Here is a 144,179-nt window from a genome sequence, read left to right on the forward strand (position 1 = left end):
CTGAACTGTCACAAATGTAAACACAGGGACTGGATGAAATACTGTACTGTCTCAAATGTAAACACAGGGACTGGATGAAATACTGTACTGTCACAAATGTAAACACAGGGACTGGAGGAAATACTGAACTGTCACAAATGTAAACACAGGGACTGGAGGAAATACTGAACTGTCACAAATGTAAACACAGGGACTGGAGGAAATACTGAACTGTCACAAATGTAAACACAGGGACTGGAGGAAATACTGAAATGTCACAACTGTAAACACTGGGCCTGGATGAAATACTGAACTGTCACAAATGTAAACACAGGGACTGGAGGAAATACTGAACTGTCACAACTGTAAACACTGGGCCTGGATGAAATACTGAACTGTCACAACTGTAAACACAGGGACTGGAGGAAATACTGAACTGTCACAAATGTAAACACAGGGACTGGAGGAAATACTGAACTGTCACAAATGTAAACACAGGGACTGGAGGAAATACTGAACTGTCACAAATGTAAACACTGGGCCTGGATGAAATACTGAACTGTCACAACTGTAAACACTGGGCCTGGATGAAATACTGAACTGTCACAAATGTAAACACAGGGCCTGGATGAAATACTGAACTGTCATAAATGTAAACACAGGGCCTGGAGGAAATACTGAACTGTCACAACTGTAAACACTGGGCCTGGATGAAAGACTGAACTGTCACAAATGTAAACACTGGGCCTGGAGGAAATACTGAACTGTCACAAGTGTAAACACTGGGCCTGGAGGAAATACTGAACTGTCACAACTGTAAACACTGGGCCTGGATGAAATACTGAACTGTCACAAATGTAAACACTGGGCCTGGATGAAATACTGAACTGTCATAAATGTAAACACAGGGACTGGAGGAAATACTGAACTGTCACAAATGTAAACACAGGGACTGGATGAAATACTGAACTGTCACAACTGTAAACACTGGGCCTGGATGAAATACTGAACTGTCACAAATGTAAACACAGGGACTGGATGAAATACTGAACTGTCACAACTGTAAACACAGGGACTGGATGAAATACTGAACTGTCACAACTGTAAACACTGGGCCTGGATGAAATACTGAACTGTCACAAATGTAAACACAGGGACTGGATGAAATACTGAACTGTCACAAATGTAAACACTGGGACTGGAGGAAATACTGAACTGTCACAAATGTAAACACAGGGACTGGATGAAATACTGAACTGTCACAACTGTAAACACAGGGACTGGATGAAATACTGAACTGTCACAAATGTAAACACTGGGACTGGAGGAAATACTGAACTGTCACAAATGTAAACACAGGGACTGGATGAAATACTGAACTGTCACAAATGTAAACACTGGGCCTGGATGAAATACTGAACTGTCACAAATGTAAACACAGGGACTGGATGAAATACTGAACTGTCACAAATGTAAACACTGGGCCTGGATGAAATACTGAACTGTCACAAATGTAAACACAGGGACTGGATGAAATACTGAACTGTCACAAATGTAAACACTGGGACTGGAGGAAATACTGAACTGTCACAAATGTAAACACTGGGCCTGGATGAAATACTGAACTGTCACAAATGTAAACACTGGGACTGGAGGAAATACTGAACTGTCACAAATGTAAACACAGGGACTGGAGGAAATACTGAACTGTCACAAATGTAAACACTGGGACTGGAGGAAATACTGAACTGTCACAAATGTAAACACAGGGACTGGATGAAATACTGAACTGTCACAAATGTAAACACTGGGACTGGAGGAAATACTGAACTGTCACAAATGTAAACACTGGGCCTGGATGAAATACTGAACTGTCACAAATGTAAACACTGGGACTGGAGGAAATACTGAACTGTCACAAATGTAAACACAGGGACTGGATGAAATACTGAACTGTCACAAATGTAAACACTGGGCCTGGATGAAATACTGAACTGTCACAAATGTAAACACAGGGACTGGATGAAATACTGAACTGTCACAAATGTAAACACAGGGACTGGATGAAATACTGAACTGTCACAAATGTAAACACTGGGACTGGAGGAAATACTGAACTGTCACAAATTAAAACACAGGGACTGGATGAAATACTGAACTGTCACAAATGTAAACACAGGGACTGGATGAAATACTGAACTGTCACAACTGTAAACACTGGGCCTGGATGAAATACTGAACTGTCACAAATGTAAACACAGGGACTGGAGGAAATACTGAACTGTCACAAATGTAAACACTGGGCCTGGATGAAATACTGAACTGTCACAAATGTAAACACAGGGACTGGAGGAAATACTGAACTGTCACAAATGTAAACACAGGGACTGGATGAAATACTGAACTGTCACAAATGTAAACACAGGGCCTGGATGAAATACTGAACTGTCACAACTGTAAACACTGGGCCTGGATGAAATACTGAACTGTCACAAATGTAAACACTGGGCCTGGATGAAATACTGAACTGTCACAAATGTAAACACAGGGACTGGATGAAATACTGAACTGTCACAACTGTAAACACTGGGCCTGGAGGAAATACTGAACTGTCACAAATGTAAACACAGGGACTGGATGAAATACTGAACTGTCACAACTGTAAACACTGGGCCTGGATGAAATACTGAACTGTCACAAATGTAAACACTGGGCCTGGATGAAATACTGAACTGTCACAAATGTAAACACAGGGACTGGATGAAATACTGAACTGTCACAAATGTAAACACTGGGACTGGAGGAAATACTGAACTGTCACAAATGTAAACACTGGGCCTGGATGAAATACTGAACTGTCACAAATGTAAACACAGGGACTGGATGAAATACTGAACTGTCACAAATGTAAACACAGGGACTGGATGAAATACTGAACTGTCACAAATGTAAACACTGGGACTGGAGGAAATACTGAACTGTCACAAATTAAAACACAGGGACTGGATGAAATACTGAACTGTCACAAATGTAAACACAGGGACTGGATGAAATACTGAACTGTCACAACTGTAAACACTGGGCCTGGATGAAATACTGAACTGTCACAAATGTAAACACAGGGACTGGATGAAATACTGAACTGTCACAAATGTAAACACAGGGACTGGATGAAATACTGAACTGTCACAACTGTAAACACTGGGCCTGGATGAAATACTGAACTGTCACAAATGTAAACACTGGGCCTGGATGAAATACTGAACTGTCACAACTGTAAACACAGGGACTGGATGAAATACTGAACTGTCACAACTGTAAACACTGGGCCTGGATGAAATACTGACTGTCACAAATGTAAACACAGGGACTGGATGAAATACTGAACTGTCACAAATGTAAACACTGGGACTGGAGGAAATACTGAACTGTCACAAATGTAAACACAGGGACTGGATGAAATACTGAACTGTCACAACTGTAAACACAGGGACTGGATGAAATACTGAACTGTCACAACTGTAAACACTGGGCCTGGATGAAATACTGAACTGTCACAAATGTAAACACTGGGACTGGAGGAAATACTGAACTGTCACAAATGTAAACACAGGGACTGGATGAAATACTGAACTGTCACAAATGTAAACACAGGGACTGGAGGAAATACTGAACTGTCACAAATGTAAACACAGGGACTGGATGAAATACTGAACTGTCACAACTGTAAACACTGGGCCTGGATGAAATACTGAACTGTCACAAATGTAAACACTGGGCCTGGATGAAATACTGAACTGTCACAAATGTAAACACTGGGACTGGAGGAAATACTGAACTGTCACAAATGTAAACACAGGGACTGGATGAAATACTGAACTGTCACAAATGTAAACACAGGGACTGGATGAAATACTGAACTGTCACAAATGTAAACACTGGGCCTGGATGAAATACTGAACTGTCACAAATGTAAACACAGGGACTGGAGGAAATACTGAACTGTCACAAATGTAAACACAGGGACTGGATGAAATACTGAACTGTCACAACTGTAAACACTGGGCCTTTATGAAATACTGAACTGTCACAAATGTAAACACTGGGCCTGGATGAAATACTGAACTGTCACAAATGTAAACACTGGGACTGGAGGAAATACTGAACTGTCACAAATGTAAACACAGGGACTGGATGAAATACTGAACTGTCACAAATGTAAACACAGGGACTGGATGAAATACTGAACTGTCACAACTGTAAACACTGGGCCTGGATGAAATACTGAACTGTCACAAGTGTAAACACAGGGACTGGATGAAATACTGAACTGTCACAACTGTAAACACTGGGCCTGGATGAAATACTGAACTGTCACAAATGTAAACACTGGGCCTGGATGAAATACTGAACTGTCACAACTGTAAACACAGGGACTGGATGAAATACTGAACTGTCACAACTGTAAACACTGGGCCTGGATGAAATACTGACTGTCACAAATGTAAACACAGGGACTGGATGAAATACTGAACTGTCACAAATGTAAACACTGGGACTGGAGGAAATACTGAACTGTCACAAATGTAAACACAGGGACTGGATGAAATACTGAACTGTCACAACTGTAAACACAGGGACTGGATGAAATACTGAACTGTCACAACTGTAAACACTGGGCCTGGATGAAATACTGAACTGTCACAAATGTAAACACTGGGACTGGAGGAAATACTGAACTGTCACAAATGTAAACACAGGGACTGGATGAAATACTGAACTGTCACAAATGTAAACACAGGGACTGGAGGAAATACTGAACTGTCACAAATGTAAACACAGGGACTGGATGAAATACTGAACTGTCACAACTGTAAACACTGGGCCTGGATGAAATACTGAACTGTCACAAATGTAAACACTGGGCCTGGATGAAATACTGAACTGTCACAAATGTAAACACTGGGACTGGAGGAAATACTGAACTGTCACAAATGTAAACACAGGGACTGGATGAAATACTGAACTGTCACAAATGTAAACACAGGGACTGGATGAAATACTGAACTGTCACAAATGTAAACACAGGGACTGGATGAAATACTGAACTGTCACAACTGTAAACACTGGGCCTGGATGAAATACTGAACTGTCACAAATGTAAACACTGGGCCTGGATGAAATACTGAACTGTCACAAATGTAAACACTGGGACTGGAGGAAATACTGAACTGTCACAAATGTAAACACAGGGACTGGATGAAATACTGAACTGTCACAAATGTAAACACAGGGACTGGATGAAATACTGAACTGTCACAAATGTAAACACTGGGCCTGGATGAAATACTGAACTGTCACAAATGTAAACACAGGGACTGGAGGAAATACTGAACTGTCACAAATGTAAACACAGGGACTGGATGAAATACTGAACTGTCACAACTGTAAACACTGGGCCTGGATGAAATACTGAACTGTCACAAATGTAAACACTGGGCCTGGATGAAATACTGAACTGTCACAAATGTAAACACTGGGACTGGAGGAAATACTGAACTGTCACAAATGTAAACACAGGGACTGGATGAAATACTGAACTGTCACAAATGTAAACACAGGGACTGGATGAAATACTGAACTGTCACAACTGTAAACACTGGGCCTGGATGAAATACTGAACTGTCACAAGTGTAAACACAGGGACTGGATGAAATACTGAACTGTCACAACTGTAAACACTGGGCCTGGATGAAATACTGAACTGTCACAAATGTAAACACTGGGCCTGGATGAAATACTGAACTGTCACAACTGTAAACACAGGGACTGGATGAAATACTGAACTGTCACAACTGTAAACACTGGGCCTGGATGAAATACTGACTGTCACAAATGTAAACACAGGGACTGGATGAAATACTGAACTGTCACAAATGTAAACACTGGGACTGGAGGAAATACTGAACTGTCACAAATGTAAACACAGGGACTGGATGAAATACTGAACTGTCACAACTGTAAACACAGGGACTGGATGAAATACTGAACTGTCACAACTGTAAACACTGGGCCTGGATGAAATACTGAACTGTCACAAATGTAAACACTGGGACTGGAGGAAATACTGAACTGTCACAAATGTAAACACAGGGACTGGATGAAATACTGAACTGTCACAAATGTAAACACAGGGACTGGAGGAAATACTGAACTGTCACAAATGTAAACACAGGGACTGGATGAAATACTGAACTGTCACAACTGTAAACACTGGGCCTGGATGAAATACTGAACTGTCACAAATGTAAACACTGGGCCTGGATGAAATACTGAACTGTCACAAATGTAAACACTGGGACTGGAGGAAATACTGAACTGTCACAAATGTAAACACAGGGACTGGATGAAATACTGAACTGTCACAAATGTAAACACAGGGACTGGATGAAATACTGAACTGTCACAAATGTAAACACTGGGCCTGGATGAAATACTGAACTGTCACAAATGTAAACACTGGGCCTGGATGAAATACTGAACTGTCACAAATGTAAACACTGGGCCTGGATGAAATACTGAACTGTCACAAATTTAAACACTGGGCCTGGATGAAATACTGAACTGTCACAAATGTAAACACTGGGCCTGGATGAAATACTGAACTGTCACAAATGTAAACACAGGGACTGGATGAAATACTGAACTGTCACAAATGTAAACACTGGGCCTGGGGGAAATACTGAACTGTCACAAATGTAAACACAGGGACTGGATGAAATACTGAACTGTCACAAATGTAAACACAGGGACTGGAGGAAGTACTGAACTGTCACAAATGTAAACACTGGGCCTGGATGAAATACTGAACTGTCATAAATGTAAACACAGGGACTGGAGGAAATACTGAACTGTCACAAATGTAAACACTGGGCCTGGATGAAATACTGAACTGTCACAAATGTAAACACTGGGCCTGGGGGAAATACTGAACTGTCACAAATGTAAACACAGGGACTGGATGAAATACTGAACTGTCACAAATGTAAACACTGGGCCTGGATGAAATACTGAACTGTCACAAATGTAAACAAAGGGCCTGGAGGAAATACTGAACTGTCACAAATCTAAACACTGGGCCTGGATGAAATACTGAACTGTCACAACTGTAAACACAGGTCCTGGGGGAAATACTGAACTGTCACAAATGTAAACACTGGGCCTGGATGAAATACTGAACTGTCATAAATGTAAACACAGGGACTGGGGGAAATACTGAACTGTCACAAATGTAAACACTGGGCCTGGGGGAAATACTGAACTGTCACAAATGTAAACACTGGGCCTGGATGAAATACTGAACTGTCACAAATGCAAACACTGGGCCAGGATGAAATACTGAGCTGTCACAAATGTAAACACAGGTCCTGGGTAAATACTGAACTGTCACAAATGCAAACACTGGGCCTGGATGAAATACTGAACTGTCACAAATGTAAACACTGGGCCTGGGGGAAATACTGAACTGTCACAAATGTAAACACAGGGACTGGAGGAAATACTGAACTGTCACAAATGTAAACACAAGGACTGGAGGAAATACTGAACTGTCACAACTGTAAACACTGGGCCTATGGGAAATACTGAACTGTCACAAATGTAAACACAGGGACTGGATGAAATACTGAACTGTCACAACTGTAAACACAGGGACTGGATGAAATACTGAACTGTCACAAATGTAAACACTGGGCCTGGATGAAATACTGAACTGTCACAAATGTAAACACAGGGACTGGAGGAAATACTGAACTGTCACAAATGTAAACACAGGGACTGGAGGAAATACTGAACTGTCACAAATGTAAACACAGGGTCTGGAGGAAATACTGAACTGTCACAAATGTAAACGCAGGGACTGGAGGAAATACTGAACTGTCACAACTGTAAACACTGGGCCTGGATGAAATACTGAACTGTCACAAATGTAAACACAGGGACTGGATGAAATACTGTACTGTCTCAAATGTAAACACAGGGACTGGATGAAATACTGTACTGTCACAAATGTAAACACAGGGACTGGAGGAAATACTGAACTGTCACAAATGTAAACACAGGGACTGGAGGAAATACTGAACTGTCACAAATGTAAACACAGGGACTGGAGGAAATACTGAACTGTCACAAATGTAAACACAGGGACTGGAGGAAATACTGAAATGTCACAACTGTAAACACTGGGCCTGGATGAAATACTGAACTGTCACAAATGTAAACACAGGGACTGGAGGAAATACTGAACTGTCACAACTGTAAACACTGGGCCTGGATGAAATACTGAACTGTCACAACTGTAAACACAGGGACTGGAGGAAATACTGAACTGTCACAAATGTAAACACAGGGACTGGAGGAAATACTGAACTGTCACAAATGTAAACACAGGGACTGGAGGAAATACTGAACTGTCACAAATGTAAACACTGGGCCTGGATGAAATACTGAACTGTCACAACTGTAAACACTGGGCCTGGATGAAATACTGAACTGTCACAAATGTAAACACTGGGCCTGGAGGAAATACTGAACTGTCATAAATGTAAACACAGGGCCTGGAGGAAATACTGAACTGTCACAACTGTAAACACTGGGCCTGGATGAAAGACTGAACTGTCACAAATGTAAACACTGGGCCTGGAGGAAATACTGAACTGTCACAAGTGTAAACACTGGGCCTGGAGGAAATACTGAACTGTCACAACTGTAAACACTGGGCCTGGATGAAATACTGAACTGTCACAAATGTAAACACTGGGCCTGGATGAAATACTGAACTGTCATAAATGTAAACACAGGGACTGGAGGAAATACTGAACTGTCACAAATGTAAACACAGGGACTGGATGAAATACTGAACTGTCACAACTGTAAACACTGGGCCTGGATGAAATACTGAACTGTCACAAATGTAAACACAGGGACTGGATGAAATACTGAACTGTCACAACTGTAAACACAGGGACTGGATGAAATACTGAACTGTCACAACTGTAAACACTGGGCCTGGATGAAATACTGAACTGTCACAAATGTAAACACAGGGACTGGATGAAATACTGAACTGTCACAAATGTAAACACTGGGACTGGAGGAAATACTGAACTGTCACAAATGTAAACACAGGGACTGGATGAAATACTGAACTGTCACAACTGTAAACACAGGGACTGGATGAAATACTGAACTGTCACAAATGTAAACACTGGGACTGGAGGAAATACTGAACTGTCACAAATGTAAACACAGGGACTGGATGAAATACTGAACTGTCACAAATGTAAACACTGGGCCTGGATGAAATACTGAACTGTCACAAATGTAAACACAGGGACTGGATGAAATACTGAACTGTCACAAATGTAAACACTGGGCCTGGATGAAATACTGAACTGTCACAAATGTAAACACAGGGACTGGATGAAATACTGAACTGTCACAAATGTAAACACTGGGCATGGATGAAATACTGAACTGTCACAAATGTAAACACTGGGACTGGAGGAAATACTGAACTGTCACAAATGTAAACACAGGGACTGGATGAAATACTGAACTGTCACAAATGTAAACACTGGGCCTGGATGAAATACTGAACTGTCACAAATGTAAACACTGGGACTGGAGGAAATACTGAACTGTCACAAATGTAAACACTGGGCCTGGATGAAATACTGAACTGTCACAAATGTAAACACTGGGACTGGAGGAAATACTGAACTGTCACAAATGTAAACACAGGGACTGGATGAAATACTGAACTGTCACAAATGTCAACACTGGGCCTGGATGAAATACTGAACTGTCACAACTGTAAACACTGGGCCTGGATGAAATACTGAACTGTCACAAATGTAAACACTGGGCCTGGATGAAATACTGAACTGTCACAAATGTAAACACTGGGCCTGGATGAAATACTGAACTGTCACAAATGTAAACACTGGGCCTGGATGAAATACTGAACTGTCACAAATGTAAACACTGGGCCTGGGGGAAATACTGAACTGTCACAAATGTAAACACAGGGCCTGGGGGAAATAATGAACTGTCACAAATGTAAACACAGGGACTGGATGAAATACTGAACTGTCACAAATGTAAACACAGGGCCTGGGGGAAATACTGAACTGTCACAAATGTAAACACAGGGACTGGATGAAATACTGAACTGTCACAAATGTAAACACTGGGCCTGGGGGAAATACTGAACTGTCACAAATGTAAACACTGGGCCTGGATGAAATACTGAACTGTCACAAATGTAAACACAGGGACTGGAGGAAATACTGAACTGTCACAAATGTAAACACAGGGACTGGATGAAATACTGAACTGTCACAAATGTAAACACAGGGACTGGAGGAAATACTGAACTGTCACAAATGTAAACACTGGGCCTGGATGAAATACTGAACTGTCACAAATGTAAACACAGGGACTGGAGGAAATACTGAACTGTCACAAATTTAAACACAGGGCCTGGGGGAAATACTGAACTGTCACAAATGTAAACACAGGGACTGGATGAAATACTGAACTGTCACAAATGTAAACACTGGGCCTGGATGAAATACTGAACTGTCACAAATGTAAACAGAGGGACTGGAGGAAATACTGAACTGTCACAACTGTAAACACAGGGACTGGAGGAAATACTGAACTGTCACAAATGTAAACACAGGGACTGGAGGAAATACTGAACTGTCACAACTGTAAACACAGGTCCTGGGGGAAATACTGAACTGTCACAAATGTAAACACTGGGCCTGGATGAAATACTGAACTGTCATAAATGTAAACACAGGGACTGGGGGAAATACTGAACTGTCACAAATGTAAACACTGGGCCTGGGGGAAATACTGAACTGTCACAAATGCAAACACTGGGCCAGGATGAAATACTGAGCTGCCACAAATGTAAACACAGGTCCTGGGTAAATACTGAACTGTCACAAATGCAAACACAGGGACTGGAGGAAATACTGAACTGTCACAAATGTAAACACTGGGCCTGGATGAAATACTGAACTGTCACAAATGTAAACACAGGGACTGGAGGAAATACTGAACTGTCACAAATGTAAACACAGGGACTGGAGGAAATACTGAACTGTCACAAATGTAAACACTGGGCCTGGGGGAAATACTGAACTGTCACAAATGCAAACACTGGGCCTGGATGAAATACTGAACTGTCACAAATGTAAACACTGGGCCTGGGGGAAATACTGAACTGTCACAAATGTAAACACAGGGACTGGAGGAAATACTGAACTGTCACAAATGTAAACACAGGGACTGGAGGAAATACTGAACTGTCACAAATGTAAACACAGGGACTGGAGGAAATACTGAACTGTCACAAATGTAAACACAGGGACTGGAGGAAATACTGAACTGTCACAAATGTAAACACTGGGCCCGGGGGAAATACTGAACTGTCACAAATGCAAACACTGGGCCTGGATGAAATACTGAACTGTCACAAATGTAAACACTGGGCCTGGGGGAAATACTGAACTGTCACAAATGTAAACACAGGGACTGGAGGAAATACTGAACTGTCACAAATGTAAACACAGGGACTGGAGGAAATACTGAACTGTCACAAATGTAAACACAGGGACTGGAGGAAATACTGAACTGTCACAAATGTAAACACAGGGACTGGAGGAAATACTGAACTGTCACAACTGTAAACACTGGGCCTGGATGAAATACTGAACTGTCACAAATGTAAACACAGGGACTGGATGAAATACTGTACTGTCACAAATGTAAACACAGGGACTGGAGGAAATACTGAACTGTCACAAATGTAAACACAGGGACTGGAGGAAATACTGAACTGTCACAAATGTAAACACAGGGCCTGGGGGAAATACTGAACTGTCACAAATGTAAACACAGGGACTGGATGAAATACTGAACTGTCACAAATGTAAACACTGGGCCTGGATGAAATGCTGAACTGTCACAAATTTAAACACTGGGCCTGGATGAAATACTGAACTGTCACAAATGTAAACACTGGGCCTGGGGGAAATACTGAACTGTCACAAATGTAAACACAGGGCCTGGGGGAAATAATGAACTGTCACAAATGTAAACACAGGGACTGGATGAAATACTGAACTGTCACAAATGTAAACACAGGGCCTGGGGGAAATACTGAACTGTCACAAATGTAAACACAGGGACTGGATGAAATACTGAACTGTCACAAATGTAAACACTGGGCCTGGGGGAAATACTGAACTGTCACAAATGTAAACACAGGGACTGGAGGTAATACTGAACTGTCACAAATGTAAACACTGGGCCTGGATGAAATACTGAACTGTCACAAATGTAAACACAGGGACTGGAGGAAATACTGAACTGTCACAAATGTAAACACTGGGCCTGGATGAAATACTGAACTGTCACAAATGTAAACACTGGGCCTGGATGAAATACTGAACTGTCACAAATGTAAACACAGGGACTGGAGGAAATACTGAACTGTCACAAATGTAAACACTGGGCCTGGATGAAATACTGAACTGTCACAAATTTAAACACAGGGCCTGGGGGAAATACTGAACTGTCACAAATGTAAACACAGGGACTGGAGGAAATACTGAACTGTCACAAATGTAAACACTGGGCCTGGATGAAATACTGAACTGTCACAAATGTAAACACAGGGACTGGAGGAAATACTGAACTGTCACAAATGTAAACACTGGGCCTGGATGAAATACTGAACTGTCACAAATTTAAACACAGGGCCTGGGGGAAATACTGAACTGTCACAAATGTAAACACAGGGACTGGATGAAATACTGAACTGTCACAAATGTAAACACTGGGCCTGGATGAAATACTGAACTGTCACAAATGTAAACACAGGGACTGGAGGAAATACTGAACTGTCACAAATGTAAACACTGGGCCTGGATGAAATACTGAACTGTCACAACTGTAAACACAGGTCCTGGGGGGAATACTGAACTGTCACAAATGTAAACACTGGGCCTGGATGAAATACTGAACTGTCATAAATGTAAACACAGGGACTGGGGGAAATACTGAACTGTCACAAATGTAAACACTGGGCCTGGGGGAAATACTGAACTGTCACAAATGTAAACACTGCGCCTGGATGAAATACTGAACTGTCACAAATGCAAACACTGGGCCAGGATGAAATACTGAGCTGTCAGAAATGTAAACACAGGTCCTGGGTAAATACTGAACTGTCACAAATGCAAACACTGGGCCTGGATGAAATACTGAACTGTCACAAATGTAAACACTGGGCCTGGGGGAAATACTGAACTGTCACAAATGTAAACACAGGGACTGGAGGAAATACTGAACTGTCACAAATGTAAACACAGGGACTGGAGGAAATACTGAACTGTCACAAATGTAAACACAGGGACTGGAGGAAATACTGAACTGTCACAACTGTAAACACTGGGCCTGGATGAAATACTGAACTGTCACAAATGTAAACACAGGGACTGGATGAAATACTGTACTGTCACAAATGTAAACACAGGGACTGGAGGAAATACTGAACTGTCACAAATGTAAACACTGGGCCTGGAGGAAATACTGAACTGTCACAAATGTAAACACTGGGCCTGGAGGAAATAATGAACTGTCACAAATGTAAACACAGGGACTGGAGGAAATACTGAACTGTCACAAATGTAAACACTGGGCCTGGATGAAATACTGAACTGTCACAACTGTAAACACTGGGCCTGGATGAAATACTGAAATGTCACAACTGTAAACACTGGGCCTGGATGAAATACTGAACTGTCACAAATGTAAACACAGGGACTGGAGGAAATACTGAACTGTAACAAATGTAAACACAGGGCCCGGATGAAATACTGAACTGTCACAACTGTAAACACTGGGCCTGGATGAAATACTGAACTGTCACAAATGTAAACACTGGGCCTGGATGAAATACTGAACTGTCACAAATGTAAACACAGGGACTGGAGGAAATACTGAACTGTAACAAAAGTAAACACAGGGCCTGGATGAAATACTGAACTGTCACAAATGTAAACACAGGGACTGGATGAAATACTGAACTGTCACAACTGTAAGCACTGGGCCTGGATGAAATACTGAACTGTCACAACTGTAAACACTTGGCCTGGATGAAATACTGAACTGTCACAAATGTAAACACTGGGCCTGGAGGAAATACTGAACTGTCACAACTGTAAACACAAGGACTGGATGAAATACTGAACTGTCACAAATGTAAACACAGGGACTGGAGGAAATACTGAACTGTCACAAATTTAAACACAGGGACTGGATGAAATACTGAACTGTCACAAATGTAAACACAGGGACTGGAGGAAATACTGAACTGTCACAAATGTAAACACAGGGAATGGAGGAAATACTGAACTGTCACAACTGTAAACATTGGGCCTGGATGAAATACTGAACTGTCACAAATTTAAACACAGGGACTGGATGAAATACTGAACTGTCACAAATGTAAACACAGGGTCTGGAGGAAATACTGAACTGTCACAAATGTAAACACAGGGTCTGGAGGAAATACTGAACTGTCACAAATGTAAACACAGGGAATGGAGGAAATACTGAACTGTCACAACTGTAAACATTGGGCCTGGATGAAATACTGAACTGTCACAAATTTAAACACAGGGACTGGATGAAATACTGAACTGTCACAAATGTAAACACAGGGCCTGGATGAAATACTGAACTGTCACAACTGTAAGCACTGGGCCTGGATGAAATACTGAACTGTCACAACTGTAAAGACTTGGCCTGGATGAAATACTGAACTGTCACAAATGTAAACACTGGGCCTGGAGGAAATACTGAACTGTCACAACTGTAAACACAAGGACTGGATGAAATACTGAACTGTCACAAATGTAAACACAGGGACTGGAGGAAATACTGAACTGTCACAAATTTAAACACAGGGACTGGATGAAATACTGAACTGTCACAAATGTAAACACTGGGACTGGAGGAAATACTGAACTGTCACAAATGTAAACACAGGGAATGGAGGAAATACTGAACTGTCACAACTGTAAACATTGGGCCTGGATGAAATACTGAACTGTCACAAATTTAAACACAGGGACTGGATGAAATACTGAACTGTCACAAATGTAAACACAGCGAATGGAGGAAATACTGAACTGTCACAACTGTAAACACTTGGCCTGGATGAAATACTGAACTGTCACAAATTTAAACACAGGGACTGGATGAAATACTGAACTGTCACAAATGTAAACACAGGGACTGGAGGAAATACTGAACTGTCACAAATGTAAACACTGGGCCTGGATGAAATACTGAAATGTCACAAATGTAAACACTTGGCCTGGATGAAATACTGAACTGTCACAAATGTAAACACTGGGACTGGATGAAATACTGAACTGTCACAACTGTAAACACTTGGCCTGGATGAAATACTGAACTGTCAGAAATGTAAACACAGGGACTGGAGGAAATACTGAACTGTCACAAATGTAAAAACTGGGCCTGGATGAAATACTGAACTGTCACAAATGTAAACACTGGGACTGGATGAAATACTGAACTGTCACAAATGTAAACACAGGGACTGGAGGAAATACTGAACTGTCACAAATGTAAACACTGGGCCTGGATGAAATACTGAACTGTCACAAATGTAAACACAGGGACTGGATGAAATACTGAACTGTCACAACTGTAAACACTGGGCCTGGATGAAATACTGAACTGTCACAACTGTAAACACTGGGCCTGGATGAAATACTGAACTGTCACAAATGTAAACACTGGGCCTGGATGAAATACTGAACTGTCACAAATGTAAACACAGGGACTGGAGGAAATACTGAACTGTCACAAATTTAAACACATGGGCTGGAGGAAATACTGAACTGTCACAAATGTAAACACTGGGCCTGGATGAAATACTGAACTGTCACAAATGTAAACACTGGGACTGGATCAAATACTGAACTGTCACAAATGTAAACACAGGGACTGGATGAAATACTGAACTGTCACAAATGTAAACACTGGGCCTGGATGAAATACTGAACTGTCACAAATTTAAACACATGGGCCTGGATGAAATACTGAACTGTCACAAATGTAAACACTGGGCCTGGAGGAAATACTGAACTGTCACAAATGTAAACACTGGGCCTGGATGAAATACTGAACTGTCACAAATGTAAACACTGGGACTGGATCAAATACTGAACTGTCACAAATGTAAACACAGGGACTGGATGAAATACTGAACTGTCACAAATGTAAACACAGGGACTGGATGAAATACTGAACTGTCACAAATGTAAACACAGGTCCTGGAGGAAATACTGAACTGTCACAAATGTAAACAGAGGGACTGGATGAAATACTGAACAGCCACAAATTTAAACACAGGGTCTGGAGGAAATACTGAACTGTCACAAATGTAAACACAGGGACTGGATGAAATACTGAACTGTCACAAATTTAAACACAAGGCCTGGAGGAAATACTGAACTGTCACAAATTTAAACACAGGGCCTGGAGGAAATACTGAACTGTCACAACTGCAAACACTGGGCCTGGATGAAATACTGAACTGTCACAAATGTAAACACTGGGACTGGATCAAATACTGAACAGCCACAAATGTAAACACAGGGACTGGAGGAAATACTGAACTGTCACAAATGTAAACACAGGGAATGGATGAAATACTGAACAGCCACAAATTTAAACACATGGTCTGGAGGAAATACTGAACTGTCACAAATGTAAACACAGGGACTGGAGGAAATACTGAACTGTCACAAATTTAAACACAAGGCCTGGAGGAAATACTGAACTGTCACAAATGTAAACACAGGGACTGGATGAAATACTGAACTGTCACAAATTTAAACACAGGGACTGGAGGAAATACTGAACTGTCACAAATGTAAACACAGGGACTGGAGGAAATACTGAACTGTCACAAATTTAAACACAGGGCCTGGATGAAATACTGAACTGTCACATTTTTAAACACAGGGACTGGGGGAAATACTGAACTGTCACAAATTTAAACACTGGGCCTGGATGAAATACTGAACTGTCACAAATTTAAACACAGGGACTGGAGGAAATACTGAACTGTCACAAATGTAAACACAGGGACTGGATGAAATACTGAACTGTCACAAATTTAAACACAAGGCCTGGATGAAATACTGAACTGTCACAAATGTAAACACAGGGACTGGAGGAAATACTGAACTGTCACAAATTTAAACACTGGGCCTGGATGAAATACTGAACTGTCACAAATTTAAACACAGGGTCTGGAGGAAATACTGAACTGTCACAAATTTAAACACAGGGTCTGGTGGAAATACTGAACTGTCACAAATGTAAACACAGGGACTGGATGAAATACTGAACTGTCACAAATGTAAACACAGGGACTGGAGGAAATACTGAACTGTCACAAATTTAAACACTGGGCCTGGATGAAATACTGAACTGTCACAAATGTAAACACAGGGACTGGATGAAATACTGAACTGTCACAAATTTATACACAAGGCCTGGATGAAATACTGAACTGTCACAAATGTAAACACAGGGACTGGAGGAAATACTGAACTGTCACAAATGTAAACACTGGGACTGGAGGAAATACTGAACTGTCACAAATTTAAACACTGGGCCTGGATGAAATACTGAACTGTCACAAATGTAAACACAGGGACTGGATGAAATACTGAACTGTCACAAATGTAAACACAGGGACTGGAGGAAATACTGAACTGTCACAAATTTAAACACTGGGCCTGGATGAAATACTGAACTGTCACAAATGTAAACACAGGGACTGGATGAAATACTGAACTGTCACAAATGTAAACACAGGGACTGGAGGAAATACTGAACTGTCACAAATGTAAACACTGGGCCTGGATGAAATACTGAACTGTCACAAATGTAAACACTGGGCCTGGATGAAATACTGAACTGTCACAACTGTAAACACTGGGCCTGGATGAAATACTGAACTGTCACAAATGTAAACACAGGGACTGGAGGAAATACTGAACTGTCACAAATTTAAACACAGGGCCTGGGGGAAATACTGAACTGTCACAAATGTAAACACAGGTCCTGGGGGAAATACTGAACTGTCACAAATGTAAAAACTGGGCCTGGATGAAATACTGAACTGTCACAAATGTAAACACAGGGACTGGATGAAATACTGAACTGTCACAAATGTAAACACTGGGACTGGATGAAATACTGAACTGTCACAAATGTAAACACTGGGCGTGGATGAAATACTGAACTGTCACAACTGTAAACACTTGGCCTGGATGAAATACTGAACTCTCACAAATGTAAACACTGGGCCTGGATGAAAAACTGAAATGTCACAAATGTAAACACAGGGACTGGAGGAAATACTGAACTGTCACAAATGTAAACACTGGGCGTGGATGAAATACTGAACTGTCACAACTGTAAACACTTGGCCTGGATGAAATACTGAACTGTCACAAATGTAAACACTGGGACTGGATGAAATACTGAACTGTCACAACTGTAAACACTTGGCCTGGATGAAATACTGAACTGTCACAAATGTAAACACAGGGACTGGAGGAAATACTGAACTGTCACAAATGTAAAAACTGGGCCTGGATGAAATACTGAACTGTCACAAATGTTAACACTGGGACTGGATGAAATACTGAACTGTCACAACTGTAAACACAGGGACTGGAGGAAATACTGAACTGTCACAAATGTAAACACAGGGACTGGAGGAAATACTGAACTGTCACAAATGTAAACACAGGGACTGGAGGAAATACTGAACTGTCACAAATGTAAACACTGGGCCTGGATGAAATACTGAACTGTCACAAATGTAAACACTGGGCCTGGATGAAATACTGAACTGTCACAAATGTAAACACTGGGCCTGGATGAAATACTGAACTGTCACAAATGTAAACACTGGGCCTGGATGAAATACTGAACTGTCACAAATGTAAACACAGGGACTGGATGAAATACTGAACTGTTACAAATGTAAACACTGGGCCTGGATGAAATACTGAACTGTCACAAATGTAAACACAGGGACTGGATGAAATACTGAACTGTCACAACTGTAAACACAGGGTCTGGAGGAAATACTGAACTGTCACAAATGTAAACACTGGGCCTGGATGAAATACTGAACTGTCACAAATGTAAACACTGGGCCTGGATGAAATACTGAACTGTCACAAATGTAAACACAGGGACTGGATGAAATACTGAACTGTCACAACTGTAAACACTGGGCCTGGATGAAATACTGAACTGTCACAACTGTAAACACTGGGCCTGGATGAAATACTGAACTGTCACAAATGTAAACACTGGGCCTGGATGAAATACTGAACTGTCACAAATTTAAACACATGGGCTGGAGGAAATACTGAACTGTCACAAATGTAAACACTGGGCCTGGATGAAATACTGAACTGTCACAAATGTAAACACAGGGACTGGAGGAAATACTGAACTGTCACAAATGTAAACACTGGGCCTGGATGAAATACTGAACTGTCACAAATGTAAACACAGGGACTGGAGGAAATACTGAACTGTCACAAATTTAAACACATGGGCTGGAGGAAATACTGAACTGTCACAAATGTAAACACTGGGCCTGGATGAAATACTGAACTGTCACAAATGTAAACACTGGGACTGGATCAAATACTGAACTGTCACAAATGTAAACACAGGAACTGGATGAAATACTGAACTGTCACAAATGTAAACACTGGGCCTGGATGAAATACTGAACTGTCACAAATTTAAACACATGGGCCTGGATGAAATACTGAACTGTCACAAATGTAAACACTGGGCCTGGAGGAAATACTGAACTGTCACAAATGTAAACACTGGGCCTGGATGAAATACTGAACTGTCACAAATGTAAACACTGGGACTGGATCAAATACTGAACTGTCACAAATGTAAACACAGGGACTGGATGAAATACTGAACTGTCACAAATTTAAACACAGGTCCTGGAGGAAATACTGAACTGTCACAAATGTAAACACAGGGACTGGATGAAATACTGAACAGCCACAAATTTAAACACAGGGTCTGGAGCAAATACTGAACTGTCACAAATGTAAACACAGGGACTGGATGAAATACTGAACAGTCACAAATGTAAACACTGGGACTGGATGAAATACTGAACTGTCACAAATGTAAACACAGGGACTGGAGGAAATACTGAACTGTCACAACTGTAAACACTGGGCCTGGATGAAATACTGAACTGTCACAAATGTAAACACTGGGACTGGATCAAATACTGAACAGCCACAAATTTAAACACAGGGACTGGATGAAATACTGAACTGTCACAAATTTAAACACAGGTCCTGGAGGAAATACTGAACTGTCACAAATGTAAACACAGGGACTGGATGAAATACTGAACAGCCACAAATTTAAACACAGGGTCTGGAGGAAATACTGAACTGTCACAAATGTAAACACAGGGACTGGAGGAAATACTGAACTGTCACAAATTTAAACACAAGGCCTGGAGGAAATACTGAACTGTCACAAATGTAAACACAGGGACTGGATGAAATACTGAACTGTCACAAATTTAAACACAGGGACTGGAGGAAATACTGAACTGTCACAAATGTAAACACAGGGACTGGAGGAAATACTGAACTGTCACAAATTTAAACACAGGGCCTGGATGAAATACTGAACTGTCACAAATTTAAACACAGGGACTGGAGGAAATACTGAACTGTCACAAATGTAAACACTGGGCCTGGATGAAATACTGAACTGTCACAAATTTAAACATAGGGCCTGGAGGAAATACTGAACTGTCACAAATGTAAACACAGGGACTGGATGAAATACTGAACTGTCACAAATTTAAACACAAGGCCTGGATGAAATACTGAACGGTCACAAATTTAAACATAGGGCCTGGAGGAAATACTGAACTGTCACAAATGTAAACACAGGGACTGGATGAAATACTGAACTGTCACAAATTTAAACACAAGGCCTGGATGAAATACTGAACGGTCACAAATGTAAACACAGGGACTGGAGGAAATACTGAACTGTCACAAGTGTAAACACTGGGACTGGATGAAATACTGAACTGTCACAAATGTAAACACAGGGACTGGAGGAAAAACTGAACTGTCACAACTGTAAACACTGGGCCTGGATGAAATACTGAACTGTCACAAATGTAAACACTGGGACTGGATCAAATACTGAACAGCCACAAATTTAAACACAGGGACTGGATGAAATACTGAACTGTCACAAATTTAAACACAGGTCCTGGAGGAAATACTGAACTGTCACAAATGTAAACACAGGGACTGGATGAAATACTGAACAGCCACAAATTTAAACACAGGGTCTGAAGGAAATACTGAACTGTCACAAATTTAAACACAGGGCCTGGAGGAAATACTGAACTGTCACAAATTTAAACACAAGGCCTGGAGGAAATACTGAACTGTCACAAATGTAAACACAGGGACTGGATGAAATACTGAACTGTCACAAATTTAAACACAGGGACTGGAGGAAATACTGAACTGTCACAAATGTAAACACAGGGACTGGAGGAAATACTGAACTGTCACAAATTTAAACACAGGGCCTGGATGAAATACTGAACTGTCACAAATTTAAACACAGGGACTGGGGGAAATACTGAACTGTCACAAATTTAAACACTGGGCCTGGATGAAATACTGAACTGTCACAAATTTAAACATAGGGCCTGGAGGAAATACTGAACTGTCACAAATGTAAACACAGGGACTGGATGAAATACTGAACTGTCACAAATTTAAACACAAGGCCTGGATGAAATACTGAACGGTCACAAATGTAAACACAGGGACTGGAGGAAATACTGAACTGTCACAAATTTAAACACTGGGCCTGGATGAAATACTGAACTGTCACAAATTTAAACACAGGGTCTGGAGGAAATACTGAACTGTCACAAATGTAAACACAGGGACTGGATGAAATACTGAACTGTCACAAATGTAAACACAGGGACTGGAGGAAATACTGAACTGTCACAAATGTAAACACTGGGCCTGGATGAAATACTGAACTGTCACAAATGTAAACACTGGGCCTGGATGAAATACTGAACTGTCACAAATGTAAACACTGGGCCTGGATGAAATACTGAACTGTCACAAATGTAAACACAGGGACTGGAGGAAATACTGAACTGTCACAACTGTAAACACTGGGCCTGGATGAAATACTGAACTGTCACAAGTGTAAACACAGGGACTGGATGAAATACTGAACTGTCACAACTGTAAACACTTGGCCTGGATGAAATACTGAACTGTCACAAATGTAAACACTGGGCGTGGATGAAACACTGAACTGTCACAACTGTAAACACTGAGACTGGAGGAAATACTGAACTGTCACAAATGTAAACACTGGGCCTGGATGAAATACTGAACTGTCACAAATGTAAACACTGGGCGTGGATGAAATACTGAATTGTCACAACTGTAAACACAGGGACTGGAGGAAATACTGAACTGTCACAAATGTAAACACTGGGCCTGGATGAAATACTGAACTGTCACAAATGTAAACACAGGGACTGGAGGAAATACTGAACTGTCACAACTGTAAACACAGGGACTGGAGGAAATACTGAACTGTCACAAATGTAAACACTGGGCCTGGAGGAAATACTGAACTGTCACAAATGTAAACACTGGGACTGGATGAAATACTGAACTGTCACAAATGTAAACACAGGGACTGGAGGAAATACTGAACTGTCACAACTGTAAACACTGGGCCTGGATGAAATACTGAACTGTCACAACTGTAAACACTTGGCCTGGATGAAATACTGAACTGTCACAAATGTAAACACAGGGACTGGATGAAATACTGAACTGTCACAACTGTAAACACTTGGCCTGGATGAAATACTGAACTGTCACAAATATAAACACTGGGACTGGATGAACTACTGAACTGTCACAAATGTAAACACAGGGACTGGATGAAATACTGAACTGTCACAAATGTAAACACAGGGACTGGAGGAAATACTGAACTGTCACAAATGTAAACACAGGGACTGGATGAAATACGGAACTGTCACAAATGTAAACACAGGGACTGGAGGAAATACTGAACTGTCACAAATGTAAACACTGGGCGTGGATGAAATACTGAACTGTCACAACTGTAAACACAGGGACTGGAGGAAATACTGAACTGTCACAAATGTAAACACTGGGCCTGGATGAAATACTGAACTGTCACAAATGTAAACACTGGGACTGGATGAAATACTGAACTGTCACAAATGTAAACACAGGGACTGGAGGAAATACTGAACTGTCACAACTGTAAACACTGGGCCTGGATGAAATACTGAACTGTCACAACTGTAAACACTTGGCCTGGATGAAATACTGAACTGTCACAAATGTAAACACTGGGACTGGATGAAATACTGAACTGTCACAAATGTAAACACAGGGACTGGAGGAAATACTGAACTGTCACAACTGTAAACACTGGGCCTGGATGAAATACTGAACTGTCACAAATGTAAACACAGGGACAGGATGAAATACTGAACTGTCACAAATGTAAACACAGGGACTGGAGGAAATACTGAACTGTCACAAATTTAAACACATGGGCTGGAGGAAATACTGAACTGTCACAAATGTAAACACTGGGCCTGGATGAAATACTGAACTGTCACAAATGTAAACACAGGGACTGGAGGAAATACTGAACTGTCACAAATGTAAACACTGGGCCTGGATGAAATACTGAACTGTCACAAATGTAAACACTGGGACTGGATCAAATACTGAACTGTCACAAATGTAAACACAGGGACTGGATGAAATACTGAACTGTCACAAATGTAAACACAGGGCCTGGATGAAATACTGAACTGTCACAAATGTAAACACTGGGACTGGATGAAATACTGAACTGTCACAAATGTAAACACAGGGACTGGAGGAAATACTGAACTGTCACAAATGTAAACATTGGGCCTGGATGAAATACTGAACTGTCACAAATGTAAACACAGGGACTGGATGAAATACTGAACTGTCACAAATGTAAACATTGGGCCTGGAGGAAATACTGAACTGTCACAAATGTAAACACTGGGCCTGGATGAAATACTGAACTGTCACAAATTTAAACACAAGGCCTGGAGGAAATACTGAACTGTCACAAATTTAAACACAGGGCCTGGATGAAATACTGAACTGTCACAAATGTGAACACTGGGACTGGATGAAATACTGAACTGTCACAAATGTAAACACAGGGACTGGAGGAAATACTGAACTGTCACAACTGTAAACACTGGGCCTGGATGAAATACTGAACTGTCACAAATGTAAACACTGGGACTGGATCAAATACTGAACAGCCACAAATTTAAACACAGGGACTGGATGAAATAATGAACTGTCACAAATTTAAACACAGGTCCTGGAGGAAATACTGAACTGTCACAAATGTAAACACAGGGACTGGATGAAATACTGAACAGCCACAAATTTAAACACAGGGTCTGGAGGAAATACTGAACTGTCACAAATGTAAACACAAGGCCTGGAGGAAATACTGAACTGTCACAAATGTAAACACTGGGACTGGATGAAATACTGAACTGTCACAAATGTAAACACAAGGCCTGGAGGAAATACTGAACTGTCACAAATGTAAACACTGGGACTGGATGAAATACTGAACTGTCACAAATGTAAACACTGGGCCTGGATGAAATACTGAACTGTCACAAATGTAAACATTGGGACTGGATGAAATACTGAACTGTCACAAATTTAAACACAGGGCCTGGATGAAATACTGAACTGTCACAAATTTAAACACAGGGACTGGAGGAAATACTGAACTGTCACAAATGTAAACACAGGGACTGGAGGAAATACTGAACTGTCACAAATTTAAACACAGGGCCTGGAGAAAATACTGAACTGTCACAAATGTAAACACTGGGACTGGATGAAATACTGAACTGTCACAAATTTAAACACAGGGTCTGGAGGAAATACTGAACTTGTCACAAATGTAAACACTGGGCCTGGATGAAATACTGAACTGTCACAAATGTAAACACTGGGACTGGAAGAAATACTGAACTGTCACAAATGTAAACACTGGGCCTGGATGAAATACTGAACTGTCACAAATTTAAACACAGGGCCTGGATGAAATACTGAACTGTCACAAATGTAAACACTGGGACTGGAAGAAATACTGAACTGTCACAAATGTAAACACTGGGCCTGGATGAAATACTGAACTGTCACAAATGTAAACACAGGGACTGGAGGAAATACTGAACTGTCACAAATGTAAACACTGGGCCTGGAGGAAATACTGAACTGTCACAAATGTAAACACTGGGCCTGGATGAAATACTGAACTGTCACAAATGTAAACACTGGGCCTGGAGGAAATATTGAACTGTCACAAATGTAAACACTGGGCCTGGAGGAAATACTGAACTGTCACAAATGTAAACACTGGGCCTGGATGAAATACTGAACTGTCACAAATGTAAACACTGGGCCTGGATGAAATACTGAACTGTCACAAATGTAAACACTGGGCCTGGATGAAATACTGAACTGTCACAAATGTAAACACTGGGCCTGGATGAAATACTGAACTGTCACAAATGTAAACACTGGGCCTGGATGAAATACTGAACTGTCACAAATGTAAACACTGGGACTGGAGGAAATACTGAACTGTCACAAATGTAAACACTGGGCCTGGATGAAATACTGAACTGTCAAAAATGTAAACACTGGGCCTGGAGGAAATACTGAACTGTCACAAATGTAAACACAGGGACTGGAGGAAATACTGAACTGTCACAAATTTAAACACAGGGACTGGAGGAAATACTGAACTGTCACAAATGTAAACACTGGGCCTGGATGAAATACTGAACTGTCACAAATGTAAACACAGGGACTGGAGGAAATACTGAACTGTCACAAATGTAAACACTGGGCCTGGATGAAATACTGAACTGTCACAAATGTAAACACTGGGCCTGGATGAAATACTGAACTGTCACAAATGTAAACACTGGGCCTGGATGAAATACTGAACTGTCACAAATGTAAACACTGGGCCTGGATGAAATACTGAAATGTCACAAATGTAAACACTGGGCCTGGAGGAAATACTGAACTGTCACAAATGTAAAACTGGGCCTGGATGAAATACTGAACTGTCACAAATGTAAACACAGGGACTGGAGGAAATACTGAACTGTCACAAATGTAAACACAGGGACTGGAGGAAATACTGAACTGTCACAAATGTAAACACAGGGCCTGGATGAAATACTGAACTGTCACAAATGTAAACACAGGGACTGGAGGAAATACTGAACTGTCACAAATGTAAACACAGGGACTGGAGGAAATACTGAACTGTCACAAATGTAAACACTGGGCCTGGATGAAATACTGAACTGTCACAAATGTAAACACTGGGCCTGGATGAAATACTGAACTGTCACAAATGTAAACACAGGGCCTGGAGGAAATACTGAACTGTCACAAATGTAAACACAGGGACTGGAGGAAATACTGAACTGTCACAAATGTAAACACAGGGCCTGGAGGAAATATTGAACTGTCACAAATGTAAAACTGGGCCTGGATGAAATACTGATCTGTCACAACTGTAAACACTGGGCCTGGATGAAATACTGAACTGTCACAAATGTAAACACTGGGCCTGGATGAAATACTGAACTGTCACAACTGTAAACACAGGGACTGGAGGAAATACTGAACTGTCACAAATGTAAACACAGGGACTGGAGGAAATACTGAACTGTCACAAATTTAAACACAGGGACTGAGGAAATACTGAACTGTCACAAATGCAAACACAGGGTCTGGAGGAAATACTGAACTGTCACAAATGTAAACACAGGGCCTGGAGGAAATACTGAACTGTCACAAATGTAAACACTGGGCCTGGATGAAATACTGAACTGTCACAAATGTAAACACTGGGCCTGGATGAAATACTGAACTGTCACAACTGTAAACACAGGGACTGGAGGAAATACTGAACTGTCACAAATGTAAACACAGGGACTGGAGGAAATACTGAACTGTCACAAATTTAAACACAGGGACTGAGGAAATACTGAACTGTCACAAATGCAAACACAGGGTCTGGAGGAAATACTGAACTGTCACAAATGTAAACACAGGGCCTGGATGAAATACTGAACTGTCACAACTGTAAACACTGGGCCTGGATGAAATACTGAACTGTCACAAATGTAAACACAGGGACTGGATGAAATACTGAACTGTCACAAATGTAAACACTGGGCCTGGATGAAATACTGAACTGTCACAAATGTAAACACTGGGCCTGGATGAAATACTGAACTGTCACAAATGTAAACACAGGGACTGGAGGAAATACTGAACTGTCACAAATGTAAACACAGGGCCTGGAGGAAATACTGAACTGTCACAAATGTAAACACAGGGCCTGGATGAAATACTGAACTGTCACAAATGTAAACACTGGGCCTGGATGAAATACTGAACAGTCACAAATGTAAACACAGGGCCTGGAGGAAATACTGAACTGTCACAAATGTAAACACAGGGCCTGGATGAAATACTGAACTGTCACAAATGTAAACACTGGGCCTGGATGAAATACTGAACTGTCACAAATGTAAACACTGGGCCTGGATGAAATACTGAACTGTCACAAATGCAAACACTGGGCCTGGATGAAATACTGAACTGTCACAAATGTAAACACTGGGCCTGGATGAAATACTGAACTGTCACAAATGTAAACACAAGGCCTGGATGAAATACTGAACTGTCACAAATGTAGACACTGGGCCTGGATGAAATACTGAACTGTCGCAAATGCAAACACTGGGCCTGGATGAAATACTGAACTGTCACAAATGTAAACACTGGGTCTGGATGAAATACTGAACTGTCACAAATGTAAACACTGGGCCTGGATGAAATACTGAACTGTCACAAATGTAAACACAGGGACTGGATGAAATACTGAACTGTCACAAATGTAAACACTGGGCCTGGATGAAATACTGAACTGTCACAAATGTAAACACTGGGCCTGGATGAAATACTGAAATGTCACAAATGTAAACACAGGGACTGGAGGAAATACTGAACTGTCACAAATGTAAACACTGGGCCTGGATGAAATACTGAACTGTCACAAATGTAAACACTGGGCCTGGATGAAATACTGAACTGTCACAAATGTAAACACTGGGCCTGGATGAAATACTGAACTGTCACAAATGTAAACACAGGGCCTGGATGAAATACTGAACTGTCACAAATGTAAACACAGGGCCTGGATGAAATACTGAACTGTCACAAATGTAAACACAGGTCCTGGAGGAAATACTGAACTGTCACAACTGTAAACACTGGGCCTGGATGAAATACTGAACTGTCACAAATGTAAACACAGGTCCTGGGGGAAATACTGAACTGTCACAACTGTAAACACAGGGACTGGATGAAATACTGAACTGTCACAAATGTAAACACTGGGCCTGGAGGAATAACTGAACTGTCACAAATGTAAACACAGGTCCTGGGGGAAATGCTGAACTGTCACAACTGTAAACACAGGGACTGGATGAAATACTGAACTGTCACAAATGTAAACACTGGGCCTGGAGGAATAACTGAACTGTCACAAATGTAAACACTGGGCCTGGGGGAAATACTGAACTGTCACAACTGTAAACACAGGGACTGGATGAAATACTGAACTGTCACAAATGTAAACACTGGGCCTGGAGGAATAACTGAACTGTCACAAATGTAAACACTGGGCCTGGAGGAAATACTGAACTGTCACAAATGTAAACACTGGGCCTGGAGGAAATACTGAACTGTCACAACTGTAAACACTGGGCCTGGATGAAATACTGAACTGTCACAAATGTAAACACTGGGCCTGGATGAAATACTGAACTGTCACAACTGTAAACACTGGGCCTGGATGAAATACTGAACTGTCACAAATGTAAACACAGGGACTGGAGGAAATACTGAACTGTCACAACTGTAAACACTGGGCCTGGATGAAATACTGAACTGTCACAAATGTAAACACAGGGACTGGAGGAAATACTGAACTGTCACAACTGTAAACACTGGGCCTGGATGAAATACTGAACTGTCACAAATGTAAACACAGGGACTGGAGGAAATACTGAACTGTCACAAATGTAAACACAGGGACTGGAGGAAATACTGAACTGTCACAACTGTAAACACTGGGCCTGGATGAAATACTGAACTGTCACAAATGTAAACACAGGGACTGGAGGAAATACTGAACTGTCACAACTGTAAACACTGGGCCTGGATGAAATACTGAACTGTCACAAATGTAAACACAGGGACTGGAGGAAATACTGAACTGTCACAACTGTAAACACTGGGCCTGGATGAAATACTGAACTGTCACAAATGTAAACACAGGGACTGGAGGAAATACTGAACTGTCACAACTGTAAACACTGGGCCTGGATGAAATACTGAACTGTCACAAATGTAAACACAGGGACTGGAGGAAATACTGAACTGTCACAAATGTAAACACAGGGACTGGATGAAATACTGAACTGTCACAACTGTAAACACTGGGCCTGGATGAAATACTGAACTGTCACAAATGTAAACACAGGGACTGGAGGAAATACTGAACTGTCACAAATGTAAACACAGGGACTGGATGAAATACTGAACTGTCACAAATGTAAACACAGGGACTGGAGGAAATACTGAACTGTCACAAATGTAAACACTGGGCCTGGATGAAATACTGAACTGTCACAACTGTAAACACTGGGCCTGGATGAAATACTGAACTGTCACAAATGTAAACACAGGGCCTGGATGAAATACTGAGCTGTCACAACTGTAAACACAGGGCCTGGATGAAATACTGAATTGTGACAAATGTAAACACTGGGCCTGGATGAAATACTGAACTGTCACAAATGTAAACACAGGGACTGGAGGAAATACTGAACTGTCACAAATGTAAACACTGGGCCTGGATGAAACACTGAACTGAACCAACTGTAAACACTGGGCCTGGATGAAATACTGAACTGTCACAACTGTAAACACTGGGCCTGGATGAAATACTGAACTGTCACAAATGTAAACACAGGGACTGGAGGAAATACTGAACTGTCACAAATGTAAACACTGGGCCTGGATGAAATACTGAACTGTCACAACTGTAAACACTGGGCCTGGATGAAATACTGAACTGTCACAAATGTAAACACAGGGACTGGAGGAAATACTGAACTGTCACAAATGTAAACACAGGGACTGGATGAAATACTGAACTGTCACAACTGTAAACACAGGGACTGGATGAAATACTGAACTGTCACAAATGTAAACACAGGGACTGGAGGAAATACTGAACTGTCACAAATGTAAACACAGGGCCTGGATGAAATACTGAACTGTCACAAATGTAAACACAGGGCCTGGATGAAATACTGAACTGTCACAAATGTAAACACAGGGCCTGGATGAAATACTGAACTGTCACAAATGTAAACACTGGGCCTGGATGAAATACTGAACTGTCACAAATGTAAACACTGGGCCTGGATGAAATACTGAACTGTCACAAATGTAAACACAGGGCCTGGGGGAAATACTGAACTGTCACAAATGTAAACACTGGGCCTGGATGAAATACTGAACTGTCACAAATGTAAACACTGGGCCTGGATGAAATACTGAGCTGTCACAAATGTAAACACAGGGACTGGAGGAAATACTGAACTGTCACAAATGTAAACACAGGGCCTGGATGAAATACTGAAATGTCAGAAATGTAAACACTGGGCCTGGATGTAATACTGAGCTGTCACAAATGTAAACACTGGGCCTGGATGAAATACTGAACTGTCACAAATGTAAACACAGGGCCTGGGGGAAATACTGAACTGTCACAAATGTAAACACTGGGCCTGGATGAAATACTGAACTGTCACAAATGTAAACACTGGGCCTGGATGAAATACTGAACTGTCACAAATGTAAACACTGGGCCTGGATGAAATACTGAACTGTCACAAATGTAAACACAGGGACTGGATGAAATACTGAACTGTCACAAATGTAAACACTGGGCCTGGATGAAATACTGAGCTGTCACAAATGTAAACACAGGGACTGGAGGAAATACTGAACTGTCACAAATGTAAACACAGGGCCTGGATGAAATACTGAACTGTCACAAATGTAAACACTGGGCCTGGATGAAATACTGAGCTGTCACAAATGTAAACACAGGGACTGGAGGAAATACTGAACTGTCACAAATGTAAACACAGGGCCTGGATGAAAGACTGAAATGTCACAAATGTAAACACAGGGACTGGAGGAAATACTGAACTGTCACAAATGTAAACACTGGGCCTGGATGAAATACTGAACTGTCACAAATGTAAACACTGGGCCTGGATGAAATACTGAACTGTCACAACTGTAAACACTGGGCCTGGATGAAATACTGAACTGTCACAACTGTAAACACTGGGCCTGGATGAAATACTGAACTGTCACAAATGTAAACACAGGGACTGGATGAAATACTGAACTGTCACAACTGTAAACAATGGGCCTGGATGAAATACTGAACTGTCACAACTGTAAACACTGGGCCTGGATGAAATACTGAACTGTCACAAATGTAAACACATGGCCTGGGGGAAATACTGAACTGTCACAAATGTAAACACTGGGCCTGGATGAAATACTGAACTGTCACAAATGTAAACACTGGGCCTGGATGAAATACTGAACTGTCACAAATGTAAACACAGGGCCTGGGGGAAATACTGAACTGTCACAAATGTAAACACTGGGCCTGGATGAAATACTGAACTGTCACAAATGTAAACACTGGGCCTGGATGAAATACTGAACTGTCACAAATGTAAACACTGGGCCTGGATGAAATACTGAGCTGTCACAAATGTAAACACAGGGACTGGAGGAAATACTGAACTGTCACAAATGTAAACACAGGGCCTGGATGAAATACTGAACTGTCACAAATGTAAACACTGGGCCTGGATGAAATACTGAGCTGTCACAAATGTAAACACAGGGACTGGAGGAAATACTGAACTGTCACAAATGTAAACACAGGGCCTGGATGAAATACTGAAATGTCACAAATGTAAACACAGGGCCTGGATGAAATACTGAACTGTCACAAATGTAAACACAGGGACTGGATGAAATACTGAACTGTCACAACTGTAAACACTGGGCCTGGATGAAATACTGAACTGTCACAAATGTAAACACATGGCCTGGGGGAAATACTGAACTGTCACAAATGTAAACACTGGGCCTGGATGAAATACTGAACTGTCACAAATGTAAACACTGGGCCTGGATGAAATACTGAACTGTCACAAATGTAAACACTGGGCCTGGAGGAAATACTGAACTGTCACAAATGTAAACACAGGGACTGGAGGAAATACTGAACTGTCACAAATGTAAACACTGGGACTGGAGGAAATACTGAATTGTCACAAATGTAAACACTGGGCCTGGAGGAAATACTGAACTGTCACAAATGTAAACACTGGGCCTGGATGAAATACTGAACTGTCACAAATTTAAACACAGGGACTGGAGGAAATACTGAACTGTCACAAATGTAAACACTGGGCCTGGATGAAATACTGAACTGTCACAAATGTAAACACTGGGCCTGGAGGAAATACTGAACTGTCACAAATGTAAACACTGGGCCTGGATGAAATACTGAACTGTCACAAATGTAAACACTGGGCCTGGAGGAAATACTGAACTGTCACAAATGTAAACACAGGGACTGGAGGAAATACTGAACTGTCACAAATGTAAACACTGGGCCTGGATGAAATACTGAACTGTCACAACTGTAAACACTGGGCCTGGATGAAATACTGAACTGTCACAAATGTAAACACTGGGCCTGGATGAAATACTGAACTGTCACAAATGTAAACACAGGGACTGGATGAAATACTGAACTGTCACAAATGTAAACACTGGGCCTGGATGAAATACTGAACTGTCACAAATGTAAACACAGGGCCTGGATGAAATACTGAGCTGTCACAACTGTAAACACAGGGCCTGGATGAAATACTGAAATGTCACAAATGTAAACACAGGGACTGGAGGAAATACTGAACTGTCACAAATGTAAACACTGGGCCTGGAGGAAATACTGAACTGTCACAAATGTAAACACTGGGCCTGGGGGAAATACTGAACTGTCACAAATTTTAAAACAGGGACTGGAGGAAATACTGAACTGTCACAAATGTAAACACAGGGCCTGGAGGGAAATACTGAACTGTCACAAATTTTAAAACAGGGACTGGAGGAAATACTGAACTGTCACAACTGTAAACACAGGGCCTGGATGAAATACTGAACTGTCACAAATGTAAACACAGGTCCTGGGGGAAATACTGAACTGTCACAAATGTAAACACAGGGACTGGAGGAAATACTGAACTGTCACAAATGTAAACACAGGGACTGGAGGAAATGCTGAACTGTCACAAATGTAAACACAGGGACTGGACGAAATACTGAACTGTCACAACTGTAAACACAGGGACTGGGGGAAATACTGAACTGTCACAAATGTAAACACAGGTCCTGGGGGAAATACTGAACTGTCACAAATGTAAACACTGGGCCTGGAGGAAATACTGAACTGTCACAAATGTAAACACTGGGCCTGGAGGAAATACTGAACTGTCACAAATGTAAACACAGGTCCTGGGGGAAATACTGAACTGTCACAAATGTAAACACTGGGCCTGGAGGAAATACTGAACTGTCACAAATGTAAACACTGGGCCTGGAGGAAATACTGAACTGTCACAAATGTAAACACTGGGCCTGGAGGAAATACTGAACTGTCACAAATGTAAACACTGGGCCTGGAGGAAATACTGAACTGTCACAAATGTAAACACAGGGACTGGAGGAAATACTGAACTGTCACAAATGTAAACACTGGGCCTGGAGGAAATACTGAAATGTCACAAATGTAAACACTGGGCCTGGAGGAAATACTGAACTGTCACAAATGTAAACACAGGGACTGGAGGAAATAGTGAACTGTCACAAATGAAAACACTGGGCCTGGATGAAATACTGAACTGTCACAAATGTAAACACTGGGCCTGGATGAAATACTGAACTGTCACAACTGTAAACACAGGGACTGGAGGAAATACTGAACTGTCACAAATGTAAACACTGGGCCTGGATGAAATACTGAACTGTCACAAATTTAAACACAGGGACTGGAGGAAATACTGAACTGTCACAAATGTAATCACAGGGACTGGAGGAAATACTGAACTGTCACAAATGCAAACACAGGTCCTGGGGGAAATACTGAACTGTCACAAATGTAAACACTGGGCCTGCAGGAAATACTGAACTGTCACAAATGTAAACACTGGGCCTGGAGGAACTACTGAACTGTCACAAATGTAAACACAGGGACTGGAGGAAATACTGAACTGTCACAAATGTAAACACAGGGACTGGAGGAAATACTGAACTGTCACAAATGTAAACACAGGGACTGGAGGAAATACTGAACTGTCACAACTGTAAACACTGGGCCTGGATGAAATACTGAACTGTCACAAATGTAAACACTGGGCCTGGATGAAATACTGAACTGTCACAAATGTAAACACTGGGCCTGGATGAAATACTGAACTGTCACAAATGTAAACACAGGGACTGGAGGAAATACTGAACTGTCACAACTGTAAACACTGGGCCTGGATGAAATACTGAACTGTCACAAATGTAAACACTGGGCCTGGATGAAATACTGAACTGTCACAAATGTAAACACAGGGACTGGAGGAAATACTGAACTGTCACAAATGTAAACACTGGGCCTGGATGAAATACTGAACTGTCACAAATGTAAACACAGGGACTGGAGGAAATACTGAACTGTCACAACTGTAAACACTGGGCCTGGATGAAATACTGAACTGTCACAAATGTAAACACTGGGCCTGGATGAAATACTGAACTGTCACAAATGTAAACACAGGGACTGGAGGAAATACTGAACTGTCACAAATGTAAACACAGGGACTGGAGGAAATACTGAACTGTCACAAATGTAAACACAGGGCCTGGATGAAATACTGAACTGTCACAAATGTAAACACGGGGCCTGGATGAAATACTGAACTGTCACAAATGTAAACACTGGGCCTGGATGAAATACTGAACTGTCACAAATGTAAACACTGGGCATGGATGAAATACTGAACTGTCACAAATGTAAACACTGGGCCTGGATGAAATACTGAACTGTCACAAATGTAAACACAGGGACTGGAGGAAATACTGAACTGTCACAAATGTAAACACAGGGACTGGAGGAAATACTGAACTGTCACAAATGTAAACACAGGGACTGGAGGAAATACTGAACTGTCACAAATTTAAACACAGGGACTGGATGAAATACTGAACTGTCACAAATGTAAACACTGGGCCTGGATGAAATACTGAACTGTCACAAATGTAAACACAGGGACTGGAGGAAATACTGAACTGTCACAAATGTAAACACTGGGCCTGGATGAAATACTGAACTGTCACAAATGTAAACACTGGGCCTGGATGAAATACTGAACTGTCACAAATGTAAACACTGGGCCTGGATGAAATACTGAACTGTCACAAATGTAAACACAGGGACTGGAGGAAATACTGAACTGTCACAAATGTAAACACAGGGACTGGAGGAAATACTGAACTGTCACAAATGTAAACACAGGGCCTGGATGAAATACTGAACTGTCACAAATGTAAACACAGGGACTGGAGGAAATACTGAACTGTCACAAATGTAAACACTGGGCCTGGATGAAATACTGAACTGTCACAAATGTAAACACAGGGACTGGATGAAATACTGAACTGTCACAAATGTAAACACAGGGACTGGAGGAAATACTGAACTGTCACAAATGTAAACACTGGGCCTGGATGGAATACTGAACTGTCACAAATGTAAACACAGGGACTGGAGGAAATACTGAACTGTCACAAATGTAAACACTGGGCCTGGATGAAATACTGAACTGTCACAAATGTAAACACAGGGACTGGGGGAAATACTGAACTGTCACAAATGTAAACACTGGGCCTGGATGAAATACTGAACTGTCACAACTGTAAACACTGGGCCTGGAGGAAATACTGAACTGTCACAACTGTAAACACTGGGCCTGGAGGAAATACTGAACTGTCACAAATGTAAACACAGGGACTGGAGGAAATACTGAACTGTCACAAATGTAAACACTGGGCCTGGATGAAATACTGAACTGTCACAAATGTAAACACAGGGACTGGAGGAAATACTGAACTGTCACAAATGTAAACACTGGGCCTGGATGAAATACTGAACTGTCACAAATTTAAACACAGGGACTGGAGGAAATACTGAACTGTCACAAATGTAAACACAGGGACTGGAGGAAATACTGAACTGTCACAAGTGTAAACACTGGGCCTGGATGAAATACTGAACTGTCACAAATGTAAACACAGGGACTGGATGAAATACTGAACTGTCACAATTGTAAACACTGGGCCTGGATGAAATACTGAACTGTCACAAATGTAAACACTGGGCCTGGATGAAATACTGAACTGTCACAAATGTAAACACAGGGACTGGAGGAAATACTAAACTGTCACAAATGTAAACACAGGGACTGGAGGAAATACTGAACTGTCACAAATGTAAACACAGGGACTGGAGGAAATAATGAACTGTCACAAATGTAAACACTGGGCCTGGAGGAAATACTGAACTGTCACAAATGTAAACACTGGGCCTGGATGAAATACTGAACTGTCACAAATGTAAACACTGGGCCTGGATGAAATACTGAACTGTCACAAATGTAAACACAGGGACTGGAGGAAATACTGAACTGTCACAAATGTAAACACTGGGCCTGGATGAAATACTGAACTGTCACAAATGTAAACACAGGGACTGGAGGAAATACTGAACTGTCACAAATGTAAACACTGGGCCTGGATGAAATACTGAACTGTCACAAATGTAAACACAGGGACTGGATGAAATACTGAACTGTCACAAATGTAAACACTGGGCCTGGATGAAATACTGAACTGTCACAAATGTAAACACAGGGACTGGATGAAATACTGAACTGTCACAAATGTAAACACTGGGCCTGGATGAAATACTGAACTGTCACAAATGTAAACACTGGGCCTGGATGAAATACTGAACTGTCACAACTGTAAACACAGGGACTGGAGGAAATACTGAACTGTCACAAATGTAAACACAGGGACTGGAGGAAATACTGAACTGTCACAAATGTAAACACAGGGCCTGGATGAAATACTGAACTGTCACAAATGTAAACACAGGGCCTGGAGGAAATACTGAACTGTCACAACTGTAAACACAGGGACTGGATGAAATACTGAACTGTCACAAATGTAAACACAGGGACTGGAGGAAATACTGAACTGTCACAAATGTAAACACTGGGCCTGGATGAAATACTGAACTGTCACAAATGTAAACACAGGGACTGGAGGAAATACTGAACTGTCACAAATGTAAACACAGGGACTGGAGGAAATACTGAACTGTCACAAATGTAAACACAGGGACTGGAGGAAATACTGAACTGTCACAAATTTAAACACAGGGACTGGAGGAAATACTGAACTGTCACAAATGTAAACAGAGGGACTGGAGGAAATACTGAACTGTCACAAATGTAAACACAGGGACTGGAGGAAATACTGAACTGTCACAAATGTAAACACTGGGCCTGGATGAAATACTGAACTGTCACAAATGTAAACACAGGGACTGGAGGAAATACTGAACTGTCACAAATGTAAACACTGGGCCTGGATGAAATACTGAACTGTCACAAATGGAAACACAGGGACTGGAGGAAATACTGAACTGTCACAAATGTAAACACTGGGCCTGGATGAAATACTGAACTGTCACAAATGGAAACACAGGGACTGGAGGAAATACTGAACTGTCACAAATGTAAACACTGGGCCTGGAGGAAATACTGAACTGTCACAAATGTAAACACAGGGACTGGATGAAATACTGAACTGTCACAAATGTAAACACAGGGACTGGGGGAAATACTGAACTGTCACAAATGTAAACACTGGGCCTGGATGAAATACTGAACTGTCACAAATGGAAACACAGGGACTGGAGGAAATACTGAACTGTCACAAATGTAAACACTGGGCCTGGATGAAATACTGAACTTTCACAAATGTAAACACAGGGACTGGAGGAAATACTGAACTGTCACAAATGTAAACACTGGGCCTGGATGAAATACTGAACTGTCACAACTGTAAACACTGGGCCTGGAGGAAATACTGAACTGTCACAAATGTAAACACAGGGACTGGAGGAAATACTGAACTGTCACAAATGTAAACACTGGGCCTGGATGAAATACTGAACTGTCACAAATGGAAACACAGGGACTGGAGGAAATACTGAACTGTCACAAATGTAAACACTGGGCCTGGATGAAATACTGAACTTTCACAAATGTAAACACAGGGACTGGAGGAAATACTGAACTGTCACAAATGTAAACACTGGGCCTGGATGAAATACTGAACTGTAACAACTGTAAACACTGGGCCTGGAGGAAATACTGAACTGTCACAAATGTAAACACAGGGACTGGATGAAATACTGAACTGTCACAAATGTAAACACTGGGCCTGGAGGAAATACTGAACTGTCACAACTGTAAACACTGGGCCTGGAGGAAATACTGAACTGTCACAAATTTAAACACAGGGACTGGATGAAATACTGAACTGTCACAAATGTAAACACAGGGACTGGAGGAAATACTGAACTGTCACAAATGTAAACACTGGGCCTGGAGGAAATACTGAACTGTCACAAATGTAAACACAGGGACTGGAGGAAATACTGTACTGTCACAAATGTAAACACAGGGACTGGAGGAAATACTGAACTGTCACAAATGTAAACACTGGGCCTGGATGAAATACTGAACTGTCACAAATGTAAACACAGGGACTGGAGGAAATACTGAACTGTCACAACTGTAAACACTGGGCCTGGATGAAATACTGAACTGTCACAAATGTAAACACAGGGACTGGAGGAAATACTGAACTGTCACAAATGTAAACACTGGGCCTGGATGAAATACTGAACTGTCACAAATGTAAACACAGGGACTGGATGAAATACTGAACTGTCACAAATGTAAACACTGGGCCTGGATGAAATACTGAACTGTCACAAATGTAAACACAGGGACTGGAGGAAATACTGAACTGTCACAACTGTAAACACTGGGCCTGGATGAAATACTGAACTGTCACAAATGTAAACACAGGGACTGGAGGAAATACTGAACTGTCACAAATGTAAACACTGGGCCTGGATGAAATACTGAACTGTCACAAATGTAAACACAGGGACTGGATGAAATACTGAACTGTCACAAATGTAAACACTGGGCCTGGATGAAATACTGAACTGTCACAAATGTAAACACTGGGCCTGGATGAAATACTGAACTGTCACAAATGTAAACACAGGGACTGGAGGAAATACTGAACTGTCACAAATGTAAACACGGGCCTGGATGAAATACTGAACTGTCACAAATGTAAACACAGGGACTGGAGGAAATACTGAACTGTCACAAATGTAAACACAGGGACTGGAGGAAATACTGAACTGTCACAACTGTAAACACTGGGCCTGGATGAAATACTGAGCTGTCACAAATGTAAACACTGGGCCTGGATGAAATACTGAACTGTCACAAATGTAAACACTGGGCCTGGATGAAATACTGAACTGTCACAAATGTAAACACAGGGACTGGAGGAAATACTGAACTGTCACAAATGTAAACACTGGGACTGGAGGAAATACTGAACTGTCACAAATGTAAACACTGGGCCTGGATGAAATACTGAACTGTCACAAATGTAAACACTGGGCCTGGATGAAATACTGAACTGTCACAACTGTAAACACTGGGCCTGGATGAAATACTGAACTGTCACAAATGTAAACACAGGGACTGGAGGAAATACTGAACTGTCACAAATGTAAACACTGGGACTGGAGGAAATACTGAACTGTCACAAATGTAAACACTGGGCCTGGATGAAATACTGAACTGTCACAAATGTAAACACTGGGCCTGGATGAAATACTGAACTGTCACAAATGTAAACACAGGGACTGGAGGAAATACTGAACTGTCACAAATGTAAACACTGGGCCTGGATGAAATACTGAACTGTCACAAATGTAAACACTGGGCCTGGATGAAATACTGAACTGTCACAACTGTAAACACAGGGACTGGAGGAAATACTGAACTGTCACAAATGTAAACACTGGGACTGGATGAAATACTGAACTGTCACAAATGTAAACACAGGGACTGGAGGAAATACTGAACTGTCTCAAATGTAAACACAGGGACTGGAGGAAATACTGAACTGTCACAAATGTAAACACTGGGCCTGGATGAAATACTGAACTGTCACAAATGTAAACACAGGGACTGGAGGAAATACTGAACTGTCACAAATTTAAACACTGGGCCTGGATGAAATACTGAACTGTCACAAATGCAAACACAGGGCCTGGATGAAATACTGAACTGTCACAACTGTAAACACTGGGCCTGGGGGAAATACTGAACTGTCACAAATGTAAACACAGGGACTGGAGGAAATACTGAACTGTCACAAATGTAAACACAGGGACTGGAGGAAATACTGAACTGTCACAAATGTAAACACAGGGACTGGAGGAAATACTGAACTGTCACAAATGTAAACACAGGGACTGGAGGAAATACTGAACTGTCACAAATGTAAATACTGGGCCTGGATGAAATACTGAACTGTCACAAATGCAAACACAGGGCCTGGATGAAATACTGAACTGTCACAACTGTAAACACTGGGCCTGGATGAAATACTGAACTGTCACAAATGTAAACACTGGGCCTGGATGAAATACTGAACTGTCACAAATGTAAACACAGGGCCTGGGGGAAATACTGAACTGTCACAAATGTAAACACAGGGACTGGAGGAAATACTGAACTGTCACAAATGTAAACACAGGGCCTGGGGGAAATACTGAACTGTCACAAATGTAAACACAGGGCCTGGGGGAAATACTGAACTGTCACAAATGTAAACACAGGGCCTGGGGGAAATACTGAACTGTCACAAATGTAAATACTGGGCCTGGATGAAATACTGAACTGTCACAAATGCAAACACAGGGCCTGGATGAAATACTGAACTGTCACAACTGTAAACACTGGGCCTGGATGAAATACTGAACTGTCACAAATGTAAACACTGGGCCTGGATGAAATACTGAACTGTCACAAATGTAAACACAGGGCCTGGGGGAAATACTGAACTGTCACAAATGTAAACACTGGGCCTGGATGAAATACTGAACTGTCACAAATGTAAACACAGGGCCTGGGGGAAATACTGAACTGTCACAAATGTAAACACAGGGACTGGAGGAAATACTGAACTGTCACAAATGTAAACACAGGGACTGGAGGAAATACTGAACTGTCACAAATGTAAACACAGGGACTGGAGGAAATACTGAACTGTCACAAATGTAAACACAGGGACTGGAGGAAATACTGAACTGTCACAAATGTACACACAGGGCCTGGATGAAATACTGAACTGTCACAACTGTAAACACTGGGCCTGGATGAAATACTGAACTGTCACAAATGTAAACACAGGGACTGGAGGAAATACTGAACTGTCACAAATGTAAACACTGGGACTGGAGGAAATACTGAACTGTCACAAATGTAAACACTGGGCCTGGATGAAATACTGAACTGTCACAAATGTAAACACTGGGCCTGGATGAAATACTGAACTGTCACAACTGTAAACACTGGGCCTGGATGAAATACTGAACTGTCACAAATGTAAACACTGGGCCTGGATGAAATACTGAACTGTCACAAATGTAAACACAGGGACTGGAGGAAATACTGAACTGTCACAAATGTAAACACAGGGCCTGGGGGAAATACTGAACTGTCACAAATGTAAACACAGGGTCTGGAGGAAATACAGAACTGTCTCAAATGTAAACACTGGGCCTGGATGAAATACTGAACTGTCACAAATGTAAACACTGGGACTGGAGGAAATACTGAACTGTCACAAATGTAAACACTGGGCCTGGATGAAATACTGAACTGTCACAAATGTAAACACTGGGCCTGGATGAAATACTGAACTGTCACAAATGTAAACACAGGGACTGGGGGAAATACTGAACTGTCACAAATGTAAACACTGGGCCTGGATGAAATACTGAACTGTCACAAATGTAAACACTGGGCCTGGATGAAATACTGAACTGTCACAAATGTAAACACAGGGACTGGAGGAAATACTGAACTGTCACAAATGTAAACACTGGGCCTGGATGAAATACTGAACTGTCACAAATGTAAACACAGGGACTGGAGGAAATACTGAACTGTCACAAATTTAAACACTGGGCCTGGATGAAATACTGAACTGTCACAAATGCAAACACAGGGCCTGGATGAAATACTGAACTGTCACAACTGTAAACACTGGGCCTGGGGGAAATACTGAACTGTCACAAATGTAAACACAGGGACTGGAGGAAATACTGAACTGTCACAAATGTAAACACAGGGACTGGAGGAAATACTGAACTGTCACAAATGTAAACACAGGGACTGGAGGAAATACTGAACTGTCACAAATGTAAACACAGGGACTGGAGGAAATACTGAACTGTCACAAATGTAAATACTGGGCCTGGATGAAATACTGAACTGTCACAAATGCAAACACAGGGCCTGGATGAAATACTGAACTGTCACAACTGTAAACACTGGGCCTGGGGGAAATACTGAACTGTCACAAATGTAAACACAGGGACTGGAGGAAATACTGAACTGTCACAAATGTAAACACAGGGACTGGAGGAAATACTGAACTGTCACAAATGTAAACACAGGGACTGGAGGAAATACTGAACTGTCACAAATGTAAACACAGGGACTGGAGGAAATACTGAACTGTCACAAATGTACACACAGGGCCTGGATGAAATACTGAACTGTCACAACTGTAAACACTGGGCCTGGATGAAATACTGAACTGTCACAAATGTAAACACAGGGACTGGAGGAAATACTGAACTGTCACAAATGTAAACACTGGGACTGGAGGAAATACTGAACTGTCACAAATGTAAACACAGGGACTGGAGGAAATACTGAACTGTCACAAATTTAAACACTGGGCCTGGATGAAATACTGAACTGTCACAAATGCAAACACAGGGCCTGGATGAAATACTGAACTGTCACAACTGTAAACACTGGGCCTGGGGGAAATACTGAACTGTCACAAATGTAAACACAGGGACTGGAGGAAATACTGAACTGTCACAAATGTAAACACAGGGACTGGAGGAAATACTGAACTGTCACAAATGTAAACACAGGGACTGGAGGAAATACTGAACTGTCACAAATGTACACACAGGGCCTGGATGAAATACTGAACTGTCACAACTGTAAACACTGGGCCTGGATGAAATACTGAACTGTCACAAATGTAAACACAGGGACTGGAGGAAATACTGAACTGTCACAAATGTAAACACTGGGACTGGAGGAAATACTGAACTGTCACAAATGTAAACACTGGGCCTGGATGAAATACTGAACTGTCACAAATGTAAACACTGGGCCTGGATGAAATACTGAACTGTCACAACTGTAAACACTGGGCCTGGATGAAATACTGAACTGTCACAAATGCAAACACAGGGCCTGGATGAAATACTGAACTGTCACAAATGTAAACACTGGGCCTGGATGAAATACTGAACTGTCACAAATGTAAACACAGGGACTGGAGGAAATACTGAACTGTCACAAATGTAAACACAGGGCCTGGGGGAAATACTGAACTGTCACAAATGTAAACACAGGGTCTGGAGGAAATACAGAACTGTCACAAATGTAAACACTGGGCCTGGATGAAATACTGAACTGTCACAAATGTAAACACTGGGACTGGAGGAAATACTGAACTGTCACAAATGTAAACACTGGGCCTGGATGAAATACTGAACTGTCACAAATGTAAACACTGGGCCTGGATGAAATACTGAACTGTCACAAATGTAAACACAGGGACTGGAGGAAATACTGAACTGTCACAAATGTAAACACTGGGCCTGGATGAAATACTGAACTGTCACAAATGTAAACACTGGGCCTGGATGAAATACTGAACTGTCACAAATGTAAACACAGGGACTGGAGGAAATACTGAACTGTCACAAATGTAAACACTGGGACTGGAGGAAATACTGAACTGTCACAAATGTAAACACTGGGACTGGATCAAATACTGAACTGTCACAAATGTAAACACTGGGACTGGAGGAAATACTGAACTGTCACAAATGTAAACACTGGGCCTGGATGAAATACTGAACTGTCACAAATGTAAACACAGGGACTGGAGGAAATACTGAACTGTCACAAATTTAAACACTGTGCCTGGATGAAATACTGAACTGTCACAAATGTAAACACTGGGCCTGGATGAAATACTGAACTGTCACAAATGTAAACACAGGGACTGGAGGAAATACTGAACTGTCACAAATGTAAACACTGGGCCTGGATGAAATACTGAACTGTCACAAATGTAAACACAGGGACTGGAGGAAATACTGAACTGTCCCAAATGTAAACACAGGGACTGGAGGAAATACTGAAATGTCACAACTGTAAACACTGGGCCTGGATGAAATACTGAACTGTCACAAATGTAAACACAGGGACTGGAGGAAATACTGAACTGTCACAAATTTAAACACTGTGCCTGGATGAAATACTGAACTGTCACAACTGTAAACACTGGGCCTGGATGAAATACTGAACTGTCACAAATGTAAACACAGGGACTGGAGGAAATACTGAACTGTCACAAATGTAAACACAGGGACTGGAGGAAATACTGAACTGTCACAAATGTAAACACTGGGCCTGGATGAAATACTGAACTGTCACAAATGTAAACACAGGGACTGGAGGAAATACTGAACTGTCACAAATGTAAACACAGGGACTGGAGGAAATACTGAACTGTTACAAATGTAAACACAGTGCCTGGATGAAATACTGAACTGTCACAAATGTAAACACAGGGACTGGAGGAAATACTGAACTGTCACAAATGTAAACACAGGGACTGGAGGAAATACTGAACTGTCACAAATGTAAACACAAGGCCTGGATGAAATACTGAACTGTCACAAATGTAAACACAGGGCCTGGATGAAATACTGAACTGTCACAACTGTAAACACAAGGCCTGGATGAAATACTGAACTGTCACAAATGTAAACACATGGACTGGAGGAAATACTGAACTGTCACAAATGTAAACACAGGGACTGGAGGAAATACTGAACTGTCACAAATGTAAACACTGGGCCTGGATGAAATACTGAACTGTCACAAATGTAAACACAGGGACTGGAGGAAATACTGAACTGTCACAAATGTAAACACAGGGACTGGAGGAAATACTGAACTGTCACAACTGTAAACACAGGGACTGGAGGAAATACTGAACTGTCACAACTGTAAACACAGGGACTGGAGGAAATACTGAACTGTCACAACTGTAAACACTGGGCCTGGATGAAATACTGAACTGTCACAAATGTAAACACAGGGACTGGAGGAAATACTGAACTGTCACAACTGTAAACACTGGGCCTGGATGAAATACTGAACTGTCACAACTGTAAACACTGGGCCTGGATGAAATACTGAACTGTCACAAATGTAAACACAGGGACTGGATGAAATACTGAACTGTCACAAATGTAAACACAGGGACTGGATGAAATACTGAACTGTCACAAATGTAAACACAGGGACTGGAGGAAATACTGAACTGTCACAAATGTAAACACAGGGACTGGAGGAAATACTGAACTGTCACAAATGTAAACACTGGGCCTGGATGAAATACTGAACTGTCACAAATGTAAACACAGGGCCTGGAGGAAATACTGAACTGTCACAAATGTAAACACTGGGCCTGGATGAAATACTGAACTGTCACAAATGTAAACACAGGGACTGGAGGAAATACTGAACTGTCACAAATGTAAACACAGGGCCTGGAGGAAATACTGAACTGTCACAAATGAAAACACTGGGCCTGGATGAAATACTGAACTGTCACAAATGTAAACACTGGGCCTGGATTAAATACTGAACTGTCACAAATGTAAACACTGGGCCTGGATGAAATACTGAACTGTCACAAATGTAAACACAGGGCCTGGAGGAAATACTGAACTGTCACAAATGTAAACACAGGGACTGGAGGAAATACTGAACTGTCACAAATGTATACACAGGTCCTGGGTAAATACTGAACTGTCACAAATGTAAACACTGGGCCTGGATGAAATACTGAACTGTCACAAATGTAAACACATGGACTGGAGGAAATACTGAACTGTCACAACTGTAAACACAGGGACTGGAGGAAATACTGAACTGTCACAACTGTAAACACTGGGCCTGGATTAAATACTGAACTGTCACAACTGTAAACACTGGGCCTGGATTAAATACTGAACTGTCACAAATTTAAACACTGGGCCTGGAGGAAATACTGAACTGTCACAAATGTAAACACTGGGCCTGGAGGAAATACTGAACTGTCACAAATGTAAACACTGGGCCTGGAGGAAATACTGAACTGTCACAAATGTAAACACTGGGCCTGGAGGAAATACTGAACTGTCACAAATGTAAACACAGGGACTGGAGGAAATACTGAACTGTCACAAATGTAAACACTGGGCCTGGATGAAATACTGAACTGTCACAAATGTAAAAACTGGGCCTGGATGAAATACTGAACTGTCACAACTGTAAACACTGGGCCTGGAGGAAATACTGAACTGTCACAAATGTAAACACTGGGCCTGGATGAAATACTGAACTGTCACAAATGTAAACACTGGGCCTGGATGAAATACTGAACTGTCACAACTGTAAACAATGGGCCTGGATGAAATACTGAACAGTCACAAATGTAAACACAGGGCCTGGATGAAATACTGAACTGTCACAAATGTAAACACTGGGCCTGGATGAAATACTGAACAGTCACAAATGTAAACACAGGGCCTGGATGAAATACTGAACTGTCACAAATGTAAACACAGGGACCGGAGGAAATACTGAACTGTCACAAATGTAAACACAGGGACTGGAGGAAATACTGAACTGTCACAACTGTAAACACTGGGCCTGGATGAAATACTGAACTGTCACAAATGTAAACACAGGGACTGGAGGAAATACTGAACTGTCACAAATTTAAACACTGGGCCTGGAGTAAATACTGAACTGTCACAAATGTAAACACAGGGACTGGAGGAAATACTGAACTGTCACAAATGTAAACACAGGGACTGGAGGAAATACTGAACTGTCACAACTGTAAACACTGGGCCTGGATGAAATACTGAACTGTCACAAATGTAAACACTGGGCCTGGATGAAATACTGAACTGTCACAAATGTAAACACAGGGACTGGAGGAAATACTGAACTGTCACAAATGTAAACACAGGGCCTGGGGGAAATACTGAACTGTCACAAATTTAAACACAGGGACTGGAGGAAATACTGAACTGTCACAAATGTAAACACTGGGACTGGAGGAAATACTGAACTGTCACAAATGTAAACACTGGGCCTGGATGAAATACTGAACTGTCACAAATGTAAACACTGGGCCTGGATGAAATACTGAACTGTCACAAATGTAAACACAGGGACTGGAGGAAATACTGAACTGTCACAAATGTAAACACAGGGACTGGAGGAAATACTGAACTGTCACAACTGTAAACACTGGGCCTGGATGAAATACTGAACTGTCACAACTGTAAACACTGGGCCTGGATGAAATACTGAACTGTCACAAATGTAAACACAGGTCCGGGATGAAATACTGAACTGTCACAAATGTAAACACAGGTCCTGGGTAAATACTGAACTGTCACAAATGTAAACACATGGACTGGAGGAAATACTGAACTGTCACAAATGTAAACACTGGGCCTGGATGAAATACTGAACTGTCACAAATGTAAACACATGGACTGTAGGAAATACTGAACTGTCACAAATGTAAACACTGGGCCTGGATGAAATACTGAACTGTCACAAATGTAAACACTGGGCCTGGATGAAATACTGAACTGTCACAAATGTAAACACAGGGACTGGAGGAAATACTGAACTGTCACAACTGTAAACACTGGGCCTGGATGAAATACTGAACTGTCACAAATGTAAACACAGGGACTGGAGGAAATACTGAACTGTCACAACTGTAAACACTGGGCCTGGATGAAATACTGAACTGTCACAAATGTAAACACAGGGACTGGGGGAAATACTGAACTGTCACAAATGTAAACACAGGGACTGGAGGAAATACTGAACTGTCACCACTGTAAACACTGGGCCTGGAGGAAATACTGAACTGTCACAAATGTAAACACTGGGCCTGGATGAAATACTGAACTGTCACAAATGTAAACACAGGGACTGGAGGAAATACTGAACTGTCACAACTGTAAACACTGGGCCTGGATGAAATACTGAACTGTCACAACTGTAAACACTGGGCCTGGATGAAATACTGAACTGTCACAAATGTAAACACAGGTCCTGGATGAAATACTGAACTGTCACAAATGTAAACACAGGTCCTGGGTAAATACTGAACTGTCACAACTGTAAACACTGGGCCTGGATGCAATACTGAACTGTCACAAATGTAAACACAGGGCCTGGGGGAAATACTGAACTGTCACAAATGTAAACACAGGGACTGGAGGAAATACTGAACTGTCACAAATGTAAACACAGGGACTGGAGGAAATACTGAACTGTCACAACTGTAAACACTGGGCCTGGATGAAATACTGAACTGTCACAAATGTAAACACTGGGCCTGGATGAAATACTGAACTGTCACAAATGTAAACACAGGGACTGGAGGAAATACTGAACTGTCACAAATGTAAACACAGGGACTGGAGGAAATACTGAACTGTCACAGCTGTAAACACTGGGCCTGGATGAAATACTGAACTGTCACAAATGTAAACACTGGGCCTGGATGAAATACTGAACTGTCACAAATGTAAACACTGGGACTGGAGGAAATACTGAACTGTCACAAATGTAAACACAGGGACTGGAGGAAATACTGAACTGTCACAACTGTAAACACTGGGCCTGGATGAAATACTGAACTGTCACAAATGTAAACACTGGGCCTGGATGAAATACTGAACTGTCACAAATGTAAACACAGGGACTGGAGGAAATACTGAACTGTCACAAATGTAAACACAGGGACTGGAGGAAATACTGAACTGACAACTGTAAACACTGGGCCTGGATGAAATACTGAACTGTCACAACTGTAAACACTGGGCCTGGATGAAATACTGAACTGTCACAAATGTAAACACAGGACTGGAGGAAATACTGAACTGTCACAACTGTAAACACTGGGCCTGGAGGAAATACTGAACTGTCACAAATGTAAACACTGGGCCTGGATGAAATACTGAACTGTCACAAATGTAAACACAGGGACTGGAGGAAATACTGAACTGTCACAACTGTAAACACTGGGCCTGGATGAAATACTGAACTGTCACAAATGTAAACACAGGGACTGGAGGAAATACTGAACTGTCACAACTGTAAACACTGGGCCTGGATGAAATACTGAACTGTCACAACTGTAAACACTGGGCCTGGATGAAATACTGAACTGTCACAAATGTAAACACAGGGACTGGATGAAATACTGAACTGTCACAAATGTAAACACAGGGACTGGATGAAATACTGAACTGTCACAAATGTAAACACAGGGACTGGAGGAAATACTGAACTGTCACAAATGTAAACACTGGGCCTGGATGAAATACTGAACTGTCACAAATGTAAACACAGGGACTGGAGGAAATACTGAACTGTCACAAATGTAAACACAGGGCCTGGAGGAAATACTGAACTGTCACAAATGAAAACACTGGGCCTGGATGAAATACTGAACTGTCACAAATGTAAACACTGGGCCTGGATTAAATACTGAACTGTCACAAATGTAAACACTGGGCCTGGATGAAATACTGAACTGTCACAAATGTAAACACAGGGCCTGGAGGAAATACTGAACTGTCACAAATGTAAACACAGGGCCTGGATGAAATACTGAACTGTCACAAATGTAAACACTGGGCCTGGATGAAATACTGAACTGTCACAAATGTAAACACAGGGACTGGAGGAAATACTGAACTGTCACAAATGAAAACACTGGGCCTGGATGAAATACTGAACTGTCACAAATGTAAACACTGGGCCTGGATTAAATACTGAACTGTCACAAATGTAAACACTGGGCCTGGATGAAATACTGAACTGTCACAAATGTAAACACAGGGCCTGGAGGAAATACTGAACTGTCACAAATGTAAACACAGGGACTGGAGGAAATACTGAACTGTCACAAATGTATACACAGGTCCTGGGTAAATACTGAACTGTCACAAATGTAAACACTGGGCCTGGATGAAATACTGAACTGTCACAAATGTAAACACATGGACTGGAGGAAATACTGAACTGTCACAACTGTAAACACAGGGACTGGAGGAAATACTGAACTGTCACAACTGTAAACACTGGGCCTGGAGGAAATACTGAACTGTCACAAATGTAAACACTGGGCCTGGAGGAAATACTGAACTGTCACAAATGTAAACACAGGGACTGGAAGAAATACTGAACTGTCACAAATGTAAACACAGGGACTGGAGGAAATACTGAACTGTCACAAATGTAAACACAGGGACTGGAGGAAATACTGAACTGTCACAAGTGTAAACACTGGGCCTGGAGGAAATACTGAACTGTCACAAATGTAAACACTGGGCCTGGATGTAATACTGAACTGTCACAAATGTAAACACTGGGCCTGGATGAAATACTGAACTGTCACAACTGTAAACAATGGGCCTGGATGAAATACTGAACAGTCACAAATGTAAACACAGGGCCTGGATGAAATACTGAACTGTCACAAATGTAAACACTGGGCCTGGATGAAATACTGAACAGTCACAAATGTAAACACAGGGCCTGGATGAAATACTGAACTGTCACAAATGTAAACACTGGGCCTGGATGAAATACTGAACTGTCACAAATGTAAAAACAGGGACCGGAGGAAATACTGAACTTTCACAAATGTAAACACTGGGCCTGGATGAAATACTGAACTGTCACAAATGTAAACACTGGGCCTGGAAGAAATACTGAACTGTCACAAATGTAAACACTGGGACTGGAGGAAATACTGAACTGTCACAAATTTAAACACAGGGACTGGAGGAAATACTGAACTGTCACAACTGTAAACACAGGGACTGGAGGAAATACTGAACTGTCACAAATGTAAACACTGGGCCTGGATGAAATACTGAACTGTCACAAATGTAAACACAGGGACTGGAGGAAATACTGAACTGTCACAAATGTAAACACTGGGCCTGGATGAAATACTGAACTGTCACAAATGTAAACACAGTGACTGGAGGAAATACTGAACTGTCACAAATTTAAACACAGGGACTGGAGGAAATACTGAACTGTCACAAATGTAAACACAGGGACTGGAGGAAATACTGAACTGTCACCAATGTAAACACAGGGCCTGGGGGAAATACTGAACTGTCACAAATTTAAACACAGGGACTGGAGGAAATACTGAACTGTCACAAATGTAAACACTGGGACTGGAGGAAATACTGAACTGTCACAAATGTAAACACTGGGCCTGGATGAAATACTGAACTGTCACAAATGTAAACACTGGGACTGGAGGAAATACTGAACTGTCACAAATGTAAACACTGGGACTGGAGGAAATACTGAACTGTCACAAATGTAAACACTGGGCCTGGATGAAATACTGAACTGTCACAAATGTAAACACAGGGACTGGAGGAAATACTGAACTGTCACAAATGTAAACACAGGGACTGGAGGAAATACTGAACTGTCACAACTGTAAACACTGGGCCTGGATGAAATACTGAACTGTCACAACTGTAAACACTGGGCCTGGATGAAATACTGAACTGTCACAAATGTAAACACAGGTCCTGGATGAAATACTGAACTGTCACAAATGTAAACACAGGTCCTGGGTAAATACTGAACTGTCACAACTGTAAACACTGGGCCTGGATGAAATACTGAACTGTCACAAATGTAAACACTGGGCCTGGATGAAATACTGAACTGTCACAAATGTAAACACATGAACTGTAGGAAATACTGAACTGTCACAAATGTAAACACTGGGCCTGGATGAAATACTGAACTGTCACAAATGTAAACACTGGGCCTGGATGAAATACTGAACTGTCACAAATGTAAACACTGGGCCTGGAGGAAATATTGAACTGTCACAAATGTAAACACAGGGACTGGAGGAAATACTGAACTGTCACAACTGTAAACACTGGGCCTGGATGAAATACTGAACTGTCACAAATGTAAACACAGGGACTGGAGGAAATACTGAACTGTCACAACTGTAAACTCTGGGCCTGGATGAAATACTGAACTGTCACAAATGTAAACACAGGGACTGGGGGAAATACTGAACTGTCACAAATGTAAACACAGGGACTGGAGGAAATACTGAACTGTCACCACTGTAAACACTGGGCCTGGAGGAAATACTGAACTGTCACAAATGTAAACACTGGGCCTGGATGAAATACTGAACTGTCACAAATGTAAACACAGGGACTGGAGGAAATACTGAACTGTCACAACTGTAAACACTGGGCCTGGATGAAATACTGAACTGTCACAACTGTAAACACTGGGCCTGGATGAAATACTGAACTGTCACAAATGTAAACACTGGGACTGGAGGAAATACTGAACTGTCACAAATGTAAACACAGGGACTGGAGGAAATACTGAACTGTCACAACTGTAAACACTGGGCCTGCATGAAATACTGAACTGTCACAACTGTAAACACTGGGCCTGGATGAAATACTGAACTGTCACAAATGTAAACACAGGTCCTGGATGAAATACTGAACTGTCACAAATGTAAACACAGGTCCTGGGTAAATACTGAACTGTCACAACTGTAAACACTGGGCCTGGATGAAATACTGAACTGTCACAAATGTAAACACATGGACTGGAGGAAATACTGAACTGTCACAAATGTAAACACTGGGCCTGGATGAAATACTGAACTGTCACAAATGTAAACACATGGACTGTAGGAAATACTGAACTGTCACAAATGTAAACACTGGGCCTGGATGAAATACTGAACTGTCACAAATGTAAACACTGGGCCTGGATGAAATACTGAACTGTCACAAATGTAAACACTGGGCCTGGATGAAATACTGAACTGTCACAAATGTAAACACTGGGCCTGGAGGAAATATTGAACTGTCACAAATGTAAACACAGGGACTGGAGGAAATACTGAACTGTCACAACTGTAAACACTGGGCCTGGATGAAATACTGAACTGTCACAAATGTAAACACAGGGACTGGAGGAAATACTGAACTGTCACAACTGTAAACACTGGGCCTGGATGAAATACTGAACTGTCACAAATGTAAACACAGGGACTGGGGGAAATACTGAACTGTCACAAATGTAAACACAGGGACTGGAGGAAATACTGAACTGTCACCACTGTAAACACTGGGCCTGGAGGAAATACTGAACTGTCACAAATGTAAACACTGGGCCTGGATGAAATACTGAACTGTCACAAATGTAAACACAGGGACTGGAGGAAATACTGAACTGTCACAACTGTAAACACTGGGCCTGGATGAAATACTGAACTGTCACAACTGTAAACACTGGGCCTGGATGAAATACTGAACTGTCACAAATGTAAACACAGGTCCTGGATGAAATACTGAACTGTCACAAATGTAAACACAGGTCCTGGGTAAATACTGAACTGTCACAACTGTAAACACTGGGCCTGGATGAAATACTGAACTGTCACAAATGTAAACACAGGGCCTGGGGGAAATACTGAACTGTCACAAATGTAAACACAGGGACTGGAGGAAATACTGAACTGTCACAAATGTAAACACTGGGACTGGATGAAATACTGAACTGTCACAAATGTAAACACTGGGCCTGGATGAAATACTGAACTGTCACAAATGTAAACACTGGGCCTGGAGGAAATATTGAACTGTCACAAATGTAAACACAGGGACTGGAGGAAATACTGAACTGTCACAAATGTAAACACAGGGCCTGGAGGAAATACTGAACTGTCACAAATGTAAACACTGGGCCTGGATGAAATACTGAACTGTCACAAATGTAAACACTGGGCCTGGAGGAAATATTGAACTGTCACAAATGTAAACACAGGGACTGGAGGAAATACTGAACTGTCACAACTGTAAACACTGGGCCTGGATGAAATACTGAACTGTCACAAATGTAAACACAGGGACTGGAGGAAATACTGAACTGTCACAACTGTAAACTCTGGGCCTGGATGAAATACTGAACTGTCACAAATGTAAACACAGGGACTGGGGGAAATACTGAACTGTCACAAATGTAAACACAGGGACTGGAGGAAATACTGAACTGTCACCACTGTAAACACTGGGCCTGGAGGAAATACTGAACTGTCACAAATGTAAACACTGGGCCTGGATGAAATACTGAACTGTCACAAATGTAAACACAGGGACTGGAGGAAATACTGAACTGTCACAACTGTAAACACTGGGCCTGGATGAAATACTGAACTGTCACAACTGTAAACACTGGGCCTGGATGAAATACTGAACTGTCACAAATGTAAACACTGGGACTGGAGGAAATACTGAACTGTCACAAATGTAAACACAGGGACTGGAGGAAATACTGAACTGTCACAACTGTAAACACTGGGCCTGCATGAAATACTGAACTGTCACAACTGTAAACACTGGGCCTGGATGAAATACTGAACTGTCACAAATGTAAACACAGGTCCTGGATGAAATACTGAACTGTCACAAATGTAAACACAGGTCCTGGGTAAATACTGAACTGTCACAACTGTAAACACTGGGCCTGGATGAAATACTGAACTGTCACAAATGTAAACACATGGACTGGAGGAAATACTGAACTGTCACAAATGTAAACACTGGGCCTGGATGAAATACTGAACTGTCACAAATGTAAACACATGGACTGTAGGAAATACTGAACTGTCACAAATGTAAACACTGGGCCTGGATGAAATACTGAACTGTCACAAATGTAAACACTGGGCCTGGATGAAATACTGAACTGTCACAAATGTAAACACTGGGCCTGGATGAAATACTGAACTGTCACAAATGTAAACACTGGGCCTGGAGGAAATATTGAACTGTCACAAATGTAAACACAGGGACTGGAGGAAATACTGAACTGTCACAACTGTAAACACTGGGCCTGGATGAAATACTGAACTGTCACAAATGTAAACACAGGGACTGGAGGAAATACTGAACTGTCACAACTGTAAACACTGGGCCTGGATGAAATACTGAACTGTCACAAATGTAAACACAGGGACTGGGGGAAATACTGAACTGTCACAAATGTAAACACAGGGACTGGAGGAAATACTGAACTGTCACCACTGTAAACACTGGGCCTGGAGGAAATACTGAACTGTCACAAATGTAAACACTGGGCCTGGATGAAATACTGAACTGTCACAAATGTAAACACAGGGACTGGAGGAAATACTGAACTGTCACAACTGTAAACACTGGGCCTGGATGAAATACTGAACTGTCACAACTGTAAACACTGGGCCTGGATGAAATACTGAACTGTCACAAATGTAAACACAGGTCCTGGATGAAATACTGAACTGTCACAAATGTAAACACAGGTCCTGGGTAAATACTGAACTGTCACAACTGTAAACACTGGGCCTGGATGAAATACTGAACTGTCACAAATGTAAACACAGGGCCTGGGGGAAATACTGAACTGTCACAAATGTAAACACAGGGACTGGAGGAAATACTGAACTGTCACAAATGTAAACACTGGGACTGGAGGAAATACTGAACTGTCACAAATGTAAACACAGGGACTGGAGGAAATACTGAACTGTCACAACTGTAAACACTGGGCCTGGATGAAATACTGAACTGTCACAAATGTAAACACTGGGCCTGGATGAAATACTGAACTGTCACAAATGTAAACACAGGGACTGGAGGAAATACTGAACTGTCACAAATGTAAACACAGGGACTGGAGGAAATACTGAACTGTCACAACTGTAAACACTGGGCCTGGATGAAATACTGAACTGTCACAACTGTAAACACTGGGCCTGGATGAAATACTGAACTGTCAGAAATGTAAACACAGGACTGGAGGAAATACTGAACTGTCACAACTGTAAACACTGGGCCTGGAGGAAATACTGAACTGTCACAAATGTAAACACTGGGCCTGGATGAAATACTGAACTGTCACAAATGTAAACACAGGGACTGGAGGAAATACTGAACTGTCACAACTGTAAACACTGGGCCTGGATGAAATACTGAACTGTCACAAATGTAAACACAGGGACTGGAGGAAATACTGAACTGTCACAACTGTAAACACTGGGCCTGGATGAAATACTGAACTGTCACAACTGTAAACACTGGGCCTGGATGAAATACTGAACTGTCACAAATGTAAACACAGGGACTGGATGAAATACTGAACTGTCACAAATGTAAACACAGGGACTGGATGAAATACTGAACTGTCACAAATGTAAACACAGGGACTGGAGGAAATACTGAACTGTCACAAATGTAAACACTGGGCCTGGAGGAAATACTGAACTGTCACAAATGTAAACACAGGGACTGGAGGAAATACTGAACTGTCACAAATGTAAACACAGGGCCTGGAGGAAATACTGAACTGTCACAAATGAAAACACTGGGCCTGGATGAAATACTGAACTGTCACAAATGTAAACACTGGGCCTGGATGAAATACTGAACTGTCACAAATGTAAACACAGGGCCTGGAGGAAATACTGAACTGTCACAAATGTAAACACAGGGACTGGAGGAAATACTGAACTGTCACAAATGTATACACGGGTCCTGGGTAAATACTGAACTGTCACAAATGTAAACACTGGGCCTGGATGAAATACTGAACTGTCACAAATGTAAACACATGGACTGGAGGAAATACTGAACTGTCACAACTGTAAACACAGGGACTGGAGGAAATACTGAACTGTCACAACTGTAAACACTGGGCCTGGAGGAAATACTGAACTGTCACAAATGTAAACACTGGGCCTGGAGGAAATACTGAACTGTCACAAATGTAAACACAGGGACTGGAGGAAATACTGAACTGTCACAAATGTAAACACAGGGGCTGGAGGAAATACTGAACTGTCACAAATGTAAACACTGGGCCTGGATGAAATACTGAACTGTCACAAATGTAAAAACTGGGCCTGGATGAAATACTGAACTGTCACAACTGTAAACACTGGGCCTGGAGGAAATACTGAACTGTCACAAATGTAAACACTGGGCCTGGATGTAATACTGAACTGTCACAAATGTAAACACTGGGCCTGGATGAAATACTGAACTGTCACAACTGTAAACAATGGGCCTGGATGAAATACTGAACAGTCACAAATGTAAACACAGGGCCTGGATGAAATACTGAACTGTCACAAATGTAAACACTGGGCCTGGATGAAATACTGAACTGTCACAAATGTAAACACTGGGCCTGGATGAAATACTGAACTGTCACAAATGTAAACACAGGGACCGGAGGAAATACTGAACTGTCACAAATGTAAACACTGGGCCTGGATGAAATACTGAACTGTCACAAATGTAAACACTGGGCCTGGAAGAAATACTGAACTGTCACAAATGTAAACACTGGGACTGGAGGAAATACTGAACTGTCACAAATGTAAACACAGGGACTGGAGGAAATACTGAACTGTCACAAATGTAAACACAGGGACTGGAGGAAATACTGAACTGTCACAAATGTAAACACTGGGCCTGGATGAAATACTGAACTGTCACAAATGTAAACACAGTGACTGGAGGAAATACTGAACTGTCACAAATTTAAACACAGGGACTGGAGGAAATACTGAACTGTCACAAATGTAAACACAGGGACTGGAGGAAATACTGAACTGTCACAAATGTAAACACAGGGCCTGGGGGAAATACTGAACTGTCACAAATTTAAACACAGGGACTGGAGGAAATACTGAACTGTCACAAATGTAAACACTGGGACTGGAGGAAATACTGAACTGTCACAAATGTAAACACTGGGCCTGGATGAAATACTGAACTGTCACAAATGTAAACACTGTGACTGGAGGAAATACTGAACTGTCACAAATGTAAACACTGGGACTGGAGGAAATACTGAACTGTCACAAATGTAAACACTGGGCCTGGATGAAATACTGAACTGTCACAAATGTAAACACAGGGACTGGAGGAAATACTGAACTGTCACAAATGTAAACACAGGGACTGGAGGAAATACTGAACTGTCACAACTGTAAACACTGGGCCTGGATGAAATACTGAACTGTCACAACTGTAAACACTGGGCCTGGATGAAATACTGAACTGTCACAAATGTAAACACATGAACTGTAGGAAATACTGAACTGTCACAAATGTAAACACTGGGCCTGGATGAAATACTGAACTGTCACAAATGTAAACACTGGGCCTGGATGAAATACTGAACTGTCACAAATGTAAACACTGGGCCTGGAGGAAATATTGAACTGTCACAAATGTAAACACAGGGACTGGAGGAAATACTGAACTGTCACAAATGTAAACACAGGGCCTGGAGGAAATACTGAACTGTCACAAATGTAAACACTGGGCCTGGAGGAAATATTGAACTGTCACAAATGTAAACACTGGGCCTGGAGGAAATATTGAACTGTCACAAATGTAAACACAGGGACTGGAGGAAATACTGAACTGTCACAAATGTAAACACTGGGCCTGGAGGAAATACTGAACTGTCACAAATGTAAACACTGGGCCTGGAGGAAATATTGAACTGTCACAAATGTAAACACAGGGACTGGAGGAAATACTGAACTGTCACAACTGTAAACACTGGGCCTGGATGAAATACTGAACTGTCACAAATGTAAACACTGGGCCTGGATGAAATACTGAACTGTCACAAATGTAAACACAGGGACTGGAGGAAATGCTGAACTGTCACAACTGTAAACACTGGGCCTGGATGAAATACTGAACTGTCACAAATGTAAACACAGGGACTGGGGGAAATACTGAACTGTCACAAATGTAAACACTGGGCCTGGAGGAAATATTGAACTGTCACAAATGTAAACACAGGGACTGGAGGAAATACTGAACTGTCACAACTGTAAACACTGGGCCTGGATGAAATACTGAACTGTGACAAATGTAAACACTGGGCCTGGAGGAAATATTGAACTGTCACAAATGTAAACACAGGGACTGGAGGAAATACTGAACTGTGACAACTGTAAACACTGGGCCTGGATGAAATACTGAACTGTCACAAATGTAAACACAGGGACTGGAGGAAATACTGAACTGTCACAACTGTAAACACTGGGCCTGGATGAAATACTGAACTGTCACAAATGTAAACACTGGGCCTGGAGGAAATACTGAACTGTCACAAATGTAAACACAGGGACTGGAGGAAATACTGAACTGTCACAACTGTAAACACTGGGCCTGGGGGAAATACTGAACTGCCACAAATGTAAACACTGGGACTGGATGAAATACTGAACTGTCACAAATGTAAACACTGGGCCTGGATGAAATACTGAACTGTCACAAATGTAAACACAGGGACTGGAGGAAATACTGAACTGTCACAACTGTAAACACTGGGCCTGGATGAAATACTGAACTGTCACAACTGTAAACACTGGGCCTGGATGAAATACTGAACTGTCACAAATGTAAACACCGGTCCTGGATGAAATACTGAACTGTCACAAATGTAAACACAGGTCCTGGGTAAATACTGAACTGTCACAAATGTAAACACAGGTCCTGGATGAAATACTGAACTGTCACAAATGTAAACACAGGGCCTGGATGAAATACTGAACTGTCACAAATGTAAACACTGGGCCTGGATGAAATACTGAACTGTCATAAATGTAAACACTGGGCCTGGATGAAATACTGAACTGTCACAAATGTAAACACTGGGCCTGGATGAAATACTGAACTGTCACAAATGTAAACACTGGGCCTGGAGGAAATACTGAACTGTCACAAATGTAAACACAGGGACTGGAGGAAATACTGAACTGTCACAACTGTAAACACTGGGCCTGGATGAAATACTGAACTGTCACAAATGTAAACACTGGGCCTGGGGGAAATACTGAGCTGTCACAAATGTAAACACAGGGACTGGAGGAAATACTGAACTGTCACAAATGTAAACACAGGGACTGGAGGAAATACTGAACTGTCACAAATGTAAACACAGGGACTGGAGGAAATACTGAACTGTCACAACTGTAAACACTGGGCCTGGATGAAATACTGAACTGTCACAAATGTAAACACTGGGCCTGGATGAAATACTGAACTGTCACAAATGTAAACACAGGGACTGGAGGAAATACTGAACTGTCACAAATGTAAACACAGGGACTGGAAGTAATACTGAACTGTTACAAATGTAAACACAGGGACTGGAGGAAATACTGAACTGTCACAAATGTAAACACAGGGACTGGAAGTAATACTGAACTGTTACAAATGTAAACACAGGGACTGGAGGAAATACTGAACTGTCACAAATGAAAACACAGGGACTGGAGGTAATACTGAACTGTTACAAATGTAAACACAGGGCCTGGGGGAAATACTGAACTGTCACAAATTTAAACACAGGGACTGGAGGAAATACTGAACTGTCACAAATTTAAACACAGGGACTGGAGGAAATACTGAACTGTCACAAATGTAAACACAGGGACTGGAGGAAATACTGAACTGTCACAAATGTAAACACAGGGCCTGGGGGAAATACTGAACTGTCACAAATTTAAACACAGGGACTGGAGGAAATACTGAACTGTCACAAATGTAAACACTGGGACTGGAGGAAATACTGAACTGTCACAAATGTAAACACTGGGCCTGGATGAAATACTGAACTGTCACAAATGTAAACACTGTGACTGGAGGAAATACTGAACTGTCACAAATGTAAACACTGGGACTGGAGGAAATACTGAACTGTCACAAATGTAAACACTGGGCCTGGATGAAATACTGAACTGTCACAAATGTAAACACAGGGACTGGAGGAAATACTGAACTGTCACAAATGTAAACACAGGGACTGGAGGAAATACTGAACTGTCACAACTGTAAACACTGGGCCTGGATGAAATACTGAACTGTCACAACTGTAAACACTGGGCCTGGATGAAATACTGAACTGTCACAAATGTAAACACATGAACTGTAGGAAATACTGAACTGTCACAACTGTAAACACTGGGCCTGGATGAAATACTGAACTGTCACAAATGTAAACACAGGGACTGGGGGAAATACTGAACTGTCACAAATGTAAACACTGGGCCTGGAGGAAATATTGAACTGTCACAAATGTAAACACAGGGACTGGAGGAAATACTGAACTGTCACAACTGTAAACACTGGGCCTGGATGAAATACTGAACTGTGACAAATGTAAACACTGGGCCTGGAGGAAATATTGAACTGTCACAAATGTAAACACAGGGACTGGAGGAAATACTGAACTGTGACAACTGTAAACACTGGGCCTGGATGAAATACTGAACTGTCACAAATGTAAACACAGGGACTGGAGGAAATACTGAACTGTCACAACTGTAAACACTGGGCCTGGATGAAATACTGAACTGTCACAAATGTAAACACTGGGCCTGGAGGAAATACTGAACTGTCACAAATGTAAACACAGGGACTGGAGGAAATACTGAACTGTCACAACTGTAAACACTGGGCCTGGGGGAAATACTGAACTGCCACAAATGTAAACACTGGGACTGGATGAAATACTGAACTGTCACAAATGTAAACACTGGGCCTGGATGAAATACTGAACTGTCACAAATGTAAACACAGGGACTGGAGGAAATACTGAACTGTCACAACTGTAAACACTGGGCCTGGATGAAATACTGAACTGTCACAACTGTAAACACTGGGCCTGGATGAAATACTGAACTGTCACAAATGTAAACACCGGTCCTGGATGAAATACTGAACTGTCACAAATGTAAACACAGGTCCTGGGTAAATACTGAACTGTCACAAATGTAAACACAGGTCCTGGATGAAATACTGAACTGTCACAAATGTAAACACAGGGCCTGGATGAAATACTGAACTGTCACAAATGTAAACACTGGGCCTGGATGAAATACTGAACTGTCATAAATGTAAACACTGGGCCTGGATGAAATACTGAACTGTCACAAATGTAAACACTGGGCCTGGATGAAATACTGAACTGTCACAAATGTAAACACTGGGCCTGGAGGAAATACTGAACTGTCACAAATGTAAACACAGGGACTGGAGGAAATACTGAACTGTCACAACTGTAAACACTGGGCCTGGATGAAATACTGAACTGTCACAAATGTAAACACTGGGCCTGGGGGAAATACTGAGCTGTCACAAATGTAAACACAGGGACTGGAGGAAATACTGAACTGTCACAAATGTAAACACAGGGACTGGAGGAAATACTGAACTGTCACAAATGTAAACACAGGGACTGGAGGAAATACTGAACTGTCACAACTGTAAACACTGGGCCTGGATGAAATACTGAACTGTCACAAATGTAAACACTGGGCCTGGATGAAATACTGAACTGTCACAAATGTAAACACAGGGACTGGAGGAAATACTGAACTGTCACAAATGTAAACACAGGGACTGGAAGTAATACTGAACTGTTACAAATGTAAACACAGGGACTGGAGGAAATACTGAACTGTCACAAATGTAAACACAGGGACTGGAAGTAATACTGAACTGTTACAAATGTAAACACAGGGACTGGAGGAAATACTGAACTGTCACAAATGAAAACACAGGGACTGGAGGTAATACTGAACTGTTACAAATGTAAACACAGGGCCTGGGGGAAATACTGAACTGTCACAAATTTAAACACAGGGACTGGAGGAAATACTGAACTGTCACAAATTTAAACACAGGGACTGGAGGAAATACTGAACTGTCACAAATGTAAACACAGGGACTGGAGGAAATACTGAACTGTCACAAATGTAAACACAGGGCCTGGGGGAAATACTGAACTGTCACAAATTTAAACACAGGGACTGGAGGAAATACTGAACTGTCACAAATGTAAACACTGGGACTGGAGGAAATACTGAACTGTCACAAATGTAAACACTGGGCCTGGATGAAATACTGAACTGTCACAAATGTAAACACTGTGACTGGAGGAAATACTGAACTGTCACAAATGTAAACACTGGGACTGGAGGAAATACTGAACTGTCACAAATGTAAACACTGGGCCTGGATGAAATACTGAACTGTCACAAATGTAAACACAGGGACTGGAGGAAATACTGAACTGTCACAAATGTAAACACAGGGACTGGAGGAAATACTGAACTGTCACAACTGTAAACACTGGGCCTGGATGAAATACTGAACTGTCACAACTGTAAACACTGGGCCTGGATGAAATACTGAACTGTCACAAATGTAAACACATGAACTGTAGGAAATACTGAACTGTCACAAATGTAAACACTGGGCCTGGATGAAATACTGAACTGTCACAAATGTAAACACTGGGCCTGGATGAAATACTGAACTGTCACAAATGTAAACACTGGGCCTGGAGGAAATATTGAACTGTCACAAATGTAAACACAGGGACTGGAGGAAATACTGAACTGTCACAAATGTAAACACAGGGCCTGGAGGAAATACTGAACTGTCACAAATGTAAACACTGGGCCTGGAGGAAATATTGAACTGTCACAAATGTAAACACTGGGCCTGGATGAAATACTGAACTGTCATAAATGTAAACACTGGGCCTGGATGAAATACTGAACTGTCACAAATGTAAACACTGGGCCTGGATGAAATACTGAACTGTCACAAATGTAAACACTGGGCCTGGAGGAAATACTGAACTGTCACAAATGTAAACACAGGGACTGGAGGAAATACTGAACTGTCACAACTGTAAACACTGGGCCTGGATGAAATACTGAACTGTCACAAATGTAAACACTGGGCCTGGGGGAAATACTGAGCTGTCACAAATGTAAACACAGGGACTGGAGGAAATACTGAACTGTCACAAATGTAAACACAGGGACTGGAGGAAATACTGAACTGTCACAAATGTAAACACAGGGACTGGAGGAAATACTGAACTGTCACAACTGTAAACACTGGGCCTGGATGAAATACTGAACTGTCACAAATGTAAACACTGGGCCTGGATGAAATACTGAACTGTCACAAATGTAAACACAGGGACTGGAGGAAATACTGAACTGTCACAAATGTAAACACAGGGACTGGAAGTAATACTGAACTGTTACAAATGTAAACACAGGGACTGGAGGAAATACTGAACTGTCACAAATGTAAACACAGGGACTGGAAGTAATACTGAACTGTTACAAATGTAAACACAGGGACTGGAGGAAATACTGAACTGTCACAAATGAAAACACAGGGACTGGAGGTAATACTGAACTGTTACAAATGTAAACACAGGGCCTGGGGGAAATACTGAACTGTCACAAATTTAAACACAGGGACTGGAGGAAATACTGAACTGTCACAAATTTAAACACAGGGACTGGAGGAAATACTGAACTGTCACAAATGTAAACACAGGGACTGGAGGAAATACTGAACTGTCACAAATGTAAACACAGGGCCTGGGGGAAATACTGAACTGTCACAAATTTAAACACAGGGACTGGAGGAAATACTGAACTGTCACAAATGTAAACACTGGGACTGGAGGAAATACTGAACTGTCACAAATGTAAACACTGGGCCTGGATGAAATACTGAACTGTCACAAATGTAAACACTGTGACTGGAGGAAATACTGAACTGTCACAAATGTAAACACTGGGACTGGAGGAAATACTGAACTGTCACAAATGTAAACACTGGGCCTGGATGAAATACTGAACTGTCACAAATGTAAACACAGGGACTGGAGGAAATACTGAACTGTCACAAATGTAAACACAGGGACTGGAGGAAATACTGAACTGTCACAACTGTAAACACTGGGCCTGGATGAAATACTGAACTGTCACAACTGTAAACACTGGGCCTGGATGAAATACTGAACTGTCACAAATGTAAACACATGAACTGTAGGAAATACTGAACTGTCACAAATGTAAACACTGGGCCTGGATGAAATACTGAACTGTCACAAATGTAAACACTGGGCCTGGATGAAATACTGAACTGTCACAAATGTAAACACTGGGCCTGGAGGAAATATTGAACTGTCACAAATGTAAACACAGGGACTGGAGGAAATACTGAACTGTCACAAATGTAAACACAGGGCCTGGAGGAAATACTGAACTGTCACAAATGTAAACACTGGGCCTGGAGGAAATATTGAACTGTCACAAATGTAAACACTGGGCCTGGAGGAAATATTGAACTGTCACAAATGTAAACACAGGGACTGGAGGAAATACTGAACTGTCACAAATGTAAACACTGGGCCTGGAGGAAATACTGAACTGTCACAAATGTAAACACTGGGCCTGGAGGAAATATTGAACTGTCACAAATGTAAACACAGGGACTGGAGGAAATACTGAACTGTCACAACTGTAAACACTGGGCCTGGATGAAATACTGAACTGTCACAAATGTAAACACTGGGCCTGGATGAAATACTGAACTGTCACAAATGTAAACACAGGGACTGGAGGAAATGCTGAACTGTCACAACTGTAAACACTGGGCCTGGATGAAATACTGAACTGTCACAAATGTAAACACAGGGACTGGGGGAAATACTGAACTGTCACAAATGTAAACACTGGGCCTGGAGGAAATATTGAACTGTCACAAATGTAAACACAGGGACTGGAGGAAATACTGAACTGTCACAACTGTAAACACTGGGCCTGGATGAAATACTGAACTGTGACAAATGTAAACACTGGGCCTGGAGGAAATATTGAACTGTCACAAATGTAAACACAGGGACTGGAGGAAATACTGAACTGTGACAACTGTAAACACTGGGCCTGGATGAAATACTGAACTGTCACAAATGTAAACACAGGGACTGGAGGAAATACTGAACTGTCACAACTGTAAACACTGGGCCTGGATGAAATACTGAACTGTCACAAATGTAAACACAGGGACTGGGGGAAATACTGAACTGTCACAAATGTAAACACAGGGACTGGAGGAAATACTGAACTGTCACAACTGTAAACACTGGGCCTGGGGGAAATACTGAACTGCCACAAATGTAAACACTGGGACTGGATGAAATACTGAACTGTCACAAATGTAAACACTGGGCCTGGATGAAATACTGAACTGTCACAAATGTAAACACAGGGACTGGAGGAAATACTGAACTGTCACAACTGTAAACACTGGGCCTGGATGAAATACTGAACTGTCACAAATGTAAACACCGGTCCTGGATGAAATACTGAACTGTCACAAATGTAAACACAGGTCCTGGGTAAATACTGAACTGTCACAAATGTAAACACAGGTCCTGGATGAAATACTGAACTGTCACAAATGTAAACACAGGGCCTGGATGAAATACTGAACTGTCACAAATGTAAACACTGGGCCTGGATGAAATACTGAACTGTCACAAATGTAAACACTGGGCCTGGATGAAATACTGAACTGTCACAAATGTAAACACTGGGCCTGGATGAAATACTGAACTGTCACAAATGTAAACACTGGGCCTGGAGGAAATACTGAACTGTCACAAATGTAAACACAGGGACTGGAGGAAATACTGAACTGTCACAACTGTAAACACTGGGCCTGGATGAAATACTGAACTGTCACAAATGTAAACACTGGGCCTGGGGGAAATACTGAGCTGTCACAAATGTAAACACAGGGACTGGAGGAAATACTGAACTGTCACAAATGTAAACACAGGGACTGGAGGAAATACTGAACTGTCACAAATGTAAACACAGGGACTGGAGGAAATACTGAACTGTCACAACTGTAAACACTGGGCCTGGATGAAATACTGAACTGTCACAAATGTAAACACTGGGCCTGGATGAAATACTGAACTGTCACAAATGTAAACACAGGGACTGGAGGAAATACTGAACTGTCACAAATGTAAACACAGGGACTGGAAGTAATACTGAACTGTTACAAATGTAAACACAGGGACTGGAGGAAATACTGAACTGTCACAAATGTAAACACAGGGACTGGAAGTAATACTGAACTGTTACAAATGTAAACACAGGGACTGGAGGAAATACTGAACTGTCACAAATGAAAACACAGGGACTGGAGGTAATACTGAACTGTTACAAATGTAAACACAGGGACTGGAGGAAATACTGAACTGTCACAAATGTAAACACAGGGACTGGAGGTAATACTGAACTGTCACAAATGTAAACACTGGGCCTGGATGAAATACTGAACTGTCACAAATGTAAACACAGGGACTGGAGGAAATACTGAACTGTCACAAATGTAAACACTGGGCCTGGATGAAATACTGAACTGTCACAAATGTAAACACAGGGACTGGAGGAAATACTGAACTGTCACAAATGTAAACACTGGGCCTGTATGAAATACTGAACTGTCACAAATGTAAACACAGGTCCTGGGTAAATACTGAACTGTCACAAATGTAAATACTGGGCCTGGATGATATACTGAACTGTCACAAATGTAAACACTGGGCCTGGATGAAATACTGAACTGTCACAAATGTAAACACAGGGACTGGAGGAAATACTGAACTGTCACAACTGTAAACACTGGGCCTGGATGAAATACTGAACTGTCACAAATGTAAACACAGGTCCTGGATGAAATACTGAACTGTCACAAATGTAAACACAGGTCCTGGGTAAATACTGAACTGTCACAACTGTAAACACTGGGCCTGGATGAAATACTGAACTGTCACAAATGTAAACACATGGACTGGAGGAAATACTGAACTGTCACAAATGTAAACACTGGGCCTGGATGAAATACTGAACTGTCACAAATGTAAACACATGGACTGGAGGAAATACTGAACTGTCACAAATGTAAACACTGGGCCTGGATGAAATACTGAACTGTCACAAATGTAAACACTGGGCCTGGATGAAATACTGAACTGTCACAAATGTAAACACTGGGCCTGGAGGAAATATTGAACTGTCACAAATGTAAACCCAGGGACTGGAGGAAATACTGAACTGTCACAACTGTAAACACTGGGCCTGGATGAAATACTGAACTGTCACAAATGTAAATACAGGGACTGGAGGAAATACTGAACTGTCACAACTGTAAACACTGGGCCTGGATGAAATACTGAACTGTCACAAATGTAAACACTGGGCCTGGATGAAATACTGAACTGTCACAAATGTAAATACAGGGACTGGAGGAAATACTGAACTGTCACAACTGTAAACACTGGGCCTGGATGAAATACTGAACTGTCACAAATGTAAACACTGGGCCTGGATGAAATACTGAACTGTTACAAATGTAAACACAGGGACTGGATGAAATACTGAACTGTTACAAATGTAAACACAGGGACTGGAGGAAATACTGAACTGTCACAAATGTAAACGCAGGGACAGGAGGAAATACTGAACTGTTACAAATGTAAACACAGGGCCTGGAGGAAATACTGAACTGTTACAAATGTAAACACAGGGACTGGAGGAAATACTGAACTGTCACAAATGTAAACACAGGGACTGGAGGAAATACTGAACTGTTACAAATGTAAAAACACAGGGACTGGAGGAAATACTGAACTGTCACAAATGTAAACACTGGGCCTGGATGAAATACTGAACTGTCACAAATGTAAACACAGGGACTGGAGGAAATACTGAACTGTCACAAATGTAAACACTGGGCCTGGATGAAATACTGAACTGTCACAAATGTAAACACAGGTCCTGGGTAAATACTGAACTGTCACAAATGTAAACACTGGGCCTGGATGATATACTGAACTGTCACAAATGTAAACACTGGGCCTGGATGAAATACTGAACTGTCACAAATGTAAACACAGGGACTGGAGGAAATACTGAACTGTCACAAATGTGAACACTGGGCCTGGATGAAATACTGAACTGTCACAAATGTAAACACAGGGACTGGAGGAAATACTGAACTGTCACTACTGTAAACACAGGGCCTGGATGAAATACTGAACTGTCACAAATGTAAACACTGGGCCTGGATGAAATACTGAACTGTCACAACTGTAAACACAGGGCCTGGAGGAAATACTGAACTGTCACAAATGTAAACACTGGGCCTGGATGAAATACTGAACTGTCACAAATGTAAACACAGGTCCTGGATGAAATACTGAACTGTCACAAATGTAAACACAGGGACTGGATGAAATACTGAACTGTCACAAATGTAAACACAGGGACTGGATGAAATACTGAACTGTCACAAATGTAAACACTGGGCCTGGATGAAATACTGAACTGTCACAACTGTAAACACAGGGACTGGAGGAAATACTGAACTGTCACAAATGTAAACACTGGGCCTGGATGAAATACTGAACTGTCACAAATGTAAACACAGGGACTGGATGAAATACTGAACTGTCACAAATGTAAACACTGGGCCTGGATGAAATACTGAACTGTCACAAATGTAAACACAGGGACTGGAGGAAATACTGAACTGTCACAAATGTAAACACTGGGCCTGGATGAAATACTGAACTGTCACAAATGTAAACACTGGGCCTGGATGAAATACTGAACTGTCACAAATGTAAACACAGGTCCTGGGTAAATACTGAACTGTCACAACTGTAAACACTGGGCCTGGATGAAATACTGAACTGTCACAAATGTAAACACAGGGACTGGAGGCAATACTGAACTGTCACAAATGTAAACACAGGGACTGGAGGAAATACTGAACTGTCACAAATGTAAACACAGGGACTGGAGGAAATACTGAACTGTCACAAATGTAAACACAGGTCCTGGGTAAATACTGAACTGTCACAAATGTAAACACAGGGACTGGATGAAATACTGAACTGTCACAAATGTAAACACTGGGCCTGGATGAAATACTGAACTGTCACAAATGTAAACACTGGGACTGGAGGAAATACTGAACTGTCACAAATGTAAACACAGGGACTGGATGAAATACTGAACTGTCACAAATGTAAACACAGGGACTGGATGAAATACTGAACTGTCACAAATGTAAACACTGGGCCTGGATGAAATACTGAACTGTCACAAATGTAAACACTGGGCCTGGATGAAGTACTGAACTGTCACAAATGTAAACACAGGTCCTGGAGGAAATACTGAACTGTCACAAATGTAAACACAGGGCCTGGATGAAATACTGAACTGTCACAAATGTAAACACAGGGACTGGATGAAATACTGAACTGTCACAAATGTAAACACTGGGCCTGGATGAAATACTGAACTGTCACAAATGTAAACACTGGGCCTGGATGAAATACTGAACTGTCACAAATGTAAACACTGGGCCTGGATGAAATACTGAACTGTCACAAATGTAAACACAGGGACTGGATGAAATACTGAACTGTCACAAATGTAAACACAGGGACTGGATGAAATACTGAACTGTCACAAATGTAAACACTGGGCCTGGATGAAATACTGAACTGTCACAAATGTAAACACTGGGCCTGGATGAAGTACTGAACTGTCACAAATGTAAACACAGGTCCTGGAGGAAATACTGAACTGTCACAAATGTAAACACTGGGACTGGATGAAATACTGAACTGTCACAAATGTAAACACTGGGCCTGGATGAAATACTGAACTGTCACAAATGTAAAAACTGGGACTGGAGGAAATACTGAACTGTCACAAATTTAAACACAGGTCTTGGGGGAAATACTGAACTGTCACAAATTTAAACACAGGTCCTGGGTAAATACTGAACTGTCACAAATGTAAACACTGGGCCTGGATGAAATACTGAACTGTCACTAATTTAAACACAGGTCCTGGGTAAATACTGAACTGTCACAAATGTAAACACTGGGCCTGGATGAAATACTGAACTGTCACAAATGTAAACACAGGGCCTGGATGAAATACTGAACTGTCACAAATGTAAACACAGGGACTGGAGGAAATACTGAACTGTCACAAATGTAAACACAGGGACTGGATGAAATACTGAACTGTCACAAATGTAAACACTGGGCCTGGATGAAATACTGAACTGTCACAAATGTAAACACTGGGCCTGGATGAAATACTGAACTGTCACAAATGTAAACACAGGGACTGGAGGAAATAATGAACTGTCACAAATGTAAACACAGGGACTGGATGAAATACTGAACTGTCACAAATGTAAACACAGGGCCTGGATGAAATACTGAACTGTCACAAATGTAAACACTGGGCCTGGATGAAATACTGAACTGTCACAAATGTAAACACAGGGACTGGAGGAAATAATGAACTGTCACAAATGTAAACACAGGGACTGGATGAAATACTGAACTGTCACAAATGTAAACACTGGGCCTGGATGAAATACTGAACTGTCACAAATGTAAACACAGGGACTGGAGGAAATACTGAACTGTCACAAATGTAAACACTGGGCCTGGATGAAATACTGAACTGTCACAAATGTAAACACAGGGACTGGAGGAAATAATGAACTGTCACAAATGTAAACACAGGGACTGGATGAAATACTGAACTGTCACAAATGTAAACACTGGGCCTGGATGAAATACTGAACTGTCACAAATGTAAACACAGGGACTGGAGGAAATACTGAACTGTCACAAATGTAAACACTGGGCCTGGATGAAATACTGAACTGTCACAAATGTAAACACAGGGACTGGGGGAAATACTGAACTGTCACAACTGTAAACACTGGGCCTGGATGAAATACTGAACTGTCACAAATGTAAACACGGGGACTGGAGGAAATACTGAACTGTCACAAATGTAAACACTGGGCCTGGATGAAATACTGAACTGTCACAAATGTAAACACAGGGACTGGAGGAAATACTGAACTGTCACAACTGTAAACACTGGGCCTGGATGAAATACTGAACTGTCACAAATGTAAACACAGGGACTGGAGGAAATACTGAACTGTCACAACTGTAAACACTGGGCCTGAATGAAATACTGAACTGTCACAAATGTAAACACAGGGACTGGAGGAAATACTGAACTGTCACAAATGTAAACACAGGGACTGGAGGAAATACTGAACTGTCACAACTGTAAAAACAGGGCCTGGATGAAATACTGAACTGTCACAAATGTAAACACTGGGCCTGGATGAAATACTGAACTGTCACAAATGTAAACACAGGGACTGGAGGAAATACTGAACTGTCACAAATGTAAACACAGGGACTGGAGGAAATACTGAACTGTCACAACTGTAAACACTGGGCCTGGATGAAATACTGAACTGTCACAAATGTAAACACAGGGACTGGAGGAAATACTGAACTGTCACAACTGTAAACACTGGGCCAGGATGAAATACTGAACTGTCACAAATGTAAACACAGGGACTGGAGGAAATACTGAACTGTCACAACTGTAAACACTGGGCCTGGATGAAATACTGAACTATCACAAATGTAAACACAGGGCCTGGAGGAAATACTGAACTGTCACAACTGTAAACACTGGGCCTGGATGAAATACTGAACTGTCACAAATGTAAACACTGGGCCTGGATGAAATACTGAACTGTCACAAATGTAAACACTGGGCCTGGATGAAATACTGAACTGTCACAACTGTAAACACAGGGACTGGAGGAAATACTGAACTGTCACAAATGTAAACACAGGGACTGGAGAAAATACTGAACTGTCACAACTGTAAACACTGGGCCTGGATGAAATACTGAACTGTCACAACTGTAAACACTGGGCCTGGATGAAATACTGAACTGTCACAAATGTAAACACTGGGCCTGGATGAAATAATGAACTGTCACAACTGTAAACACTGGGCCTGGATGAAATACTGAACTGTCACAAATGTAAACACAGGGACTGGAGGAAATACTGAACTGTCACAACTGTAAACACTGGGCCTGGATGAAATACTGAACTGTCACAACTGTAAACACAGGGACTGGAGGAAATACTGAACTGTCACAAATGTAAACACTGGGCCTGGATGAAATACTGAACTGTCACAACTGTAAACACAGGGACTGGATGAAATACTGAACTGTCACAACTGTAAACACTGGGCCTGGATGAAATACTGAACTGTCACAACTGTAAACACAGGGACTGGAGGAAATACTGAACTGTCACAAATGTAAACACTGGGCCTGGATGAAATACTGAACTGTCACAACTGTAAACACAGGGACTGGATGAAATACTGAACTGTCACAAATGTAAACACAGGGACTGGATGAAATACTGAACTGTCACAAATGTAAACACTGGGCCTGGATGAAATAATGAACTGTCACAACTGTAAACACTGGGCCTGGATGAAATACTGAACTGTCACAAATGTAAACACAGGGACTGGAGGAAATACTGAACTGTCACAACTGTAAACACTGGGCCTGGATGAAATACTGAACTGTCACAACTGTAAACACAGGGACTGGAGGAAATACTGAACTGTCACAAATGTAAACACTGGGCCTGGGGGAAATACTGAACTGTCACAAATTTAAACACAAGGCCTGGAGGAAATTCTGAACTGTCACAAATGTAAACACAGGGCCTGGGGGAAATACTGAACTGTCACAAATGTAAACACAAGGCCTGGAGGAAATTCTGAACTGTCACAAATGTAAACACAGGGCCTGGGGGAAATACTGAACTGTCACAAATGTAAACACAGGGACTGGAGGAAATACTGAACTGTCACAACTGTAAACACTGGGCCTGGATGAAATACTGAACTGTCACAAATGTAAACACTGGGCCTGGAGGAAATACTGAACTGTCACAAATGTAAACACAGGGACTGGATGAAATACTGAACTGTCACAAATGTAAACACAGGGACTGGATGAAATACTGAACTGTCACAAATGTAAACACTGGGCCTGGATGAAATACTGAACTGTCACAACTGTAAACACTGGGCCTGGATGAAATACTGAACTGTCACAAATGTAAACACTGGGCCTGGATGAAATACTGAACTGTCACAAATGTAAACACTGGGCCTGGATGAAATACTGAACTGTCACAACTGTAAACACTGGGCCTGGATGAAATACTGAACTGTCACAAATGTAAACACTGGGCCTGGATGAAATACTGAACTGTCACAACTGTAAACACTGGGCCTGGATGAAATACTGAACTGTCACAAATGTAAACACAGGTCCTGGGAAAATACTGAACTGTCACAAATGTAAACACTGGGCCTGGATGAAATACTGAACTGTCACAAATGTAAACACAGTTCCTGGAGGAAATACTGAACTGTCACAACTGTAAACACAGGGACTGGAGGAAACACTGAACTGTCACAAATGTAAACACTGGGCCTGGATGAAATACTGAACTGTCACAAATGTAAACACTGGGCCTGGATGAAATACTGAACTGTCACAAATGTAAACACTGGGCCTGGATGAAATACTGAACTGTCACAAATGTAAACACTGGGCCTGGATGAAATACTGAACTGTCACAAATGTAAACACAGGGCCTGGATGAAATACTGAACTGTCACAAATGTAAACACAGGGACTGGATGAAATACTGAACTGTCACAACTGTAAACACAGGGCCTGGATGAAATACTGAACTGTCACAAATGTAAACACAGGGACTGGAGGAAATACTGAACTGTCACAAATTTAAACACAGGTCCTGGGTAAATACTGAACTGTCACAAATGTAAACACTGGGCCTGGATGAAATACTGAACTGTCACAAATTTAAACACAGGTCCTGGGTAAATACTGAACTGTCACAAATGTAAACACTGGGCCTGGATGAAATACTGAACTGTCACAAATGTAAACACAGGGCCTGGATGAAATACTGAACTGTCACAAATGTAAACACAGGGACTGGAGGAAATACTGAACTGTCACAACTGTAAACACTGGGCCTGGATGAAATACTGTACTGTCACAAATGTAAGCACTGGGCCTGGATGAAATATTGAACTGTCACAAATGTAAACACAGGGCCTGGATGAAATACTGAACTGTCACAAATGTAAACACAGGGACTGGATGAAATACTGAACTGTCACAAATGTAAACACTGGGCCTGGAGGAAATACTGAACTGTCACAACTGTAAACACTGGGCCTGGAGGAAATACTGAACTGTCACAAATGTAAACACTGGGCCTGGAGGAAATACTGAACTGTCACAACTGTAAACACTGGGCCTGGATGAAATACTGAACTGTCACAAATGTAAACACAGGGACTGGAGGAAATACTGAACTGTCACAAATGTAAACACTGGGCCTGGATGAAATACTGAACTGTCACAAATGTAAACACAGGGACTGGAGGAAATACTGAACTGTCACAAATGTAAACACTGGGCCTGGATGAAATACTGAACTGTCACAAATGTAAACACAGGGACTGGATGAAATACTGAACTGTCACAAATGTAAACACTGGGCCTGGAGGAAATACTGAACTGTCACAAATGTAAACACTGGGCCTGGATGAAATACTGAACTGTCGCAACTGTAAACACTGGGCCTGGAGGAAATACTGAACTGTCACAAATGTAAACACTGGGCCTGGAGGAAATACTGAACTGTCCCAACTGTAAACACTGGGCCTGGATGAAATACTGAACTGTCACAAATGTAAACACTGGGCCTGGAGGAAATACTGAACTGTCACAAATGTAAACACTGGGCCTGGATGAAATACTGAACTGTCACAAATGTAAACACAGGGACTGGAGGAAATACTGAACTGTCACAAATGTAAACACTGGGCCTGGATGAAATACTGAACTGTCACAAATGTAAACACAGGGCCTGGATGAAATACTGAACTGTCACAAATGTAAACACAGGGACTGGATGAAATACTGAACTGTCACAAATGTAAACACTGGGCCTGGAGGAAATACTGAACTGTCACAAATGTAAACACTGGGCCTGGATGAAATACTGAACTGTCGCAACTGTAAACACTGGGCCTGGAGGAAATACTGAACTGTCACAAATGTAAACACTGGGCCTGGAGGAAATACTGAACTGTCCCAACTGTAAACACTGGGCCTGGATGAAATACTGAACTGTCACAAATGTAAACACTGGGCCTGGAGGAAATACTGAACTGTCACAAATGTAAACACTGGGCCTGGATGAAATACTGAACTGTCACAAATGTAAACACAGGGACTGGAGGAAATACTGAACTGTCACAAATGTAAACACTGGGCCTGGATGAAATACTGAACTGTCACAAATGTAAACACAGGGACTGGAGGAAATACTGAACTGTCACAAATGTAAACACAGGGACTGGAGGAAATACTGAACTGTCACAAATGTAAACACTGGGCCTGGAGGAAATACTGAACTGTCCCAACTGTAAAAACTGGGCCTGGATGAAATACTGAACTGTCACAAATGTAAACACTGGGCCTGGAGGAAATACTGAACTGTCACAAATGTAAACACTGGGCCTGGATGAAATACTGAACTGTCACAAATGTAAACACAGGGACTGGAGGAAATACTGAACTGTCACAAATGTAAACACAGGGACTGGAGGAAATACTGAACTGTCACAAATGAAAACACAGGGACTGGAGGAAATACTGAACTGTCACAAATGTAAACACTGGGCCTGGAGGAAATACTGAACTGTCACAACTGTAAACACTGGGCCTGGATGAAATACTGAACTGTCACAAATGTAAACACTGGGACTGGAGGAAATACTGAACTGTCACAAATGTAAACACTGGGCCTGGATGAAATACTGAACTGTCACAACTGTAAACACTGGGCCTGGATGAAATACTGAACTGTCACAAATGTAAACACTGGGCCTGGATGAAATACTGAACTGTCACAAATGTAAACACTGGGCCTGGATGAAATACTGAACTGTCACAAATGTAAACACTGGGCCTGGATGAAATACTGAACTGTCACAAATGTAAACACAGGGACTGGAGGAAATACTGAACTGTCACAAATGTAAACACAGGGACTGGAGGAAATACTGAACTGTCACAAATGAAAACACAGGGACTGGAGGAAATACTGAACTGTCACAAATGTAAACACTGGGCCTGGAGGAAATACTGAACTGTCACAAATGTAAACACAGGGACTGGAGGAAATACTGAACTGTCACAAATGTAAACACTGGGCCTGGATGAAATACTGAACTGTCACAAATGTAAACACAGGGACTGGAGGAAATACTGAACTGTCAGAAATGTGAACACAGGGACTGGAGGAAATACTGAACTGTCACAACTGTAAACACAGTGCCTGGGGGAAATACTGAACTGTCACAAATGTAAACACAGGGACTGGGGGAAATACTGAACTGTCACAAATGTGAACACAGGGACTGGAGGAAATGCTGAACTGTCACAACTGTAAACACAGGGCCTGGGGGAAATACTGAACTGTCACAAATGTAAACACAGGGACTGGGGGAAATACTGAACTGTCACAAATGTAAACACAGGGACTGGAGGAAATACTGAACTGTCACAACTGTAAACACTGGGCCTGGATGAAATACTGAACTGTCACAAATGTAAACACAGGGACTGGGGGAAATACTGAACTGTCACAAATGTAAACACAGGGACTGGGGGAAATACTGAACTGTCACAAATGTGAACACAGGGACTGGAGGAAATACTGAACTGTCACAACTGTAAACACAGGGCCTGGGGGAAATATTGAGCTGTCACAAATGTAAACACAGGGACTGGGGGAAATACTGAACTGTCACAACTGTAAACACTGGGCCTGGATGAAATACTGAACTGTCACAAATGTAAACACTGGGCCTGGAGGAAATACTGAACTGTCACAAATGTAAACACTGGGCCTGGATGAAATACTGTACTGTCACAAATGTAAACACTGGGCCTGGAGGAAATACTGAACTGTCACAAATGTAAACACAGGGCCTGGATGAAATACTGAACTGTCACAACTGTAAACACAGGGACTGGAAGAAATACTGAACTGTCACAAATGTAAACACTGGGCCTGGAGGAAATACTGAACTGTCACAAATGTAAACACTGGGCCTGGATGAAATACTGAACTGTCACAAATGTAAACACAGGGACTGGAGGAAATACTGAACTGTCACAAATGTAAACACTGGGCCTGGATGAAATACTGAACTGTCACAAATGTAAACACAGGGACTGGAGGAAATACTGAACTGTCACAAATGTAAACACAGGGACTGGAGGAAATACTGAACTGTCACAAATGTAAACACTGGGCCTGGAGGAAATACTGAACTGTCCCAACTGTAAACACTGGGCCTGGATGAAATACTGAACTGTCACAAATGTAAACACTGGGCCTGGAGGAAATACTGAACTGTCACAAATGTAAACACTGGGCCTGGATGAAATACTGAACTGTCACAAATGTAAACACAGGGACTGGAGGAAATACTGAACTGTCACAAATGTAAACACAGGGACTGGAGGAAATACTGAACTGTCACAAATGAAAACACAGGGACTGGAGGAAATACTGAACTGTCACAAATGTAAACACTGGGCCTGGAGGAAATACTGAACTGTCACAACTGTAAACACTGGGCCTGGATGAAATACTGAACTGTCACAAATGTAAACACTGGGACTGGAGGAAATACTGAACTGTCACAAATGTAAACACTGGGCCTGGATGAAATACTGAACTGTCACAACTGTAAACACTGGGCCTGGATGAAATACTGAACTGTCACAAATGTAAACACTGGGCCTGGATGAAATACTGAACTGTCACAAATGTAAACACTGGGCCTGGATGAAATACTGAACTGTCACAAATGTAAACACTGGGCCTGGATGAAATACTGAACTGTCACAAATGTAAACACAGGGACTGGAGGAAATACTGAACTGTCACAAATGTAAACACAGGGACTGGAGGAAATACTGAACTGTCACAAATGAAAACACAGGGACTGGAGGAAATACTGAACTGTCACAAATGTAAACACTGGGCCTGGAGGAAATACTGAACTGTCACAAATGTAAACACAGGGACTGGAGGAAATACTGAACTGTCACAAATGTAAACACTGGGCCTGGATGAAATACTGAACTGTCACAAATGTAAACACAGGGACTGGAGGAAATACTGAACTGTCACAAATGTGAACACAGGGACTGGAGGAAATACTGAACTGTCACAACTGTAAACACAGTGCCTGGGGGAAATACTGAACTGTCACAAATGTAAACACAGGGACTGGGGGAAATACTGAACTGTCACAAATGTGAACACAGGGACTGGAGGAAATGCTGAACTGTCACAACTGTAAACACAGGGCCTGGGGGAAATACTGAACTGTCACAAATGTAAACACAGGGACTGGGGGAAATACTGAACTGTCACAAATGTAAACACAGGGACTGGAGGAAATACTGAACTGTCACAACTGTAAACACTGGGCCTGGATGAAATACTGAACTGTCACAAATGTAAACACAGGGACTGGGGGAAATACTGAACTGTCACAAATGTAAACACAGGGACTGGGGGAAATACTGAACTGTCACAAATGTGAACACAGGGACTGGAGGAAATACTGAACTGTCACAACTGTAAACACAGGGCCTGGGGGAAATATTGAGCTGTCACAAATGTAAACACAGGGACTGGGGGAAATACTGAACTGTCACAACTGTAAACACTGGGCCTGGATGAAATACTGAACTGTCACAAATGTAAACACTGGGCCTGGAGGAAATACTGAACTGTCACAAATGTAAACACTGGGCCTGGATGAAATACTGTACTGTCACAAATGTAAACACTGGGCCTGGAGGAAATACTGAACTGTCACAAATGTAAACACAGGGCCTGGATGAAATACTGAACTGTCACAACTGTAAACACAGGGACTGGAAGAAATACTGAACTGTCACAAATGCAAACACTGGGCCTGGGGGAAATACTGAACTGTCACAAATGTAAACACAGGGACTGGAGGAAATACTGAACTGTCACAAATGTAAACACTGGGCCTGGATGAAATACTGAACTGTCACAAATGTAAACACAGGGACTGGAGGAAATACTGAACTGTCACAAATTTAAACACAAGGCCTGGAGGAAATACTGAACTGTCACAAATGTAAACACAGGGACTGGAGGAAATACTGAACTGTCACAAATGTAAACACAGGGACTGGAGGAAATACTGAACTGTCACAAATTTAAACACAGGGCCTGGGGGAAATACTGAACTGTCACAAATGTAAACACAGGGACTGGAGGAAATACTGAACTGTCACAAATGTAAACACAGGGACTGGAGGAAATACTGAACTGTCACAAATGTAAACACTGGGACTGGAGGAAATACTAAACTGTCACAAATGTAAACACAGGGACTGGAGGAAATACTGAACTGTCACAAATGTAAACACAGGGACTGGAGGAAATACTGAACTGTCACAAATGTAAACACAGGGACTGGAGGAAATACTGAACTGTCACAACTGTAAACACAGGGCCTGGGGGAAATGCTGAACTGTCACAAATGTAAACACTGGGCCTGGATGAAATACTGAACTGTCACAAATGTAAACACAGGGTCTGGAGGAAATACTGAACTGTCACAAATGTAAACACAGGGACTGGAGGAAATACTGAAATGTCACAACTGCAAACACTGGGCCTGGATGAAATACTGAACTGTCACAAATGTAAACACAGGGACTGGAGGAAATACTGAACTGTCACAAATGTAAACACTGGGACTGGAGGAAATACTGAACTGTCACAAATGTAAACACAGGGACTGGAGGAAATACTGAACTGTCACAAATGTAAACACTGGGACTGGAGGAAATACTAAACTGTCACAAATGTAAACACAGGGACTGGAGGAAATACTGAACTGTCACAAATGTAAACACAGGGACTGGAGGAAATACTGAACTGTCACAAATGTAAACACAGGGACTGGAGGAAATACTGAACTGTCACAACTGTAAACACAGGGCCTGGGGGAAATGCTGAACTGTCACAAATGTAAACACTGGGCCTGGATGAAATACTGAACTGTCACAAATGTAAACACAGGGACTGGAGGAAATACTGAACTGTCACAAATGTAAACACAGGGACTGGAGGAAATACTGAAATGTCACAACTGCAAACACTGGGCCTGGATGAAATACTGAACTGTCACAAATGTAAACACTGGGCCTGGATGAAATACTGACTGTCACAAATGTAAACACTGGGCCTGGATGAAATACTGAACTGTCACAAATGTAAACACAGGGACTGGAGGAAATACTGAACTGTCACTAATGTAAACACAGGGACTGGAGGAAATACTGAACTGTCACTACTGTAAACACTGGGCCTGGATGAAATACTGAACTGTCACAAATGTAAACACTGGGCCTGGATGAAATACTGAACTGTCACAACTGTAAACACTGGGCCTGGATGAAATACTGAACTGTCACAAATGTAAACACTGGGCCTGGATGAAATACTGAACTGTCACAACTGTAAACACTGGGCCTGAATGAAATACTGAACTGTCACAAATGTAAACACAGGGACTGGAGGAAATACTGAACTGTCACAAATGTAAACACAGGGACTGGAAGAAATACTGAACTGTCACAACTGTAAACACAGGGCCTGGGGGAAATACTGAACTGTCACAAATGTAAACACTGGGCCTGGATGAAATACTGAACTGTCACAAATGTAAACACAGGGACTGGAGGAAATACTGAACTGTCACAACTGTAAACACTGGGCCTGGATGAAATACTGAACTGTCACAAATGTAAACACAGGGACTGGAGGAAATACTGAACTGTCACAAATGTAAACACAGGGACTGGAGGAAATACTGAACTGTCACAACTGTAAACACTGGGCCTGGATGAAATACTGAACTGTCACAAATGTAAACACAGGGACTGGAGGAAATACTGAACTGTCACAACTGTAAACACTGGGCCTGGATGAAATACTGAACTGTCACAAATGTAAACACTGGGCCTGGATGAAATACTGAACTGTCACAACTGTAAACACAGGGACTGGAGGAAATACTGAACTGTCACAAATGTAAACACAGGGACTGGAGGAAATACTGAACTGTCACAAATGTAAACACTGGGCCTGGATGAAATACTGAACTGTCACAACTGTAAACACAGGGACTGGAGGAAATACTGAACTGTCACAAATGTAAACACAGGGACTGGAGAAAATACTGAACTGTCACAACTGTAAACACTGGGCCTGGATGAAATACTGAACTGTCACAAATGTAAACACTGGGCCTGGATGAAATACTGAACTGTCACAACTGTAAACACTGGGCCTGGATGAAATACTGAACTGTCACAAATGTAAACACAGGGACTGGAGGAAATACTGAACTGTCACAACTGTAAACACTGGGCCTGGATGAAATACTGAACTGTCACAAATGTAAACACTGGGATTGGATGAAATACTGAACTGTCACAACTGTAAACACTGGGCCTGGATGAAGTACTGAACTGTCACAAATGTAAACACAGGGACTGGATGAAATACTGAACTGTCACAAATGTAAACACTGGGCCTGGATGAAATACTGAACTGTCACAACTGTAAACACAGGGACTGGAGGAAATACTGAACTGTCACAAATGTAAACACTGGGCCTGGATGAAATACTGAACTGTCACAAATGTAAACACAGGGACTGGATGAAATACTGAACTGTCACAAATGTAAACACTGGGCCTGGATGAAATACTGAACTGTCACAAATGTAAACACAGGGACTGGAGGAAATACTGAACTGTCACAAATGTAAACACTGGGCCTGGATGAAATACTGAACTGTCACAAATGTAAACACAGGGACTGGATGAAATACTGAACTGTCACAAATGTAAACACTGGGCCTGGATGAAATACTGAACTGTCACAAATGTAAACACAGGGACTGGATGAAATACTGAACTGTCACAAATGTAAACAGTGGGCCTGGATGAAATACTGAACTGTCACAAATGTAAACACAGGGACTGGATGAAATACTGAACTGTCACAACTGTAAACACTGGGCCTGGATGAAATACTGAACTGTGACAAATGTAAACACTGGGCCTGGATGAAATACTGAGCTGTCACAACTGTAAACACTGGGCCTGGATGAAATACTGAACTGTCACAAATGTAAACAAAGGGACTGGATGAAATACTGAACTGTCACAAATGTAAACACTGGGCCTGGATGAAATACTGAACTGTCACAACTGTAAACACAGGGACTGGAGGAAATACTGAACTGTCACAAATGTCAACACTGGGCCTGGATGAAATACTGAACTGTCACAAATGTAAACACAGGGACTGGAGGAAATACTGAACTGTCACAAATTTAAACACAAGGCCTGGAGGAAATACTGAACTGTCACAAATTTAAACACAGGGCCTGGGGGAAATACTGAACTGTCACAAATGTAAACACAGGGACTGGAGGAAATACTGAACTGTCACAAATGTAAACACTGGGCCTGGATGAAATACTGAACTGTCACAAATGTAAACACAGGGACTGGAGGAAATACTGAACTGTCACAAATGTAAACACTGGGACTGGAGGAAAGACTAAACTGTCACAAATGTAAACACAGGGACTGGAGGAAATACTGAACTGTCACAAATGTAAACACTGGGCCTGGATGAAATACTGAACTGTCACAAATGTAAACACAGGGCCTGGATGAAATACTGAACTGTCACAAATGTAAACACAGGGACTGGAGGAAATACTGAACTGTCACAAATGTAAACACTGGGACTGGAGGAAATACTGAACTGTCACAAATGTAAACACTGGGACTGGAGGAAATACTAAACTGTCACAAATGTAAACACAGGGACTGGAGGAAATACTGAACTGTCACAAATGTAAACACAGGGACTGGAGGAAATACTGAACTGTCACAACTGTAAACACAGGGCCTGGGGGAAATACTGAACTGTCACAAATGTAAACACTGGGCCTGGATGAAATACTGAACTGTCACAAATGCAAACACAGGGACTGGAGGAAATACTGAACTGTCACAAATGTAAACACAGGGACTGGAGGAAATACTGAACTGTCACAACTGTAAACACTGGGCCTGGATGAAATACTGAACTGTCACAAATGTAAACACAGGGACTGGAGGAAATACTGAACTGTCACAACTGTAAACACTGGGCCTGGATGAAATACTGAACTGTCACAACTGTAAACACAGGGCCTGGGGGAAATACTGAACTGTCACAAATGTAAACACTGGGCCTGGATGAAATAATGAACTGTCACAAATGTAAACACAGGGACTGGAGGAAATACTGAACTGTCACAAATGTAAACACAGGGACTGGATGAAATACTGAACTGTCACAACTGTAAACACTGGGCCTGGATGAAATACTGAACTGTCACAAATGTAAACACTGGGCCTGGATGAAATACTGAACTGTCACAAATGTAAACACAGGGACTGGAGAAAATACTGAACTGTCACAACTGTAAACACTGGGCCTGGATGAAATACTGAACTGTCACAAATGTAAACACTGGGCCTGGATGAAATACTGAACTGTCACAACTGTAAACACTGGGCCTGGATGAAATACTGAACTGTCACAAATGTAAACACAGGGACTGGAGAAAATACTGAACTGTCACAACTGTAAACACTGGGCCTGGATGAAATACTGAACTGTCACAAATGTAAACACTGGGCCTGGATGAAATACTGAACTGTCACAACTGTAAACACTGGGCCTGGATGAAATACTGAACTGTCACAAATGTAAACACAGGGACTGGAGGAAATACTGAACTGTCACAACTGTAAACACTGGGCCTGGATGAAATACTGAACTGTCACAAATGTAAACACAGGGACTGGATGAAATACTGAACAGTCACAAATGTAAACACTGGGCCTGGATGAAATACTGAACTGTCACAACTGTAAACACAGGGACTGGAGGAAATACTGAACTGTCACAAATGTAAACACTGGGCCTGGATGAAATACTGAACTGTCACAAATGTAAACACAGGGACTGGATGAAATACTGAACTGTCACAAATGTAAACACTGGGCCTGGATGAAATACAGAACTGTCACAAATGTAAACACAGGGACTGGAGGAAATACTGAACTGTCACAAATGTAAACACTGGGCCTGGATGAAATACTGAACTGTCACAAATGTAAACACAGGGACTGGATGAAATACTGAACTGTCACAAATGTAAACACTGGGCCTGGATGAAATACTGAACTGTCACAAATGTAAACACAGGGACTGGATGAAATACTGAACTGTCACAAATGTAAACACTGGGCCTGGATGAAATACTGAACTGTCACAAATGTAAACACAGGGACTGGATGAAATACTGAACTGTCACAAATGTAAACACAGGGACTGGATGAAATACTGAACTGTCACAACTGTAAACACTGGGCCTGGATGAAATACTGAACTGTCACAAATGTAAACACTGGGCCTGGATGAAATACTGAACTGTCACAACTGTAAACACTGGGCCTGGATGAAATACTGAACTGTCACAAATGTAAACACAGGGACTGGATGAAATACTGAACTGTCACAAATGTAAACACTGGGCCTGGATGAAATACTGAACTGTCACAACTGTAAACACAGGGACTGGAGGAAATACTGAACTGTCACAAATGTAAACACAGGGACTGGAGGAAATACTGAACTGTCACAAATTTAAACACAGGGCCTGGGGGAAATACTGAACTGTCACAAATGTAAACACAGGGACTGGAGGAAATACTGAACTGTCACAAATGTAAACACTGGGCCTGGATGAAATACTGAACTGTCACAAATGTAAACACAGGGACTGGAGGAAATACTGAACTGTCACAAATGTAAACACTGGGACTGGAGGAAATACTAAACTGTCACAAATGTAAACACAGGGACTGGAGGAAATACTGAACTGTCACAAATGTAAACACAGGGACTGGAGGAAATACTGAACTGTCACAAATGTAAACACAGGGACTGGAGGAAATACTGAACTGTCACAACTGTAAACACAGGGCCTGGGGGAAATGCTGAACTGTCACAAATGTAAACACTGGGCCTGGATGAAATACTGAACTGTCACAAATGTAAACACAGGGACTGGAGGAAATACTGAACTGTCACAAATGTAAACACAGGGACTGGAGGAAATACTGAAATGTCACAACTGCAAACACTGGGCCTGGATGAAATACTGAACTGTCACAAATGTAAACACAGGGACTGGAGGAAATACTGAACTGTCACAAATGTAAACACTGGGCCTGGATGAAATACTGACTGTCACAAATGTAAACACTGGGCCTGGATGAAATACTGAACTGTCACAAATGTAAACACAGGGACTGGAGGAAATACTGAACTGTCACTAATGTAAACACAGGGACTGGAGGAAATACTGAACTGTCACTACTGTAAACACTGGGCCTGGATGAAATACTGAACTGTCACAAATGTAAACACTGGGCCTGGATGAAATACTGAACTGTCACAACTGTAAACACTGGGCCTGGATGAAATACTGAACTGTCACAAATGTAAACACTGGGCCTGGATGAAATACTGAACTGTCACAACTGTAAACACTGGGCCTGAATGAAATACTGAACTGTCACAAATGTAAACACAGGGACTGGAGGAAATACTGAACTGTCACAAATGTAAACACAGGGACTGGAGGAAATACTGAACTGTCACAACTGTAAACACAGGGCCTGGGGGAAATACTGAACTGTCACAAATGTAAACACTGGGCCTGGATGAAATACTGAACTGTCACAAATGTAAACACAGGGACTGGAGGAAATACTGAACTGTCACAACTGTAAACACTGGGCCTGGATGAAATACTGAACTGTCACAAATGTAAACACAGGGACTGGAGGAAATACTGAACTGTCACAAATGTAAACACAGGGACTGGAGGAAATACTGAACTGTCACAACTGTAAACACTGGGCCTGGATGAAATACTGAACTGTCACAAATGTAAACACTGGGCCTGGATGAAATACTGAACTGTCACAAATGCAAACACAGGGACTGGAGGAAATACTGAACTGTCACAAATGTAAACACAGGGACTGGAGGAAATACTGAACTGTCACAACTGTAAACACTGGGCCTGGATGAAATACTGAACTGTCACAAATGTAAACACAGGGACTGGAGGAAATACTGAACTGTCACAACTGTAAACACTGGGCCTGGATGAAATACTGAACTGTCACAAATGTAAACACTGGGCCTGGATGAAATACTGAACTGTCACAACTGTAAACACAGGGACTGGAGGAAATACTGAACTGTCACAACTGTAAACACTGGGCCTGGATGAAATACTGAACTGTCACAAATGTAAACACTGGGCCTGGATGAAATACTGAACTGTCACAACTGTAAACACTGGGCCTGGATGAAATACTGAACTGTCACAAATGTAAACACAGGGACTGGAGGAAATACTGAACTGTCACAACTGTAAACACTGGGCCTGGATGAAATACTGAACTGTCACAAATGTAAACACTGGGACTGGATGAAATACTGAACTGTCACAACTGTAAACACTGGGCCTGGATGAAGTACTGAACTGTCACAAATGTAAACACAGGGACTGGATGAAATACTGAACTGTCACAAATGTAAACACTGGGCCTGGATGAAATACTGAACTGTCACAACTGTAAACACAGGGACTGGAGGAAATACTGAACTGTCACAAATGTAAACACTGGGCCTGGATGAAATACTGAACTGTCACAAATGTAAACACAGGGACTGGATGAAATACTGAACTGTCACAAATGTAAACACTGGGCCTGGATGAAATACTGAACTGTCACAAATGTAAACACAGGGACTGGAGGAAATACTGAACTGTCACAAATGTAAACACTGGGCCTGGATGAAATACTGAACTGTCACAAATGTAAACACAGGGACTGGATGAAATACTGAACTGTCACAAATGTAAACACTGGGCCTGGATGAAATACTGAACTGTCACAAATGTAAACACAGGGACTGGATGAAATACTGAACTGTCACAACTGTAAACACTGGGCCTGGATGAAATACTGAACTGTGACAAATGTAAACACTGGGCCTGGATGAAATACTGAGCTGTCACAACTGTAAACACTGGGCCTGGATGAAATACTGAACTGTCACAAATGTAAACACAGGGACTGGATGAAATACTGAACTGTCACAAATGTAAACACTGGGCCTGGATGAAATACTGAACTGTCACAAATGTAAACACAGGGACTGGATGAAATACTGAACTGTCACAACTGTAAACACTGGGCCTGGATGAAATACTGAACTGTGACAAATGTAAACACTGGGCCTGGATGAAATACTGAGCTGTCACAACTGTAAACACTGGGCCTGGATGAAATACTGAACTGTCACAAATGTAAACACAGGGACTGGATGAAATACTGAACTGTCACAAATGTAAACACAGGGACTGGATGAAATACTGAACTGTCACAACTGTAAACACTGGGCCTGGATGAAATACTGAACTGTGACAAATGTAAACACTGGGCCTGGATGAAATACTGAGCTGTCACAACTGTAAACACTGGGCCTGGATGAAATACTGAACTGTCACAAATGTAAACACAGGGACTGGATGAAATACTGAACTGTCACAAATGTAAACACTGGGCCTGGATGAAATACTGAACTGTCACAACTGTAAACACAGGGACTGGAGGAAATACTGAACTGTCACAAATGTCAACACTGGGCCTGGATGAAATACTGAACTGTCACAAATGTAAACACAGGGACTGGAGGAAATACTGAACTGTCACAAATTTAAACACAAGGCCTGGAGGAAATACTGAACTGTCACAAATTTAAACACAGGGCCTGGGGGAAATACTGAACTGTCACAAATGTAAACACAGGGACTGGAGGAAATACTGAACTGTCACAAATGTAAACACTGGGCCTGGATGAAATACTGAACTGTCACAAATGTAAACACAGGGACTGGAGGAAATACTGAACTGTCACAAATGTAAACACTGGGACTGGAGGAAATACTAAACTGTCACAAATGTAAACACAGGGACTGGAGGAAATACTGAACTGTCACAAATGTAAACACTGGGCCTGGATGAAATACTGAACTGTCACAAATGTAAACACAGGGCCTGGATGAAATACTGAACTGTCACAAATGTAAACACAGGGACTGGAGGAAATACTGAACTGTCACAAATGTAAACACTGGGACTGGAGGAAATACTGAACTGTCACAAATGTAAACACTGGGACTGGAGGAAATACTAAACTGTCACAAATGTAAACACAGGGACTGGAGGAAATACTGAACTGTCACAAATGTAAACACAGGGACTGGAGGAAATACTGAACTGTCACAACTGTAAACACAGGGCCTGGGGGAAATACTGAACTGTCACAAATGTAAACACTGGGCCTGGATGAAATACTGAACTGTCACAAATGCAAACACAGGGACTGGAGGAAATACTGAACTGTCACAAATGTAAACACAGGGACTGGAGGAAATACTGAACTGTCACAACTGTAAACACTGGGCCTGGATGAAATACTGAACTGTCACAAATGTAAACACAGGGACTGGAGGAAATACTGAACTGTCACAACTGTAAACACTGGGCCTGGATGAAATACTGAACTGTCACAAATGTAAACACTGGGCCTGGATGAAATACTGAACTGTCACAACTGTAAACACAGGGACTGGAGGAAATACTGAACTGTCACAAATGTAAACACTGGGCCTGGATGAAATACTGAACTGTCACAACTGTAATCACAGGGACTGGAGGAAATACTGAACTGTCACAAATGTAAACACAGGGACTGGAGAAAATACTGAACTGTCTCAACTGTAAACACTGGGCCTGGATGAAATACTGAACTGTCACAAATGTAAACACTGGGCCTGGATGAAATACTGAACTGTCACAACTGTAAACACTGGGCCTGGATGAAATACTGAACTGTCACAAATGTAAACACAGGGACTGGAGGAAATACTGAACTGTCACAACTGTAAACACTGGGCCTGAATGAAATACTGAACTGTCACAAATGTAAACACAGGGACTGGATGAAATACTGAACTGTCACAAATGTAAACACAGGGACTGGAGGAAATACTGAACTGTCACAACTGTAAACACAGGGCCTGGGGGAAATACTTAACTGTCACAAATGTAAACACTGGGCCTGGATGAAATAATGAACTGTCACAAATGTAAACACAGGGACTGGAGGAAATACTGAACTGTCACAAATGTAAACACAGGGACTGGATGAAATACTGAACTGTCACAACTGTAAACACTGGGCCTGGATGAAATACTGAACTGTCACAAATGTAAACACTGGGCCTGGATGAAATACTGAACTGTCACAAATGTAAACACAGGGACTGGAGAAAATACTGAACTGTCACAACTGTAAACACTGGGCCTGGATGAAATACTGAACTGTCACAAATGTAAACACTGGGCCTGGATGAAATACTGAACTGTCACAACTGTAAACACTGGGCCTGGATGAAATACTGAACTGTCACAAATGTAAACACAGGGACTGGAGAAAATACTGAACTGTCACAACTGTAAACACTGGGCCTGGATGAAATACTGAACTGTCACAAATGTAAACACTGGGCCTGGAGGAAATACTGAACTGTCACAACTGTAAACACAGGGACTGGATGAAATACTGAACTGTCACAACTGTAAACACTGGGCCTGGGGGAAATACTGAACTGTCACAAATGTAAACACAGGGACTGGAGGAAATACTGAACTGTCACAAATGTAAACACTGGGCCTGGATGAAATACTGAACTGTCACAACTGTAAACACTGGGCCTGGATGAAATACTGAACTGTCACAAATGTAAACACAGGGACTGGAGGAAATACTGAACTGTCACAACTGTAAACACTGGGCCTGGATGAAATACTGAACTGTCACAAATGTAAACACTGGGACTGGATGAAATACTGAACTGTCACAACTGTAAACACTGGGCCTGGATGAAATACTGAACTGTCACAAATGTAAACACAGGGACTGGATGAAATACTGAACTGTCACAAATGTAAACACTGGGCCTGGATGAAATACTGAACTGTCACAACTGTAAACACAGGGACTGGAGGAAATACTGAACTGTCACAAATGTAAACACTGGGCCTGGATGAAATACTGAACTGTCACAAATGTAAACACAGGGACTGGATGAAATACTGAACTGTCACAAATGTAAACACTGGGCCTGGATGAAATACAGAACTGTCACAAATGTAAACACAGGGACTGGAGGAAATACTGAACTGTCACAAATGTAAACACTGGGCCTGGATGAAATACTGAACTGTCACAAATGTAAACACAGGGACTGGATGAAATACTGAACTGTCACAAATGTAAACACTGGGCCTGGATGAAATACTGAACTGTCACAAATGTAAACACAGTGACTGGATGAAATACTGAACTGTCACAAATGTAAACACTGGGCCTGGATGAAATACTGAACTGTCACAAATGTAAACACAGGGACTGGATGAAATACTGAACTGTCACAAATGTAAACACAGGGACTGGATGAAATACTGAACTGTCACAACTGTAAACACTGGGCCTGGATGAAATACTGAACTGTCACAAATGTAAACACTGGGACTGGAGGAAATACTGAACTGTCACAAATGTAAACACTGGGCCTGGATGAAATACTGAACTGTCACAACTGTAAACACAGGGACTGGATGAAATACTGAACTGTCACAACTGTAAACACAGGGACTGGAGGAAATACTGAACTGTCACAAATGTAAACACTGGGCCTGGATGAAATACTGAACTGTCACAAATGTAAACACTGGGCCTGGATGAAATACTGAACTGTCACAACTGTAAACACAGGGACTGGAGGAAATACTGAACTGTCACAAATGTAAACACTGGGCCTGGATGAAATACTGAACTGTCACAAATGTAAACACAGGGACTGGAGGAAATACTGAACTGTCACAACTGTAAACACTGGGCCTGGATGAAATACTGAACTGTCACAAATGTAAACACTGGGCCTGGATGAAATACTGATCTGTCACAACTGTAAACACAGGGACTGGATGAAATACTGAACTGTCACAAATGTAAACACAGGGCCTGGATGAAATACTGAACTGTCACAAATGTAAACACTGGGCCTGGGGGAAATACTGAACTGTCACAAATGTAAACACAGGGACTGGAGGAAATACTGAACTGTCACAAATGTAAACACTGGGCCTGGATGAAATACTGAACTGTCACAAATGTAAACACAGGGACTGGAGGAAATACTGAACTGTCACAAATTTAAACACAGGGACTGGAGGAAATACTGAACTGTCACAAATTTAAACACAAGGCCTGGAGGAAATTCTGAACTGTCACAAATGTAAACACAGGGACTGGATGAAATACTGAACTGTCACAACTGTAAACACTCGGCCTGGATGAAATACTGAACAGTCACAAATGTAAACACTGGGCCTGGAGGAAATACTGAACTGTCACAAATGTAAACACAGGGCCTGGATGAAATACTGAACTGTCACAAATGTAAACACTGGGCCTGGATGAAATACTGAACTGTCACAAATGTAAACACTGGGCCTGGATGAAATACTGAACTGTCACAAATGTAAACACTGGGCCTGGATGAAATACTGAACTGTCACAACTGTAAACACTGGGCCTGGATGAAATACTGAACTGTCACAAATGTAAACACAGGTCCTGGGAAAATACTGAACTGTCACAAATGTAAACACTGGGCCTGGATGAAATACTGAACTGTCACAAATGTAAACACAGTTCCTGGTGGAAATATTGAACTGTCACAACTGTAAACACAGGGACTGGAGGAAATACTGAACTGTCACAAATGTAAACACTGGGCCTGGATGAAATACTGAACTGTCACAAATGTAAACACAGGGACTGGATGAAATACTGAACTGTCACAAATGTAAACACTGGGCCTGGAGGAAATACTGAACTGTCACAAATGTAAACACAGGGACTGGATGAAATACTGAATTGTCACAAATGTAAACACAGGGCCTGGATGAAATACTGAACTGTCACAACTGTAAACACTGGGCCTGGATGAAATACTGAACTGTCACAAATGTAAACACTGGGCCTGGATGAAATACTGAACTGTCACAAATGTAAACACTGGGCCTGGATGAAATACTGAACTGTCACAACTGTAAACACTGGGCCTGGATGAAATACTGAACTGTCACAAATGTAAACACAGGTCCTGGGAAAATACTGAACTGTCACAAATGTAAACACTGGGACTGGATGAAATACTGAACTGTCACAAATGTAAACACTGGGCCTGGATGAAATACTGAACTGTCACAAATGTAAACACTGGGCCTGGATGAAATACTGAACTGTCACAAATGTAAACACAGGGACTGGATGAAATACTGAACTGTCACAAATGTAAACACTGGGCCTGGATGAAATACTGAACTGTCACAAATGTAAACACTGGGCCTGGATGAAATACTGAACTGTCACAAATGTAAACACTGGGCCTGGATGAAATACTGAACTGTCACAAATGTAAACACAGGGACTGGAGGAAATACTGAACTGTCACAAATGTAAACACTGGGCCTGGATGAAATACTGAACTGTCACAAATGTAAACACTGGGCCTGGATGAAATACTGAACTGTCACAACTGTAAACACTGGGCCTGGATGAAATACTGAACTGTCACAAATGTAAACACAGGTCCTGGGAAAATACTGAACTGTCACAAATGTAAACACTGGGACTGGATGAAATACTGAACTGTCACAAATGTAAACACTGGGCCTGGATGAAATACTGAACTGTCACAAATGTAAACACTGGGCCTGGATGAAATACTGAACTGTCACAAATGTAAACACAGGGACTGGATGAAATACTGAACTGTCACAAATGTAAACACAGGGACTGGAGGAAATACTGAACTGTCACAAATGTAAACACTGGGCCTGGATGAAATACTGAACTGTCACAAATGTAAACACTGGGCCTGGATGAAATACTGAACTGTCACAAATGTAAACACTGGGCCTGGATGAAATACTGAACTGTCACAAATGTAAACACAGGGACTGGAGGAAATACTGAACTGTCACAAATGTAAACACAGGGACTGGGGGAAATACTGAACTGTCACAAATGTAAACACAGGGACTGGAGGAAATACTGAACTGTCACAAATTTAAACACAGGTCCTGGGTAAATACTGAACTGTCACAAATGTAAACACTGGGCCTGGATGAAATACTGAACTGTCACAAATTTAAACACAGGTCCTGGGTAAATACTGAACTGTCACAAATGTAAACACTGGGCCTGGATGAAATACTGAACTGTCACAAATTTAAACACAGGTCCTGGGTAAATACTGAACTTTCACAAATGTAAACACTGGGCCTGGATGAAATACTGAACTGTCACAAATGTATCACAGGGTCTGGATGAAATACTGAACTGTCACAAATATAAACACAGGTCCTGGGTAAATACTGAACTGTCACAAATGTAAACACTGGGCCTGGATGAAATACTGAACTGTCACAAATGTAAACACTGGGCCTGGATGAAATACTGAACTGTCACAAATTTAAACACAGGTCCTGGGTAAATACTGAACTGTCACAAATGTAAACACTGGGCCTGGATGAAATACTGAACTGTCACAAATGTATCACAGGGTCTGGATGAAATACTGAACTGTCACAAATATAAACACAGGTCCTGGGTAAATACTGAACTGTCACAAATGTAAACACTGGGCCTGGATGAAATACTGAACTGTCACAAATGTAAACACTGGGCCTGGATGAAATACTGAACTGTCACAAATTTAAACACAGGTCCTGGGTAAATACTGAACTGTCACAAATGTAAACACTGGGCCTGGATGAAATACTGAACTGTCACAAATGTATCACAGGGTCTGGATGAAATACTGAACTGTCACAAATATAAACACAGGTCCTGGGTAAATACTGAACTGTCACAAATGTAAACACAGGGTCTGGAGGAAATACTGAACTGTCACAAATGTAAACACTGGGCCTGGATGAAATACTGAACTGTCACAAATGTAAACACTGGGCCTGGATGAAATACTGAACTGTCACAAATTTAAACACAGGTCCTGGGTAAATACTGAACTGTCACAAATGTAAACACTGGGCCTGGATGAAATACTGAACTGTCACAAATGTAAACACAGGGTCTGGATGAAATACTGAACTGTCACAAATGTAAACACAGGGACTGGAGGAAATACTGAACTGTCACAAATGTAAACACAGGGCCTGGATGAAATACTGAACTGTCACAAATGTAAACACAGGGACTGGAGGAAATACTGAACTGTCACAACTGTAAACACTGGGCCTGGATGAAATACTGAACTGTCACAAATGTAAACACTGGGCCTGGATGAAATACTGAACTGTCACAAATGTAAACACAGGGCCTGGATGAAATACTGAACTGTCACAAATGTAAACACAGGGACTGGAGGAAATACTGAACTGTCACAAATGTAAACACTGGGCCTGGAGGAAATATTGAACTGTCACAACTGTAAACACTGGGCCTGGATGAAATACTGAACTGTCACAAATGTAAACACAGGGACTGGAGGAAATACTGAACTGTCACAACTGTAAACACTGGGCCTGGATGAAATACTGAACTGTCACAAATGTAAACACTGGGCCTGGATGAAATACTGAACTGTCACAAATGTAAACACAGGGACTGGAGGAAATACTGAACTGTCACAAATGTAAACACAGGGACTGGAGGAAGTACTGAACTGTCACAAATGAAAACACAGGGACTGGAGGAAATACTGAACTGTCACAAATGTAAACACTGGGCCTGGAGTAAATACTGAACTGTCACAAATGTAAACACAGGGACTGGAGGAAATACTGAACTGTCACAACTGTAAACACTGGGCCTGGATGAAATACTGAACTGTCACAAATGTAAACACAGTGACTGGAGGAAATACTGAACTGTCACAAATGTAAACACTGGGCCTGGATGAAATACTGAACTGTCACAAATGTAAACACAGGGACTGGAGGAAATACTGAACTGTCACAAATGTGAACACAGGGACTGGAGGAAATACTGAACTGTCACAACTGTAAACACAGGGCCTGGGGGAAATACTGAACTGTCACAAATGTAAACACAGGGACTGGGGGAAATACTGAACTGTCACAAATGTGAACACAGGGACTGGAGGAAATACTGAACTGTCACAACTGTAAACACTGGGCCTGGATGAAATACTGAACTGTCACAAATGTAAACACTGGGCCTGGATGAAATACTGAACTGTCACAAATGTAAACACAGGGCCTGGATGAAATACTGAACTGTCACAAATGTAAACACAGGGACTGGAGGAAATACTGAACTGTCACAAATGTAAACACTGGGCCTGGAGGAAATATTGAACTGTCACAACTGTAAACACTGGGCCTGGATGAAATACTGAACTGTCACAAATGTAAACACAGGGACTGGAGGAAATACTGAACTGTCACAAATGTAAACACTGGGCCTGGAGGAAATACTGAACTGTCCCAACTGTAAACACTGGGCCTGGATGAAATACTGAACTGTCACAAATGTAAACACTGGGCCTGGATGAAATACTGAACTGTCACAAATGTAAACACTGGGCCTGGATGAAATACTGAACTGTCACAAATGTAAACACAGGGACTGGAGGAAATACTGAACTGTCACAAATGTAAACACAGGGACTGGAGGAAGTACTGAACTGTCACAAATGAAAACACAGGGACTGGAAGAAATACTGAAATGTCACAAATGTAAACACTGGGCCTGGAGTAAATACTGAACTGTCACAAATGTAAACACAGGGACTGGAGGAAATACTGAACTGTCACAACTGTAAACACTGGGCCTGGATGAAATACTGAACTGTCACAAATGTAAACACAGTGACTGGAGGAAATACTGAACTGTCACAAATGTAAACACTGGGCCTGGATGAAATACTGAACTGTCACAAATGTAAACACAGGGACTGGAGGAAATACTGAACTGTCACAAATGTGAACACAGGGACTGGAGGAAATACTGAACTGTCACAACTGTAAACACAGGGCCTGGGGGAAATACTGAACTGTCACAAATGTAAACACAGGGACTGGGGGAAATACTGAACTGTCACAAATGTGAACACAGGGACTGGAGGAAATGCTGAACTGTCACAACTGTAAACACAGGGCCTGGGGGAAATACTGAACTGTCACAAATGTAAACACAGGGACTGGGGGAAATACTGAACTGTCACAAATGTAAACACAGGGACTGGAGGAAATACTGAACTGTCACAACTGTAAACACTGGGCCTGGATGAAATACTGAACTGTCACAAATGTAAACACAGGGACTGGGGGAAATACTGAACTGTCACAAATGTAAACACAGGGACTGGGGGAAATACTGAACTGTCACAAATGTGAACACAGGGACTGGAGGAAATACTGAACTGTCACAACTGTAAACACAGGGCCTGGGGGAAATATTGAACTGTCACAAATGTAAACACAGGGACTGGGGGAAATACTGAACTTTCACAACTGTAAACACTGGGCCTGGAGGAAATACTGAACTGTCACAAATGTAAACACTGGGCCTGGATGAAATACTGAACTGTCACAAATGTAAACACTGGGCCTGGATGAAATACTGAACTGTCACAAATGTAAACACAGGGACTGGAGGCAATACTGAACTGTCACAAATGTAAACACAGGGACTGGAGGAAATACTGAACTGTCACAAATGTAAACACAGGGACTGGAGGAAATACTGAACTGTCACAAATGTAAACACAGGGACTGGAGGAAATACTGAACTGTCACAAATGTAAACACAGGGCCTGGATGAAATACTGAACTGTCACAAATGTAAACACAGGGACAGGAGGAAATACTGAACTGTCACAAATGTAAACACAGGGACTGGAGGAAATACTGAACTGTCACAAATGTAAACACAGGGCCTGGATGAAATACTGAACTGTCACAAATGTAAACACAGGGACAGGAGGAAATACTGAACTGTCACAAATGTAAACACAGGGACTGGAGGAAATACTGAACTGTCACAAATGTAAACACAGGGCCTGGATGAAATACTGAACTGTCACAAATTTAAACACTGGGACTGGAGGAAATACTGAACTGTCACAAATGTAAACACAGGTCCTGGGTAAATACTGAACTGTCACAACTGTAAACACAGGGACTGGAAGAAATACTGAACTGTCACAAATGTAAACACAGGGACTGGAGGAAATACTGAACTGTCACAACTGTAAACACTGGGCCTGGATGAAATACTGAACTGTCACAAATGTAAACACTGGGCCTGGAGGAAATACTGAACTGTCACAAATGTAAACACAGGGACAGGAGGAAATACTGAACTGTCACAAATGTAAACACAGGGACTGGAGGAAATACTGAACTGTCACAAATTTAAACACAGGGACTGGAGGAAATACTGAACTGTCACAAATGTAAACACAGGGACTGGAGGAAATACTGAACTGTCACAAATGTAAACACAGGGACTGGAGGAAATACTGAACTGTCACAAATGTAAACACAGGGACTGAAGGAAATACTGAACTGTCACAAATGTAAACACAGGGACTGGAGGAAATACTGAACTGTCACAAATGTAAACACAGGGACTGGAGGAAATACTGAACTGTCACAAATTTAAACACAGGGACTGGAGGAAATACTGAACTGTCACAAATGTAAACACAGGGACTGGAGGAAATACTGAACTGTCACAAATGTAAACACAGGGACTGGAGGAAATACTGAACTGTCACAAATTTAAACACAGGGCCTGGGGGAAATACTGAACTGTCACAAATGTAAACACAGGGACTGGAGGAAATACTGAACTGTCACAAATGTAAACACTGGGCCTGGATGAAATACTGAACTGTCACAAATGTAAACACAGGGACTGGAGGAAATACTGAACTGTCACAAATGTAAACACTGGGACTGGAGGAAATACTAAACTGTCACAAATGTAAACACAGGGACTGGAGGAAATACTGAACTGTCACAAATGTAAACACAGGGACTGGAGGAAATACTGAACTGTCACAAATGTAAACACTGGGACTGGAGGAAATACTGAACTGTCACAAATGTAAACACAGGGCCTGGAGGAAATACTGAACTGTCACAAATGTAAACACAGGGCCTGGGTGAAATACTGAACTGTCACAAATGTAAACACTGGGCCTGGATGAAATACTGAACTGTCACAAATGTAAACACAGGGACTGGAGGAAATACTGAACTGTCACAAATGTAAACACTGGGCCTGGATGAAATACTGAACTGTCACAAATGTAAACACAGGGAGTGGAGGAAATACTGAACTGTCACAAATGTAAACACAGGGACTGGAGGAAATACTGAACTGTCACAACTGTAAACACTGGGACTGGAGGAAATACTGAACTGTCACACATGTAAACACTGGGCCTGGATGAAATACTGAACTGTCACAACTGTAAACACAGGGACTGGATGAAATACTGAACTGTCACAAATGTAAACACAGGGACTGGAGGAAATACTGAACTGTCACAAATGTAAACACAGGGACTGGAGGAAATACTGAACTGTCACAACTGTAAACACAGGTCCTGGATGAAATACTGAACTGTCACAAATGTAAACACAGGGACTGGAGGAAATACTGAACTGTCACAACTGTAAACACAGGGACTGGAGGAAATACTGAACTGTCACAAATGTAAACACAGGGACTGGAGGAAATACTGAACTGTCACAAATGTAAACACTGGGCCTGGGGGAAATACTGAACTGTCACAAATGTAAACACAGGGCCTGGATGAAATACTGAACTGTCACAAATGTAAACACAGGGCCTGGAGGAAATACTGAACTGTCACAAATGTAAACACAGGGCCTGGAGGAAATACTGAACTGTCACAAATTTAAACACTGGGCCTGGATGAAATACTGAACTGTCACAAATGTAAACACTGGGACTGGATGAAATACTGAACTGTCACAACTGTAAACACTGGGACTGGATGAAATACTGAACTGTCACAAATGTAAACACTGGGACTGGATGAAATACTGAACTGTCACAAATGTAAACACTGGGACTGGATGAAATACTGAACTGTCACAAATGTAAACACAGGGACTGGAGGAAATACTGAACTGTCACAAATTTAAACACTGGGCCTGGATGAAATACTGAACTGTCACAAATGTAAACACTGGGACTGGATGAAATACTGAACTGTCACAACTGTAAACACTGGGACTGGATGAAATACTGAACTGTCACAAATGTAAACACTGGGACTGGATGAAATACTGAACTGTCACAAATGTAAACACTGGGACTGGATGAAATACTGAACTGTCACAACTGTAAACAAAGGGACTGGATGAAATACTGAACTGTCACAAATGTAAACACTGGGACTGGATGAAATACTGAACTGTCACAAATGTAAACACAGGGACTGGATGAAATACTGAACTGTCACAAATGTAAACACAGGGCCTGGAGGAAATACTGAACTGTCACAAATTTAAACACTGGGCCTGGATGAAATACTGAACTGTCACAAATGTAAACACTGGGACTGGATGAAATACTGAACTGTCACAACTGTAAACACTGGGACTGGATGAAATACTGAACTGTAACAAATGTAAACACTGGGACTGGATGAAATACTGAACTGTCACAAATGTAAACACTGGGACTGGATGAAATACTGAACTGTCACAAATGTAAACAGTGGGACTGGATGAAATACTGAACTGTCACAACTGCAAACACAGGGACTGGATGAAATACTGAACTGTCACAACTGTAAACACAGGGACTGGGGGAAATACTGAACTGTCACAACTGTAAACACAGGGACTGGAGGAAATACTGAACTGTCACCACTGTAAACACTGGGCCTGGATGAAATACTGAACTGTCACAACTGTAAACACAGGGACTGGAGGAAATACTGAACTGCCACAAATGTAAACACTGGGCCTGGATGAAATACTGAACTGTCACAAATGTAAACACAGGGACTGGAGGAAATACTGAACTGTCACAACTGTAAACACAGGGACTGGAGGAAATACTGAACTGTCACAACTGTAAACACTGGGCCTGGATGAAATACTGAACTGTCACAAATGTAAACACAGGGACTGGAGGAAAAACTGAACTGTCACAAATGTAAACACTGGGCCTGGATAAAATACTGAACTGTCACAAATGTAAACACAGGGACTGGAGGAAATACTGAACTGTCACAACTGTAAACACAGGGCCTGGATGAAATACTGAACTGTCACAAATGTAAACACTGGGCCTGGAGGAAATACTGAACTGTCACAACTGTAAACACAGGGCCTGGATGAAATACTGAACTGTTACAAATGTAAACACTGGGCCTGGAGGAAATACTGAACTGTCACAAATGTAAACACAGGGACTGGGGGAAATACTGAACTGTCACAAATGTAAACACAGGGACTGGGGGAAATACTGAACTGTCACAACTGTAAACACTGGGCCTGGAGGAAAAACTGAACTGTCACAACTGTAAACACAGGGACTGGAGGAAATACTGAACTGTCACAAATGTAAACACAGGGACTGGGGGAAATACTGAACTGTCACAACTGTAAACACAGGGCCTGGAGGAAATACTGAACGGTCACAACTGTAAACACATGGACTGGAGGAAATACTGAACTGTCACAAATGTAAACACAGGGCCTGGATGAAATACTGAACTGTCAGAAATTTAAACACAGGGCCTGGATGAAATACTGAGCTGTCACAAATGTAAACACAGGGACTGGAGGAAATACTGAACTGTCACAAATGTAAACACAGGGACTGGATGAAATACTGAACTGTCACAAATGTAAACACTGGGCCTGGATGAAATACTGAACTGTCAGAAATTTAAACACAGGGACTGGAGGAAATACTGAACAGTCACAAATGTAAACACTGGGACTGGAGGAAATACTGAACTGTCACAACTGTAAACACTGGGCCTGGATGAAATACTGAACTGTCACAAATGTAAACACTGGGCCTGGATGAAATACTGAACTGTCAGAAATTTAAACACAGGGACTGGAGGAAATACTGAACAGTCACAAATGTAAACACTGGGCCTGGATGAAATACTGAACTGTCAGAAATTTAAACACTGGGCCTGGAGGAAATACTGAACTGTCACAAATGTAAACACAGGGACTGGAGGAAATACTGAACTGTCACAAATGTAAACACTGGGCCTGGATGAAATACTGAACTGTCAGAAATTTAAACACAGGGACTGGAGGAAATACTGAACTGTCACAAATGTAAACACTGGGCCTGGAGGAAATACTGAACTGTCACAAATGTAAACACAGGGACTGGAGGAAATACTGAACTGTCACAACTGTAAACACAGGGACTGGGGGATATACTGAACTGTCACAACTGTAAACACTGGGCCTGGATGAAATACTGAACTGTCACAAATGTAAACACTGGGCCTGGATGAAATACTGAACTGTCACAAATGTAAACACAGGGACTGGAGGAAATACTGAACTGTCACAACTGTAAAGACAGGGACTGGAGGAAATACTGATCTGTCACAACTGTAAACACAGGGACTGGATGAAATACTGAACTGTCACAAATGTAAACACAGGGACTGGAGGAAATACTGAACTGTCACAACTGTATACACAGGGACTGGAGGAAATACTGAACTGTCACAACTGTAAAGACAGGGACTGGAGGAAATACTGATCTGTCACAACTGTAAACACTGGGCCTGGATGAAATACTGAACTGTCACAAATGTAAACACAGGGACTGGAGGAAATACTGAACTGTCACAAATGTAAACACAGGGCCTGGATGAAATACTGAACTGTCACAAATGTAAACACAGGGACTGGAGGAAATACTGAACTGTCACAACTGTAAACACAGGGCCTGGATGAAATACTGAACTGTCACAAATGTAAACACTGGGCCTGGAGGAAATACTGAACTGTCACAAATGTAAACACATGTCCTGGATGAAATACTGAACTGTTACAAATGTAAACACTGGGCATGGATGAAATACTGAACTGTCACAAATGTAAACACAGGGACTGGAGGAAATACTGAACTGTCACAACTGTAAACACAGGGCCTGGATGAAATACTGAACTGTCACAAATGTAAACACTGGGCCTGGAGGAAATACTGAACTGTCACAAATGTAAACACATGTCCTGGATGAAATACTGAACTGTTACAAATGTAAACACTGGGCCTGGATGAAATACTGAACTGTCACAAATGTAAACACAGGGACTGGAGGAAATACTGAACTGTCACAACTGTAAACACTGGGCCTGGATGAAATACTGAACTGTCACAAATGTAAACACTGGGCCTGGATGAAATACTGAACTGTCACAAATGTAAACACAGGGCCTGGATGAAATACTGAACTGTTACAAATGTAAACACTGGGCCTGGAGGAAATACTGAACTGTCACAAATGTAAACACTGGGCCTGGAGGAAATACTGAACTGTCACAACTGTAAACACAGGGCCTGGATGAAATACTGAACTGTTACAAATGTAAACACTGGGCCTGGAGGAAATACTGAACTGTCACAAATGTAAACACAGGGACTGGGGGAAATACTGAACTGTCACAAATGTAAACACAGGGACTGGGGGAAATACTGAACTGTCACAACTGTAAACACAGGGACTGGAGGAAATACTGAACTGTCACAAATGTAAACACTGGGCCTGGAGGAAAAACTGAACTGTCACAACTGTAAACACAGGGACTGGAGGAAATACTGAACTGTCACAAATGTAAACACAGGGACTGGGGGAAATACTGAACTGTCACAACTGTAAACACTGGGCCTGGAGGAAATGCTGAACTGTCACAAATTTAAACACAGGGCCTAGAGTAAATACTGAACTGTCACAAATGTAAACACTGGGACTGGAGGAAATACTGAACTGTCACAAATTTAAACACAGGGACTGGAGGAAATACTGAACTGTCACAAATGTAAACACTGGGCCTGGAAGAAATACTGAACTGTCACAAACGTAAACACTGGGCCTGGAAGAAATACTGAACTGTCACAAATGTAAACACTGGGCCTGGAGGAAATGCTGAACTGTCACAAATTTAAACCCAGGGCCTAGAGTAAATACTGAACTGTCACAAATGTAAACACTGGGACTGGAGGAAATACTGAACTGTCACAAATTTAAACACAGGGACTGGGGGAAATACTGAACTGTCATAAATGTAAACACTGGGACTGGAGGAAATACTGAACTGTCACAAATGTAAACACTGGGCCTGGAAGAAATACTGAACTGTCACAAATGTAAACACTGGGACTGGAGGAAATACTGAACTGTCACAAATGTAAACACTGGGCCTGGAGGAAATACTGAACTGTCACAAATGTAAACACTGGGCCTGGAGGAAATACTGAACTGTCACAAATGTAAACACTGGGCCTGGAGGAAATACTGAACTGTCACAAATGTAAACACAGGGCCTGGATGAAATACTGAACTGTCACAAATGTAAACACTGGGCCTGGAGGAAATACTGAACTGTCACAAATGTAAACACTGGGCCTGGAGGAAATACTGAACTGTCACAAATGTAAACACTGGGACTGGAGGAAATACTGAACTGTCACAAATGTAAACACTGGGCCTGGATGAAATACTGAACTGTCACAAATGTAAACACTGGGCCTGGATGAAATACTGAACTGTCACAACTGTAAACACAGGGCCTGGGGGAAATACTGAACTGTCACAAATGTAAACACAGGGACTGGATGAAATACTGAACTGTCACAAATGTAAACACAGGTCCTGGAGGAAATACTGAACTGTCACAAATGTAAACACAGGGACTGGATGAAATACTGAACTGTCACAAATGTAAACACTGGGCCTGGAGGAAATACTGAACTGTCACAACTGTAAACACAGGGACTGGATGAAATACTGAACTGTCACATATGTAAACACAGGTCCTGGAGGAAATACTGAACTGTCACAACTGTAAACACTGGGCCTGGAGGAAATACTGAACTGTCACAAATGTAAACACAGGGACTGGAGGAAATACTGAACTGTCACAACTGTAAACACAGGGACTGGAGGAAATACTGAACTGTCACAAATGTAAACACAGGGACTGGATGAAATACTGAACTGTCACAAATTTAAACACTGGGCCTGGATGAAATACTGAACTGTCACAAATGTAAACACAGGGACTGGAGGAAATACTGAACTGTCACAACTGTAAACACAGGGCCTGGATGAAATACTGAACTGTCACAAATGTAAACACTGGGCCTGGAGGAAATACTGAACTGTCACAAATGTAAACACATGTCCTGGATGAAATACTGAACTGTTACAAATGTAAACACTGGGCCTGGATGAAATACTGAACTGTCACAAATGTAAACACAGGGACTGGAGGAAATACTGAACTGTCACAACTGTAAACACTGGGCCTGGATGAAATACTGAACTGTCACAAATGTAAACACTGGGCCTGGATGAAATACTGAACTGTCACAAATGTAAACACAGGGCCTGGATGAAATACTGAACTGTTACAAATGTAAACACTGGGCCTGGAGGAAATACTGAACTGTCACAAATGTAAACACTGGGCCTGGAGGAAATACTGAACTGTCACAACTGTAAACACAGGGCCTGGATGAAATACTGAACTGTTACAAATGTAAACACTGGGCCTGGAGGAAATACTGAACTGTCACAAATGTAAACACAGGGACTGGGGGAAATACTGAACTGTCACAAATGTAAACACAGGGACTGGGGGAAATACTGAACTGTCACAACTGTAAACACAGGGACTGGAGGAAATACTGAACTGTCACAAATGTAAACACTGGGCCTGGAGGAAAAACTGAACTGTCACAACTGTAAACACAGGGACTGGAGGAAATACTGAACTGTCACAAATGTAAACACAGGGACTGGGGGAAATACTGAACTGTCACAACTGTAAACACTGGGCCTGGAGGAAATGCTGAACTGTCACAAATTTAAACACAGGGCCTAGAGTAAATACTGAACTGTCACAAATGTAAACACTGGGACTGGAGGAAATACTGAACTGTCACAAATTTAAACACAGGGACTGGAGGAAATACTGAACTGTCACAAATGTAAACACTGGGCCTGGAAGAAATACTGAACTGTCACAAACGTAAACACTGGGCCTGGAAGAAATACTGAACTGTCACAAATGTAAACACTGGGCCTGGAGGAAATGCTGAACTGTCACAAATTTAAACCCAGGGCCTAGAGTAAATACTGAACTGTCACAAATGTAAACACTGGGACTGGAGGAAATACTGAACTGTCACAAATTTAAACACAGGGACTGGGGGAAATACTGAACTGTCATAAATGTAAACACTGGGACTGGAGGAAATACTGAACTGTCACAAATGTAAACACTGGGCCTGGAAGAAATACTGAACTGTCACAAATGTAAACACTGGGACTGGAGGAAATACTGAACTGTCACAAATGTAAACACTGGGCCTGGAGGAAATACTGAACTGTCACAAATGTAAACACTGGGCCTGGAGGAAATACTGAACTGTCACAAATGTAAACACTGGGCCTGGAGGAAATACTGAACTGTCACAAATGTAAACACAGGGCCTGGATGAAATACTGAACTGTCACAAATGTAAACACTGGGCCTGGAGGAAATACTGAACTGTCACAAATGTAAACACTGGGCCTGGAGGAAATACTGAACTGTCACAAATGTAAACACTGGGACTGGAGGAAATACTGAACTGTCACAAATGTAAACACTGGGCCTGGATGAAATACTGAACTGTCACAAATGTAAACACTGGGCCTGGATGAAATACTGAACTGTCACAACTGTAAACACAGGGCCTGGGGGAAATACTGAACTGTCACAAATGTAAACACAGGGACTGGATGAAATACTGAACTGTCACAAATGTAAACACAGGTCCTGGAGGAAATACTGAACTGTCACAAATGTAAACACAGGGACTGGATGAAATACTGAACTGTCACAAATGTAAACACTGGGCCTGGAGGAAATACTGAACTGTCACAACTGTAAACACAGGGACTGGATGAAATACTGAACTGTCACATATGTAAACACAGGTCCTGGAGGAAATACTGAACTGTCACAACTGTAAACACTGGGCCTGGAGGAAATACTGAACTGTCACAAATGTAAACACAGGGACTGGAGGAAATACTGAACTGTCACAACTGTAAACACAGGGACTGGAGGAAATACTGAACTGTCACAAATGTAAACACAGGGACTGGATGAAATACTGAACTGTCACAAATTTAAACACTGGGCCTGGATGAAATACTGAACTGTCACAACTGTAAACACAGAGACTGGATGAAATACTGAGCTGTCACAACTGTAAACACAGGGACTGGATGAAATACTGAGCTGTCACAACTGTAAACACAGGGACTGGATGAAATACTGAACTGTCACAAATTTAAACACTGGGCCTGGATGAAATACTGAGCTGTCACAACTGTAAACACAGAGACTGGATGAAATACTGAGCTGTCACAACTGTAAACACAGGGACTGGATGAAATACTGAACTGTCACAAGTGTAAACACAGGGACTGGAGGAAATACTGAACTGTCACAAATGTAAACACAGGGACTGGATGAAATACTGAGCTGTCACAACTGTAAACACAGGGACTGGATGAAATACTGAGCTGTCACAACTGGAAACACAGGGACTGGGGGAAATACTGAACTGTCACAACTGTAAACACAGGGACTGGAGGAAATACTGAACTGTCACAACTGTAAACACAGGGACTGGAGGAAATACTGAACTGTCACAAATGTAAACACAGGGACTGGATGAAATACTGAACTGTCACAACTGTAAACACAGGGACTGGAGGAAATACTGAACTGTCACAAATGTAAACACAGGGACTGGATGAAATACTGAGCTGTCACAACTGTCAACACAGGGACTGGATGAAATACTGAGCTGTCACAAATGTAAACACAGGGACTGGAGGAAATACTGAACTGTCACAACTGTAAACACAGGGACTGGAGGAAATACTGAACTGTCACAAATGGAAACACAGGGACTGGATGAAATACTGAGCTGTCACAACTGTAAACACAGGGACTGGATGAAATACTGAGCTGTCACAACTGTAAACACAGGGACTGGAGGAAATACTGAACTGTCACAACTGTAAACACAGGGCCTGGAGGAAATACTGAACTGTCACAACTGTAAACACAGGGACTGGAGGAAATACTGAACTGTCACAAATGTAAACACTGGGCCTGGATGAAATACTGAACTGTCACAAATGTAAACACAGGGACTGGAGGAAATACTGAACTGTCACAAATGTAAACACAGGGACTGGAGGAAATACTGAACTGTCACAAATGTAAACACTGGGCCTGGATGAAATACTGAACTGTCACAAATGTAAACACAGGGACTTTGGGAAATACTGAACTGTCACAAATGTAAACACAGGGACTGGAGGAAATACTGAACTGTCACAAATGTAAACACTGGGCCTGGATGAAATACTGAACTGTCACAAATGTAAACACAGGGACTGGGGGAAATACAGAACTGTCACAACTGTAAACACAGGGCCTGGATGAAATACTGAACTGTCACAAATGTAAACACAGGGACTGGAGGAAATACTGAACTGTCACAAATGTAAACAAGGGGACTGGAGGAAATACTGAACTGTCACAAATGTAAACACTGGGACTGGAGGAAATACTGAACTGTCACAACTGTAAACAATGGGCCTGGATGAAATACTGAACTGTCACAAATGTAAACACAGGGACTGGAGGAAATACTGAACTGTCACAAATGTAAACACAGGGACTGGAGGAAATACTGAACTGTCACAACTGTAAACACAGGGACTGGATGAAATACTGAACTGTCACAAATGTAAACACTGGGCCTGGAGGAAATACTGAACTGTCACAACTGTAAACACAGGGCCTGGATGAAATACTGAACTGTCACAAATGTAAACACAGGGCCTGGATGAAATACTGAACTGTCACAAATGTAAACACAGGGCCTGGAGGAAATACTGAACTGTCACAACTGTAAACACTGGGCCTGGATGAAATACTGAACTGTCACAAATGTAAACACAGGGACTGGAGGAAATACTGAACTGTCACAAATGTAAACACAGGGACTGGAGGAAATACTGAACTGTCACAACTGTAAACACTGGGCCTGGGGGAAATACTGAACTGTCACAAATGTAAACACAGGGACTGGATGAAATACTGAACTGTCACAAATGTAAACACAGGGACTGGAGGAAATACTGAACTGTCACAAATGTAAACACTGGGCCTGGATGAAATACTGAACTGTCACAAGTGTAAACACAGGGACTGGAGGAAATACTGAACTGTCACAACTGTAAACACTGGGCCTGGATGAAATACTGAACTGTCACAAATGTAAACACAGGGACTGGATGAAATACTGAGCTGTCACAACTGTAAACACAGGGACTGGGGGAAATACTGAACTGTCACAACTGTAAACACAGGGACTGGAGGAAATACTGAACTGTCACAAATGTAAACACTGGGCCTGGAGGAAAAACTGAACTGTCACAACTGTAAACACAGGGACTGGAGGAAATACTGAACTGTCACAAATGTAAACACAGGGACTGGGGGAAATACTGAACTGTCACAACTGTAAACACTGGGCCTGGAGGAAATGCTGAACTGTCACAAATTTAAACACAGGGCCTAGAGTAAATACTGAACTGTCACAAATGTAAACACTGGGACTGGAGGAAATACTGAACTGTCACAAATTTAAACACAGGGACTGGAGGAAATACTGAACTGTCACAAATGTAAACACTGGGCCTGGAAGAAATACTGAACTGTCACAAACGTAAACACTGGGCCTGGAAGAAATACTGAACTGTCACAAATGTAAACACTGGGCCTGGAGGAAATGCTGAACTGTCACAAATTTAAACCCAGGGCCTAGAGTAAATACTGAACTGTCACAAATGTAAACACTGGGACTGGAGGAAATACTGAACTGTCACAAATTTAAACACAGGGACTGGGGGAAATACTGAACTGTCATAAATGTAAACACTGGGACTGGAGGAAATACTGAACTGTCACAAATTTAAACACAGGGACTGGAGGAAATACTGAACTGTCACAAATGTAAACACTGGGCCTGGAAGAAATACTGAACTGTCACAAATGTAAACACTGGGACTGGAGGAAATACTGAACTGTCACAAATGTAAACACTGGGCCTGGAGGAAATACTGAACTGTCACAAATGTAAACACTGGGCCTGGAGGAAATACTCAACTGTCACAAATGTAAACACTGGGCCTGGAGGAAATACTGAACTGTCACAAATGTAAACACAGGGCCTGGATGAAATACTGAACTGTCACAAATGTAAACACTGGGCCTGGAGGAAATACTGAACTGTCACAAATGTAAACACTGGGCCTGGAGGAAATACTGAACTGTCACAAATGTAAACACTGGGACTGGAGGAAATACTGAACTGTCACAAATGTAAACACTGGGCCTGGATGAAATACTGAACTGTCACAAATGTAAACACTGGGCCTGGATGAAATACTGAACTGTCACAACTGTAAACACAGGGCCTGGGGGAAATACTGAACTGTCACAAATGTAAACACAGGGACTGGATGAAATACTGAACAGTCACAAATGTAAACACAGGTCCTGGAGGAAATACTGAACTGTCACAAATGTAAACACAGGGACTGGATGAAATACTGAACTGTCACAAATGTAAACACTGGGCCTGGAGGAAATACTGAACTGTCACAACTGTAAACACAGGGACTGGATGAAATACTGAACTGTCACATATGTAAACACAGGTCCTGGAGGAAATACTGAACTGTCACAACTGTAAACACTGGGCCTGGAGGAAATACTGAACTGTCACAAATGTAAACACAGGGACTGGAGGAAATACTGAACTGTCACAACTGTAAACACAGGGACTGGAGGAAATACTGAACTGTCACAAATGTAAACACAGGGACTGGATGAAATACTGAACTGTCACAAATTTAAACACTGGGCCTGGATGAAATACTGAACTGTCACAACTGTAAACACAGAGACTGGATGAAATACTGAGCTGTCACAACTGTAAACACAGGGACTGGATGAAATACTGAGCTGTCACAACTGTAAACACAGGGACTGGATGAAATACTGAACTGTCACAAATTTAAACACTGGGCCTGGATGAAATACTGAGCTGTCACAACTGTAAACACAGAGACTGGATGAAATACTGAGCTGTCACAACTGTAAACACAGGGACTGGATGAAATACTGAACTGTCACAAGTGTAAACACAGGGACTGGAGGAAATACTGAACTGTCACAAATGTAAACACAGGGACTGGATGAAATACTGAGCTGTCACAACTGTAAACACAGGGACTGGATGAAATACTGAGCTGTCACAACTGGAAACACAGGGACTGGGGGAAATACTGAACTGTCACAACTGTAAACACAGGGACTGGAGGAAATACTGAACTGTCACAACTGTAAACACAGGGACTGGAGGAAATACTGAACTGTCACAAATGTAAACACAGGGACTGGATGAAATACTGAACTGTCACAACTGTAAACACAGGGACTGGAGGAAATACTGAACTGTCACAAATGTAAACACAGGGACTGGATGAAATACTGAGCTGTCACAACTGTCAACACAGGGACTGGATGAAATACTGAGCTGTCACAAATGTAAACACAGGGACTGGAGGAAATACTGAACTGTCACAACTGTAAACACAGGGACTGGAGGAAATACTGAACTGTCACAAATGGAAACACAGGGACTGGATGAAATACTGAGCTGTCACAACTGTAAACACAGGGACTGGATGAAATACTGAGCTGTCACAACTGTAAACACAGGGACTGGAGGAAATACTGAACTGTCACAACTGTAAACACAGGGCCTGGAGGAAATACTGAACTGTCACAACTGTAAACACAGGGACTGGAGGAAATACTGAACTGTCACAAATGTAAACACTGGGCCTGGATGAAATACTGAACTGTCACAAATGTAAACACAGGGACTGGAGGAAATACTGAACTGTCACAAATGTAAACACAGGGACTGGAGGAAATACTGAACTGTCACAAATGTAAACACTGGGCCTGGATGAAATACTGAACTGTCACAAATGTAAACACAGGGACTTTGGGAAATACTGAACTGTCACAAATGTAAACACAGGGACTGGAGGAAATACTGAACTGTCACAAATGTAAACACTGGGCCTGGATGAAATACTGAACTGTCACAAATGTAAACACAGGGACTGGGGGAAATACAGAACTGTCACAACTGTAAACACAGGGCCTGGATGAAATACTGAACTGTCACAAATGTAAACACAGGGACTGGAGGAAATACTGAACTGTCACAAATGTAAACAAGGGGACTGGAGGAAATACTGAACTGTCACAAATGTAAACACTGGGACTGGAGGAAATACTGAACTGTCACAACTGTAAACAATGGGCCTGGATGAAATACTGAACTGTCACAAATGTAAACACAGGGACTGGAGGAAATACTGAACTGTCACAAATGTAAACACAGGGACTGGAGGAAATACTGAACTGTCACAACTGTAAACACTGGGCCTGGGGGAAATACTGAACTGTCACAAATGTAAACACAGGGACTGGATGAAATACTGAACTGTCACAAATGTAAACACTGGGCCTGGAGGAAATACTGAACTGTCACAACTGTAAACACAGGGCCTGGATGAAATACTGAACTGTCACAAATGTAAACACAGGGCCTGGATGAAATACTGAACTGTCACAAATGTAAACACAGGGCCTGGAGGAAATACTGAACTGTCACAACTGTAAACACTGGGCCTGGATGAAATACTGAACTGTCACAAATGTAAACACAGGGACTGGAGGAAATACTGAACTGTCACAAATGTAAACACAGGGACTGGAGGAAATACTGAACTGTCACAACTGTAAACACTGGGCCTGGGGGAAATACTGAACTGTCACAAATGTAAACACAGGGACTGGATGAAATACTGAACTGTCACAAATGTAAACACAGGGACTGGAGGAAATACTGAACTGTCACAAATGTAAACACTGGGCCTGGATGAAATACTGAACTGTCACAAGTGTAAACACAGGGACTGGAGGAAATACTGAACTGTCACAACTGTAAACACTGGGCCTGGATGAAATACTGAACTGTCACAAATGTAAACACAGGGACTGGATGAAATACTGAGCTGTCACAACTGTAAACACAGGGACTGGGGGAAATACTGAACTGTCACAACTGTAAACACAGGGACTGGAGGAAATACTGAACTGTCACAACTGTAAACACAGGGACTGGAGGAAATACTGAACTGTCACAAATGTAAACACAGGGACTGGATGAAATACTGAACTGTCACAACTGTAAACACAGGGACTGGAGGAAATACTGAACTGTCACAAATGTAAACACAGGGACTGGATGAAATACTGAGCTGTCACAACTGTCAACACAGGGACTGGATGAAATACTGAGCTGTCACAAATGTAAACACAGGGACTGGAGGAAATACTGAACTGTCACAACTGTAAACACAGGGACTGGAGGAAATACTGAACTGTCACAAATGGAAACACAGGGACTGGATGAAATACTGAGCTGTCACAACTGTAAACACAGGGACTGGATGAAATACTGAGCTGTCACAACTGTAAACACAGGGACTGGAGGAAATACTGAACTGTCACAACTGTAAACACAGGGCCTGGAGGAAATACTGAACTGTCACAACTGTAAACACAGGGACTGGAGGAAATACTGAACTGTCACAAATGTAAACACTGGGCCTGGATGAAATACTGAACTGTCACAAATGTAAACACAGGGACTGGAGGAAATACTGAACTGTCACAAATGTAAACACAGGGACTGGAGGAAATACTGAACTGTCACAAATGTAAACACTGGGCCTGGATGAAATACTGAACTGTCAGAAATGTAAACACAGGGACTTTGGGAAATACTGAACTGTCACAAATGTAAACACAGGGACTGGAGGAAATACTGAACTGTCACAAATGTAAACACTGGGCCTGGATGAAATACTGAACTGTCACAAATGTAAACACAGGGACTGGATGAAATACTGAACTGTCACAAATGTAAACACAGGGACTGGAGGAAATACTGAACTGTCACAAATGTAAACAATGGGCCTGGATGAAATACTGAACTGTCACAAATTTAAACACAGGGACTGGAGGAAATACTGAACTGTCACAAATGTAAACACAGGGACTGGAGGAAATACTGAACTGTCACAAATGTAAACACAGGGCCTGGATGAAATACTGAACTGTCACAAATGTAAACACAGGGCCTGGATGAAATACTGAACTGTCACAAATGTAAACACAGGGCCTGGAGGAAATACTGAACTGTCACAACTGTAAACACTGGGCCTGGATGAAATACTGAACTGTCACAAATGTAAACACAGGGACTGGAGGAAATACTGAACTGTCACAAATGTAAACACAGGGACTGGAGGAAATACTGAACTGTCACAACTGTAAACACTGGGCCTGGGGGAAATACTGAACTGTCACAAATGTAAACACAGGGACTGGATGAAATACTGAACTGTCACAAATGTAAACACAGGGACTGGAGGAAATACTGAACTGTCACAAATGTAAACACTGGGCCTGGATGAAATACTGAACTGTCACAAATGTAAACACAGGGACTGGAGGAAATACTGAACTGTCACAAATGTATACACAGGGACTGGAGGTAATACTGAACTGTTACAAATGTAAACACAGGGACTGGAGGAAATACTGAACTGTCACAAATGTAAACACAGGGACTGGAAGTAATACTGAACTGTTACAAATGTAAACACAGGGACTGGAGGAAATACTGAACTGTCACAAATGTAAACACAGGGACTGGAGGTAATACTGAACTGTTACAAATGTAAACACTGGGCCTGGATGAAATACTGAACTGTCACAAATGTAAACACAGGGACTGGAGGTAATACTGAACTGTTACAAATGTAAACACAGGGACTGGAGGAAATACTGAACTGTCACAAATGTAAACACAGGGACTGGAGGTAATACTGAACTGTTACAAATGTAAACACAGGGACTGGATGAAATACTGAACTGTTACAAATGTAAACACAGGGACTGGAGGAAATACTGAACTGTCACAAATGTAAACACAGGGACTGGAGGTAATACTGAACTGTTACAAATGTAAACACAGGGACTGGAGGAAATACTGAACTGTCACAAATGTAAACACTGGGCCTGGATGAAATACTGAACTGTCACAAATGTAAACACTGGGCCTGGAAGAAATACTGAACTGTCACAAATGTAAACACAGGGACTGGAGGAAATACTGAACTGTCACAAATGTAAACACTGGGCCTGGAGGAAATACTGAACTGTCACAAATGTAAACACTGGGCCTGGAGGAAATACTGAACTGTCACAAATGTAAACACTGGGCCTGGAGGAAATACTGAACTGTTACAAATGTAAACACAGGGACTGGAGGAAATACTGAACTGTCACAAATGTAAACACAGGGACTGGAGGAAATACTGAACTGTCACAAATGTAAACACTGGGCCTGGAGGAAATACTGAACTGTCACAAATGTAAACACTGGGCCTGGAGGAAATACTGAACTGTCACAAATGTAAACACTGGGCCTGGAGGAAATACTGAACTGTCACAAATGTAAACACTGGGCCTGGAGGAAATACTGAACTGTCACAAATGTAAACACTGGGCCTGGAGGAAATACTGAACTGTTACAAATGTAAACACAGGGACTGGAGGAAATACTGAACTGTCACAAATGTAAACACAGGGACTGGAGGAAATACTGAACTGTCACAAATGTAAACACTGGGCCTGGAGGAAATACTGAACTGTCACAAATGTAAACACTGGGCCTGGAGGAAATACTGAACTGTCACAAATGTAAACACTGGGCCTGGAGGAAATACTGAACTGTCACAACTGTAAACACAGGGACTGGATGAAATACTGAACTGTCACAAATGTAAACACAGGTCCTGGAGGAAATACTGAACTGTCACAACTGTAAACACTGGGCCTGGAGGAAATACTGAACTGTCACAAATGTAAACACAGGGACTGGAGGAAATACTGAACTGTCACAACTGTAAACACAGGGACTGGAGGAAATACTGAACTGTCACAAATGTAAACACAGGGACTGGATGAAATACTGAGCTGTCACAACTGTAAACACAGGGACTGGATGAAATACTGAGCTGTCACAACTGTAAACACAGGGACTGGATGAAATACTGAACTGTCACAAGTGTAAACACAGGGACTGGAGGAAATACTGAACTGTCACAAATGTAAACACAGGGACTGGATGAAATACTGAGCTGTCACAACTGTAAACACAGGGACTGGATGAAATACTGAGCTGTCACAACTGTAAACACAGGGACTGGGGGAAATACTGAACTGTCACAACTGTAAACACAGGGACTGGAGGAAATACTGAACTGTCACAACTGTAAACACAGGGACTGGAGGAAATACTGAACTGTCACAAATGTAAACACAGGGACTGGATGAAATACTGAACTGTCACAACTGTAAACACAGGGACTGGAGGAAATACTGAACTGTCACAAATGTAAACACAGGGACTGAATGAAATACTGAGCTGTCACAACTGTCAACACAGGGACTGGATGAAATACTGAGCTGTCACAAATGTAAACACAGGGACTGGAGGAAATACTGAACTGTCACAACTGTAAACACAGGGACTGGAGGAAATACTGAACTGTCACAAATGGAGACACAGGGACTGGATGAAATACTGAGCTGTCACAACTGTAAACACAGGGACTGGATGAAATACTGAGCTGTCACAACTGTAAACACAGGGACTGGAGGAAATACTGAACTGTCACAACTGTAAACACAGGGCCTGGAGGAAATACTGAACTGTCACAACTGTAAACACAGGGACTGGAGGAAATACTGAACTGTCACAAATGTAAACACTGGGCCTGGATGAAATACTGAACTGTCACAAATGTAAACACAGGGACTGGAGGAAATACTGAACTGTCACAAATGTAAACACAGGGACTGGATGAAATACTGAACTGTCACAAATGTAAACACTGGGCCTGGATGAAATACTGAACTGTCACAAATGTAAACACAGGGACTTTGGGAAATACTGAACTGTCACAAATGTAAACACAGGGACTGGAGGAAATACTGAACTGTCACAAATGTAAACACTGGGCCTGGATGAAATACTGAACTGTCACAAATGTAAACACAGGGACTGGGGGAAATACAGAACTGTCACAACTGTAAACACAGGGCCTGGATGAAATACTGAACTGTCACAAATGTAAACACAGGGACTGGAGGAAATACTGAACTGTCACAAATGTAAACAAGGGGACTGGAGGAAATACTGAACTGTCACAAATGTAAACACTGGGACTGGAGGAAATACTGAACTGTCACAACTGTAAACAATGGGCCTGGATGAAATACTGAACTGTCACAAATGTAAACACAGGGACTGGAGGAAATACTGAACTGTCACAAATGTAAACACAGGGACTGGAGGAAATACTGAACTGTCACAACTGTAAACACTGGGCCTAGGGGAAATACTGAACTGTCACAAATGTAAACACAGGGACTGGATGAAATACTGAACTGTCACAAATGTAAACACTGGGCCTGGAGGAAATACTGAACTGTCACAACTGTAAACACAGGGCCTGGATGAAATACTGAACTGTCACAAATGTAAACACAGGGCCTGGATGAAATACTGAACTGTCACAAATGTAAACACAGGGCCTGGAGGAAATACTGAACTGTCACAACTGTAAACACTGGGCCTGGATGAAATACTGAACTGTCACAACTGTAAACACTGGGCCTGGGGGAAATACTGAACTGTCACAAATGTAAACACAGGGACTGGATGAAATACTGAACTGTCACAAATGTAAACACAGGGACTGGATGAAATACTGAACTGTCACAAATGTAAACACAGGGACTGGAGGAAATACTGAACTGTCACAACTGTAAACACTGGGCCTAGGGGAAATACTGAACTGTCACAAATGTAAACACAGGGACTGGATGAAATACTGAACTGTCACAAATGTAAACACTGGGCCTGGAGGAAATACTGAACTGTCACAACTGTAAACACAGGGCCTGGATGAAATACTGAACTGTCACAAATGTAAACACAGGGCCTGGATGAAATACTGAACTGTCACAAATGTAAACACAGGGCCTGGAGGAAATACTGAACTGTCACAACTGTAAACACTGGGCCTGGATGAAATACTGAACTGTCACAACTGTAAACACTGGGCCTGGGGGAAATACTGAACTGTCACAAATGTAAACACAGGGACTGGATGAAATACTGAACTGTCACAAATGTAAACACAGGGACTGGAGGAAATACTGAACTGTCACAACTGTAAACACTGGGCCTGGGGGAAATACTGAACTGTCACAAATGTAAACACAGGGACTGGATGAAATACTGAACTGTCACAAATGTAAACACAGGGACTGGAGGAAATACTGAACTGTCACAAATGTAAACACTGGGCCTGGATGAAATACTGAACTGTCACAAATGTAAACACTGGGCCTGGAGGAAATACTGAACTGTCACAAATGTAAACAAGGGGACTGGAGGAAATACTGAACTGTCACAAATGTAAACACTGGGACTGGAGGAAATACTGAACTGTCACAACTGTAAACAATGGGCCTGGATGAAATACTGAACTGTCACAAATGTAAACACAGGGACTGGAGGAAATACTGAACTGTCACAAATGTAAACACAGGGACTGGAGGAAATACTGAACTGTCACAACTGTAAACACTGGGCCTGGGGGAAATACTGAACTGTCACAAATGTAAACACAGGGACTGGATGAAATACTGAACTGTCACAAATGTAAACACTGGGCCTGGAGGAAATACTGAACTGTCACAACTGTAAACACAGGGCCTGGATGAAATACTGAACTGTCACAAATGTAAACACAGGGCCTGGATGAAATACTGAACTGTCACAAATGTAAACACAGGGCCTGGAGGAAATACTGAACTGTCACAACTGTAAACACTGGGCCTGGATGAAATACTGAACTGTCACAAATGTAAACACAGGGACTGGAGGAAATACTGAACTGTCACAAATGTAAACACAGGGACTGGAGGAAATACTGAACTGTCACAACTGTAAACACTGGGCCTGGGGGAAATACTGAACTGTCACAAATGTAAACACAGGGACTGGATGAAATACTGAACTGTCACAAATGTAAACACAGGGACTGGAGGAAATACTGAACTGTCACAAATGTAAACACTGGGCCTGGATGAAATACTGAACTGTCACAAATGTAAACACTGGGCCTGGAGGAAATACTGAACTGTCACAAATGTAAACACTGGGCCTGGATGAAATACTGAACTGTCACAAATGTAAACACAGGGACTGGAGGAAATACTGAACTGTCACAAATGTAAACACAGGGACTGGAGGAAATACTGAACCGTCACAACTGTAAACACTGGGCCTGGGGGAAATACTGAACTGTCACAAATGTAAACACAGGGACTGGATGAAATACTGAACTGTCACAACTGTAAACACTGGGCCTGGAGGAAATACTGAACTGTCACAACTGTAAACACTGGGCCTGGATGAAATACTGAACTGTCACAAATGTAAACACTGGGCCTGGAGGAAATACTGAACTGTCACAAATGTAAACACTGGGCCTGGATGAAATACTGAACTGTCACAACTGTAAACACAGGGACTGGAGGAAATACTGAACTGTCACAAATGTAAACACAGGTCCTGGATGAAATACTGAACTGTCACAAATGTAAACACATGGACTGGAGGAAATACTGAACTGTCACAAATGTAAACACAGGGACTGGAGGAAATACTGAACTGTCACAACTGTAAACACTGGGCCTGGGGGAAATACTGAACTGTCACTAATGTAAACACAGGGACTGGAGGAAATACTGAACTGTCACAACTGTAAACACTGGGCCTGGAGGAAATACTGAACTGTCACAACTGTAAACACTGGGCCTGGATGAAATACTGAACTGTCACAAATGTAAACACTGGGCCTGGAGGAAATACTGAACTGTCACAAATGTAAACACTGGGCCTGGATGAAATACTGAACTGTCACAACTGTAAACACAGGGACTGGAGGAAATACTGAACTGTCACAAATGTAAACACAGGTCCTGGAGGAAATACTGAACTGTCACAACTGTAAACACTGGGCCTGGATGAAATACTGAACTGTCACAAATGTAAACACTGGGCCTGGAGGAAATACTGAACTGTCACAAATGTAAACACTGGGCCTGGATGAAATACTGAACTGTCACAAATTTAAACACAGGTCCTGGATGAAATACTGAACTGTCACAACTGTAAACACAGGGACTGGAGGAAATACTGAACTGTCACAAATGTAAACACAGGTCCTGGATGAAATACTGAACTGTCACAAATGTAAACACTGGGCCTGGAGGAAATACTGAACTGTCACAAATGTAAACACAGGGACTGGATGAAATACTGAACTGTCACAAATGTAAACACAGGTCCTGGGGGAAATACTGAACTGTCACAAATGTAAACACTGGGACTGGATGAAATACTGAACTGTCACAAATGTAAACACTGGGCCTGGAGGAAATACTGAACTGTCACAAATGTAAACACTGGGCCTGGAGGAAATACTGAACTGTCACAAATGTAAACACAGGGACTGGATGAAATACTGAACTGTCACAAATGTAAACACTGGGCCTGGAAGAAATACTGAACTGTCACAAATGTAAACACAGGGACTGGATGAAATACTGAACTGTCACAACTGTAAACACTGGGCCTGGATGAAATACTGAACTGTCACAAATGTAAACACAAGTCCTGGATGAAATAATGAACTGTCACAAATGTAAACACAGGGACTGGATGAAATACTGAACTGTCACAACTGTAAACACAGGGACTGGGGGAAATACTGAACTGTCACAAATTTAAACACAGGTCCTGGGTAAATACTGAACTGTCACAAATGTAAACACTGGGCCTGGATGAAATACTGAACTGTCACAAATTTAAACACAGGTCCTGGGTAAATACTGAACTGTCACAAATGTAAACACTGGGCCTGGATGAAATACTGAACTGTCACAAATGTAAACACAGGGCCTGGATGAAATACTGAACTGTCACAAATGTAAACACAGGTCCTGGAGGAAATACTGAACTGTCACAAATGTAAACACTGGGCCTGGATGAAATACTGAACTGTCACAAATGTAAACACTGGGCCTGGATGAAATACTGAACTGTCACAAATGTAAACACAGGGACTGGATGAAATACTGAACTGTCACAACTGTAAACACTGGGCCTGGATGAAATACTGAACTGTCACAAATGTAAACACAGGGACTGGATGAAATACTGAACTGTCACAACTGTAAACACTGGGCCTGGATGAAATACTGAACTGTCACAAATGTAAACACAGGGACTGGATGAAATACTGAACTGTCACAACTGTAAACACAGGGACTGGGGGAAATACTGAATTGTCACAAATTTAAACACAGGTCCTGGGTAAATACTGAACTGTCACAAATGTAAACACTGGGCCTGGATGAAATACTGAACTGTCACAAATTTAAACACAGGTCCTGGGTAAATACTGAACTGTCACAAATGTAAACACTGGGCCTGGATGAAATACTGAACTGTCACAAATGTAAACACAGGGCCTGGATGAAATACTGAACTGTCACAAATGTAAACACAGGGCCTGGATGAAATACTGAACTGTCACAAATGTAAACACTGGGCCTGGAGTAAATACTGAACTGTCACAAATGTAAACACAGGGACTGGAGGAAATACTGAACTGTCACAAATGTAAACACTGGGCCTGGATGAAATACTGAACTGTCACAAATTTAAACACAGGACCTGGGTAAATACTGAACTGTCACAAGTGTAAACACTGGGTCTGGATGAAATACTGAACTGTCACAAATGTAAACACTGGGCCTGGATGAAATACTGAACTGTCACAAATGTAAACACAGGGCCTGGATGAAATACTGAACTGTCACAAATGTAAACACAGGTCCTGGAGGAAATACTGAACTGTCACAAATGTAAACACTGGGACTGGATGAAATACTGAACTGTCACAAATGTAAACACTGGGCCTGGATGAAATACTGAACTGTCACAAATGTAAACACTGGGCCTGGATGAAATACTGAACTGTCACAAATGTAAACACAGGTCCTGGAGGAAATACTGAACTGTCACAAATGTAAACACAGGGACTGGAGGAAATACTGAACTGTCACAACTGTAAACACTGGGCCTGGATGAAATACTGAACTGTCACAAATGTAAACACAGGGACTGGAGGAAATACTGAACTGTCACAAATGTAAACACAGGGACTGGAGGAAATACTGAACTGTCACAACTGTAAACACTGGGCCTGGATGAAATACTGAACTGTCACAACTGTAAACACTGGGCCTGGATGAAATACTGAACTGTCACAAATGTAAACACAGGGACTGGATGAAATACTGAACTGTCACAACTGTAAACACTGGGCCTGGATGAAATACTGAACTGTCACAAATGTAAACACAGGTCCTGGAGGAAATACTGAACTGTCACAAATGTAAACACAGGGACTGGAGGAAATACTGAACTGTCACAACTGTAAACACTGGGCCTGGATGAAATACTGAACTGTCACAAATGTAAACACAGGGACTGGAGGAAATACTGAACTGTCACAAATGTAAACACAGGGACTGGAGGAAATACTGAACTGTCACAACTGTAAACACTGGGCCTGGGGGAAATACTGAACTGTCACAAATGTAAACACAGGGACTGGATGAAATACTGAACTGTCACAAATGTAAACACAGGGACTGGAGGAAATACTGAACTGTCACAGCTGTAAACACTGGGCCTGGATGAAATACTGAACTGTCACAAATGTAAACACTGGGCCTGGAGGAAATACTGAACTGTCACAAATGTAAACACTGGGCCTGGATGAAATACTGAACTGTCACAAATGTAAACACTGGGCCTGGAAGAAATACTGAACTGTCACAACTGTAAACACAGGGACTGGAGGAAATACTGAACTGTCACAAATGTAAACACAGGGACTGGGGGAAATACAGAACTGTCACAACTGTAAACACTGGGCCTGGATGAAATACTGAACTGTCACAAATTTAAACACAGGGCCTGGATGAAATACTGAACTGTCACAAATGTAAACACAGGGACTGGATGAAATACTGAACTGTCACAACTGTAAACACTGGGCCTGGATGAAATACTGAACTGTCACAAATGTAAACACAGGTCCTGGATGAAATACTGAACTGTCACAAATGTAAACACAGGGACTGGATGAAATACTGAACTGTCACAACTGTAAACACAGGGACTGGGGGAAATACTGAACTGTCACAAATTTAAACACAGGTCCTGGGTAAATACTGAACTGTCACAAATGTAAACACTGGGCCTGGATGAAATACTGAACTGTCACAAATGTAAACACAGGGCCTGGATGAAATACTGAACTGTCACAAATGTAAACACAGGGACTGGAGGAAATACTGAACTGTCACAACTGTAAACACTGGGCCTGGAGGAAATACTGAACTGTCACAACTGTAAACACTGGGCCTGGATGAAATACTGAACTGTCACAAATGTAAACACTGGGCCTGGAGGAAATACTGAACTGTCACAAATGTAAACACTGGGCCTGGATGAAATACTGAACTGTCACAACTGTAAACACAGGGACTGGAGGAAATACTGAACTGTCACAAATGTAAACACAGGTCCTGGAGGAAATACTGAACTGTCACAACTGTAAACACTGGGCCTGGATGAAATACTGAACTGTCACAAATGTAAACACTGGGCCTGGAGGAAATACTGAACTGTCACAAATGTAAACACTGGGCCTGGATGAAATACTGAACTGTCACAAATTTAAACACAGGTCCTGGATGAAATACTGAACTGTCACAACTGTAAACACAGGGACTGGAGGAAATACTGAACTGTCACAAATGTAAACACAGGTCCTGGATGAAATACTGAACTGTCACAAATGTAAACACTGGGCCTGGAGGAAATACTGAACTGTCACAAATGTAAACACAGGGACTGGATGAAATACTGAACTGTCACAAATGTAAACACAGGTCCTGGGGGAAATACTGAACTGTCACAAATGTAAACACTGGGACTGGATGAAATACTGAACTGTCACAAATGTAAACACTGGGCCTGGAGGAAATAATGAACTGTCACAAATGTAAACACTGGGCCTGGAGGAAATACTGAACTGTCACAAATGTAAACACAGGGACTGGATGAAATACTGAACTGTCACAAATGTAAACACTGGGCCTGGAAGAAATACTGAACTGTCACAAATGTAAACACAGGGACTGGATGAAATACTGAACTGTCACAACTGTAAACACTGGGCCTGGATGAAATACTGAACTGTCACAAATGTAAACACAAGTCCTGGATGAAATAATGAACTGTCACAAATGTAAACACAGGGACTGGATGAAATACTGAACTGTCACAACTGTAAACACAGGGACTGGGGGAAATACTGAACTGTCACAAATTTAAACACAGGTCCTGGGTAAATACTGAACTGTCACAAATGTAAACACTGGGCCTGGATGAAATACTGAACTGTCACAAATTTAAACACAGGTCCTGGGTAAATACTGAACTGTCACAAATGTAAACACTGGGCCTGGATGAAATACTGAACTGTCACAAATGTAAACACAGGGCCTGGATGAAATACTGAACTGTCACAAATGTAAACACAGGTCCTGGAGGAAATACTGAACTGTCACAAATGTAAACACTGGGCCTGGATGAAATACTGAACTGTCACAAATGTAAACACTGGGCCTGGATGAAATACTGAACTGTCACAAATGTAAACACAGGGACTGGATGAAATACTGAACTGTCACAACTGTAAACACTGGGCCTGGATGAAATACTGAACTGTCACAAATGTAAACACAGGGACTGGATGAAATACTGAACTGTCACAACTGTAAACACTGGGCCTGGATGAAATACTGAACTGTCACAAATGTAAACACAGGGACTGGATGAAATACTGAACTGTCACAACTGTAAACACAGGGACTGGGGGAAATACTGAATTGTCACAAATTTAAACACAGGTCCTGGGTAAATACTGAACTGTCACAAATGTAAACACTGGGCCTGGATGAAATACTGAACTGTCACAAATTTAAACACAGGTCCTGGGTAAATACTGAACTGTCACAAATGTAAACACTGGGCCTGGATGAAATACTGAACTGTCACAAATGTAAACACAGGGCCTGGATGAAATACTGAACTGTCACAAATGTAAACACAGGGCCTGGATGAAATACTGAACTGTCACAAATGTAAACACTGGGCCTGGAGTAAATACTGAACTGTCACAAATGTAAACACAGGGACTGGAGGAAATACTGAACTGTCACAAATGTAAACACTGGGCCTGGATGAAATACTGAACTGTCACAAATTTAAACACAGGACCTGGGTAAATACTGAACTGTCACAAGTGTAAACACTGGGCCGGGATGAAATACTGAACTGTCACAAATGTAAACACTGGGCCTGGATGAAATACTGAACTGTCACAAATGTAAACACAGGGCCTGGATGAAATACTGAACTGTCACAAATGTAAACACAGGTCCTGGAGGAAATACTGAACTGTCACAACTGTAAACACAGGGACTGGATAAAATACTGAACTGTCACAAATGTAAACACAGGGACTGGATGAAATACTGAACTGTCACAAATGTAAACACTGGGACTGTATGAAATACTGAACTGTCACAAATGTAAACACTGGGCCTGGATGAAATACTGAACTGTCACAAATGTAAACACTGGGCCTGGATGAAATACTGAACTGTCACAAATGTAAACACAGGTCCTGGAGGAAATACTGAACTGTCACAAATGTAAACACAGGGACTGGAGGAAATACTGAACTGTCACAACTGTAAACACTGGGCCTGGATGAAATACTGAACTGTCACAAATGTAAACACAGGGACTGGAGGAAATACTGAACTGTCACAAATGTAAACACAGGGACTGGAGGAAATACTGAACTGTCACAACTGTAAACACTGGGCCTGGATGAAATACTGAACTGTCACAACTGTAAACACTGGGCCTGGATGAAATACTGAACTGTCACAAATGTAAACACAGGGACTGGATGAAATACTGAACTGTCACAACTGTAAACACTGGGCCTGGATGAAATACTGAACTGTCACAAATGTAAACACAGGTCCTGGAGGAAATACTGAACTGTCACAAATGTAAACACAGGGACTGGAGGAAATACTGAACTGTCACAACTGTAAACACTGGGCCTGGATGAAATACTGAACTGTCACAAATGTAAACACAGGGACTGGAGGAAATACTGAACTGTCACAAATGTAAACACAGGGACTGGAGGAAATACTGAACTGTCACAACTGTAAACACTGGGCCTGGGGGAAATACTGAACTGTCACAAATGTAAACACAGGGACTGGATGAAATACTGAACTGTCACAAATGTAAACACAGGGACTGGAGGAAATACTGAACTGTCACAGCTGTAAACACTGGGCCTGGATGAAATACTGAACTGTCACAAATGTAAACACTGGGCCTGGAGGAAATACTGAACTGTCACAAATGTAAACACTGGGCCTGGATGAAATACTGAACTGTCACAAATGTAAACACTGGGCCTGGAAGAAATACTGAACTGTCACAACTGTAAACACAGGGACTGGAGGAAATACTGAACTGTCACAAATGTAAACACAGGGACTGGGGGAAATACAGAACTGTCACAACTGTAAACACTGGGCCTGGATGAAATACTGAACTGTCACAAATTTAAACACAGGGCCTGGATGAAATACTGAACTGTCACAAATGTAAACACAGGGACTGGATGAAATACTGAACTGTCACAACTGTAAACACTGGGCCTGGATGAAATACTGAACTGTCACAAATGTAAACACAGGTCCTGGATGAAATACTGAACTGTCACAAATGTAAACACAGGGACTGGATGAAATACTGAACTGTCACAACTGTAAACACAGGGACTGGGGGAAATACTGAACTGTCACAAATTTAAACACAGGTCCTGGGTAAATACTGAACTGTCACAAATGTAAACACTGGGCCTGGATGAAATACTGAACTGTCACAAATGTAAACACAGGGCCTGGATGAAATACTGAACTGTCACAAATGTAAACACAGGGACTGGAGGAAATACTGAACTGTCACAAATGTAAACACTGGGACTGGATGAAATACTGAACTGTCACAAATGTAAACACTGGGCCTGGATGAAATACTGAACTGTCACAAATGTAAACACAGGTCCTGGAGGAAATACTGAACTGTCACAAATGTAAACACTGGGACTGGATGAAATACTGAACTGTCACAAATGTAAACACTGGGCCTGGATGAAATACTGAACTGTCACAAATGTAAACACAGGTCCTGGAGGAAATACTGAACTGTCACAAATGTAAACACAGGGACTGGATGAAATACTGAACTGTCACAACTGTAAACACTGGGCCTGGATGAAATACAGAACTGTCACAAATGTAAACACAGGTCCTGGATGAAATACTGAACTGTCACAAATGTAAACACAGGGACTGGATGAAATACTGAACTGTCACAACTGTAAACACAGGGACTGGGGGAAATACTGAATTGTCACAAATTTAAACACAGGTCCTGGGTAATTACTGAACTGTCACAAATGTAAACACTGGGCCTGGATGAAATACTGAACTGTCACAAATTTAAACACAGGTCCTGGGTAAATACTGAAATGTCACAAATGTAAACACTGGGCCTGGATGAAATACTGAACTGTCACAAATTTAAACACAGGGACTGGATGAAATACTGAACTGTCACAAATGTAAACACAGGGCCTGGATGAAATACTGAACTGTCACAAATGTAAACACAGGGCCTGGATGAAATACTGAACTGTCACAAATGTAAACACTGGGCCTGGAGTAAATACTGAACTGTCACAAATGTAAACACAGGGACTGGAGGAAATACTGAACTGTCACAAATGTAAACACTGGGCCTGGATGAAATACTGAACTGTCACAAATTTAAACACAGGACCTGGGTAAATACTGAACTGTCACAAGTGTAAACACTGGGCCTGGATGAAATACTGAACTGTCACAAATGTAAACACAGGGACTGGAGGAAATACTGAACTGTCACAACTGTAAACACTGGGCCTGGATGAAATACTGAACTGTCACAAATGTAAACACAGGGACTGGAGGAAATACTGAACTGTCACAACTGTAAACACTGGGCCTGGATGAAATACTGAACTGTCACAAATGTAAACACAGGGACTGGAGGAAATACTGAACTGTCACAAATGTAAACACTGGGCCTGGATGAGATACTGAACTGTCACAAATGTAAACACAGGGACTGGGGGAAATACTGAACTGTCACAACTGTAAACACTGGGCCTGGATGAAATACTGAACTGTCACAAATTTAAACACATGGCCTGGATGAAATACTGAACTGTCACAAATGTAAACACAGGGACTGGAGGAAATACTGAACTGTCACAAATGTAAACACGGGGACTGGAGGAAATACTGAACTGTCACAAATGTAAACACAGGGACTGGAGGAAATACTGAACTGTCACAACTGTAAACACTGGGCCTGGATGAAATACTGAACTGTCACAAATGTAAACACAGGGACTGGAGGAAATACTGAACTGTCACAAATGTAAACACAGGGACTGGAGGAAATACTGAACTGTCACAACTGTAAACACTGGGCCTGGGGGAAATACTGAACTGTCACAAATGTAAACACAGGGACTGGATGAAATACTGAACTGACACAAATGTCAACACAGGGACTGGAGGAAATACTGAACTGTCACAGCTGTAAACACTGGGCCTGGATGAAATACTGAACTGTCACAAATGTAAACACTGGGCCTGGAGGAAATACTGAACTGTCACAAATGTAAACACTGGGCCTGGATGAAATACTGAACTGTCACAAATTTAAACACTGGGCCTGGAAGAAATACTGAACTGTCACAAATGTAAACACAGGTCCTGGAGGAAATACTGAACTGTCACAAATGTATACACTGGGACTGGATGAAATACTGAACTGTCACAAATGTAAACACTGGGACTGGATGAAATACTGAACTGTCACAAATGTAAACACTGGGCCTGGATGAAATACTGAACTGTCACAACTGTAAACACTGGGCCTGGATGAAATACTGAACTGTCACAAATGTAAACACAGGTCCTGGATGAAATACTGAACTGTCACAAATGTAAACACAGGGACTGGATGAAATACTGAACTGTCACAACTGTAAACATAGGGACTGGGGGAAATACTGAATTGTCACAAATTTAAACACAGGTCCTGGGTAAATACTGAAATACTGAACTGTCACAACTGTAAACACAGGGACTGGGGGAAATACTGAATTGTCACAAATTTAAACACAGGTCCAGGGCGGCACAGTGGCGCAGTGGTTAGCACCGCAGCCTCACAGCTCCAGGGACCCGGGTTCGATTCTGGGTACTGCCTGTGCGGAGTTTGCAAGTTCTCCCTGTGTCTGCGTGGGTTTCCTCCGGGTGCTCCGGTTTCCTCCCACATGCCAAAGACTTGCAGGTTGATAGGTTAATTGGCCATTATAAATTGCCCCTAGTATAGGTAGGTGGTAGGGAAATATATAGGGACAGGTGGGGATGTGATAGGAATATCGGATTAGTGTAGGATTAGTATAAATGGGTGGTTGATGGTCGGCACAGACTCGGTGGGCCGAAGGGCCTGTTTCAGTGCTGTATCTCTAAAACTAAACACAGGGCCTGGATGAAATACTGAACTGTCACAAATGTAAACACAGGGACTGGAGGAAATACTGAACTGTCACAACTGTAAACACTGGGCCTGGATGAAATACTGAACTGTCACAAATGTAAACACAGGGACTGGAGGAAATACTGAACTGTCACAAATGTAAACACTGGGCCTGGATGAAATACTGAACTGTCACAAATGTAAACACAGGGACTGGGGGAAATACTGAACTGTCACAACTGTAAACACTGGGCCTGGATGAAATACTGAACTGTCACAAATTTAAACACATGGCCTGGATGAAATACTGAACTGTCACAAATGTAAACACAGGGACTGGAGGAAATACTGAACTGTCACAAATGTAAACACGGGGACTGGAGGAAATACTGAACTGTCACAAATGTAAACACAGGGACTGGAGGAAATACTGAACAGTCACAACTGTAAACACTGGGCCTGGATGAAATACTGAACTGTCACAAATGTAAACACAGGGACTGGAGGAAATACTGAACTGTCACAACTGTAAACACTGGGCCTGGGGGAAATACTGAACTGTCACAAATGTAAACACAGGGACTGGATGAAATACTGAACTGTCACAAATGTAAACACAGGGACTGGAGGAAATACTGAACTGTCACAAATGTAAACACAGGGACTGGGGGAAATACAGAACTGTCACAACTGTAAACACTGGGCCTGGATGAAATACTGAACTGTCACAAATTTAAACACAGGGCCTGGATGAAATACTGAACTGTCACAAATGTAAACACTGGGCCTGGAAGAAATACTGAACTGTCACAACTGTAAACACAGGGACTGGAGGAAATACTGAACTGTCACAAATGTAAACACAGGGACTGGATGAAATACTGAACTGTCACAAATGTAAACACAGGGACTGGGGGAAATACAGAACTGTCACAACTGTAAACACTGGGCCTGGATGAAATACTGAACTGTCACAAATTTAAACACAGGGCCTGGATGAAATACTGAACTGTCACAAATGTAAACACAGGGACTGGAGGAAATACTGAACTGTCACAAATGTAAACACGGGGACTGGAGGAAATACTGAACTGTCACAAATGTAAACACAGGGGACTGGAGGAAATACTGAACTATCACAACTGTAAACAATGGGCCTGGATGAAATACTGAACTGTCACAAATGTAAACACAGGGACTGGAGGAAATACTGAACTGTCACAAATGTAAACACTGGGCCTGGATGAAATACTGAACTGTCACAAATTTAAACACAGGTCCTGGGTAAATACTGAACTGTCACAAATGTAAACACTGGGCCTGGATGAAATACTGAACTGTCACAAATGTAAACACAGGGCCTGGATGAAATACTGAACTGTCACAAATGTAAACACAGGTCCTGGAGGAAATACTGAACTGTCACAAATGTAAACACTGGGACTGGATGAAATACTGAACTGTCACAAATGTAAACACTGGGCCTGGATGAAATACTGAACTGTCACAAATGTAAACACAGGGACTGGATGAAATACTGAACTGTCACAACTGTAAACACTGGGCCTGGATGAAATACTGAACTGTCACAAATGTAAACACAGGTCCTGGATGAAATACTGAACTGTCACAACTGTAAACACTGGGCCTGGATGAAATACTGAACTGTCACAAATGTAAACACAGGTCCTGGATGAAATACTGAACTGTCACAAATGTAAACACAGGGACTGGATGAAATACTGAACTGTCACAACTGTAAACACAGGGACTGGGGGAAATACTGAATTGTCACAAATTTAAACACAGGTCCTGGGTAAATACTGAACTGTCACAAATGTAAACACAGGGCCTGGATGAAATACTGAACTGTCACAAATGTAAACACTGGGCCTGGATGAAATACTGAACTGTCACAAATGTAAACACAGGTCCTGGATGAAATACTGAACTGTCACAAATGTAAACACAGGGACTGGATGAAATACTGAACTGTCACAACTGTAAACACAGGGACTGGGGGAAATACTGAATTGTCACAAATTTAAACACAGGTCCTGGGTAAATACTGAACTGTCACAAATGTAAACACTGGGCCTGGATGAAATACTGAACTGTCACAAATTTAAACACAGGTCCTGGGTAAATACTGAAATGTCACAAATGTAAACACTGGGCCTGGATGAAATACTGAACTGTCACAAATGTAAACACAGGGCCTGGATGAAATACTGAACTGTCACAAATTTAAACACAGGTCCTGGGTAAATACTGAAATGTCACAAATGTAAACACTGGGCCTGGAGTAAATACTGAACTGTCACAAATGTAAACACAGGGACTGGAGGAAATACTGAACTGTCACAAATGTAAACACTGGGCCTGGATGAAATACTGAACTGTCACAAATTTAAACACAGGACCTGGGTAAATACTGAACTGTCACAAGTGTAAACACTGGGCCTGGATGAAATACTGAACTGTCACAAATGTAAACACAGGGCCTGGATGAAATACTGAACTGTCACAAATGTAAACACAGGGACTGGAGGAAATACTGAACTGTCACAACTGTAAACACTGGGCCTGGATGAAATACTGAACTGTCACAAATGTAAACACAGGGACTGGAGGAAATACTGAACTGTCACAAATGTAAACACTGGGCCTGGATGAAATACTGAACTGTCACAAATGTAAACACAGGGACTGGGGGAAATACTGAACTGTCACAACTGTAAACACTGGGCCTGGATGAAATACTGAACTGTCACAAATTTAAACACATGGCCTGGATGAAATACTGAACTGTCACAAATGTAAACACAGGGACTGGAGGAAATACTGAACTGTCACAAATGTAAACACGGGGACTGGAGGAAATACTGAACTGTCACAAATGTAAACACAGGGACTGGAGGAAATACTGAACTGTCACAACTGTAAACACTGGGCCTGGATGAAATACTGAACTGTCACAAATGTAAACACAGGGACTGGAGGAAATACTGAACTGTCACAAATGTAAACACAGGGACTGGAGGAAATACTGAACTGTCACAACTGTAAACACTGGGCCTGGGGGAAATACTGAACTGTCACAAATGTAAACACAGGGACTGGATGAAATACTGAACTGTCACAAATGTAAACACAGGGACTGGAGGAAATACTGAACTGTCACAGCTGTAAACACTGGGCCTGGATGAAATACTGAACTGTCACAAATGTAAACACTGGGCCTGGAGGAAATACTGAACTGTCACAAATGTAAACACTGGGCCTGGATGAAATACTGAACTGTCACAAATGTAAACACTGGGCCTGGAAGAAATACTGAACTGTCACAAATGTAAACACAGGGACTGGAGGAAATACTGAACTGTCACAAATGTAAACACTGGGCCTGGATGAAATACTGAACTGTCACAAATGTAAACACTGGGCCTGGATGAAATACTGAACTGTCACAAATGTAAACACAGGGACTGGAGGAAATACTGAACTGTCACAAATGTAAACACTGGGCCTGGATGAAATACTGAACTGTCACAAATGTAAACACAGGGACTGGGGGAAATACTGAACTGTCACAACTGTAAACACTGGGCCTGGATGAAATACTGAACTGTCACAAATTTAAACACATGGCCTGGATGAAATACTGAACTGTCACAAATGTAAACACAGGGACTGGAGGAAATACTGAACTGTCACAAATGTAAACACGGGGACTGGAGGAAATACTGAACTGTCACAAATGTAAACACAGGGACTGGAGGAAATACTGAACTGTCACAACTGTAAACACTGGGCCTGGATGAAATACTGAACTGTCACAAATGTAAACACAGGGACTGGAGGAAATACTGAACTGTCACAAATGTAAACACAGGGACTGGAGGAAATACTGAACTGTCACAACTGTAAACACTGGGCCTGGGGGAAATACTGAACTGTCACAAATGTAAACACAGGGACTGGATGAAATACTGAACTGTCACAAATGTAAACACAGGGACTGGAGGAAATACTGAACTGTCACAGCTGTAAACACTGGGCCTGGATGAAATACTGAACTGTCACAAATGTAAACACTGGGCCTGGAGGAAATACTGAACTGTCACAAATGTAAACACTGGGCCTGGATGAAATACTGAACTGTCACAAATATAAACACTGGGCCTGGAAGAAATACTGAACTGTCACAACTGTAAACACAGGGACTGGAGGAAATACTGAACTGTCACAAATGTAAACACAGGGACTGGATGAAATACTGAACTGTCACAAATGTAAACACAGGGACTGGGGGAAATACAGAACTGTCACAACTGTAAACACTGGGCCTGGATGAAATACTGAACTGTCACAAATTTAAACACAGGGCCTGGATGAAATACTGAACTGTCACAAATGTAAACACAGGGACTGGAGGAAATACTGAACTGTCACAAATGTAAACACGGGGACTGGAGGAAATACTGAACTGTCACAAATGTAAACACATGGACTGGAGGAAATACTGAACTGTCACAACTGTAAACAATGGGCCTGGATGAAATACTGAACTGTCACAAATGTAAACACAGGGACTGGAGGAAATACTGAACTGTCACAAATGTAAACACAGGGACTGGAGGAAATACTGAACTGTCACAACTGTAAACACTGGGCCTGGGGGAAATACTGAACTGTCACAAATGTAAACACAGGGACTGGATGAAATACTGAACTGTCACAAATGTAAACACAGGGACTGGAGGAAATACTGAACTGTCACAACTGTAAACACTGGGCCTGGATGAAATACTGAACTGTCACAAATGTAAACACTGGGCCTGGAGGAAATACTGAACTGTCACAAATGTAAACACTGGGCCTGGATGAAATACTGAACTGTCACAACTGTAAACACTGGGCCTGGATGAAATACTGAACTGTCACAAATGTAAACACAGGGCCTGGATGAAATACTGAACTGTCACAAATGTAAACACTGGGCCTGGAAGAAATACTGAACTGTCACAAATGTAAACACAGGTCCTGGAGGAAATACTGAACTGTCACAAATGTAAACACAGGGACTGGATGAAATACTGAACTGTCACAAATGTAAACACTGGGACTGGATGAAATACTGAACTGTCACAAATGTAAACACTGGGCCTGGATGAAATACTGAACTGTCACAACTGTAAACACTGGGCCTGGATGAAATACTGAACTGTCACAAATGTAAACACAGGTCCTGGATGAAACACTGAACTGTCACAAATGTAAACACAGGGACTGGATGAAATACTGAACTGTCACAACTGTAAACACAGGGACTGGGGGAAATACTGAATTGTCACAAATTTAAACACAGGTCCTGGGTAAATACTGAACTGTCACAAATGTAAACACTGGGCCTGGATGAAATACTGAACTGTCACAAATTTAAACACAGGTCCTGGGTAAATACTGAAATGTCACAAATGTAAACACTGGGCCTGGATGAAATACTGAACTGTCACAAATGTAAACACAGGGCCTGGATGAAATACTGAACTGTCACAAATGTAAACACAGGGCCTGGATGAAATACTGAACTGTCACAACTGTAAACACTGGGCCTGGATGAAATACTGAACTGTCACAAATGTAAACACAGGGACTGGAGGAAATACTGAACTGTCACAAATGTAAACACTGGGCCTGGATGAAATACTGAACTGTCACAAATTTAAACACAGGACCTGGGTAAATACTGAACTGTCACAAGTGTAAACACTGGGCCTGGATGAAATACTGAACTGTCACAAATGTAAACACAGGGCCTGGATGAAATACTGAACTGTCACAAATGTAAACACAGGGACTGGAGGAAATACTGAACTGTCACAACTGTAAACACTGGGCCTGGATGAAATACTGAACTGTCACAAATGTAAACACAGGGACTGGAGGAAATACTGAACTGTCACAAATGTAAACACTGGGCCTGGATGAAATACTGAACTGTCACAAATGTAAACACAGGGACTGGGGGAAATACTGAACTGTCACAACTGTAAACACTGGGCCTGGATGAAATACTGAACTGTCACAAATTTAAACACATGGCCTGGATGAAATACTGAACTGTCACAAATGTAAACACAGGGACTGGAGGAAATACTGAACTGTCACAAATGTAAACACGGGGACTGGAGGAAATACTGAACTGTCACAAATGTAAACACAGGGACTGGAGGAAATACTGAACTGTCACAACTGTAAACACTGGGCCTGGATGAAATACTGAACTGTCACAAATGTAAACACAGGGACTGGAGGAAATACTGAACTGTCACAAATGTAAACACAGGGACTGGAGGAAATACTGAACTGTCACAACTGTAAACACTGGGCCTGGGGGAAATACTGAACTGTCACAAATGTAAACACAGGGACTGGATGAAATACTGAACTGTCACAAATGTAAACACAGGGACTGGAGGAAATACTGAACTGTCACAGCTGTAAACACTGGGCCTGGATGAAATACTGAACTGTCACAAATGTAAACACTGGGCCTGGAGGAAATACTGAACTGTCACAAATGTAAACACTGGGCCTGGATGAAATACTGAACTGTCACAAATGTAAACACTGGGCCTGGAAGAAATACTGAACTGTCACAACTGTAAACACAGGGACTGGAGGAAATACTGAACTGTCACAAATGTAAACACAGGGACTGGATGAAATCCTGAACTGTCACAAATTTAAACACAGGGCCTGGATGAAATACTGAACTGTCACAAATGTAAACACAGGGACTGGAGGAAATACTGAACTGTCACAAATGTAAACACGGGGACTGGAGGAAATACTGAACTGTCACAAATGTAAACACTGGGCCTGGATGAAATACTGAACTGTCACAAATGTAAACACAGGGACTGGAGGAAATACTGAACTGTCACAAATTTAAACACTGGGCCTGGATGAAATACTGAACTGTCACAAATGTAAACACAGGGACTGGATGAAATACTGAACTGTCACAAATGTAAACACAGGGACTGGAGGAAATACTGAACTGTCACAACTGTAAACAATGGGCCTGGATGAAATACTGAACTGTCACAAATGTAAACACAGGGACTGGAGGAAATACTGAACTGTCACAAATGTAAACACAGGGACTGGAGGAAATACTGAACTGTCACAACTGTAAACACTGGGCCTGGGGGAAATACTGAACTGTCACAAATGTAAACACAGGGACTGGATGAAATACTGAACTGTCACAAATGTAAACACAGGGACTGGAGGAAATACTGAACTGTCACAAATTTAAACACTGGGCCTGGATGAAATACTGAACTGTCACAAATGTAAACACAGGGACTGGATGAAATACTGAACAGTCACAAATGTAAACACAGGGACTGGATGAAATACTGAACTGTCACAAATGTAAACACAGGGACTGGAGGAAATACTGAACTGTCACAAATTTAAACACTGGGCCTGGATGAAATACTGAACTGTCACAAATGTAAACACAGGGACTGGATGAAATACTGAACAGTCACAAATGTAAACACAGGGACTGGATGAAATACTGAACTGTCACAAATGTAAACACAGGGACTGGAGGAAATACTGAACTGTCACAAATGTAAACACTGGGCCTGGATGAAATACTGAACTGTCACAAATGTAAACACTGGGCCTGGAGGAAATACTGAACTGTCACAAATGTAAACACTGGGCCTGGATGAAATACTGAACTGTCACAACTGTAAACACTGGGCCTGGATGAAATACTGAACTGTCACAAATGTAAACACAGGGCCTGGATGAAATACTGAACTGTCACAAATGTAAACACAGGGCCTGGAGGAAATACTGAACTGTCACAACTGTAAACACTGGGCCTGGATGAAATACTGAACTGTCACAAATGTAAACACAGGGACTGGAGGAAATACTGAACTGTCACAACTGTAAACACTGGGCCTGGATGAAATACTGAACTGTCACAAATGTAAACACTGGGCCTGGATGAAATACTGAACTGTCACAAATGTAAACACAGGGACTGGATGAAATACTGAACTGTCACAAATGTAAACACTGGGCCTGGAGGAAATACTGAACTGTCACAAATGTAAACACAGGGACTGGAGGAAATACTGAACTGTCACAAATGTAAACACAGGGACTGGAGGAAATACTGAACTGTCACAACTGTAAACACAGGGACTGGAGGAAATACTGAACTGTCACAAATGTAAACACTGGGCCTGGATGAAATACTGAACTGTCACAAATGTAAACACTGGACCTGGATGAAATACTGAACTGTCGCAAATGTAAACACTGGGCCTGGATGAAATACTGAACTGTCACAAATGTAAACACTGGGCCTGGATGAAATACTGAACTGTCACAACTGTAAACACAGGGACTGGAGGAAATACTGAACTGTCACAAATGTAAACACTGGGCCTGGATGAAATACTGAACTGTCACAGCTGTAAACACTGGGCCTGGATGAAATACTGAACTGTCACAAATGTAAACACTGGGCCTGGATGAAATACTGAACTGTCACAACTGTAAACACAGGGACTGGAGGAAATACTGAACTGTCACAAATGTAAACACAGGGACTGGAGGAAATACTGAACTGTCACAACTGTAAACACTGGGCCTGGGGGAAATACTGAACTGTCACAAATGTAAACACAGGGACTGGATGAAATACTGAACTGTCACAACTGTAAACACTGGGCCTGGAGGAAATACTGAACTGTCACAACTGTAAACACTGGGCCTGGATGAAATACTGAACTGTCACAAATGTAAACACTGGGCCTGGAGGAAATACTGAACTGTCACAAATGTAAACACTGGGCCTGGATGAAATACTGAACTGTCACAACTGTAAACACAGGGACTGGAGGAAATACTGAACTGTCACAAATGTAAACACAGGTCCTGGATGAAATACTGAACTGTCACAACTGTAAACACTGGGCCTGGATGAAATACTGAACTGTCACAAATGTAAACACTGGGCCTGGAGGAAATACTGAACTGTCACAAATGTAAACACTGGGCCTGGATGAAATACTGAACTGTCACAACTGTAAACACAGGGACTGGAGGAAATACTGAACTGTCACAAATGTAAACACAGGGACTGGAGGAAATACTGAACTGTCACAACTGTAAACACTGGGCCTGGGGGAAATACTGAACTGTCACAAATGTAAACACAGGGACTGGATGAAATACTGAACTGTCACAACTGTAAACACTGGGCCTGGAGGAAATACTGAACTGTCACAACTGTAAACACTGGGCCTGGATGAAATACTGAACTGTCACAAATGTAAACACTGGGCCTGGAGGAAATACTGAACTGTCACAAATGTAAACACTGGGCCTGGATGAAATACTGAACTGTCACAACTGTAAACACAGGGACTGGAGGAAATACTGAACTGTCACAAATGTAAACACAGGTCCTGGATGAAATACTGAACTGTCACAACTGTAAACACTGGGCCTGGATGAAATACTGAACTGTCACAAATGTAAACACTGGGCCTGGAGGAAATACTGAACTGTCACAAATGTAAACACTGGGCCTGGATGAAATACTGAACTGTCACAACTGGAAACACAGGGACTGGAGGAAATACTGAACTGTCACAAATGTAAACACAGGTCCTGGATGAAATACTGAACTGTCACAAATGTAAACACTGGGCCTGGTGGAAATACTGAACTGTCTCAAATGTAAACACAGGGACTGGAGGAAATACTGAACTGTCACAAATGTAAACACAAGGCCTGGAGGAAATTCTGAACTGTCACAACTGTAAACACAGGGACTGGAGGAAATTCTGAACTGTCACAACTGTAAACACTGGGCCTGGATGAAATACTGAACTGTCACAAATGTAAACACTGGGCCTGGAGGAAATACTGAACTGTCACAAATGTAAACACAGGGACTGGATGAAATACTGAACTGTCACAAATGTAAACACAGGTCCTGGGGGAAATACTGAACTGTCACAAATTTAAACACAGGTCCTGGAGGAAATACTGAACTGTCACAAATGTAAACACTGGGCCTGGATGAAATACTGAACTGTCACAAATGTAAACACAGGTCCTGGAGGAAATACTGAACTGTCACAAATGTAAACACTGGGACTGGATGAAATACTGAACTGTCACAAATGTAAACACTGGGCCTGGATGAAATACTGAACTGTCACAAATGTAAACACAGGGACTGGATGAAATACTGAACTGTCACAACTGTAAACACTGGGCCTGGATGAAATACTGAACTGTCACAAATGTAAACACAGGTCCTGGATGAAATACTGAACTGTCACAAATGTAAACACAGGGACTGGATGAAATACTGAACTGTCACAACTGTAAACACAGGGACTGGGGGAAATACTGAACTGTCACAAATTTAAACACAGGTCCTGGGTAAATACTGAACTGTCACAAATGTAAACACTGGGCCTGGATGAAATACTGAACTGTCACAAATTTAAACACAGGTCCTGGGTAAATACTGAACTGTCACAAATGTAAACACTGGGCCTGGATGAAATACTGAACTGTCACAAATGTAAACACAGGGCCTGGATGAAATACTGAACTGTCACAACTGTAAACACAGGGACTGGGGGAAATACTGAACTGTCACAAATTTAAACACAGGTCCTGGGTAAATACTGAACTGTCACAAATGTAAACACTGGGCCTGGATGAAATACTGAACTGTCACAAATTTAAACACAGGTCCTGGGTAAATACTGAACTGTCACAAATGTAAACACTGGGCCTGGATGAAATACTGAACTGTCACAAATTTAAACACAGGTCCTGGGTAAATACTGAACTGTCACAAATGTAAACACAGGACCTGGGTAAATACTGAACTGTCACAAGTGTAAACACTGGGCCTGGATGAAATACTGAACTGTCACAAATGTAAACACAGGGCCTGGATGAAATACTGAACTGTCACAAATGCAAACACAGGGACTGGAGGAAATACTGAACTGTCACAACTGTAAACACTGGGCCTGGATGAAATACTGAACTGTCACAAATGTAAACACAGGGACTGGAGGAAATACTGAACTGTCACAAATGTAAACACTGGGCCTGGATGAAATACTGAACTGTCACAAATGTAAACACAGGTCCTGGGGGAAATACTGAACTGTCACAAATTTAAACACAGGTCCTGGAGGAAATACTGAACCGTCACAAATGTAAACACGGGGACTGGAGGAAATACTGAACTGTCACAAATGTAAACACAGGGACTGGAGGAAATACTGAACTGTCACAAATGTAAACACAGGGACTGGAGGAAATACTGAACTGTCACAAATGTAAACACTGGGCCTGGATGAAATACTGAACTGTCACAAATTTAAACACAGGTCCTGGGTAAATACTGAACTGTCACAAATGTAAACACTGGGCCTGGATGAAATACTGAACTGTCACAAATGTAAACACAGGGCCTGGATGAAATACTGAACTGTCACAAATGTAAACACAGGTCCTGGAGGAAATACTGAACTGTCACAAATGTAAACACTGGGACTGGATGAAATACTGAACTGTCACAAATGTAAACACTGGGCCTGGATGAAATACTGAACTGTCACAAATGTAAACACAGGGACTGGATGAAATACTGAACTGTCACAACTGTAAACACTGGGCCTGGATGAAATACTGAACTGTCACAAATGTAAACACAGGTCCTGGATGAAATACTGAACTGTCACAACTGTAAACACTGGGCCTGGATGAAATACTGAACTGTCACAAATGTAAACACAGGTCCTGGATGAAATACTGAACTGTCACAAATGTAAACACAGGGACTGGATGAAATACTGAACTGTCACAACTGTAAACACAGGGACTGGGGGAAATACTGAATTGTCACAAATTTAAACACAGGTCCTGGGTAAATACTGAACTGTCACAAATGTAAACACAGGGCCTGGATGAAATACTGAACTGTCACAAATGTAAACAC

Source organism: Heterodontus francisci, chromosome 22, assembly GCF_036365525.1.
Source record: "Heterodontus francisci isolate sHetFra1 chromosome 22, sHetFra1.hap1, whole genome shotgun sequence".
Lineage (NCBI taxonomy): Eukaryota > Metazoa > Chordata > Chondrichthyes > Heterodontiformes > Heterodontidae > Heterodontus > Heterodontus francisci.